Below are 144,179 nucleotides of genomic sequence, written 5' to 3'. Positions count from 1 at the left end.
GTTTGACATGTCAGAAAGTTAAGATTGAGCATCAGAGACCTTCTAGATTACTGCAGCCCTTGGATATTCCGGAATGGAAATGGGTCAGTATTTCTATGGATTTCGTAGTAGCATTACCGAGAACTCAGGCTAGTTTTGATTCTATATGGGTAGTTGTTGACAGATTGACAAAGTGTGCACATTTCATACCAGTCAAAACGAGTTTCTCTATAGAGCAGTTGACTCGGTTATATGTAAGGGAGATTGTGAAACTTCATGGTGTTCTTGAAAGTATCATTAGTGATCGGGACCATAAATTCACTTCTCGACTTTGGGATGCAGTGCAACAGGCATTTGGTACGCAGTTGAGATTGAGTACGGCTTATCATCCCCAGACTGATGGTCAGACTGAGAGAACTATTCAGACCCTAGAGGACATGTTGAGGGCTTGTGCCTTAGAGCAGGAAAATGCATGGGATAAATATCTTCCTCTGGTGGAATTTTCTTACAATAATAGTTATCATGCCAGTTTGGGCATGGCTCCCTATGAGGGTTTGTATGGCCGTAGGTGCAGGGCGCCTACTTGTTGGTCAGAAATTGGTGAGAGGCAGTTATTTGGGCCTGACATGGTCCAAGAGACTACCGATCAAATTATGATGATTAAGGATCGATTGAAGAAAGCACAGAGCCGCCAAAAGAGTTATTATGATGCAAAGCATCGACCCTTTGAATTTTCTGAAGGGGATCATGTTTTTATTCGTTTGTCTCCGACTACGGGTGTTGGGCGTGCTCTAGGAGTGAGGAAGCTGAGTCCTAGGTTCATTGGGCCCTATCAGATTATAAAGAGGGTCGAACCTGTGGCATACCAGCTAGCCTTACTTCCACATCTTCAAATCTGCATAGTTTTTTCACATCAGTCAGCTTCGCAAATACGTACCTGATGCGTCCCACATTGTTCAGCGGGACGTTATTGAAGTCCATAATTAGATTCAGAGCTTGATTTCGAGTATTTTGACTGTAATCATGACTAGGTTATGAACAGTGCGTTCTGCCGGATAATTTGCAATCTTGTGAGTTAAGCGGTAGAGCTTAAATGAACAAAATGATGTTAGAGACATAATATGACAATTCTGACGCCAAATATGAGTTCAGAACAAAAAATTGTATACATAGTCTGGCACTTTCCGTGAAAATCACGTGAATAGTATTTTCTACCGGGTATTTTGTACTGTTGTTTAAGCAACCGGTAGAATCCAGAAGCAAATAATTGATAAAATAAGATTAAGAAAGTCCAATATATGTCAAGCAAGTCAAAATAGGCCCAAGAATGATAAGTTTATAAGTTTTAAGTTTCGTAAGTAAACGAAGTACAGTTAGTGATTCACAGTGCATTTCGTCAAAAACGGTGCAGAAACCATACTGTGAATTATGAATATTGTTCCTTAGGAAATAAAAGATTAATATAAATGTGTTCAGAAAAATAATAAAAATATGTTCGTAGCTTTAAGTTAGTTCCGGGTCAGTTTAAGTTAAAATACGCGATAGAAAAACAACCGGGTAAAAAGGCCACATTTGCTTAAAACCCTTAAGTGGCTTAAGTTAGCACTATTCACATCAGTTTCCCTTTCTTCTCTCTCTCAAAAACCCGAGCTTCATCAATGGGGGGCTAGGTTTTGGTTGTTTTGTTTTTCTTTGATTTCTCCTTAAATGCTCAACCAAATCCTTAGGTCCATTACACAAAATTCATAGGAAATCACCCAAGGAATCCATTTCACCCCTCTATTTGGGCTGATTTCGTTTGTGGAGGAAGTTCTTCCTCACCCCCTTTTCGTTTTACTATTCATCCAAGAAGAAAAAGTGGAGTTTTGATGGAGTTTGGGTTAGAGGTTGCTCTCTAGGCTCTGTACATGTGATTAGAGGTAAGGGACCTCTATTTCTATAGTTTTATTTTGGTGATTTAAGTCTTGAAAAATTATGAGCATGTTGGTGGGAAATAAATATAGTTTAAAATTGAATTGATGATAGATTATTGGTGTGTTAAATATTGGAATGTGAAATAAGCTTGTGAACATGTATAAAATTGAAAAAAAAAATCCCATGGCGAAATGCCCTTTATGTTTCGGCCATCATAGATAATGGGGAGGATGTTGTGCAAAAATTTTATTGTATGTTTTGGGAAGATTAATATGTTAGAGGAAGTGGAAAATTGATGAGTTAGCTAAGAATGCAAAAGTGGGGGAAAATCTTATGAAATATGCCCTTATGAGTTCGGCCATGACGGGCTTTGGAGGGGTGTTTATGTTCAAAAAAAATTAGTTGAATACCTTGTGACAATATACCTATATAGGCTTAGGTATATGTGAGTTATTTTGTAAGTGAAGAGAATAGATGAAAAAGAAAGAAACCCTTGGCTTCTCCTTTATGAATTTCGGCCTTATAGGGTAAATTAAGGATGATTAGATTATGTTTTATTTTGTTAAGGTGTTGAGTTCTCAACACATGAAATTAATAAGATTATGAAGTGAAATGGTTTAAAAAGAAATTATAGAAAAATATCTTGATTTCCTAAGTGTAGGTCCACGGCCTTTTAAAGAAAATGGCATGAATTATGTGGAAAATGCTCCAGTGAACATTTGGTTAAATTAAAGAACGCTAAGGAGTATAAAATGGTCTAGACTTGTGTATTGGCATAGGATTGGCAAAAATGTAAAGAAACAAAAATAAGCGATAGAATGTATGTCTTATGTAAAATTTAGGCATGATAGCATTTTATTGATTTGTATTTTGGATTCTTTCTCTAGGTGTGCCTAGGGACTGAAAAGAGTTTGAATCCTGTTGAAGCGGTATAAGTAACTTGTGCCACAAGTAAGCGAATTTGAAAAGCTTCAAGAGGTAAGCTCTATGTTTAAGGAGTCTTTTCCTGCTTGAGTGCTCCACCATGGTTAATGAACTATGGTTGGACTTTATGACTGTTATTTTGATACTCTGTATAGATACATTCATATAGAGTTATTTGATAACATGATATGGCTTGTTCTGATATGATTTATGTATTGATGTATGGTACACTGATGTCTTCTTGGGATTCCCCTGAGATTGACGATGTACACCTCTGACATGTTCTGGTTCCGCTTGGGGTCCTCCTTTGGGAACACGTGCGTTCAATTTCGCTTGGGGTCCTCCCTTGGGAATGACGGCGCACGCCTCTGATATGATATGGATATATGCTTTGTTCTGTTATGATATCTGTTATATGTGCATTGTATACTCTGTATCTGACTTTCATGCAGGAGTGAGCCAAGGGTATGGAGAATTCTCTATAAACCTGGAGCTTATTGAGATTTGTAATCTCACCCCTCTTTGGGGACATATTTCAGGTGCCCAGATTCCCGGTGAGTCTTCACTAGGCAAGGACGCGACCCGTGGTTGAGGCATTGGGACGGATCAATTTTTGAGTTGTTGTAGGCTACTAACCTTTTGGAGTGCATATATGTTATTTATTATTTCTGCATTTGATGGATCATGATGTTGGATCCCTTACTTTGTATATGGCCTGTATATGTCTTGTACATGTCCGTTAGTTTGATGCAAGTACATTTGTGTATTCAGGCATGTGGATATGACTATGTAGTATTCAGTTATGTTTTACGTATTGGATTGCATGCTGTTAGATTAGTGGCACGGAGCCAAACTATGCATGTGCCCATGGATGGATTTATGATTATATTTGGATGTCTGGTACTTCTGAATGTATATGCTGTAAAATATGTCTATCAGGAACTCTTGTGAGTGGGATTGAAAAATCTCCAGTTGTCCGAGTTATAGAGGTTACTCTGTCCGATTTTCGTCTCTGCCGAGTAAGAATTAAAATATAAAAAGAAAAAGTTAGCTCGTATTTTCGTAAGTTAAGTCTTCCGCTGCTTTTGTTTGTATCATATGTATGTTAATTGAACCGGCTCGAGACGAGGATGTTATAGTGGCTTTGGCGTAAGAATCTGTATGGTATACAAAATAAAAATGAAAACGTTAAAAGTTTATAAAGAAAAAAAATGTCATGAATATCTCACAATTACCTTAAGTTTAAAAAAAAATGTTCATCAGAAGAAATAATTATCAATATCGCTTGTGCCAAGACTTATTCTTCTGAGATTTATATGAGGGAATGATTCAGGTGCACTTAGGGGGCGTTTGGTATGCGTAATTCTCCAGAATTTGCGGGAAACTGAATTTTTCTTAATTTTGTATTTTCGGATATTATTGTAAACTGAATGTAAAAATCATATTTTTGAAAATCGAGATTCTCGATAAAAAAAATTTCTCCTCTAGTAAACGTCTGTATATGATTATTTCTAGCTATGTTATATACATGAGTATTCGAAATTTAAGTAAAATATAGATCAAAAGAAAAAGTATTTGAAATTATATACAAAAGAGATATTCAATCAATTCAAAAGGAATATAAAGGATATAAATTAAAAAACGATTGTAATTTACAATATTTAAATACATAATTTAAAAAAAAAAAAAAAAGGTGTGTTATTTTTTATATAATAGAATAAAAAGATTTATACATATTCTAAAAAAAAAGTAGGCTCTTATTTAATATACAGTGACATACGGACATGGATATTCTCATAAATTTTCCTTTTGTAGGTACTTGATACTCTGCAAGGCCGATAATGTCAATTTGTCATTTAGTGACGTACTGACACATGCATCACAATATTCCTTTTGTAAATGAGCCCCATTTTTTATTTTTTTTTATTTTTGGTAACATAAATGAACCCAATTTGATTTTTGGTAACATAAATGAACCCAATTTGATTAAAGCTGATATTGTTTATATTTTTAGTGACACGCCCACATATTAGAATATAACTTTTGTAAATACGCGCTAGGATTCTTTGACATTAGTATTTGACAACTCATTTGATAGTCGTTAGATAAAAAAAGATCAATAGTGTCATATGCTTGCAGGATCTTTTTTGATCTACGGTTATCCGATGGGATGTCAAATTTAAAATTTGAATTAGCGTCAAAGATCCTACCTCTAATAATAACTTAAAAACGCAAGATTCTTAGGTAGGTTGAATCCTCTTTAATTTTAAGTTTAAACTAGGGTCTTCACAAATTGGATGAATATTTAATCTTGTTTCATACTTTTTGATCATCTAATCAATTTGGTTCTAAATTTAATCTTGTCTTATGTCAGATAAACATATGGGCCCCATTTTTTATAAAAAAATAAAAATAAAAGTAAAACCAAAGGGATGATCAATTTTTCGTTTTCATTTTTAATTTTAGATTTAAACTGCTGAAACAAATCCTGCACAGTGCCACAACTAGGATTTCTAAGTTACACATTAACTCATTCACTTTTGCTAGGATTTATTTTGTAGGTTTGTTAATGATATTTTGTCCTTAATTTACTTTTACTGTTTATTTTAACATGCTTTTCAATATAAAATACAAAAGTTATATGATAGGGGAGATAAGTACGAGACATAAGAACAAATTTCAAGCTAAAATCCAATAATAAGACAATACACTTATAGAGGATTAAGGCAATTAATAACTTAGTGAATAAGGTTACGTAGAAAACAAACTGTAAAAAATAGTGTAAATAAGTGGCACACATGGAAAAACTGTCATTTTAGAGTTGAGGTCATAGGTTCAGTATTATAACACCCCAATGACCCCATATTTAGTAATCCACATTAACTAAAGCAATTGAATTATAACACCCCGTATTTGGCAGATTAATCAAAATGTCAAAAACAGAACTTAATTCGATGGCAAAGCAAAGATTTTTATTTAACCGCATTACACGTCTACATTAGCAAAACATAGGAAAACTCAAAAAGCACACTCTAAGTGCTTAGATTGGCTTCGGATCATTAGTTATGATCTCTATTATTACTTATTATATAAAGTACATAGATAGCTTATTACTATAGCATAAGCTATTACTACTATTTAGTCCTCACTGCGCAATTCACAGCCTCGCAGGGGTCCAAGGCCACATGCCCTACGCAAATTCTTGACCTCTTCCTCCAAGTCTTGCTCATCACTACTCTCCAATTTCTCACTTTGCTTCTCATAAATCTTCTGCAATGCACGGCACTGGCATTTGGGGCTATCCAATTCATTCAGCTCTTCGCAGCAGCTCTCTAATTGCTTGCGGTCACTATTACGCCTTAAGGAATGAATTCCCCGGAAGCTAAGAACACGATCCTCTTCCTCTTCCTGATCCTCCTCAAGCTTCTCCTTTATGTAATTCCCACATTTTTTCAGGTTCACCCTCTGGAGTTGCTCCTTGCAACTCTGTTGCTCCTGTTTTGATTCTCTAGCGTTTGCAACCAAGAGAAGGGCGGCTAGCACGGTTACTAGAATGATGAACTTCGCCATTTTAGTGGAAATATATATGTGTATGACTGTAGTGTTGTAACTTTGGTGTTTGGTTTTGATGAGAAGTGAATGTATATGGATGGGGCTTTTATAGAAGAATTGGGGTCTTGCATGCAAGGTACGTGGAAGGGGAAGGGTGATATTGGTGTCGATGGTTTTGATGGAGTGGCTGTGTTTGCTTGAATGTTTATTTTTATGCATCCACCTAGCAGTTTCATGTGTTGATACGAGGCCAAGTGTTTCTTTATTGGTCCCAACAGCCAGTTGGATGGCTTTGTCTTGATTATAAATGTTGTTGGAAAATAAAATTATTCTCAAGATTTATAAATTAGAAACTTTTTCTATTAAAATTATATATTTGCTTTAGTAAAAAATAAAGACTTTATATGATATTCTTTTATGTATTATAGAATGATATGATATCATAAACTATAATATCAAAATATAACTTAATCATATTAATACTATCTTAATTAAGAAGGGAAATAAATTATTATAAAATTATTTTCCATTAAATCCTGACTAATTAGAATGTATGGAAGGTAATTTTGTATACAACTTGACCCTTATATATTTATAGAAAGGCCATGTCACAAATTCGAACCCATAATGTTTAAATCACAAAAATGGCCTTCTTTGCAAATAAATCATTATATATAAAGGAGATATAAAAAAAATTAAGATATTTTAATCTACATGTTATTATAATATATTTTTTATTATTTTAATCAATTAATCTAAATCTAAATGTTCCATAAGATCCTAAAGAAAAAAATGGTAACTCCATTGTAACACTAATTATTATTTAAGAACATTCAAACATTAAAAAAAAAAACACAAAACAGAAATGTTTGTCATTTTAAAAAGACAAAATTTTGTATTATTTTAAATAAAACAACTATATTTTGATATATATATATATATTATGAGTAATATGTCACAGGAAAAAACTTGCATCATGTTACACTTATAATGCAAGTGGGCCCCATCAGTTTTGTAAAATAAAAAAATGATGCACGGATATCCATGTGTTTGCAGGAAGGAATAGTCGATTTTATGTAACATAACCAAATGATTTTCCTATATATATATATGGGGAGAAGTATTTCTCCGATCACCGGAGATAAAGTTATCTTCACTGTGCTCAAAACGACGTTGTTTTGGAGTTATAAGATTAAAAAATTATAATGACAAAGACTAATATAACCCTGCAATATATTATAATTATAAAAATAATTTGATTTCTATCTCAAAACGACGTCATTTTAAGCTCACTGGAAATAACTTTATCTCCGACGATTTGAGAAATCCTTTACCCATATATATATATATATATTAGCTTTTCTTACATTCTCTTTCTTCTACAAAATTAAGAAGAAAGAGAATATAAAAATCAATAAATTAATATGCTTTAAAACAGGATCATTTTAGTTAAAATAACACAAAATTATATGTAATTCAAAATTATATGTAATTCAAAATAATAAATATTCTTTTTCATATATAAAATAACATAAATTAAAGGGGAATGATCCATTTATAAATTTTTTTTTTATAAATTACACTAAGTACGACCGGTAATACACTCTTGATTGAAGTATGACTGGTCATACTTAGTATAGTTTGTAAACAAAAATTTTGTAAATATAATGTTTCCCTAAATTAAATAAATAAATTTTAAATCATTACTATAATTTAATTTAAATAATTTAATTAAACTAATATAGAAAATTCGGGATCTTGCATGTAAGGTACGTGGAAGGGAGAAAGGGCGGCTGTTTTTGGTGGGGTTGCTGTGTTTGCTTGAATGTTTTCTGTGTCTCCACGTAACAGTTTCATATATGCAAATACTGCGTGTCACTCACAGAAATCATGAGAGGATATATATAAATATTAAATAAATAATCAGAAAAGTATTTTTACAGTGATCGCAAATAAATTATTTGTATTTATTCACACAATGACATCATTTTATGATTAAAAAATTAAAAAAATATATAACGATAAAAAGTATTATAACCTTAAAATAAATTACCTTAATTTCCGTCCCAAAATAACATCATTTTGAGTTCAATGCAGATAAATTATATGTGATCGTTCAGAGAAAATAAATCCATAAATAATATTTAAATTTTATCTGAAACTTCCAAAAAGAGTCAAATAATAATTTACAGTGCAGGTAACCTCCGATGAATCAATTCAAATACTTTTAACAAAGAAAAAATAAATAGTGTTATGGAATATTTCCATATCCTAACCACCTACTCAAGGATCCCTTAAAGGATAATTTTCCAAGTATCCTAACAATATAAAACAGTAAGGCAGCTAAGGATAGAGTCTCTATCCCAACAGAAAGGAAGTTAAATCCTACTACAACTGGGAGATCGACACAAGCCCAATAGGTAACCCTTATAAATAAGAGGTTAAAAACCCCAGGTATACACTTTTAACCTATTTACTAATACTGCCCACACTGTGCACACATCCACCACTTGGCTATAAGCCTATTGCTTGTGCGCAATGATTGGGACCTCGGCTATAAGCCTAGTATACACTTGATATACACTATCTCTGAGCGCATACCCTACAGTATAGCAATACGGTCTATCCAGGACCGAACATTGGCGCCGTCTGTGTGAAACGACAAATTTTGACTCCCATCCAAGGTGAACACGCGCGGCATAGCACGAAGCGACAGATTGCAGGCGACCTCACGCACCCTGAAATTGCTAAAACCACATAAATATAAGGAGACAAACCCTACCGTAAAAATGGCTTTTGATCCTCCGAGAGACTCTAGAATGGAGCTCGAGATCCAAGCAGATGGCAATTTGACAAAGATTCTCGTCGTCGCACTTCAAATTTACTAGCTCGGACTCGGCCTTGAGCTCAGCCCAAAAAAGGGCTTCAAGTTTAAAAGCTCGGCATCGGTCTTGAGCTTCGACTCAGTCCAAAAAAAGGGCTTCAAATTTATTAGCTCGGCCACAGCCTTGAGCTCAGCCCAACGAAAAGCTTCAAGTTTAAGAGCTCGGCCACGGCCTTGAGCTCAGCCCAACGAAGGGCTTCAAGTTTAAGAGCTCAGCCTCAACCTTGAGCTCCAACTCAGCCCAGTGAAGGGCTTCAAGTTTAAGAGCTCGGCCCAACGAAGGGCTTCAAGTTTAAGAGCTCGGCCACGACCTTGAGCTTAGCCCAATGAAGGGCTTCAAGTTTAAAAGCTCGGCATCACCCTCGAGCTCAGCCCAATGAAAGGCTTCAAGATTAAACCTCGGCCTCAGCCTTGAGCTCAGCCCAACGAAGGGCTTCAAGTTTAAGAGCTTGGCCTCATCCTTGAGCTCCAACTCAGCCCAGTGAAGGGCTTCAAGTTTAAAAGCTCGGCCACGGCCTTGAGGTCGGCCCAACGAAGGACTTCAAGTTTAAAAGCTCGGCATCAGCCTTGAGCTCCAAATTAGCCCAATAAAGGGCTTCAAAATTGTTAGCACGGCCTCGGCCTTGAGCTCAGCCCAACGAAGGGCTTCAAGTTTAAGAGCTCGGCCACGGCCTTGAGCTCAGCCCAGCGAAGGGCTTCAAGTTTAAGAGCTCAGCCTCAGCCTTGAGCTCCAACTCAGCCCAGTGAAGGGCTTCAAGTTTAAAAGCTCGGCCTCAGTCTTGAGCTTCAACTCAGCCCAATAAAGGGCTTCAAAATTGTTAGCTCGGCCTCGGCCTTGAGCTCAAACTCAGCCCAATGAAGGGCTTCAAGATTAAAGCTCGGCCTCAGCCTTGAGCTCAGCCCAACAAAGGGCCTCAAGTTTTAAAGCTTGGCATCAGCCTCGAGCTCAGCCCAATGAAGGGCTTCTAGATTAAAGCTCGGCCTCAGCCTTGAGCTCAGCCCAACAAAGGACCTCAAGTTTAAAAGCTCGGCATCAGCCTCGAGCTCAGCCCAATGAAGAGCTTCAAGATTAAAGCTCGGCCTCAGCCTTGAGCTCAGCCCAACAAAGGGCCTCGAGTTTAAAAGCTCGACATCAGCCTCGAGCTCAGCCCAACGAAGGGCTTCAAGATTAAAAGCTCGGCATCAGCCCAATAAAGGGCTTCAAAATTGTTAGCTCGGCCTCGGCCTTGAGCTCAGCCCAACGAAGGGCTTCAAGTTTAAGAGCTCGGCCACGGCCTTGAGCTCAGCCCAACGAAGGGCTTCAAGTTTAAGAGCTCAGCCTCAGCCTTGAGCTCCAACTCAGCCCAGTTAAGGGCTTCAAGTTTAAAAGCTCAGCCTCAGCCTTGAGCTTCAACTCAGCCCAATAAAGGACTTCAAAATTGTTAGCTCGGCCTCGGCCTTGAGCTCAGCCCAACAAAGGACTTCAAGTTTAGGAGCTCAGCCTTGAGCTCAGCCCAACGAAGGGCTTCAAGTTTAAGAGCTCGGCCACGGCCTTGAGCTCAGCCCAACGAAGGGCTTCAAGTTTAAGAGCTCAGCCTCAGCCTTGAGCTCCAACTCAGCCCAGTGAAGGGCTTCAAGTTTAAGAGCTCGGCCACGACCTTGAGCTCGGCCCAACGAAGGGCTTCAAGTTTAAGAGCTCAGCCACGACCTTGAGCTCAGCCCAATGAAGGGCTTCAAGTTTAAAAGCTCGGCATCAGCCTCGAGCTCAGCCCAATGAAGGGCTTCAAGATTAAAGCTCAGCTTCATACTTGAGCTCAGCCCAACAAAGGGCCTCAAGTTTAAAAGCACGGCATCAGTCTCGAGCTCAGCCCAATGAAGAGCTTCAAGATTAAAGCTCGGCCCAACAAAGGGCCTCAAGTTTAAAAGCTTGGCATCAGCCTCGAGCTCAGCCCAATGAAGGGCTTCAAGATTAAAGCTCGGCCTCAGCCTTGAGCTCAGCCCAACAAATGGCCTCAAGTTTAAAAGCTCGGCATCAGCCTCGAGCTCAGCCCAATGAAGGGCTTCAAGATTAAAGCTCAGCTTCAGCCCTGAGCTTAGCCCAACAAAAGGCCTCAAGTTTAAAAGCTCGGCATCAGCCTCGAGCTCAGCCCAGTGAAAGGCTTCAAGATTAAAGCTCAGTCTCAGCCTTGAGTTCCAACTCAGCCCAGTGAAGGGCTTCATGTTTATAAGCTCGGCATCAGCCTTGAGCTCCAACTCAACCCAGTGAAGGGCTTCAAGATTAAAGCTTGACCTCGGCCTTGAGCTTCAAATCAGCCCTAGCCTTATCTTCAGGCTCCGAGATCAAAATGAAGACAGAAAATGAGAGATGTGATCCTAATAAAAGGATCACACCCCAATCTAAGATAAAAATGAAGACAGAATCGGAGAGATGTGATTCTAGTAAAAAGATCACACCTCAATCCGAGAAGACGAATTTGGAGAGATCGTGATCTTAGAAAAAGATCACATCCCAATTTGAGATAAAAGAAAAATCGAGGCAGCATATGATGTGGGGCTCCTATTCAAGATTTTGGCAACAAAGCCAAATGGCAAAGTTTGCGACCCAACAGGCCAGCCTCAAATTAAAGATCCACCGTAAATAAAGCGGGATTCAAAATAAGAAAACCACGGCGTAACAAGCCGGGTTCAGATAAAAAGTCCACGCTAATGAAGCGTGGCTCAAAGTAGAAAGCCACGGTATGCGAAGCCGGGCTCAAACAAGACTGGCAAAAAGTCTAGTCCAACAGTAAAGCCACGGTACTTTAAGCCGGGCTAAAATCAGAAAGGCAACGATACTGCCTTCAAAAGTGTAGACAAGGCAAAAGCCGAGTCAATTTAAAGAAAGCCATCGCAAATGAAGCGGGGCTCAAAATAAAAGCCTCGGTATACGTATTCGGGCTTAAAATGGAGGAGGCGAACTCCTCCTTCAAGAATCCAAGACTATGGCAAAAGAAGCCAAGTCCATCAAAAACAAGAGAAGTCATGATATTCGAAGCCAGACAAATGGTTCAAGAAGGCACGAAAGACCTTACCAAAATTAACATTGGCAGCAAGTCAAATCCAAAAGGGGGAAGTCGTAGTAAGAAAATTTGTGCTCCCTAAAGTACAATACACCTTTGCAAAAGGTGAAATCCATGCTAATAGAGACCTCGGTATGCGAAACCGAGCCAAATCTGGAACCACGGCACTTAACGCCAGGAAGTGCAAAGTCGGGTTAATTATTAAGGAGGCACGAAATGCCATCCTAAAACTTAGGCGAACGCCTATATAAAAGACTGACTATAAGCCTAGTCAAAACTAAAAAACCTCGACAAGAGAAGTCGAGCTCAAAGTCAACAAACTCACCACTCAGAGACTTCAAGAGAAAAGAAGCCAATATAAAAAGCTAAACCCAGAAGAGGTAGTCACACCAGACCCAAGGCAGGATCATAGTACCTCGGTAGGGTCGACCTATCAATCAAACTTAGGCACCCCAGTAGTCCGAGCTTCCGAACTGCCGGGTTGGGGGGCAACTGTTATGGAATATTTTCATATCCTAACCACCTACCCAAGGATCCCTTAAAGGATAATTCTCCAATTATCCTAACAATATAAAACAGTAAGGCAGCTAATGATTGAGTCCCTATCCCAACAGAAAAGAAGTTAAATCCTACTACAACTGGGAGATCTACACAAGCCCAAGAGGTAACCCTTATAAATAAAAGGTTAAAGACCCTGGTATACACTTTTAACCTATTTACTAATACTGCCCACACTGTGCACACACCCGCCCCTTGGCTATAAGCCTATTGCTTGTGCGCAGTGATTAGGACCTCGACTATAAGCCTAGTATACACTTGATATACACTATCTCTGAGCGCATACCCTACGGTATAGCAATACGGTCTATCCAGGACCGAACAAATAGTTTATAGAGAAATTAATAAACCAATTGACATGCTTAACAACAACTAGGTTTAAGAGGATATTGTAATAATCAATCCATAAATTATATTAAATTTATAAAACAATAATCAAAGGTGCGTACATATGTTAGCCATAAGAGGATGAAAAAGGAAGCATTGATGACATTGGACATTGGACACAAGATTTTCTAAAAAAATTTGTGTGTCGCACATCGACACGTTCCGACACGCGGTCAACATTTTGAAACATGCGGTTAATTTTCTGACACATTCTGACATATTTTTTCAACACGCTTTTAACTTTTTTTGACACGCGGTCAACGTTGCGACACGCATCCGACACGTTTTTTTTAGTCTTACTTTTATTTTATTATCTAAATATAAAAAAAATTATAAATCAATTTTTTTCTGTTATGAAATTTAACATGAAAAATTAACAAAGTACGAGAAATTAATTTTGTTTATATTTATGTTATGAAATTTGAATATTTGATTGGTTATATGATTTATTATGGACTGTTATAAGTATTAAATATAAATTATATTATATATATTAAATTTTTTATTAATATCAAAATGTGTCCCAACGTGTCGAAATATAACATTTTTAGAATTAACGTGTCGGCGTGTCATGTCCCATATCGGTGTCGATGCATCATAGTTGGTAAATATCGCTTTAAGGAAACTCTTTCCCCACTACTTCTTAGATATATATTTCATTAATCAAATAGAGCACCATTTGGTATAATTTTTAGAAGTAGTGATAGAAGACCTAGCTGCAAATTAATATGATTTCTTTTCATAATAATTTTCCCATTACGGGTTATTAAGTAATAGCCTACACTCTACCAATAACCACACATTATAAAAATAATTAATGCGCATGTCTTAAACAATTAATTTGATCACATATAATAATGAGATTATTATAAAATCAACCCCAAAAGAAAATTTCTAACAGATATAAGAAATGTTTATTATATATAATTAAGGGTAAAACTAATCTTATGTTATATAAGATAGTGTACCTCATGTTATGAAATAAAATCAAGATGAGGACCTACTAAAAATAAAAAAAATCAAAATGAGATCCACCTTAATTTTGTTTTACAACATGAGGTACACTATCTTATGCAACATAAAATTAGTTTTGCCCTATAATTAAAGCATGCAGAAATAATCTTTTTAATATGAACAGCAAGTGAGAATATAAAAGAAATAGGAAAAAGACTTCTCCTAAGAAGATTCTTCTCCAGCCACTTTTTATTTGATTTTTGCACCAATTCTTTTTTCTTTTTCTTTTTTAATATGTACTTAGCCTATTACATCAATACATCATTAACATTTTAGTTTTATATACTTGTACTGCAGAGGTGTCTTTCATGTATGTCATTGATAATATGTTCATGTCCACTTTATTTCATAGTTTTTCTTCTTCCTTTTTTGTCCTTCAATAGAAAAAAGAACTATGAAATAAGTAAAGTGGACAGGAAGATATACCAATGACATACATAAACATGCAAAAATTCTACATATGTTTAAGGACAATGAAGATTGTTAGAATTACGTATTATTATGTCTGAGTTCAGTTATATTATTTTATTCTTGAGCCAAGAAAAGGAAGAAAATGAAAATGAATCAAACTGACAAGACAAGATACAGAGAACAAAAATTCCTTGTTAACTTCTATGCTGGAACGAGCGACCAAAGACTTTTGAAACATGACATTCACCACAAGCGAACTCAATTGAGCAAAGCAACTATTTAAAGAATATACGACAACAACAATGCAAAGTCTATGAAGTCGACCAGCTATGTAAATGAAATTTAATTACTTGAGAATAGAAAATAAAACAAGAAAATAAAACAAGAAAATATTAAATATAATAAGGGATTAGTGTTTCACAGCAAATAATTTTATCTCCTTCACAGATAAAAGTATGTGGAATCAACATTTTCTTTTTTACTCGTATGGTCTCACATAAATCTCATATACTTTTACGTGTATGTAAATGATAAATTATTTCTTACAACATAAAAAATAATAAATTAATATAATAAATGAATTATTTCACGTTGCATGAGAAAAAAAACAATCTCCAAGAGAATAAGGGAGAAAAAAAATTAAAAACAATCTCCAATGAGTTTATATTTCCCTATAGTGAATTAAGAATGGAATAAAGTTGTAGACAACAAGTTACCAAAAAAAAAAGTTGTAGACGACTTTCTCAATTGTACACGGAGCGAACCTGCGCCCGAAGTTTCTAGAAGGTTTCGTGATTACGTTCAATTTCCAAGGGTTCCTCCAGTACCTGGGCCGGCCCGTAACCAAACCTCTGGCTCTGGATCGTATAATTTTGTATCATCAGCCCAAAGTATAAGGCCGTAGCTGTAAGAATTGGTAATTTAAAGAATAAAATTATATTTTGGTATGGTTTTTGCATTATTGGATTTTAAATATTAAAACCGAATTTTTTTTATTAAAAAATGTTTTTTTTTTTGTTCAATTTTTTCGATTTACATTGGATATGATCAGTTTATGAACAAAATAAGGAAAATTAATTGAAGAAATGGATCCCAACCATTAAACGAGAAAATACAAATTATCACTATAATTGACAAAACGGCCACACACGAAAAAACTCAGTTTAATTAGAGTTAGCTGAAATAGTAGTACGTAGGAATATTTTACCATATATATATACGGAGGATAAGTTTTTGAAAATTACATTTTCATTTAAATGAATAAGTTTAAAAAAATTCACATATACAATTTGCTTAAAAATTATGATACTTTTAAAGACTTTTAAAAAAAATTTCTTGCCTAAAATAACATTTATATTGTTTGGACAAGTAACACAAATACTTTTATGATAAAACTAGATAATAAACTTTTTTTAAAGTTTTTTGCTTTAGAAAAATTAAAACATATAATTAGAGCTTAAAAAAACAACACTCAATCCTCCTTTTAAAATCGAATTAAAATATTTTGTTTTTGAATTCATCGGATAATGTACAATTGGGTTTTTCTCTAGACGCCGGCCAACACATGCATATGAAATTTTGAATAATGAATCATTCGTGTGTTTGTCAGTTTGTGATGCCACTTTCACCAAAGCAAATGAATTAATATAACACCCCATGTTTTGCAGATTGATCAAAATCTATAGGAGCATTTTTAGGGAAAGTGTTTGTGTAATGTTATAGAGATTCGTTTGCGTGCCTTAATTTTTTTTTATTTTTTTTTGCTTTAAAAAGTGCGGGTCCAACAAAACATTGTGTGTGTGGAAATTTTTTTGTTTCATACTTCGAGAGCAAAGGCACATTTGTTAAAGCAAAGATTTTAATTTAAAAGCTAGCATTACAAGTCTACGTAAACAAAACATAGGCAAACTCATAAAGCACACTCTAAGTGCTTACATTGCCTTCTGAGATCATTAGTAAATGATCTTTATTATAACAACGACGTACATAGATAGCTTACTAGTAACATAAGCTATCATATGTTTTACTAGTACTTGTGTTTAGTTTAGTTTAGTCCTCCCAACGCAACTCGCAGTGGGGCATGGGTCCTAAGCCACACCTCATAGGCAAGTTCATGAGCTCTCTCTCGAATTGTGGCACCTCCTTCATCTGCAGTTTCTCACTTTGCCTATCCAATATCTTCTGCAATGCTCTGCACTGGCATTTCGAACTCTCCAATTCATTAAGCTCTTCGCAGCACTTCTTTTGCTTCCGATCACCACGCCTTAAGTAACTAATTCCCCCGCGCAAGGTTAATAGAACATCCTCGTCCTCCTCTTCTTCCTCCTCGTGCCCAATCCTCTCCATTATGTGCTTCTCACAGTGCTTCAGGTTCAGCCTCTGGATTTGCTTCTTGCAACTCTCTTTCCCCCCCTCTCTGGAGGCAGAGCAAGTGTGTGCAACCAAGACAAAAGCAGCAAGTAGGGCTACTAGGATCGTGAGTCTCGCCATTTTTTAGTGCAATATTATGAGTGTGCTGTAACTTGAAGTTTGGTGTTGATGGGAATTTATAAAAGATTTGGCGTCTTGCATGTAAGGTAGGTACGTGGAAGAGAAAAGGGGTGGGTGGCTGTGTTTGCTTGAATGCTTATTTTTGTGCTTCCACGTAACATTTTTCGTATGCAGATACTATGGTAAGGTGGCCAAGTGTTACTGTTTAGTTTCTAATAGCCACATGGCTTTGTACTTAATTATACATGAAAATAGAATTATTCCTGAGGGGATTTAAACAATGTTATTAAAACCGGCCCGGTCATTGACCCGGTCGATGTACTGGGTCAGTGGGTCACTGGTTCAACCGCATGACTCAGTAATTATATGCAATTTTATAATATATATTAAAAAATTATAAATATACTCAAATATCTAAAAAAATAATAAATATTTCAAATATTTTAATATAAAAAAATAAATAACATACTATTATCCAATAAAGGATCAAATAAAAATATAATAATTGTGATACGGGGTTTTAAATTCAGAAAATGACATTTGAGATAATATTAATGTTGTAGGTACATAACTTATGTAAGTCAATAAGCAAAAAAATATTCAAATATGTCCATTATGATTTTATTTTTTTGAAAAAAAAATTTGGAATTTTTTTTTTTTAAAAACCGGGTTGGGTGACCGGTTAATCAACCGGGTCACTGGTTTTTATGAAAACCGGGTCACCGGTTTTTATGAAAACCGGCCGGGTCGCACCGGTTCTGATGCATGACTGGTCCGTTGCTTCAACCGGACCGATTATATGACCGGTTTACCGATTTTCGGGTCGACCTGGGCGGGTCAGTCCGGTTTTAATAACTATGGTTTTAAATCACTAAATTAAATTATCATTTTTTTTATAAACTATAAGTATTTTTTTACTGAAGGCAACATTATGCGGTTAGCTCTCCAAAGGGAATTTTTATTTGTACGAGGGAAAATAGATTAGGGACTTCGAATACCTTTTGTATGAAATTACGTGATATAGAATGAAATGAGATATAAAGACAAATATTAATTATTATTTGTAGTAATATATTTTAATTAAATAAGAAAAAAAATTATAAAATATAAAGAGATGTAAAAGTTATTAAAAAATATAATGCAAGATACTTTAGAATATTTTAAGATAGTATAATATATTTTATGATATTCTAATGTGCTCTCTCTAGTAAAAGCTTCACTTATTATAATTAAAGAGACTGAAATGAAAATAAACTCAAAATATAAATCCGTGACAAAGGTATAACTAGATTAGATTACATCTGAAATTAGAGTTGTGTCCGGCTACATTGGAGATAAAGATGGGTCGGATGGATACTATAATAACTAGTGTACAGTAAAAAATTAAATTTAATCTATGAAAATTATAAAGGCCAACTAACTAGTACATGTATAAACAGTATCCGGGGACATTGACCCATTTGCCATAGTATTTGCAATTATTTATCACAATGCCACTATTCGGTGAATTTTTTTCAAAATGCCATGTCACAAACTCGCTACACCAACATGCGAGTCTTGTTTGGATACGTGGCAGTGTCTTGCAGGCCACTAATTTCGTATAGCTGTGTGGCGAGATACGCAGTCAAAGTGGCAGACTATCTGTTGAAATATGATATTTAAAATTCAAAATAGAAATTAGTTGTGATCTAAGTTGTTGTTTACTGTTATGTATATTTGGTTTGTTTGTAACAAGATGAGATCAGGTTGTTTAGGATAGTTTCCTTCTTAGTAGCAAGTTGTTGCTCTGTTTTGTATTTATATGAAACCCCTCACTGAGGATGAATACGATTGAATAGATGAATTCACCATTGATACAAGTTTAACATGGTATCAGCCTAACCTTTAAACACTACACAGATCCCCACCCATTGTTTTTTTTCGTATCCTCCTCTCACAACCCATTACTGTTCATCCATCCAGCCCAACCCAAAACATTACTCTCTTCATTTGTCCTCCTTCTAAATGGAGAACCCGAACCATAACACTGCAAACTCCGACGCCGCCATCCCTGTCCCTCCTACCCAGCCACCAAATCCCATCATCATCAATCAAGATTCCTCCTCCTTCCCTGTGTCTATCATCCTTGACGAAACGAATTATCCTCTATGGTCCCAACTAATGGACATGCGGATCGGGGCCCGCAACAAGACCGGTTATCTCACCGGAACGCATCCGAAACCCCCCCCAAGACTATCCCACCGTCGAAGCATGGGTCACCGAAAACAAACGGGTTAAGAGTTGGCTCATCGATTCAATGAGTCCTTCCCTCATGCCCCGTTTCTTACGATTGGAAACCGCCTCTGAGATTTGGGAGGCTTGCAAACGGACGTACTACGATGCATCCGATGAAACGGTTCTATTCGAATTAAACCAGAAATCCTTCACAACGAAGCAGCAAGGGCGACCTCTGGCAACGTACTACAACGAACTTCTTGCAATCTTCCAAGAAATCGACCACCGAACGCCATCTCAAGCTTCTACCGTCGCTGGTGTGGTTCACCTCCACTCCACCATGGCTCGTCTCAGGGTGCACATTTTTCTCAGCGGCTTGGACCCTGACTTTGCTCACCTACGAGGGGAGATTCTTCGAAAGGAGCCAAAACTCGATCTTGAGGGCTCCTATGCTTTTGTTCGTCGCGAAATCACCCAACGTCAGACCATGGATTCTGCTCGTCTCCCGCCAGACTCCACTGCACTACTCACAGTTCCTGCCTCTGGCCCCTCCAAAACTCGCAAGCAAACCTCATCAGCCAAACATACTCAGTTCTCGTGCACTCATTGCGGGACGACTGGACACTCTAAACAGCGCTGCTATGAGCTAATAGGGTACCCCGAATGGTGGGACTTCAACAAACAGCCGCGCCGGAAGCCTTCCACTGCTGCAATTGCCACCGCTTCTCTGCCTCCGCACCGCCCATCTCCCCTGCAGCCTTGGTTGCTCACCAAGGTCCAATTGGTAACCCTTTTGCTTTTTCTACATTGTCTGGAAACCATACATGGGTAATTGACACAGGTGCATCGGACCATATGATTAGAAATTCCTCTGACTTGCATAATTGCCAACCCTCAACTTTGCCTTTCATATCCACTGCAAATGGAAACACATCACCCATTACTGGCCAAGGGTCCCTTTCCCTCTCTCCCTCGTTATTCCTGGACTTTGTATTAGTAGTCCCCTCTTTAGAATTTAATCTCTTATCTGTTTCCCGAATTAGTACTTCCTTGAATTGCACTGTTTCTTTTTGGCCTGATTTTTGTGTGTTTCAGGACATCTCAACCCGGATGACAATTAGTTATGGAGTTAGACATGGAAAGCTCTATTTTTTGGATTTAAGTCACGGCTCTATTCCCACTTCTGTCAAGTCGTTCAATACCACTTCTGTCAAGTCGTTCAATACCACTGCTGTCGATCAAGCCTCTGCCTCTATGTGGTTATGGCATCGTAGATTAGGACATCCCTCATTTCCCTACTTACAAAAATTGTTCCCCAATTTATTTTCGCTTTTGAATAAAACAAATTTTCAGTGTAATATCTGTGAACTGGCCAAGAGCCATCTTGTTCCCCACCCTCCAAGTATCAATAAAAGTCAGGTTCCATTTCAGGTTATTCATTCGGATGTTTGGGGTCCCTCTCGGGAACCCTCCTTGTCTCAAGCACGTTATTTTGTTACTTTTATTGACGAATGCACTAGAATGACTTGGGTCAGTATTTTAAAACAAAAAAGTGAGGTTTTTACTGTTTTTAAACGCTTCCACTCTATGATTTTCACTCAGTATCAATCTCGCATTCAAATCCTACAAACTGACCATGGAACCGAATACACACATCACAATTTTAGCTCTTTTTTGCTTGACAATGGAATCAAACATCAAAAATCCTGCACATATACTCCACAGCAGAATGGCCTAGCTGAAAGGAAAAATAGGCACTTGCTTGAGGTTGTTCGAGCTTCTCTCTTTGGTATGCAGGTTCCTAAACGGTTCTGGGGAGAGGCAGTCCTCTCCGCTGCATATCTTATTAATAGGACACCCTCTAGTGTCCTTGGTTTCCAAACTCCTCAACAAACACTTGAATCCTTCTTTTCCATCCCTCATATTCCAAATTTAGAACCACAGATTTTTGGTTGTAGTGCCTATGTTCACACTCCTAAACCCTTACGTCACAAATTAGATCCTTGTGCTACTAAGTGTGTTTTTGTAGGATACTCTGACTCTCAAAAAGGATACAGATGCTTTGATCCAGTTCTACACAAACTACATGTTACAATGGATGTCTCCTTTCACGAATGGGAACCTTTTTTATCAGGGGGAGTCCTTAGTCCTTCCCCTCAGGGGGAGACACCATCTGATGATTATCTTGGAGGAGAAGTACTGTTACAATTGAGTCCTCACTCAAACTCACATCCTACAGCCGAAACTACATCTGAGGCAATCCATCAAGACACCATAATGAATTCACAAGCTGAAACTCCACTTCTAACTCCAATAGCCGAAGCTGCATACAGAGATGTTCTTGAACAGCAATCCGGAGGTACTTTTGAACAACAACCGATTCTCATTGAGGTAATATCTGAACCTCCTCCTTCTTATGAACCTTCTTCTCGGCATTCCCTAAGACCAACCAAAGGAATCCCAAAAAATTGTATGAACCAGATCTACAAGCTAAGGCAAAGTATCCTATTAACAATTATGTTTCAACTCACAGGTTATCTAACTCATATGCCCTATCTGTAAACCAATTATCTACTGTATGCATACCTAACAATGTGCAGGAAGCTCTTGAAGATCCTAAGTAGAGAGAGGCCATGAACATTGAAATGGAGGCATTGGAAAAAAACTCAACCTGGGAGCTTGTTTCTCTACCTAAAAACAAGAGAACAATTGGTTGCAAGTGGGTGTATGCTGTAAAACTGAGAGCAGATGGTAGCATTGACAAATATAAAGCACGACTAGTAGCAAAATGATTCACCGAAAAATATGGCATTGACTACCAAGACACCTTTGCTCCGGTAGCCAAGTTGAACACCATTCGTATCCTCTTTTCCCTTGCAGCAAACAGAGATTGGCCCCTCAAACAGTTTGACGTAAAAAATGCATTTCTGAATGGAGATCTCAAGGAAGAGGTGTATATGGATATACCACCTGGAAGTAATACACAGCCAGGAAGGGAATCAAAGGTTTGCAGATTGAAAAAGGCACTGTACGGCCTTAAGCAGTCTCCTAGAGCTTGGTTTGAGAGATTTTCATCGGTCATGAAGAACTTTGGGTATAGTCAAAGCAATGCGGACCACACCTTATTCATAAAACGTCAAAATGGAAAGATCACAGCCTTGATTGTGTACGTGGATGACATGGTGCTCACTGGGGATGATTTGGAAGAAATGAAAAAATTGGAAAAACACTTGAACACTGAGTTTGAAATGAAAAACTTGGGAGAACTCAAGTACTTCCTTGGAATTGAGATCTCAAGATCAGAAAAAGGTATCTCACTTTCCCAAAGGAAATATATTTTAGATCTTCTCACAGAAACCGGAATGTTGGACTGCAAACCAATCGAAACTCCTATGGAAATGAATCACATGTTAGGCATCTATTCTGACCAAGTAGCTGCTGATGTGGGAAGATATCAAAGATTAGTAGGAAGATTAATCTACTTATCCCACACTAGACCTGATATTGCATATGCAGTAAGTGTGGTAAGTAGATTCATGCATTCCCCTAGTAGTGATCATATGGCTGCAGTGGTTCGGATCCTAAGATATTTAAAAGGAACAGTGGGAAAAGGGTTACTGTTTAAGAAAAACAGCACATCCTCCATTGAAGGCTATAGTGATTCAGATTGGGCAGGTGACAAAACAACTAGGCAGTCAACCTCAGGATACTTTACATTTGTGGAAGGGAACCTTGTCACTTGGAAAAGTAAAAAACAAAAGGTAGTTGCTCGATCAAGTGCAGAAGCAGAGTATAGAGGAATGGCACAAGGAGTGTGTGAGTTGCTTTGGATCAAACGAGTCCTACAAGATCTCGGGTTGTTTCAAGATCAAATTATGAACTTACATTGTGACAACAAGGCTGCCATAGAAATTGCTCATAATCCCATCCAACATGATAGAACCAAACATGTTGAAGTTGACAGACACTTTATAAAGGAAAAGCTAGATGAAGGCACAATTCACTTTCCTTTCATTAAGTCTGAAAAACAACTCGCTGATGTTCTCACCAAGGCAGGATCAGTAAAAACGTTTCAAGAATCAATATATAAGTTGGGAATGATTGATATTTTTGCACCAACTTGAGGGGGAGTGTTGAAATATGATATTTAAAATTCAAAATAGAAATTAGTTGTGATCTAAGTTGTTGTTTACTGTTATGTATATTTGGTTTGTTTGTAACAAGATGAGATCAGGTTGTTTAGTAGTTTCCTTCTTAGTAGCAAGTTGTTGCTCTGTTTTGTATTTATATGAAACCCCTCACTGAGGATGAATACGATTGAATAGATGAATTCACCATTGATACAAGTTTAACACTATCACATCTGCAAAAGCCTGTCCACTTGACTAAACGCGCTGGGCTACTGGTCGAGATTAGGTGGAGCTTTTCCATGTGTCAGCACCCTTGCGTATCTTGTTGGGCTGCTAGCCGAGATCTTCTGAGATATTTCCACATGTCAACACCTTGTCTTCACTCGCTGAGCTGTTGGCCGAATTTCTTAATCCTATATATAATAACTACACCCCCCACATTCCTAGTAGCAAGCCAGCAACAATTCGTCGATGCTCTATATTTCGTTGTTTCTATTTCAGGTCAGATTTTGTAATTATTTCTTTTTGTTAAAGTTTTGTGTATTTTTTTTCAAAAAGAGTGATGGTAATGTTTCAGTAATTGCCATAGTAAATTACAATAGAAGAAAATATTTTGGTTCTAATGGGCAAGTTTTCGAAGGAGATACAAAATTATTTCGTATGAGCCTGCGGCGCAGTTTTAATGAATTGAAAAAGACAATATATTAGAAGTTGATATTACAATGCGGGCAAGTTTTCTCTCGATTGACTGTTAGATGTGCCTCGGGACATGAAAGTTGAGTTTCTGTAGAGATTGTTGAGGATGAAGATGTCACTTTAGTAGTAGATGCATTTCGAGATCAACATTTATTGAACTCTATGCGAATGTAGACTACAGTGGACGATGTAGCCCATTTCGTGTTACGCAAGGGGTGCTATCACGTGAAAAAAGCTCGACCTAATCTCGGCTAGTAGCCCAGCGTGTTTAGCCAAGTAGATAGGCTTTTGCAGATGTGGCAATCTGCCATTTTGACTGCCTATCTCACTATCGCTACGCTGCTGGCTGAGATTTGTAGCCTGCAAGACACCGCCGCGTGTCCAAACAAGACTCACCTATTGGAGTAGCAAGTTTGTGATGTGGCATTTTAAAAAAATTTCAGCAAATCGTGTCATTATGATAAATAATTGTAAATACTATGACAAATGGGTCAATGTCTCCAATATCTTAATTAGAGTTTCCAAGTATATCCTGTGCATTTGAAGAGACGAACGGTACGACAGAAATTTTTATGAGAGGAACAAGTTAAAAAAAATAATTACAGCGACAAAGAAAACAAACTCTACATCAATTTAACCGGAAATAATATGGTAATAGAGCAATACGTGGTCAGATTTGAAGACATTGCAAATTTTCTTCATGAATAATAAGACGATGTAAGGGGGAAATTAGAGAGGGTAAGGAGAAGAGAGGAGAATTGTGGTTGATAGTGAGAAAAAGAGAGAATATGATTAATAGAGGGAGGGCAAGAATGTAAGGATGAGAGATTGATTGGGGGAGAAGAGAATTGGGAAATAATTGTGATGAAATAACTCCTTGTTTTTTATTTCATTAACCCACATGGCCTTTTATAAGAATCTAATACAATAAACTGGCAAGGTTAATAAACGGTAATAATCTTAATTGATATGAATCTTAATTAACAGAAATTAGGATTAAAATGTAATATTATTAATTATATTAATTACAATTAATTGATATTCCTCTAATCCAAATGAATTAAAATAAATAAAATTAAATAAAAAATTCCTAATTGATACCAATCATAATTAATTGATATCAATCCAATAATTAATGAAAATAATAGGGAAAAATTATTTTCACGCATTATAATTTTATGATTTACCATTTGACCTCCTATGGTTTAAATTTCTCATTTAAGTCCATTGTACTTAAATAATTTATCATTTAACTCCCTGTGATTTCAAATTTTCATCTACAATCATTGTAGTTACAAAAATATATCATTTTGACTCCTTGTGATCTTATATATACATTATTTTTTATTTTTCTCAATTTTTATCTTATATTATCATGTTATAATTATGAACAAAAAATATAAATTATTTATTTAAATTTAAATTAATTTTATTTAATAATAATATCAATTATATCCTAATAATTTTATACATATAAATTCTTTTATTTTCCCTCTTTTTTATGTTATATCCTCATTTTTGTTGGTAACATGTTATATCCTCATTTAATGAATTTAAGAAAAATAAATAAAAATAAATTTTAACAAAATTGACTTATTTATATCATGAAAATAAATTCAAATCAAATATTATTTTATTTTATTTATTTTTTACCCAATATCATTATAAAATTATCTAAAGAAAATAAATATATTATTTTGATAATACATATTTAATTTACGTTGAAGAAGTTTTTTCATTTTTAAATTAAATAAAAAATATGATAAATTATAAATTATTTCAAAATAAATAAATTTGAATTTTTTTAATTTAATTCTTAATTTTATTATAATTTTATTTGATAATATCATAATTATATAAAATAAAATTTGGAAAAAGTAAATATTTTTATATTTATAAGACCACAAGGGGTCTAAGAGCCAGCAAAACGGGCTCGGCTCGGTGGGCCAACCCGCCAAACGGGGCGGGGCAGGCTGATTTTTTCAACCTTTCTCAAAAGCGGGGCGGGCGGGCTCATTTTTTGGCGGGTTGATGACGAGTATAGGCGGGCCAAGGCGGGTCAGTGTAAAATAGGCTCGCGTTGACGGGCCAACCCACCTAACCCGCCAAACAGGGCGGGACGGACTGACTCATTTTTTGGCCCGTCCCGCCCACTTTGCCACCTCTAAAGTGATATATTTTTGTAACCATAATGAGTGTAAGTGAAAATTTGAAACCTTAGGGGGTTAAATGATAAATTCTTTAAGCACAGTGAGTCTAACTGACAAATTTATAACCATATAGGGTAAGTGATAAATCATAAAATCAGAGTAGGTGAAAATAAAGTTTTTCCAAAATAATATCATATAAGATAATTATTTTAGATAAAACCTTGAAGACTAATAGCTTGTTTGGTATTTTTTTTAAGCTAAAAACTAATTTTAAGTTAAAGCTAAAAAATAGAATTTTAAAAATAAAACAATAAGTTTTTTGGTGAATATATAAAAATTTTAGTTTTAAAGTTACTTAAAAGCTGTTAACTTAAAAAAAAAAACATATATTTGAAAAAAAGTTGATACAACTTAAAAAAACTTTTTCTCAGAGCTTTTGACTTTTTTTCTTAGTTATAATTTTTTATTATTATTATAAGAGTTTTTGTAAAGACATATTTGATCTAAGCTTATACTTATAAGGATAAGAGAAGCTGAAAAAAAAATCTAAGATAATATTTTAATACATTTTTTCTATATCCGAAAAGATGTAAGATAATATTTATATAAATTTAGGAAAAAATATGTATCATTTTAAAGAATGTAAGTTATGTCATTTTAAGAGAAAGAAAGAGATAGATAAAGGGGGAGAGAGAGTGGACAACATAAATAAATAAGGGTTTTATTAATCTCATGTTAAAGGAGATAAGTTATCTCATGTTATAGAGATAAACTTGTGGGCTCCACCACCTGAAAAATAAAAAGAAAAGAAAAAAAAGGTAGCACAGTTATCGAAGGGTGTGTACAAGAGAAATTTATCACATGTAACATAAGAGTAGTTTTTCCCAAAAAATAAAGATATGAGTATCACTTCTTTGTAAGAGTGAAATGATATAAGTTGTGTCATTTGAAAGGAGAAAGATTTCTCCTATAAGTTTAACGTGATAGTCACCTACCATAATCCCTCGCTAATTCTAACTCTGATTTTCAGCATCAAAGTATAACATTAATCTTGGATTTGAGATTTCAAAATTATTTCTTTTGTTATAAATTTAAATTTTTAAACGGTTATTATAATTTGAAGTTGAAAACAAACCTTGTATATATTTTAAGGGAAATATTATACTTATAAGTTATAACATATTTTTTCTTATAATATCTTGCAATTATTTTCTTTATCTTTAGATCAGAATTATATCATCAGTTATAAAATCAAATTTTTTAATTTGATTTTAATTTAAGAATAAAAAATTTAATTATAAAAAATGGCAAGAGAAAATATAATATAAATATAACCTACCCGTATTTTAAGTTTTAACAGAGGCCAATCAGCCATGTTTCAGGAGTGTGTATTTTTATTTTTTTTATATTTCCAGATTGTTTCTTCCAAGTATTATCTCAGCTTGCTTTAGATGAATTGACAGCTCTACCCTTGTATGGAAACGCTACTCTTCCTCTACTAACTGAGGTGCTAAACAAGCCAAGGGCCATTAGCTCGGCTCGTGAAGGTTTGAACTTACATATTTAAAATTGATTGTTGGACCCAGGCTTGGACTTGTATAAAAGCTCGTTTAATAAAATGGCCTCAGGCTCCAATTCAAAAGCTCGGCCTTAGAGCCTCTCAGGCTTGCCTAATATTATTTTTTTAATTTTTTATACTACTTGTGATAGCCCTCTCTTTCTTCTCAATTCATTTCATCTCATTTTATTAATTAAACAGACTTTTTAAATGATTTTATTTTATATTATGCTATTTGGATATATATTAAATTTATGAATATTTATAGAATTACTAGTGATGTTGATTGTATATTTTGTTTGGATAAATTTTTGTTGTCTTATGTTTTTTAAACAGAGTAACAGGCTAAACAAGGCTTTTATTTTTTGTAAATGAGCTAGACCACAGGCTGATATTATATTCGTAACAGGTAACAGAGTAAGGTCAGTCTGACACATTTGAATACAGGTTCGGCTCGGCTCGGCTCGTTAACACCCTTACTACTAACCAAACAATTAGTTCTACGCGCCAGGTTTTGGGAAACGTGGACAAAGCCCCGCCAGGGGTGTCCGTGTCATTTACTGGGGGCAGCGCGTGATTTTCCTTACCCGTTTCCGTGAGTAGAAATTTATCATCACACGTGATGCTCATTGCAGCTAAGTGCGCCTCACGTTTCTCTATATTTATTTTTGAGAAAAATATTTATCATTTTAAATTATATGAAATTATATTATTTTAAAATAAAAATAGACACAAAATATTAATTTTTTATTTAAAATTTAAATTAAAAAAATCACCTATTTTTTTGCATAATTTGTATTTTTATATCTATTTCTCTTAGAATAATATAACTTATATGTGTAAAATGAAAAACATCAATATCTTTATTTTAAGAAAAAAATATTTGTCATTTTGAATGCATAAAGTTATGTCATTTCAGAAGAGAGATAAATACAAAATAAATTTTTTATTTAAAATTTAAATTAAAAAAAATCACTTACTTTCTATCTCATAATAACCATTTTTTGTATCTATCTTCTTTTGAAATGAGATACTGTCATTTAAAGTAACAAACGTCAAACTAGAGTTTTTATTCCTATTCGATTTCTTTCTTAATTTCTCTCCTTCCAAACATAGCACATTCAGAGAGAGAGAGAGAGAGAGAGAGAGAGAGAGAGATCGCGAAGAGTTCAGCCTTATCCAATTTAGGGTTCAATCCTTAACCCAGTCCGAGACTTGTCGAAACCCTAAACTAGGATCAGGTAACATGATTATTTTTCCTTTTTGTCTTTCTTTTAAGATTTAATCTAGTGTTTGGATTAGCTTTTTCTGTAGAATCGTCAATAGTTGGTTGGAGTATGTATAAATTTTGGGGGTTTTGTTTGGTTTCGATCAGATCCTCCCGATAAAAAGCGTGTGCTTTGTTGGAACAAAGAGATTTGATTTTTTGTGACGTCGGGGAGTTTTTTTTCCCCCTGTTCAATTGTGGTAATTTAGATCTAGTCGATGTGCCTTTGACGATATAGCTGCTATCTTAAAATTATAAAATTTATCATGTTTAATTTTTTTATATTTCAATTTTTAGTCTTATTGTTTAATTTAGTAAGAGCTCGCTAATTTAACCTTACAATAATGTTTACAACTTTGGAAGTTTTGTTTTGAATAAATGTTGAATTTGTTTTGTCACTGCTGATTTTGAATCATTTGATTTCATTGTTTTTTATGTTTTGCAAAACATGGGTTATTATTATTTTTCTTCTTATTATTCTATACATGCTCAGCTCAGTCTAAGTTTTGTTTGACCGGCCTGGGTGCTGGCGTAATTTATTTTTTGGTTTATCTGTGCTGATATCATGTTTCCTTTGTGTTATTGGAGATTGACAATGATTTTGACATCTTTTGGAGCTTGTTGTTATTGTAATTCAGCTAATTTGATTATTCTAAATCCAGGTCTGAGCAATCTGGTTGGTAGGAGCTTCAGTTTCGGAGAGTTAATTTTCATGTCTGAATTAGACGCACAGGTTCCTACTACCTACGGTATGTTTGAACTTCTTGAGGAATGTTGTCTTTGGATAATTGTCTTGTTCATTATATGCATTCCTTACGGAGGGGACAGACATAAGTTTTGGCTATGCATATATGTTATGTATGGTTGAGTTCTTTGGAAAAGTTGTCACCAATAGCATAACATGTCCTTTGTTTGAATTTTTCCTCAGTTTGAGTTCTACAATAGTATCTACACTTCTTTAATAGGGTAATTATAGTAGAACTTCCTTCATAACTTCTGAATCAAATTGCGTTGGATAACTTTTTCTATGTCTGATTATCTTTAGATTTCAGTCTACCTAACTAATTTGATATTATGCACTTTTATGTTTAAATCTTGAAGTTATAAACCTTTTACTATATTCAAGAAATCTGGGCATGAAGTTGGTCCATGTTCTTCACTTTTAACTTTTATAATAGGATTATTTTATATATTTAATTTTTTTGGGGCTAATATCAATTAGTTACATTCCATTGTTGAACAAGATGCAAAAAAGATGCTGACACTTGCACAGAACTTTTCTCATAATATAGTTTACTTTTTTTGATTGGTTTGAGGTGGTTATATATAGGATTTTAATGCATTGATAAATTTGGGTTTTGACATATATGAAGGTTGTGTTAAAATCCAATCTTACAGCCTTACATGACGTTTATTGTTTGGAATGCTTAGTTACTGTGGTTATGGAAATCAGGTTTATCAATTGATTCTCTTAGTAATATATGAATGCTGTGTGGGATGTGTGTCAACAATTTTAGATCCTTTTGCTGAGGCAAATGCTGAGGACTCGGGTGCTGGGTCAAAGGAGTATGTGCATATTCGTATACAGCAGAGGAATGGTAGAAAAAGCTTGACAACTGTCCAGGGGTTGAAGAAAGAATTCAGCTATAACAAGATACTTAAAGACCTTAAGAAGGAGTTCTGTTGCAATGGTACAGTTGTTCAGGACCCAGAACTAGGACAGGTCTGTGTTGACATCCTCTTGTTAAACTATGATCAACCCCTTGTTTCTTCTAATAACGTTTTTGTTTGTGCAGGTTATTCAACTTCAAGGCGATCAGAGGAAGAATGTATCTACCTTCCTAGTTCAGGTAACTATCATCTTTGGTTTTATGCAGCTAGTACGTTGTTTGAATTAGTTTTTCTTTTATAATTGTCATCTATCCTGAGCCCCATGGTTTGTTTGGTTATTCACTCTTCCCCTTCTCTTTTTACTTTGCTGCTCTTGTTTGTGGCATTTTTAATGGTGTAACATATATGACTGGTTGTCTGAGAATTAGTTTGTTGATTATGCTTTTGGCATTATGCTGGTGTGCAATCTGATGTTTCTCCAGATTTGGGAATGATCCAGTAATGTAACTAGATATGTTTTTTAAAATTGTACGTAAGTTATGTGATGTTACAATTATAGTTTTTGTTGGTTAGTCTTTTGAGAGAAGCAAGTTGGCAGTTAAGGAGTGTGTTTTTCTTTCTTTCTGAGATTTAGGTTAACAGTAGGGAAGTGACTTGCCCATTATCAACTTTTTAAAATTATATGTCCTGGATGTTTGCTGCTATATTGCGAACTGATTTAGGTGAATTTTGAGCAAATCATAGTTGGGTCTGGCCCACAATGTTGTGTGATATTCTAATTGATAGCATCTCATACTTGTTCTGCCATGTAGTGACCAGTAAACATTGATTTATGCCTTTCATTGCATGGAATTGAAATTTTTTTATTGAATATGTTGACATTAAATTATTGGAAAAACACTATTTTTTTTAATCAAATCTGTTTGTGGACTTGAACAGGCTGGTATTGTGAAGAAGGAGCATATTAAGATTCATGGTTTCTGAGCATCTGGAAATTTGAGTGTCAAGTCTATCTGGCTCACTTCGAGTTGGGCATATATGTGATTGTGGTATTTTTTGTTCTAGTTTTTTAATATCTGTTATGTGGGATTATGGAATTTATGACATTATGTGCTATTTACTTTAGTAACATGTATGAAAGCAGTTTGATAAGAGTTCTATACAACCTCATTTTACATATCAGATACTTGGATGCGTTAATCTTTACTTAGTGTGCTGTATTTTTTTATACCATCCTCTAAATACGCGCCTTTGGAAGGGGAGTTGATTGTTCCGTCCAATAGTTTGTTCAGAAGTTTTCTGTCAAGAAACTAATCGATGAGACGGATTTTACTGGCTTTTTTTTCTTTTATAGTTTTCAATGTTTTGGTACTCTAGGATATGTTTAGTCACCAGAAGAATCCTTTATTAAGTCTACTTTCACACTGTGAAAGCGTCCATATTCACCCTAAATATGCAAAAATCCGGCCCGTCTATATATTTGGTGGCACTGACGTTTGTTGATGGATGATCACTCAAATGACCAATATCCCGGAGAAGGATCATCCTCTCGTGATATGTGGGGATGTCCTCAAATATTAAGGTATAAATTTATGGTGACTGAAGAATATATTAAGATAAGGGTGAAAAAAAAAAAGGGTGAAATTGTTGATTTATATTTGGATCACTGTTTTTTTCACATGATTCACTCCAAATATTTGGGCTTTTTTTGTTACGCACTTATTGTTGTGGCATATTTTATCATGTACTTTTGGTTCCTGCTTTTTTTTCTTTCTTTTTTTTGTTCTTTTGAAAGCTTTTATTCTGATTTTTGTGAACTGGGTTAAAATTGTTTGTCCTCACTGTTGCCTTGATGGGATGGTGGGATGGTTATGTTTCACTCAACTGTTAAACGTAAATTATCCACCGGTGAAAAAAAAACTGATTTTATTTTGGGATACATTGAGAATTGAACACACAATCTATTATATAATTATTATTTACAACTCTTATTATTAGGCTAGTCTGTGATTTAAAAACTGGTTTAATGACTTCATCAGCGGCCCGACTCTCGAAACCATGGCTTGGATGCCTTTAAGTTTAGCCTTTAAGTTTAGCCTATAACTAGTGGATACATCATGCATTAAACTTTTTTTAAATTCAAATTTTTTTAAAAATATAAATCAAAAGATAATATATTAAGAAATAAAAATCAAGATATGGATTGTAAAATTAGAAGGAGTTTAAATTTTAATTTGAAGGAAACAAATAATTAACATTGAGACGTTATTTTTTTAAAAGTTATTAATATCCGCAAATGAATATATTCTAATTTAATAAATAAATATAAAGAATAATCGAGGATGATTCTGTCATTTCATACCTTTCATTTCTCATGCTCTATTCTGTAGTCTGTTTCTGTACTTTTTCATCGATGGCTTAAATTGAAGTACCGGAATTAACGTAAATTGTGAACTAAGGGGGCGTTTGGTACTCGGATAATTTTTGCATCCCTGGGAAAACGCTATCTGGATTTTGGAATAGCCATGTTTGGCAACACAAAAATGGTAAATATCTCTGGCAACAAGTTGTCCCGTTATTTGCATTTCATGTGTGATTTGTATTGAAAGAATGGAAACATGTTGTCCAACTCAAGAACGACTTTCGTGTTTGCCCGGGGAAGTGAAGTGTGAACCGCAAATGCAAATACGAAAATAACCTTCACTTTTGTACGATCTGTGCACTGATGGTGAATCTGATTTGACTGGTTGGTGGTGGACTGAAAGCCGTGTGCAAAATTGGCGCGAAAGAGTCTTATATCTGCCATTTCTCCCTCCATTTCCAGAAAGCGCAAGTGAGGAGGAAGAAGCTGATTCCTTGCATGTGAGTGACGAAATCGGTATGACTCTTGCCTTCTATGACATTTGCATGTGCAATTTCCATATTGTCGAAGGTGGTTTTCCGTTTTCTGATTTGTTTAAGAAAATGTTATGAGGTTTCTGGGCTGATTTGTGCGAGGCAGCTGAGCATTGGATGGGTAGCTTCTTCTTTTATTTAGTCTTCTATCTAATTTGTTCTTTCATATCTGCAGTACGGGTGGTGGAACGTGTTGAAGGAAATCGTTTTTTTGTTCAACCACAATCGACTCTCAAGTGAGATAAGGAAGCATCAGGTAACCAAAGTCACTTCCTTTTTTGCTGAGGTCAGTCATAATCTGTTTTGGACTTGATTTGTAGATATTTGGGTTGTGAGGGAAAACTATTTTTTTTTGGATCTTTTCTTTTTTGTATACTCGTGTTCATGTGTAGCTTATGTGTTGTGGTCATCTTAGACCCAGCACAACTTCGAGTCATATAGGATCAGTGATGCTGTATTGTGCTTGTTTGTAATTAATATTAATTTACCCAAAAAATGTGTAGATATTTGATGTGGTCCGATCCTGCATGCATGTTACAGGGAAAAATATATATGTCAGTTTGACTATGATTTAGGTTTGCCTTAGGTGTGAAAGCATTTGTTGCATTCCTCTAACCTGCCCATGGTTGCAATGAGTCCAGTAATGTGTGTTGTTTTAAATGAAGTTGTCTTGGTGGAGCATTTGAGGTATGTTGTATGCAGTCATCCATATGGATTGCTCATTCCATCAGGAGCTCGGATCGCTTCAATTGCTTCCCATCTGATATCATTTGCCTTATGGGGTTTATACATAGCTATGCTCAAACTACTGGTGTTGCTCTCATCACTAACATCACTTCCGGTACAATCTGTTACAGATGGTGGTCTTCCCCCACTCATTAAAATCACACGAATTTCTAACTTCTCCACTTTCACATGACTTATCAACAGTAGCACACTTATATTGACTTCAGTATTATTGAAACTTTCTTTGGCTTCTGACTAGACAGTGGCTGAATAGAAACTATTCTGAGGACTTGGACAAAAAGTAATCCTTCGAATCATGAAATGGTTGCTTGCTGCACAATTTTGTTGGCAATACTCCATGCTCCAGGTAAGCACAATTTTGTTGCTTGCTGGTTGAAGTTCATTCTGAACCTCAGGTAAGGACTCAACTCCATTGACAGGTGATTCCATGAAGGATATCTGAACACGCTTAAAAATCAAACTCAGCACAGTTAATTATCAATATGTACTCATTCAAAAAGGCTCCTAATCACAAAATTCCCTACACTATAAAAATATCTACAATATTTTAATTTTAGCAAACACAATAAACAGGAAACCATTTAGTCAGCCCCAAATGGAAGACTCCAAATTCAGACACCTTAATAAAAGACAAACATATCAAGGATTCCAGAAAACCTCAAGCAAATTCACAAGGCTTTCAGAGAGCACAGGGCTCACTGAATTGTATTTTTTTTCAAATTTCCCAAAAAGAGCATGTTCCTTTTTCTGGTCACTACTAAACAAACAAGACCATAACTTGACGAAGTAAGGAGCCTCATCATTCAGAACCCTCGAAGAATAACCAAAGCCACCTACAGTTTTTGATGCCATACGCATAAAACTAAAACACCCCAAACGAATGACAACCTCCAGTCTTCGATCCTTCCATTAATAACAATACCAAGTATGTTACATCGCAAAGACATACATAATACATCATAAACAAACACAAAATCCATGCAACCGTCCTCACTAAGTACATGGCTTCTACATAAGTACAACTTGGTGCATTAAGCAAAAAACATAGCATAACTTATATTTACAACTCAACAAGCATTTTTGTTGGCATACACTACAATACCAATCACCATTACAGAAACCATATGCAAAAGCATAGAAAATTTCAACAAATAGTCCTTCTGTTTGCAGTTACGACATGTCGGTTGATCGACCCACTCAAAAAAATTACAGGTCCCTCGACGTGTGTTGAAATTAGGACATCCGAAGAACTGCCTTCCTGGGTTCCTTGCTGTCCAGCTCTTGCGAACCACAGTCGTCAGTCCACAATTGCACATCTTCAAGTTCGATGAGGATACACATGAGGATTGCCCAGAAAATACACTATGACAGCCATCTCCACCCATTCTGACTTTCAAACGATTTCTGCTGTGACACAAAGTGAACCACAACACTATAACCAAGGTAGATTGGCTTATTGTTACTACAAAATCTCACAACACACGGTCAAATATACATTCAGACTCACTGTAATGTACATTCAAATTTTGGTACATAATTGCAAGTAGACAAACAAATTGCAGCACAACAATGCTTCATAACCAAATAAGGCTTAAACAGTACAAAAATAAACCACAATCTCACAATTTCACGCAAAATTTATAGGACAGCAAGGGAGAAAAGGTGGACTGACATAGAAATGCAAACAAGTTAAGACTCAATCGTACCCCGTATGTAGTTATAATGCACAACTACATACGGGTATCACTACTCATAAAAAAATTTACATACCCAGTCTACCTTTTCATACCGTAACGTGAACCGAAAACGTTCAAGGATTATAATCACCTATGGAATATATTAAAACACGATAAATGCCAACTTGTAAAGTATGGATCTTTATGGATAGATGGGATTGCGGAGTAGTTCACAATGTTTGCTGCAAAACAGTAAAAAGAAAGGGTTTACTGTAGTTGCCGTTCGTCAGCAACCACCATGCACTGCGTATACCTCACAGTGTGGACGACCAAGGGACACGAGTGGCCTGCGCGTTTGGCAAAGTGTGATAGATCTCCGGCGAGCCCAGTTCAACAAAGAAGAAGGCAGACCACAGCAAATGTTTGCAAAGAACGAAGAAAATGTGGACCGAGTAGGACAACAGTGACTACCAAATCTGAAACGGTCAAAATGTGTTGTCTCAGATGTTATGATTTCAAACTAACAAAGGTAAAGGGTAATTTTGACATTTTCTTTAACATTCTCATCAATATTTAACAATTAACCAAACATAGCATTTATAAAATTAACTACATTTTCCTGGCAAAATTTGTCCCAACCAAACACCTTTTCGTAATTTACCAGACAAAATCTCCTTCCCACTATATTTCAGTAATACTTATTTCCTGGATAAAAAAAAAATTTTCCCGTACCAAACGCCCCCTAACTACCAAAGAAGACTAGTAAACTGGGGTTCCTATAACCAAAACAAAAACAAGATTCTTTAAATTTAAAATTTAGCAATATTTATTAATCAATATGGAACCCTGATTAACGAGTAAGTCTTAAAATAAAATAAAAAAATTATTAAAATCAGATGAATCTCTAAATTATCTAAATAAAATAATACGAAAGAGTAAAAGACTATTACTGTAACGCCCCGTCTGCGGTCGGTTAATTAATACTCATATGATAGTATGCGGAACATGCTCAACTTAATTAATGCGGAAGCTAACTGAATAAATTTTCTTATACTTTCCTTATGTATTGCAAACATTTTCACTTCCATGGCCAAAATAAAACGGACAGCATTTTCTCTGTATTTTAGACCACTGGTGATAATTTTCACTATGATAATTCAACCTGATTGACAGTTTAATATGACTCAGGCATACCACAGCGTAGATAAAACATATTGCCCAACCATCCATGACCTATGCTATCTCATAATCACACTGTCTCAAAATAATATCCATGATTTTACTTATATAATTACATCAAATAAACAGAAGAGATGCAATTAAATAAGTAATATAGACCTTATAATGCATCACAAACCATATATACAAACTATCGACATGGCATAGACACTCCCTATGCTATCCGAAAGAATAACATGGTATATATGCATATCCAAAATAAAACCATGCCAAATATCTCTCATCTGGACTCTTGCCACGCTATGCCTCAGCACCATCAGCCCCTGTACCTGAAATAGTAATCCCCATAACGCGGGTGAGATAATATAATTACCTCAGTAAGCTAGGGACCCTTGGAGGGCTCCTCCACCCCTAAGCTCACTTCTGGTATAAACACAGTATAAAAATTCATGCATGCATCAGAATATGTATGACAATGCAGTGTGCAATAATGTAATCCTACTGGCTAGAGAATATAACAAGTATGCATTACGCAAGGAAACACTGTCTTGCAACATACCGTATGAGGAAACACTGTCTTATGCGTCACACAAGGAAACACCGTCTTGTGTGGCACACAAACATACATACATATACATGCAACATACCATATCAAACTACCACCCTCCCTCGGAGTTTGGTGGAACAGACGGGGGATTAACCCCAAGGACCGAAAGCTTACCTGGAATAGCTCTTTTTCTAGCCTCTTCCAAGTCAAAGGGTCCTCAAGCCAACAAAATGCTCAACAAATGACCAACACACCTATCCATTGTGAATTTATCACAATTAAACATATATTCATTTCATGTAAGTTTCACATCAAACCATTGTTTGATACTTACCTTAATCTCAAGAGCCTTGATCAATGTCTATGCTCTTGCTCCACAAGTCCACTTGGTCTCACACTATAACCAATGAACATATTTACATCATTATCCATAATTAGTTCATATATATGATACTATTCATCTCTACAGTACTATTCACGTATACGTCACTATTCATGTATACGTAACTATTCAAAAATACGGTATCTTTAATTTTTTCGAATATATTTTCACTGTTAAAATCTTCATCTAAATATTTTTCTCAACATGAGCTAAGTCTCTATCAAGCTCTAACATGCTCATTCAAGCCAAAGTTTCAAAATGGAAACCTAAATTTAATTTTCCTCAAAACTCAAAGAAAACTAGGATACGTAACTTACCTAGAACGAAGGGGAAAGCTTACTTCAAGCTCCCATGGCTTTAAGCTCCATCAAAACCACCATTTTTCATGAAATCCAAAATCTTAGAGGAAGAAGATCTCTCTCTACAGTGAACCCCACCCAGAAATACTGGTACCAATGGATTCCTCTCGAAATTTCTCACAAGTTTGACTTTGAAACATAGTGATTTTGAGGTCTCTAGCTCCCTTTTCCATTTTTGTTGTCTGTCGACGTTGAAGTTGAAGAAGAATACGAAAGCTTATATATATATTTCACTTACATGCTTAAGTGAAATTTAAATGGGTAAAAGTTTATCTATCTAATCACCTTCATTTATTATCAAAATTTACTCAATGGACTAGAATATTTTTCTAGTCATGTTTCTAACTTTACTTTCACTTCTTGAGTAACTTTGTTTACTTGCATTTTTACTCCTTAACTGTCATTTTAACTCTCATTTTTCACCAAAGGTCACTTTATTTCATTTTTTTTCTAATTATTCTTCAATATTAAATCCACAACTACTAGAGAGAGTTATTATATTTACTTTAGGGGAGGATATTCATATTATTACTTTTTTTATTATCTAATTTATTAAAGACAAAACGACGTCGATTCATGTGAGAGACTGCTTACACAATCGGTTGAGGAATGAGTTTCCCCAGAAACGAAACATTGAAAAAAGGAGAATCTGGAGAGCGTCTTTGCAGTGATTTGCAGCAATGGAGGAACTATTTGTAGCGATACTTTCGATGCTTGTGTTAGCAGCACTGATCCCACTCTATCTATGGAAACGCCGTCACGATTCTCAACCTCCCCCTCACCACGAAGAACCTCAGCAGGTTTGCAACTTCCAACTCCGCGATTCTTCTCTCATTTCGCCGCCAAAACCCTAACAATATCAGCTTGAAACACAAAACTGTTTTCTTAGATTAACGATAACTAATCCTCAGGCTCCGCGGAGAGAAACGGTGGTGCGCGCCACCGGTACCCGTCGTATGCGCCGGAGACAACCTGCGTCTGGAGCTAGCACTTCATCAGATCAACCTGCAACGCAAGAAGGTTTTTCGTATAAATCTAAGAAGTTTAATTAATTAATTTTGTCTTATTTTATTTTATTCGCGTTTGATGCAATGGCTTAGTGAATAAAAATTACGAGATATAACTTGAACTAAGATGTGAAATTCATGGTGTGCTTGAGACTTTGGATAAAACAACTCTGTCACATGGTGGTGAAGACTTCATAGTGCACATATATTGAATAATAAGCTTGGATCATTTTAAAATCGGCTCTCTTGATAGAGTTTTGAATTATTAGATGTGTTGTTTTCCACTTGGAAGGGTTGCTGGATGTGAATCACTTGTGTATTTATCTTCTTTACTTTTCTATCTCATTAGATATGTCACTGTTTTATTCAAGTGTTTAGGGTAAGAATGTGATTGGGGGATTTTGGCATCTGTGGAGTCAACTTTTGGCATTGTTATTTGGCTTGCTGTTTTTATTATATGGAAGTAGTATTAGACTGGTAGGTGATATGAAAACATGATACGTGCATTGCTGTGTTGGAAGAATATATACAGATTGCATTTTGAAACTGCGTTGCTTTTGTGAAGTGATCAAGTTTATACATGTAAACAGAATCTGCTGATGAAAGTGACGATGAAGCTGCTGGCGGAGAGTATCATGAGGCTAAAGCATCAAAGAAAAAGGAAATTAAAAGGCAAGAGAGGGAAGCGCGACGACAGGTATTGTTTCTTTATTATGTATTGAAAACTGGTACAATTCTTTTGTTAATTAAAGATAATAGGATATACTTTTGGACGGGTTCTTGTTATTTGCGCCATAGCTTGTAGCCTTCTATGCCAAGGGGCAAAGTAGTTTGAATCTGACTCACCAAAAATTAAGGTTTCTAGAAATGAAAGATGTTGTGTATTTGAAGGTTTAATGAGGACACTGACATTTTTAATTTGTATTTAATTCTCATACTAATGTTTAAACTTTTGAGTATTGGATACAAGGACTTTGAAGAATACTAGACAGACTTTACACTCAGATATGATTGACAAATGTGTTATTCAACTTGAATTTTTGTGCTTAGTTTTAGTTCTTTTTTGGAGTATTCTATGTTGATTGAGGTTTAAGAAGTCAGTCACATCTTGTTCCATCTTTTTGGAAGGCTGATGAAGCTGCGCGAGAGTCAAGGCAGGCAAAACAAGATCGTTATTCAGAGATGCGGAGGTTGAAGGAAGAAGAGCGTGAGGCGCGGGAACGTATGTTGGTGAGTTAATAACCTTGGTCTGATTTTATTTGAGGATGAACCTTCTTATGGTTTATTAATTGGCAAAGCACTTGCTTGGTAATGGATCATATAGGAAGAGGAAGCTGAAGCTCAGAAGGCTAAGGAGGAAGAAGCTGCTGCATTAGATTTCGAGAAGTGGAAAGGTGAATTTTCAGTTGATGATGAAGGTACCCTGGAAGAAGTGGAGGATAATACCGAAGACTTGGTATCCAATTTTGTTGAATATATAAAGGTTATTATCTGTTTTGTACTTTCTACATTCTTACTTTCCCTGATTTCTCCCTACTAAATTTCCCAAAATTTATATATTTCCGTAGGGCATCAAAACCTAGCAATTAGCTAGGGTTATCATTATCTCCTATGGCCATTCTAATTTTGACTTAATTTTTATGTAATCATTCAGAAGCACAAATGTGTTCCCTTAGAAGATCTTGCTGCAGAATTTAAATTGCGTACGCAGGTATTTTTTCCTTTATTATTCCTTTATCTGAATCAGCTTATCTATTACCTTCATCACCATTTCATTTTTCTTCCATTGGTTTTTGTTACTAGTTTTATGGGAGAAGCAGTGTAACATAATAATAAATTCTGCTGTGCTGGTATGTTTTATGGTTTATGTGCTATCTAATTTGATTATTCTACCTGTATTTGGTTGGGGGAATCTTTAGTAGTTTTTAAAGGTAACGAGTGTTAGAGAGAAAAAGAAAGGAAAACGAAGGAGATGTGACAGAGAGAACATAGTTTTCCACAAATTACTTAGATTGGTTCAATTGCATAAGCCAATCCTATACCTCTTTTAAGTTTTAACACCAATACATGTGTCTAGTACTAGACAATGACTCATATACTCCATAAGCCATAGACCACTTGGGTCATTTACCACCAAATTCCAACAATCTATTTTTGATCCCAAAGACAATAGAATGAAAATATAGATTAGAAAGTTCAGCCTACCCTGAGGTCACTGATTTCTTTTTCTTTCCAATTCTTTGTAAGGGAGGATTGGGAAAATGTAGGGTTCAAGATAGTTGGCACCACTCTGATATCATGTTAAAAAAATAAGAGTTTTAAAGAGATAGAGGAAGGGAAAATGAAGGAGATGTGAGGCAGAGAAAAATATAATATTCTATTAATTACTAAGAATAGCTCAATACATTGTTGATCATATATTTCTGTTTGTACTAATACTGCAACTATACAATGACTTATGCCCTTTAATTTGGGCGTGTCACAACCACGAGTAACTAATAATCACAAAGCACTTTCTTAATTACTTTTGTATTCCTTAGCAAGTAATTTAAATTACATCAATACACCACCCCCTCCCCTCCAAAGAAAGAAACCAAAATAAAAAATAAAAAAATCCCCGTACCCTTTTTTAGGTGAAAAGATGCAGGTATTTTAATTACAGTTCCATTTTGGTAGTTTAGCTTGTAAATGCTTTCTTTATAATTTTATGAGTGTTAAGCTCACTGGTGGGATCCCTTTTTAATGTTTCTAATTAGAGAAGCCCTGTTTATACTTTGTTTGAGACTCTATCAATCTATTTGAATATGAATCAAATTGTTATAGTTTTTACTGTCTGAGTAATTTTTTTACCCTCCACGGGCTTCCTTTTTATGACTCCCTAAACTGATGCAGGAATGTATCAATCGCATCACCTCTCTGGAAAGTATGGGTAAGAGCCTTTATTTATCCCTTCTTTTTAAATTTTCATCCATCAAAAGAAGTATTTATTACCGTTCGAGATTTATTTTTCTTTATAGATTTTTGTCTTCTCCTTCACCAACGCCCCCTTTTGAACTCATATATAGCCAATTTACCATATTAGATGGCCAAGTCTTTGGCATGGGCCTTCAATAAGTGGAACCGTGGAAGAAGTATTGATCTCAACAGGGAATCCTAATAATTTTTATAATTTATACCCAATTGTCACTAGGCACGGGCTGTCCCATAGACTAATTGGGTGACCTTATATTAGAACCTTCCTACTAAGAATGGCTAGACATAATGTTACATAGTAAAGGAAATCATGCCTATTCTAAGCATCATGTTACTCAATCTACGAAGTTTTTTTTAAACCAACGGTAACTTTTTTCTCACTTTGTCTAATCAAGGTGCATACATTATGTTGTGAGTTCTAATATACTGTGTTACAGTCTATGTGTTAGAGTTGTCTAATAATTTTTCATCATTAATATTGCCAATTTTAATTTCTTGTCCATTTATCTTTTGCTATCGTTGCCTTCTGACTTTGACATCTAATAAATAAATGGGTTTGCTTTTTCTGCAGTCACTGCGGATAAGTTATCTGCAGTAAGTCCAATATGACGTCGTTTTGGGCGAAAATCATGATATTTTTGTAATTTTAATTTATTTCAGGGTTATAATAGTCTTTATATTTATAATTTTTTAAAATTTCAATACCAAAACGACGTCGTTTTAGAAATAAATGCAGATAACTTATCTGCATTAACTGCAGAAACATTTTTTCCTAAATAAATATACAACATCCTGAAAGAAGTTAATAGACCTTTATGTATATCCCTCTCTCTCTCTTCAAAAGTTGATGTAACTTCATATTTTACTTTAGAAAAGGAAATCTTTTAAATGCATGGAAAATAATAGAAATCATGCATCTGTTTTATTCACACTAACCTCGATTTATTACATGCTAAGGCTTATATTGAACACTGCTGCTGCTTCACTTTTTTTTTTCTTATTGCATGAAAACTCTGGTTTTTTTTTTTTTTTTTTTTGTTATTGCTCAATCTAACTCCGCTGGAGAGATCAATATTTTTGTCATGTTTACGATGATCATTTTGTAACGTAGTTACAACTCGACAACATTTCAATTCTTATACCGTTGAAATGTTGTTGGCTTTTATGAGACTAATATCTTTGCATAGTCTATTCCTGCCGAGGCGGAGGTGGATGGATATAACGATGAATTTATTTTGTGCATCAGGTCGGCTTTCGGGTGTCATGGATGATAGAGGGAAATATATTTACATCTCACAAGAAGAGATGAAAGCTGTTGCTGATTATATTAAGCGGCAAGGGAGGGTTAGTATTTCCCACCTAGCTAGTAAATCAAACCAGTTCATTGATTTAGAGCCAAAAGCTCATTACGCTGAGGACATAAGTAATGTGGAGGAGATAACTGTCAATTGACATGGCTTTTTGACTTATGGGTGGAGGAAAATCGTGTGATGTACATAAGAAAAATAATGCAATGATTTGGTTTGCTTGGATTTGGTACGCGACTTTGAGCATCTTTAGTATATAACTGCAATTTCAGATTTTTCCTGCGAACACATTTTCCTTATGAAATTGTACTGTATGGAAACACAGCGTATTAATGGGAAATTTCCACAAGATCGTTTGAAGATGAAAGTAGGGGAAAATCTAAAACTATAAAAAGGGACGAAATTCTTTATTAATTAAAAAAGTTTGAAACTTATGTAATTAACCCTTTTTTATTATTTTTTTTGCTTAATTTAAAAAAAATTAAAGGGTTTGATGTTTCTTATGTTGTAGGAGATAAAATTATTTTTTACATACACATAAAAGTGTGTGTGGTTTATATGAGATCATATAAAGAGAAGAAAGAAAGAAAAAATATGGGTTTCACGTATTTTTATGTATGTGTAGGAGATAATTTTATCATCTAGAGATTAAACTCAAAAATAAAACAACGGAATATCGAAAGAAGTGATTGTTAAGTTGTATAAGCAAATTTTTTCTTTCTTTTAACCTATATCGTTTCTAAGTTTCTAGATCCTACGACTGTATCATAAAATGCTTGTTCCGATCGGAATTGCATGCAAGTAAAGAGATAGGTTCTCTTCATTCTGGAGAATTTCTGTATGGATGAAGGAGTTTAATTTGAAATTCTGAGAGACGGAAATGTAGTTTCTTGTAATTTTGGGAATACTTGATCTATAAGAGAATGTACGGGTATTCCTTGAATATCGAAGGTTGGAAGTGCGTATTTGTCTTATATTTTTTATTATTAGCGAGCGCATTGTATTTCATAAAAAAATGTTCTCATTATAGTGCGAGGTGTGTGGCAGTATGCAATAAGACTATAAAATCGTGGATTATGGTGTTAAATTTTAAGACTATTAAAGTATGGATGCTCTTAGTCTACATTTCTATAATCTTAAAAATACTTCATTCACACTTTTATGCATCCTGCATACTAATGAGGTGGTTTTGATCTAAATGATATTGATTTGTATCTTATTTATGCGAGATAGTAGACTCAAATTAGAGAGAGATCCAATAAATCCAAAATACCATTGCTTATTGAAAGGAATTGAATTAGATGCTCGAACCTTTGAATTCCGCGACATCAGCTGTTTAAAACATCTTAACCCCTATATGAACCAATAACTATAAGACAACACAGGCGTGCCGCGACATTTACAAAGACTTAACGTGACTATAGGTATCTCATTCACAAAGTTGTCTATGAAAGTTACCACTATTTACCAATAGGAATGAACAACATCAATCCATCATATTAAGATGGCATAAACAAGACATTCACCAACTACAACTATAAATACAGAGTCATTAAATTCATGTATGATCATCTTCCTATTAATACTTGAACACCTTGAATTCTAATTGACTTAAGTATCAGAGTGTCTTGCATGATCATCTTCCTATTCACCAACTTTATTTTCGACGAAATTTATTTCCATAAAAAATTTTCAACGAAAAATCATCGGAATTCCGTCGAAAATTGTTGTGATGATTTTCGACCAGAAACAGATTTCGTCTAAAGTTTTTGATGGAAAATCAATGAATTTCCATCGAAACTGATGTAAAGATTTTTTATGGAAAATAAACTCCATCGAAAACAATAAATTCCGTTGAAAATTTTCAACGATAAATCAATAGAATTTCGTTGAAAATTGTTGCAAAGATTTTCGACAAAAAATAGATTTCGTCGAAAGTTTTTGACGGAAAATAAATGAATTTCCGTCAAAAACAGATGTAAATATTTCCGACGAAAAACAAATTCCGTCGAAAAGTTTTATAGTTTTTAGTTTTTTTTTTTTTTAAATTTCTCTCTATAAAATTAATACCAATTTTCTGTGTTACACATGATAAAAAAAGATAATCAAAGTAAACAATATATCAAAATCAAATCTCTTTACTCAATACATTAAATGCACAAAAGTCCATATCATATATTAGGTTAAGTATTAAAAAAAGCTTATACAATTAGCGAGCAGTGTACAATAAATATATATTGTAACCTTAAAAAATTAACAAATAAAAATTATCATATCAATATATAATGCAAAACTGACTTCATAATTCAACGAAATAATTTATTCTCAGTCTTTTTTGAACTTTCACATCAATACCCAATCCTCCTTGACTTGAACCTTCCTTGGCCTTTTTCTCTATCTTTGACCATCTTCTTTATCAAGAGCATCATCTTCCAATTTAGATTTGTGCACGGTGGGGGAAGTGTTTGATTAATAAAATCACATCATAGTGAATCCCTGACTACCCCAAAGTATCAGAACCTGTTCAACCATATCACAAAGCATCACGCTAACCATACATGCATCTCGTAGATAGCATATCAGCCCAAACACCCTTCAACAGTAATAATCTTAATAGTGTGTGATCCAACCCTATAGTTATTGAACTGGTTAACTATCATGTATTGGATGCATTTTCTCCAACACAATTACTTTAGAAAGTGTATTACATTTTGTTGGCATTCGTAACAATTTTAGAATAACTCACCGGTAGAGCCAAGACTTCAGAGTGTGCCCTTTCAGTTTAATTTTCAAAATTTTTTATAACTTTAGCCAGATGGAATCGAGAACATGTTAAACAAGAGATAAAAGTTCAAATATTGTTCTTTTTAACTTGAATGCTTGTAGAGTCTTACCTATTTAATGTGAGTTTTAATGAAGTTTATAATGAGGGGCGTTACCACTTTTTTACTTCAAAAATATTGGTTCCAGTCTTTTACATTTTTCTCGAGAAAATTGTGCGTGGTCAGAATTAAACTTTGGAGGATGGTATTTGAACCTAAAATCATCAATGCTGCTACATTGTCTTGGTTTTCAGCATTGCCCCTACTGATGACATAAGTCATTATGATCATTTAACAAATAAATATATCACAACATTATAATTTATGTGAATATCATAAATTATAAATCTTTATACTGTGTTTAAAACTTAAAAAAGTATAAAAAATTACAACTTTTGATACATAGAATTGATTCATATATTTTTAATAATAATATTTTTTAAGATTAATTATTATAATCAATAATTAAAGCATCTTTCTTCATTTTTCAATCTCTTTCCTTATTAGTATAAGAGTGCACTATTTCCTCTTCATTAATAGAACCATCTTTAATCACGAGATGAAAATGAAAATAATGGTAAGAGATTTGACGAAAGTGGATTCCCTCCTAAATTCAAACTTTATTAGAAATCAAAGACATATGATACGTAAAAATAAGATAGACTCTTCTCGTATGAATCATTGTTATTAAAATCTCGATTTATTACTACGATTTTACGTTTTTACGATTTTTTACGATTTTTTTACATTACGATTTTACATTTTATGATTTTTTAATCCCCTTCCAATTTTACTTAAGATCTCGATTTTAACAACATTGATATGAATATTTCAATTGATTAAAAAAACTTATATACTTTTTTAATATACCAACAACAAACAAACTAATTTTAGCTTAATCAGTTTGTGTTTATTTATGCCAAAGACATTAATTGATGTTACCTTATTTCTAGAGGCTTAGTAGTTAATCGTTTCAACTAAAAACCATCATATGTTATTTTGGCAGTAAGTTCACATATTAAGTTGACAACAGTTTATGCATATCTTTTTTTTTTTTACAAGAAAACAGTTGACGTGTACAATATTATATAATAAAATAACCAATGGATCTTAATGACCATGATGGTCAAAACTTACACAAAGACACTCCTAAATAGTTATTTTTTTTTTCTTTTTTTCTTTTCTCTTACAAACAAATATGAAATATCATCAGTCCCATGTTTCCATTCCAAATATATCACACGCAACCCTACCTGTCCTCCGAAACCACCGCTAAAACTAGTGGAACACAGCTTCCAACTTTTGAACCTCTCCTTCCATTTATATACCCATTTCAGTTACCCTTTCCTCTCTAGTTCCTCCCTCTCCTCCGCCGCGTCCCGACGCGGCCGCCACCTGTTTTACACACCACAAACAATCCTAAAAAACTCCGACCTTGTTATTATTATTATTCCTCGTACAAAACAAAACACAAAAAAAAAAGTGGTTGGAATTAAGGAGACATGAAAACTGCTTTCAAGGAGGCAGTTTCCATGTATGCCATACTTCTGTTGTTTTTTTCTTTGAGTTTTGAGGTTTGTCATGGACAAGCCTTTAAGAAGCCGGCTTCGCCGCCGCCTCCGCCGGCGGAGCTGGAAAGCTGCGACGGGATCTTCTTGACGTACAGCTTGGTTTCACGGGAGAAGGAATATCCGCACGTGAAGAACGTGTCGAAGCAGGCATGGGCGTTCAAGGCAGAAGCAACGTTGACGAACGTAGGTGATGAGGAACTGAAAGGGTGGAAGATGTTCATTGGGTTCCAGCATAGGGAGATTCTGGTGACGGCGGATGGAGCTGTTCCGGTCGACGCCGAGGATTTTCCGGCAGAAGTTGGGAACGGGACAACTCTTGCCGGGAACCCCATGACGGACTTGAAGACTGCCATTGAAACCGCCAATGATTTTACTCAAATGGCTGTTAGGATTCAGATGAGTGGGACACAGTTTGGTTTGGGTACTGGTGGTACCCCATTGCCTAAGACTATTAGACTCGTTAATGATGGCTTCAAATGCCCCGCACCTGGTCGTCGAGGTATCTTTGCATGCATATATGTCTCATATAAATGATTTAGTCATGCATGGAAAACGATTCTGGCTAACTATTTTATGTTAATATATATATTTGATATTATATATATTTGGTATATTATCTATCAGATTATCGATTACTTGATTAGTCTGATTTGAGTCTGATGGGACCATGTAGAGAACAAAATTCTTCTTACCAAGTTTTTAACATAACGCATTTTCCAAAAGTTCAAACTCGAATTTGAAACAACTGGTTAAATCGGAATAATCCCGTGCTTGGTGATAATAATGATGAATAATTGATTATGCACATTTGTCAAAAGAAATAGTGTTAGATTTAATTAAATGGAATGAACTATGCATGATAATTATATTTGCAAGTCTTTTATGTGCAATAGTTTATTTAGATTGAACAAATTAAAAAAGAGGCAAACTCGGGTACAGAAGTGCCGTTTGAATGAACTTTTATTCTTAAAAAAGTTATTTTTTTTAAATAAAAGTTTTTTTGAGAACTCTTAGATGTTTGGATAACAACTTTTTAAAAAAGCAAATTTTAAAATAAAAGTTAAAATGCTGCTTTATTTATAGCTAATAGTTGGTTGCTTTTGGAAAAAAGCAGAAATTAAAAGATAATATAAATTTTTAAAATACAATTTTAACCTCGTCCTATCATACTTATTTTATCTCTCCTTATCCTTAATTTATCTCTCATTTAATGTAATTTTATATATAAAAAGTACTTTTTTATATTTTAATATCCAAACAATTTTTTTTTATATAAAAGTGATTTTCACACCATACATCCAAACGTAAAATAACTTTACCTTTTAACAAAAGATATTTAAAAAAATAAAATGCATAAAATGTTATTTTTTTAAAAGCTCATCCAAACGGATTGTAGTTTCCCCAAAAGTTGTAAGGGTAAGAGTGAGGATGGATTATACATAGTTTTATCTTGGTGAAGAGACCCTTTTGAGTCAATTTCGATCACAGGAAATAATTTTACCGCTATTTCAAGGCTTGCCACCATGTCGGAACAATTTATGCAGATAGAAATTTAAAATGATGTAAATTTCATACTACAAAGAGAATAATTTAAGATATTGTATATAGTATGATTTGATTTTTGATATTACATATGTGGATGATGCAGGGTCGAGAAATATGTTTGTATGTTGCAGAAAGGACCCAAAAGCCAGGGCCAAGCTAGCAAAGAAAACCAAGTTCCTTCCTCGTCGCTATGGAGATCTAACAATTGCATACGACGTGCTTCAATCTTTCCAGAACAACTATTACGTTCAAGTGACCATAGACAACAACCATCCATTGGGTCGTCTTGATCATTGGAACTTAACATGGGAATGGCAAAAGGGTGAGTTCATATACTCCATGAAAGGAGCTTATGCTCGCATAAAGGACCAATCTGAGTGCTTGTATAGTCTTGCTGGAAGGTACTATGGGACAATGGATTTCTCACAAGTTGCAAATTGTCAAAAAAGGCCTATAATCTCTGATCTCCCTTCTGAAAGAGCAGAGGATGAGAAATTTGGTAAGCTCCCCTGGTGCTGCAAGAATGGTACCGTGTTGCCTCCTGTTATGGACAAGAACAAAGCAAGGTCCCTTTTTCAAATGCAAGTGTATAAGATGCCACCTGATGATAACAGAACAGCTTTCACTCCTCCAATGAAATGGCACATTGATGGTGTTATTAATCCACTATATAAATGTGGACCTCCAATCAGAGTTGATCCACAAGAATTCCCTGACCCAAGTGGACTTAAAGCAATTTCTACAGCTGCTGCTAGTTGGCAAATAGTTTGCAACATGACCAAACCAAAGCCTCAGCAAAATCGTTGTTGTGTCTCATTCTCAGCATTCTATAATGAATCTGCCATCCCTTGTAACACATGTGCTTGTGGTGGTTGTGATGATACAAGGAAGTGTAACTCCAAGGCCTCTCAAATGCTTCTACCACCAGAAGCTCTTCTTGTCCCTTTTGAAAACAGAACCATAAAGGCACGTGCTTGGGCAAAACTCAAACACTTGCATGTACCAAATAAAATGCCTTGTGGAGATAACTGTCCTGTTAGCATTAACTGGCATGTTAGCTCTGATCACAAAGAAGGATGGACGGCTAGGATCACACTTTTCAATTGGGAAGATTTTTCCTTTGATGATTGGTTCGCTGCCCTTAAGTTTAATAGGTCTTTTGAAGATTTTGATCAAGTGTATTCCTTCAATGGGACAAGGATTCCAGGAATCAAAACCATCTTCTTCCAAGGCCTAAAGGGTTCGAATTACTTGGCTGGAGAGACCAATGGAACACATGATGATGATCCAAGGGTGCCTGGGAAGCAACAATCTGTGATTTCTTTCAAGAAGAAGCACATAAAAAACTTTGATGTTACACGTGATGCTTTCCCCACTAAGGTGTTCTTCAATGGAGAAGAGTGTGCACTTCCTCCATTTAGACCTGCCAAAAGTTCAGGGCATCAATCTTCCATCAATGTCCTTGCAGTCATTTTCACAGCATTTATGACTTTCTTCTTGATGACAGATCGAGTTTATTAACTTACTATCAATACTAACATTTTGTCCAAGAGAGACTTTGGCTTTGGTAATGATCTGCATTAAAAAGCTTTGTGTTTTTTTCTCCCTTCAGGGCTGTTCTCATATATCAGTCTCATCAAGGAGGGGGTGTGCCTATAGGGGCAGATAGCTAACTTTGCATATGAATTGACCATGTGATGAGTGAAGCAGCGTGTTTGTGTAAAAGTACATAACAGTGTAATATCTGGTACAAGATTGTGTGTGGAACTTATAAGTTCAGTACATATCTAGTTCATATTACAAAATTAGATGGCCTTTTTGTCTGACCTACCTTACTCTAGTGTAAGGATTATTGGTTTTTGATACGTTTCTCAAACATAGTGTCAAACTTTTGATTGATAGGCTCATTCTCTAACTGTCATCAAAATCTTGTCACTGATTTGATCATGTGATTTGAATTTGAGATTACTTAGGGGAGGGGGACCAATGCTCATAAGTCATAAGAGCTTCTATCTGAACATTGTTCTCCCTCTTGGACGACTCATAAGAAAAACATGGAAAATATTTAAGGTTACATTATGGAAAAGGGCAACATAAACATAATTTAAGATTTCAAGTGAAATTTTTTTTTAATAGAAAGATGACATTTAAGGTTACAGGTTTATAGTTTCTCCTATCATGGTATATAATTGTATTTCTTTATTATTTATTGTAAACTCAAAATGACGTTGTTTTAAGGTTATGGAAAAAATTTGCTATGATAAAAAATTACTATAACTTCAAAATAAATTAAAATTACAATTTTTTTTATCCGAATTATTTTGAAGTCAAAGTAGATAAATTATCTCATATAACACGAGAAATAATAAATTCATGAATTTTTCTCGTGTAACAGGAAAAATAATAAATCCATAAATTTTGGCACCGAGGTAAACATTACGTACGATATCAATGGTTACAAATCAAGCACCAAATCCACTCTAATACAAGTATACAACACCCTTATCAACGCCCCATTATTGCACCATAGGGCAACACTTACCACCTATAAATACGAGCTTCATCCTCAAGTATGCATCTTATCTAATTTGCATATTTTGTCTCAATCATTTATTAAGTTAACTATCTTGAGTTCTTATAGGTGCATCACCTCCTTTGCCCATCAGTGCACATAGAAAAGTCTCTTCAACGATCCTCAACCTCTATCTGTAAGACCAAGAAACCACATCACAACCGTTTCAAGCAAGACCATCTTAACATCTTATTAAAATATTTGGTGATAACCTACTCTTGGCCAACAATTTCATTAGTGCTATTAAAGATTAAGCATGAATTGAATTTTATGAAATTGAAAAAAAAAAGTATCAACCAAAAGAAGAAATTGCAAATAATAAGTATTCATCCAAAGGAATGTAACATTGGATTTGAATGTAAGGATAAAATAAACTGTCAATTAAGTTAATATAACGAGGCACCTTGATTATGCGATGAAACTAATACAACACCTTGTTCAATATAACATACTTTTTAGTTTTCTTATTTGATCAATGGAGTTTATTTGAGTTAATAATAATCCCTCTTTCGTAGGACTCGTCAAAGGGAATTTGTTTTTCTTTCTTGCTAGATTTTAAATACATCTTTATTCACTTGACCATTCAATGGTCTCCAACAAGATCACTTTAACTATTAGAAAGAAACTGATATAGAAGGCAAGAAATAGATATGAAGATCATAATCAATTTCATTGGCACGGATGGCTGTTTCCTGTACTTTTATTTTCCCTTTTACAATAACAAATATATCAAAAAGTACAAATAGATAGTTGTACAAAATAATTCCTTGTCAATTTACAATCTCACTTGTTCTTTTGAATGCACAAAAAAAAAAAATGAAATTAATTTCACATACAACAGTGGTCTCTCAGGGAATTTGATGGTTGGATACTTGGATCCCCCTTTTTCAATTCAGTAAACTCAAGTTCAAATTTGATGGACTCCATTATTGTCTTCCAGGGAAAAACATGGTAGTGTGCAGGAAGCAACACAACACTTGACCAGCCCCCCCCCCCCCCCCCAAAAAAAAAATCATTGGATATATTTGGTGCTAGGCTTTCTTGGCCTGCAGCAATTACAAAATTACTTGTATTAGTTAGGAGATAATGAAATTATATAGGAAACAAGAAAATAGAATAAGAATACACACACACACACATTAAATAAATAAATAAATAAAATCAAGAAACAATACATGCAAGGGAGATACAGGCAGTGCTCACCATAATAGTGGGAGATGTCACACATTTTGTTACCAAAAATGATTACCTAATGAGTAATGACATGCCAGACGACATTTTAAAGTAGCAGTAATTTTTTCTTTGAAGGATATAACGATACAATTGATCATGGCCATTGATTTTCAAATTTAACACTGACGCTAGGGTTATATCATATGATCAATCGCTGTCTATAGCGTAGTTTGATTTTCCACCCAGAATATGGAAATATGAAAGAGGGTGAGTTTGAAATAATGGTAAAACTGATTATTTGTGATATAAAAAGGTAATGGGTTCAAATTTGAGAAACAATATCTTTGCATATATGCAAGGGTAAGACTATGTATAAAGAACTACTCCACCCCTACCCTCGCTAGTCGGGTTTACTGTCAAAATATGAATATATGAAAAGAAGGGAAAAAAAGTTGTAGAGAAAATACCTTTCTCAAATATTTCTTGTGAAGTTTCATAGCCCCAGTGCAAGCTTTTCTGGCATCTAGACTTCCAGTTATGTCATTCAATATCTGAAAAGAATTATGTCACAGGAGCAAAGAAGGAAGTTAATAGATACAAAAAAGGATAACAAAATTTGTTGAAGAATATAACAAGTCTTTTTTTTTTTTAATAAAATATATAAAGTCTTAAGGCACAACTATCATTATGAAATAAATGAATTAACACTACATATTATAAAGCTTGTTCATCAAATAGGGAAAAAAGTATTTCATTTCTTTTGTTAATTTCGTACCAAAGTGATAGCTCCAACTAATTTAGTGCAATCTAAACTTAGATGTCACAAAACTAACCTTAACAACATCATCCAAGCCCCGAGCTTCGTGGAGTAGTTTTGCTTTTTTTTCTTTCAACACACTAGCAACAAGGAAAACAGATATAGGAAGAGGAGCTCCAGCAGTATTTGCTCCATTTTTCATATTTTGTCTCTCAAACTTTCCACATTGACGTATTGACTTTGCTTTTCCTCTGGTGCCCTCAGCTTTTTCAGAAGCTGAATGAGGCTCTTCATACATCAAGAACAAATCAGGATCATATTCTAGAGCCCACATCATCTGTTAAAATTTCAAGTAATTTGTTACCAATCATCATTTTACAAAGATTCCCGAGATATCCATTCCCAAATCTTCAAAAAAAGGAATCATGACTCCATAAACTGCTTTCATGGAAAAATAATCATTACACCGAGGTATAAACATCAAGCGAAAACCATCAAGAACAGTCTGAAAGAATAATGAGTTATGACAAAGCAAAAGTTGGAAATCATATCATACTGAGGGCACGTGTTATATGCGGAAATCAACTTAATGTTCCTTTGTTCAATAAATGTAATATAACATATCACAAAGTACAAAAGAAGCCAAACATACCTCCCAAAGGTACAATGAATCACAAAAGGAGAATTCTCGTCGAAACAGAACCATTAGCATCCGAAAAGCAAACAGATAGTCACCTCCACCAAGATGTTCTGTGCTCCAAAATTAAAAAACAGCACATTGTTACTTTCCATTTTTAAACTTATTTGCGAACAATGGTAACAAAATTAAATTTTTTAAAAATAAAAACAGAGGAGGGATTTTATTCAACAATTTTGAATGACAATACAACTGAAATCATAACAAATAATTCTCATCAATATTTTCTTGCAATCATCATTTCTTAAAAACAACAATCACACAAAATCCACACAATTGGAGTTAGAAAATTCTACTCCATATTTGACCATAAATAAAATACAAAAGCACATATGCAAGAAAATACCTAAATGTTTATGTAGTTTGGGATCAATTACTTGAGTAATCGAAGCCAAATTACTTAGTTGAACCTCCACCCCAACAGAGCCATTGGTGCATCTGAAATTGCCTCGCTTTAAAAATTCAAACACACAGATCATAAGAAACTGAGATAAAGTTGAATGAAGTACCACTAATAAAATTTGTAGTGTCTACCAAAAAGGTCATAGCTATAAATCGTAAATTTTACTGTTTGCATGGAATGCTTGTGAACCCACTTCTTAAATATAATTTCAGGGAGCTATTATCAATATCGACTCTCCTAAAAGATTAAGTCGTTAGGTAAAGGCTCATGAAAGATTTTATTACAGCCCTAAAACTCCTTATCATGCAAGACACCTTCGGGCTTCAAGCATGGGCAATGCACTTGCCCATTCTTTTACCATGTACTGAAATTGAACTTTTATTTAGAAGAATGAGAATGTCAATGATTGAACTCTTATCCATGTAGTCATAGAGGTTCTGATACCATATCAATAACCAACTCTCCTAAAAGTTTAACTCGCTAACTGTAGGATAATGAAGGGTTTTATCACATCTCTAACATATACAAATACATCATAGAATTCCAAGTTGATATCTGCAAACCTTGAAGCTCAATTATAATTTTATAAAAGTAAGTCCATCTTTCAAATTTGGGACAATTCCAATTGTTCATGGCGAAATGGCATAGTTTTGTAACACAAATATATGACCAAGTATGCATAAGACAAGTAAACAAGGGAAGAATAGACATAAAAAAAAGATTAAAATTATAAAAAAAAGGAGACTGTAACTGGTTTCCATTTTTTTTTTTTTGATAACAACTGGTTTCCATTTTTAATATCATAACACATGGATTTCTGAAACAGCACAATTAGGACATTAGAGTCAAACCTCTAAGAACTCAAGCCCAGGTTTTAAGAAGCCTATATGCATTGTGCTACTTAAACAATAGATAATATCTAAAAGTGAACGATCAGGATGAAGCAAATTAGGAATACAACTTTTCATAGAAAAACCTACAGCACAAATTACAGTACTTGATCCTCTAAAAGCCCTGTACCCTTATGAGGGAAAATCCAATAAAAAAACACCAGAACTTTTTATTGAATGTTTTTTTCATCTTTTCAAGAAATATTTGCATAAAAAATGCATAGTTTTAAATAGCGGGTAGCGGTCAGTAGCGGCCGACCCCCAAAACGCTATAGCGGTATAGCGGGTAGCGGTAAAGCCGCTACTGTGAAGTCCATATTTACTTATAATAAATTATACCACATATAAATATTATATAACTTCTATAAGAAAAGAAATCACCCAAAATAGGAGGAGATGAGGAATGGAAAATATAATACTACACATTCAAAAGAAAGATTCAAGGAACATAAAGTAACTAAATTAATAACAATACAGCCAAACACATTTTTTTAAGGTCATTCTTATTACTTCAAAAGATCAATTATCTCATATATTATTTAATATGATTTATTTTATGTGAGAGAAATTCTAAATATTAATGAATAAATCAACAATAATAATTTTATAATTTTCTATTTTAATATAAAATATAAATTTTATATTATATATATATAATGGTAACAAATTATTTTTATATTACATTATAAGATCATGCAAAAATTATAATTTATTTAAAGTATATAATATAAATCTTGATTATTAAAAATAAATATATTTGATTAAAATGTGAATTGGTGGATAGAAAAATAATGGGACTTGAAATTATTGTTATTATGATTTTAAATAAAAATAGGAAAGAGGAGAATAGGGGTAATGATGCAATGAACTAGGAGAAGGAGCTGTCAAAACTCAGTTTCCAAGAATCTGAATAATAGCTGCAGCCTGCAGCATCACCTACAGCTTTTTCTCTTGACTTCTTCGCATTATTTCTTTTTTTTAATTATGTATTTAGTAGCATTCTTAAATTTTGTCAAACCAAGCACTGCAACGGACACATTACCCAAAAGCTGGCAGCAAAATCAATAAAGAAAAAGGAAGGTGATAACATTACCCAAAAAAATCGCTGGCTTTTCAACTAAAATATCTATTTTACCCCTCACTTATTCTGGCCTTTTCCTATTAAACCCTTAAATGATACTCAAATTTACAAAATGCTGCCACCCGTGCGTTTTACATTTCTTTTTCTCCCTGAATGTCTGTAACTTCTCTTCAATTCCCTGTAGCGGCGCAGTAGCGCCGCAAGAGCTTCCGTCCGCCACCGCCGCAACCGGCCGCTACTGACCGCTACCGGAAACCGTCGCGTCGCGGTGCGAAAATAGCGGTTGGGTGCCGCAACACGCAACTGAAGCGGTATAGCGCGCTAAAGCGGCGCTATTTCAATCATAGAAAAAATGTGCTAAAAGTAAGATAATAATGTTGTAAATATTAGGTCTTTTATTATTATTAGTATTTGTTGTATTGAGCCAAGCCCATTAGGTCAAGAATTAGGTTTTTTAGTCTCTATAAATAGAGACCTCTTTGTATCAGATTAAAACACAACTCAATAATATTTCAAATACCCTTTTCTTTCAAGTTGGTATCAGAGCTCTCGATCCTGAGGGCTCTGCTTCCGCGCCTACGAAACCTTTTATTTTATTTTTTTTCGTCTCTCGCTGCCATCAGCCGCCACCGAAATTTTTTTCCGAGGACCTCTTGGACCGAGAAGACCACTTCCACACCATTGTTCCTCTTCCTTTTCTTTTGTTTTTTCTTGTCTCGCACAGAGAACACAGTAACAAAACATCGAAGAACACTAAAACCATCGGACACAGAACCTGTTCATCGCGATTTGGACCCTTTTCCGGTGGATTTTTTACTCCGACCAGCCACAGACCCAGCCGCGCTTGCCGGACAACGCCGCTCTGAAAAGCCCAAGGTCATCGAACGTCAGACGCGCCTCCATTCTCCCTGCGCGTGAAGCCCACGTGCCGCCAGCTTCTCCGGCGCGTGATGGCGCGTTACGGCGGTTCTCGTGGTCGGACCACTGCAGTCCTGATCGTCTCTCCACGCTCGTTCTGGATTTGTGCTCACCTCTTTGATCGGACTTCGTTTGGTATTTTTTCCGAATTTTTTGGCTTCTTGGAGCTTTTTCGTTGACTGTTTTTGTGCAGTATGTCCTCTTCTCAAAGGATTTCCTTTACAAAGTTTTATGGTGGTGCATCTTCTAGACCTAAGAGAGATGATCGATGGTGTTCGTAGTCATATCAAGGATTTATGCTTTCGCCTCCATGGAAAGCAAACTGTCTTAGAAAAGATGGCAAGGATGCGTGGTCAAGCGCATTTTACTTCCTCTGAAATAACCCCTGCACCTAATGAGACCCAACCTGCATTTCGTCCAGATGAATTGGAACGGCTCCGAACCATCCTTGATTATCTGAGTAAGCCATCTGATACTAGTGCTTTGGCTATGACTGGTATGAGCTCCAAAACTCATTCTTTCCTTTCTTCATGTAATGATTTTAAATATTCTTGGGTTGTTGATTCTAGTGCTACTGATCATATGGCTTGTTGTGCTGACTCCTTTACTTCTTATCATCCTACCATTGGAACCCATACAATAGCCATAGCTGATGGCTCACATACATCAGTTGCGGGTTCTGGTGACATAAACTTACAGCAGTCCTTACATCTTAAAGATGCTCTTCATGTTCCTAAACTCTCCACGAATCTTCTTTCTATTCATAAAATTACAAAAGATTTGAATTGTACTGTAACCTTCTTCCCTACCCATTGTGTTTTTCAGGATCTCGCCACGGGGAAGACGATTGGTCTAAAGAGTAAGGTGGGCTGTACTAACTGGTGTCACAATCTCCCGAAAATAAAGTAACAGATCACATCTTCATGTCTCATGGTCAATCAACTGCTGATTCTTTGATTTGGCTTTATCATAAGCGTTTGGGACATCCTCCTTTTAGTTTACTCAAGTCTTTATTTCCATCATTGTTTTTGTCTAAGTCTGTTGAGTCTTTTCATTGTGATGTTTGTGAGTTTGCTAAGCATCATCGTGTGTGTTTTCCTTCTAGTAGTACTAAGAGTGTTGAACCTTTTGATCTTATTCATTCTGATGTTTGGGGTCCTTCTGAAGTCCCTCATGCTTCTGGAAATAGATGGTTTGTTTCTTTTATTGATGATTGCACTCGTGTAACTTGAGTTTACTTAATGTGTGAAAAGTCTGAGGTACCACATCTGCTCTTTCAATTTTATAAAATGGTTGAGACCCAATTTGGTAAAAATATCAAGAGACTAAGAACAGATAATGGTACTGAATATGTTAATGAAGAAAAGAAGAAGTGGAAGAAGTGTTTTATCTGAATAATACTTTCTGAAACAGCACAATTAAAACATTAGAGTCAAACCTCTAAGAACTCAAGCCCAGGTTTTAAGAAGCCTATATGCATTGTGCTACTTAAACAATAGATAATATCTAAAAGTGAACGATCAGGATGAAGCAAATTAGGAATACAACTTTTCATAGAAAAACCTACAGCACAAATTACAGTACTTGATCCTCTAAAAGCCCTGTACCCTTATGAGGGAAAATCCAATAACCAAACACCGGAACTTTTTATTGAATGTTTTTTTCATCTTTTCAAGAAATATTTGCATAAAAAATGTACTAAAAGTAAGATAATAATAAAGTAGAGCATAGAGATAAGATGTTTACAAGTCTGCGCATCAGACGCTCAAAGCACCAAAATGCATCTGCTTCATCATCAAGTAGAATTATCATAGGGGAGCATAGGTCACTCATTCCTGTACAGAATTGTAAAATGTTAAAACCGGAAGCTTAGATTAATTGCAAATGGTGGTTGCAAGTATTTCTTGCAAGGTTGCAAGAAAAATAGAAGTAAAACTAATACATAAATGAGTATGTCCCATATATCTTATATTCTTTTTTTCCACAAAGAAACCCACGAGCTGTTCAGATTTGTCTACTAGGTTCACTTTTTTCCTTCAATGGAAATCAGTATAGAGGTCCGAATTTGACAGACCGTTTAAAAATGTTGACAAAATACACATGAAGGAACTGTTATGATCTTTCAAAAGCCCAAAATACTTGAACATAACAAGGTATCAAAATTAAATAATCTAAAAATGTTGTTTGGTTGTTGAGGTAAACATTAGGGTCAACAACTAGTCAAATATATCATAGAACAATGTAAACTAGTTACATGGAATTATCATATGTAGTGAAGCAAGATCTCAAAATTTAATAGGATTACTAAATATAGTACCGGCCTATGTCCAAAAGAGGAAAAATATGTAAGATTCAAATGGATCATTTGTGTAAAAAACCCACCTTGACCGTAGCCAACATCTTTATCGATCCAAGCATAAACAGCAAGAATATCCCATAGTTTTGACAAATTTTCTTGCTTCTCATAAAAAACTAATGTCCTATCAGTGCGAACCACATCAAGACCTGAAATATATTATGTACAAGAATAGGGTCATTCACCGTGTGAATTATATTATGTTGATAGGATTGTATCTTATTACTACATGAGAAAAACTTCAAAAGATAAGCATTCTTACCCATTTAAGGAAATCAAAGCCATTTAATTCATGCTGTATAAATCAAATTGCATTTGTACAATGATGAGACCTTGAGATGCACCACCCCAAAAGCTAGCTCAAAGGGTGGGAGTACCCAAGGTCTTATAAACCCCACATTAGTTGCCCATACAACCAATGTGGGACTCCAAGTCCCATACCTTGCAAATGGAATCCCAACATTCCACCATGCTTCCCTAGTGCGTGCCCCCACGCACAACTCCACATGATGGATGCTCTGATACCATTTGATGAGACCTTGAGATGCACCACCCCAAAAGCTAGCTCAAAGGGTGGGAATGCCCAAGGCCTTATAAACCCCACATTAGTTGACCATACAACCAATGTGGGACTCCAAGTCCCATACATACAATAATGCATTTTAGGCATAATGGATTTATGAAGAAAATAATTGCAGTCAGGGTTCTGTCTAAAACTCGGAATATATTTGTCTAAAAAATAAATAACATATAATGGAGAGAGTGCATTGAAAACAAACTATTCACAAACCTATTTGATGGAGAGTTAACATCCACTGGACTACTCTCTTGTCTGTCACCTTTTCTAAATTATTTGCAGCATCTAAACTATTCACAACCAATCCTTTGGCTGGATTTGTTTCTGGCATAATCAATGGATCTTGAATTGGCTGACCATCTTCAGATATTACAGGTGATGTAATAAATCTACCACTTCCAACGAGTGGAAACAATTGGCGGCATTCTTCCTTCCATGTGGCATATTGCATACTGACAAAATAAACATAGAAGTGATACTCAACTAACAATCTATTAGATTTAGAATTCAGAAACAGCAGTTTTAAATTACAAAAAGTATTCTGTATTATCCCTGTATAAATGATGTGGAAGCAATTCTTACTGTATTTCTTAAGGCATATCAAGCCTGTGGTGACATATTATATATACTGTAATTTTATTTAAAAAGGAAGACCAAGCAACAGAGAAGTGCAGAATCGTAAAATTTTAACTGTTCTAGGTTGCCGTGGTGGTAACAAGGGTGAAAAAAGAGGATTCTTACCAAACATAATTATTAAATGGGAAAAACAATTACCTCCGTCGCTGTCTTATCTGATCTCTTTCCTCAAATGTACTCTTGGGATCATAACAACCAAGTAGAAATTCCCAAACTTCTCCCCTAATTGATGGATGGACTCCCTGGATTGAAAATTTTAATAAACTAACCATCAACCCACAGCCACATATACACACAGACAATTACTTATCTTTTTGCACTCATGCACATAAGCAAACCATAATCTTCAATAATTTTTAGAGGCATGGAAAACCAATAATATGATCAGCACATCACATGCATTACTCAAGATCATGAAGAATAAGATTAAATATGAATAAAATAAATCAATAGGAGAGCTTTACACGACTATCATCAGTCATTTATGAATGAGCACATATTTATATGTGTACATATATATGCAATGGAACTAGCATAGAAAATGAACATTAGACCAGAAATTATTAATGGACAAAAGTCATCATCTGAAAAACAAAAAGGAGATCTAAAGTGAACAACAATTTCCTTTCCTTCCTCATTATTCATAGATTAAAAAGAAATGTTCTGCAGTAGTTTTCTTATGATAATACTCACTACAATATGATGGAACCAGTATTATATTGATATGAAAGAATGGAGATAAACTCCTACAAGATTGTTCTAAGACAAGGAAAAGATGCAAACTACAGTAATAATCACCAACAACACTGATATACAGTAGAAATAACAAAGAAAATTACAAGTAAAAGGACCTCCCAAGCTCACCCTTAGAATCAACAACCTAGACTCTAAGAGATCCCAAATTCCACACTAAACCAATACTGAATTCATGCCTGTCCCATTCCACACATTCCCTCTCCTTTTATTCCCTCTAAGAATATTCTAGAAGATTTTCCTAACAAACTAACTAACCCGCTCACCACTTTCAGCCTATGATGAGTCTTACAAGAGGTTTAAGTATTAAAACAAAAGAAACACGTATTTTTCTGAAAAAATAAGTATGAAAAAAAGGAAGAATGTGTAAGAAATATTGAAATGCGTGGAAAAAGGACTTTCAATCTAATCCCAGTCAACGATATATTGAAATCTGCAACTCCCTGGAACTTGGCCAGTCTGATTTATTACTGATACTTAGTTGTCTGTATGCACTGCGATTTCCAACCATGGTATTAGGATCTCATGTTCCAAAGAGAGCCAAATAAGACCCATAAAAATCAAGTTCAGTTATATTCCAAGAGTTAATTCCACCCATATTATATCATAAGACAGATTCCCTCAGGTTTTTCCAACAAACTAGAGTACCCCATTGCACCTGACTACAAAGTACTTAAAGTAGGAGACAGACTTAATTCAATATCCTCAAACATATTGAACCAACATTTTAACAATAAAAAAAGCAATTACCCCTCGGTATATTCGGCTTAGAGTCTTTCCTATATCTAGATATCCTTCTTGAGTAAATGCAGCATGCCATTTTCTTGAGCTTAGTGTTTTACCAGCCTGCACCACGTAATAAAAAAAGTTAAAAATCCAAGATTGGCAATCCAATTAAATGTAAAAATTCTCAGCTGAAGGCATATAATTTTTGTATTAAGGTGCAGAATCATCTAATTGATTTATGTTATTGAATGTCTTACAAGATAAAAACCCAACAAGGACTCATTTGGTATTAGTAATGATCCGTCATAAATTACCAATTGTATTTTATCCATACTCAGATTTAATTCTCTTAAAAGTTTAAACTAATCTAACAATTAATAACCACTCCATATGCTGCTTATAATGGTGAAATAGAAATCTGAACACGTCTAGAGTTTCACTTAATCAAGTTTCACTTGATGATTTAACTCATTAAGAGCCCCCAATTCATAAAACTAGCATAAGAATCAGGTTGTATCTATAAAACTGGGGACAATCATATAATCAATAACATTTACGTTCAACTTTGCATTTTTGATATGGTCATTTCTGTATAATAAATTCCAGTCACTTAATCAAATTTCATTGATTAAAATGATACTTGATATCACTGAATTTAAAATTCATAACAAGCAAAAGATAAACTATCCTAAAAGCTACAATCAAAACTTTTTTCCTTTTGATAAAATCCCATCATCAAAACCATTGCTGACAACTCTGTGAAAGTCAACAACCCATTTAACACATTTACCCTCATGTATGATTTTCAATTATTTGAAATCACAAGCTATCCCCCAAATGAACAAAAGTTTAAATATATATATATATATATATAGACACACACACACACACATTTAAACTATGACATTCTTAAATGGCCAAATGTATTCACTTAACTGATTTTAAATTCATATTGACATGCATTGCTCATAAAAATCCAACACCAATTTCCATCAACCCAATACTTCTTATTCACCAATGATCAAAGATACCCAGATTAAGATACTCAATACCAAACAAATATATATTAAATCCAAAAAAAAATGGGGAAAAAAACAGACCTTGATCTTAAATCGAGTAATGGGAACATCAGTGCACTCGGGGCGAGTTTCATAGAAAGTGTCAGCTGGAACTCCTGGATCTCTCCACATCCCAAACAAACAAAAGAACTCTCAGGTAAAAAAAAACACAGTGAAAGAAAAAGCAATGATTTTTGGTATCAATAATCCTTGCCAGCACACAGGAGCTGGACCCCTTTTAACAGATCAAGCAAACCCAGCAACAAAAACTTGTCAACTGAAGAATTCAAAGGGGACCCAGCTCCAAAAAAAAAAAAAAAACTACATAGAACCCAAAAACTAGTTTTTTATTTTTTGTTTGGTTATTAGTTAGAAGATATAGCGTTGTGGGGTAGGGTTGATTGATGGTGAAGTAGTGATGATGATGTTTGAGTAAGTTAGTAATTAATACTAACTTGTGTTTTTCTCTGTTTGGTTTTTGTTTTTGTTTTTGTTTTTTTAACTTTCTTTTACCGGTTTTTGTTATGTAACCTGTGCGCGCGTGTAGGTTTTTTTTAGTTGGTATTTCTTATTGTAAAAGAAAATAAATAAATAAATATACAATTTCTTCCTTGAAAAATAAAAAATAAAATAAAAACATTGAAACCGAAATATGGGAACAAGTGAGGTAAGATTCGATTAAACCATAATTATCTTGTTCGATCCAAACCGAATCAATCCCATGAATCAACCCCGTGATTTTAGGTTGGATGGATTTGGGTCATCAGGTTATAAATAGTATTTTAGCATCTATACAAAACGTGGTGAAGAACTTGGACCCCATTCTTGCTGCGTTGATAGGTCTATGAAAGATGTAATTTGTGTTGTTTTTGTCTAAGAAAATTTTCATCTATACACATTGGTTTATGAAAAATGAACTTGGACCACATTGGTTCATTCATAAACTAATTTTTTGTCGTTACATACCTTTTCGAACAATACAAATAGAGAAATACTAGTATCATATTATAGGATATTAGTATCTTATGTCATAGAAACAAAGTATGTGAAGTCTACTTTTTAAAAAATAAAAATAAATAAGTGAGTCTCACATGATTTGTGTCTATAACATAAGATACTAATCTCTTACAATACGAGATTATTATTTCGCATATAAATAATATTTTTTTATGACTGAATCGTATATTTAGTCAACCACAATCTCTTACCAAAAATACCTTTTTAGTTTACTTTCTTATTATGTAATTTGCAATTGCAATTATTGGAGTATCATTTGATATTTTTGTTAGGTAAAAAATCACCCTGAGACTTGGTCTTGAGCAAGAGTCTGCTGACCAAGCTTTTACGCGGTAACAGACTGAGCATTCAATGAACATGCCGTGCAGTTCAGGTCACGTATTTAATTTTATATGGTCCAATTTTACATGTAATATAAAGGTCTAAATCTCTCCAAAAATATATCTTACTCAAATCAAATACTTACCTTCGAAAAGAAATTAATTAACGGGGATACATGTTGGTTAAGAGTTTGGTCCATATTCCACAAGGACATGAGTTCAAATTCAGCTTTTTGATATAAGAATTTTATTGGTGGGTGATATGTAATTTCTCCTAGAAATATTTCTAAAAGTTGAGAGATCTTTCCGTGATTCTAATAGGATATCGGCATTGTTGTAAAAAAACGGGTAGAAATTTCTGTTTTTGCATTTTTTTTATCTTTTTTACTTAAGGGCTTATCTTATGTTGTGAGATAAATTAAGTGGGGTCCATCAATTTTAAAAAAAAAAAGAAAAAAAGAAAAAAAAGCAAGGCACATCTTTTTATGTGAGTGTAACATGAGAGATGAATCTTATGTAACATAAAAGTATAATTTCCCTTTACTTAAACTCAAATTTTTTTATTTTTTATTTTTAAAAAAACCTATTTTCTATTTTTTTTAATTCAATTTTCTCTTTTAATATTTTGGACTTATATCTTATATAGTTATGTGACTTATATCTTTTAAATATGGAGTTATTTATTAAATTTTAAGTAGTGACTTATGTGAATTTTTTTTTACATGCATATATATATATATATATATATATATATATATATATATATATATATATATATATATATATATATATATATATATATATATATATATATATATATATATAATTTTGTATCTTAACCTTAAGTAGTAAAAACTTTAAGTTTTGTCTCGTTTCTGTGATTTAGGTTTCTACCACCCCCTTTGTAATGCCTGACAACTTGTAAGGATCAACGACTATCCCCACACACTAACACGAGACTTTTCAGCGTGCTTTGTTCTCACTCGCACACTTCCCGGAAAAACTTCCCAGGAGGTCACCCATTCCATAATTTCCCCAAGTCAAGCACGCTTAACTATAGAGTTCTTCTGTTCCGGGCTACCGAAAAGTAGATGCATCTTGTTAGTATAGGTAGTACCAATTAATTCTTATAGGCTATTCCCAACTGTACCGTCCCATACCAGCACAGTCTCTGGAATCCCTCTTTTTCGGGTGTTGATTCGATTCATTCATGTACCCCATCGCTGGAAGCATGCCAGGAGCCGCTCCTTATCCATGCCCTTTCGCATCAGGGATCACTCCCCACCCTCGTCAGCGCCCAGGATGTTACATGCCCACCAGCTTCCGCCTGGTTCGTCCTCGAACCACACCGTACTAGAAGAGAGGCTCTGCAGGATACCACTTGTAACGCCTGGCAACTTGCAAGGATCAACGACTATCCCCACACACTAACACGAGGCTTTTCAGCGTGCTTTGTCCTCACTCGCACACTTCCCGAAAAAACTTCCCAGAAGGTCACACATCCCATAATTGCCCCAAGTCAAGCATACTTAACTATGGAGTTCTTCTGTTCCGGGCTACCGAAAAGTATATGCATCTTGTTAGTATAAGTAGTACCAATTAATTCTTATAAGCTATTCCCAACTGTACCGTCTCATACCAGCACAGTCTCTCGAATCCCTCTCTTTCAGGCGTTGATTCGATTCATTCATATACCCTCGTCGTTGGAGCTTGCCAGGAGCCTCTCCTTGTCCATGCCATTTCGTATTGGCGGTCACTCCCCACCCTCATCAATGCCCGGGATGTTACATGTACGTAAAAACTCGATCTTGACTACATTGGATACCGGTAACCCCACTTTAAACTTTTTATATTAAAAAAAAGGAAATTACCCTTATAGCCAAACAATGGGGAGACTGTTGCAGCCCAAAGCCTCTGAACCGGTTAGCAACAAGCCCAAACGCATTAGAAGGCGGACTACGTATTTAGAGGACTACTTTGAGTAAATAGAGTAGCCCAAATAGAATGGTTTAGCAAAATATTATTAATTCAAATTTATGATTGATGTAATTATGAGAAATATGGACTAAGACGTTATGTTTGAGGGGAGTGGAGTGGATCTTACGTTAAAAATTCACATCAATGAAAAAGGTCCATGAAATTTACGAAGAGATAATAAACAAGGTTGGTTGAAACTTGAAAGTGTTCGAGCATGGCATAGAAAAATGCTTGCATAGTGTTAATCTACCACGTATAGGAGGCACCATAAAAGAATGGCGACACATCATTAATCACCATTGCTGCCAAGATAAAAGCATTATATTAGTATTCCAGTAACGGCTAGAAGTTGGAAAAGCTTCTCTGAGACATTAGAAGGTCATCTTCGTCGAGGCTAGTAACATATTTAAACATTGAAACGACATAATCTTAATTGGCTATCCTTAAATTTTTTATTTACAAAAAAAAAAAAAACGTTTATAAACCAAAGGCATGAAGTTATTTATTACATGAAAGATGAAAGATTCAAAGACTCATACTCTTAACAATGAAATAGAACTTATGCTTTGCACCGGAATCAAAGTAAACCCAAAGAGAGGAGAGAATAAGAAAAAGTTTCAAAAGCTTCCCTGCCACAGTTTTTAAGGTCTTATACCTACAAAAACCCCGATGATGGTCCAGTTTATTGCATCCCTCTAGCTTCATCATTTCAAGCATTTTGGTTGCAATAACCACTTGCACCTTATCAGTTCCTCATTCATTCTCTCCAATGGCTACCATCAATTTAAGGTCTAATGAAGTAGTTCCAGTCTTGGGCTTGTTCTGTCTCCTGCTATTGGTACACAAGGGTGATGCCTATGAATTCATAGTTGGGGGCCAAAAGGGTTGGAGTGTTCCAAGTGACCCCAATTCCAACCCCTACAATCAATGGGCAGAGAAGAGCCGATTTCAAATGGGAGACTCCCTAGGTGAGTTCTTATTCAATCCTATATATGTCTTCATAAAAAAAAAGTGGCATGCTTTAAACTATGTCTAAATTAAATGACATATTTTTACTTGGATTTATGGAATTAAGTATTTTGTTACAAAATATATAGTCAAATTTTTGGAGCATAATGTAATAGTGAACCAAAGGATGGAAACATTGTGTTGTGCCTGACTAGAATATTAAAACTTTGTAATAAGTGAACCAAAGGATGGAAACATTGTGTTGTGCCTGACTAGAATGTTAAAACTTCGTAATAAGTGAAATGATATAATCATTCAGATTTTCTTTATAAAGCAAAAACGTGGACTTTATATTTCAATTCAATTTACACATATGAGTATATATCAATTGCAGTGTTCAATTATCCTTCTGGCCAAGACTCAGTAATTCAAGTAAATAGCCAAGACTATGCCAGTTGCAACACTGGTGCAAATACTGAAAAATTCTCTGACGGCCACACAGTCATCAAACTCAATAAATCAGGGCCTCAATTTTTCATAAGTGGAAACAAAAATAGCTGTCTCAAGAATGAGAAGCTGGTGGTGATTGTGCTGGCTGAAAGGAACAATAGAAACTCAAACACCAACCAAACCAGCACTGCTTCTCCTTCTCCTACTCCTTCTCCCTTACCCTCATTGTCAACAAAGCAATTAGCTCCTGCACCAGCACCAGTTCTGCAACAGGTTCCATCTCCACTTGCACCTACTGTGGAGACTCCATCACCTACTCAGCAAGAAGCTCCATCTCCACCAACAGGGACAGGGGGGAATAACCCAACTTCAGCTCCAGTTAGTGAACCTCCTCCTAATGCTGCTTCTTCAATCTTGGTCACCTTTGCTGGTTCTGTTGGAGCATTCATGGCTTCTGTTCTGGTGTTATCTTTCTAAGTGGAGTGAGTATATATATGAGTGATTGAGTATAATTTTCTACTATTTTTTTTCTTTTTTTAATTTATGAATTCCTACTATACTTTGAGTTCGGTATTATTGAACATGGTCTTTGGTCCAAAGTTGGTACAATGTTTGGTATTTGAGAAAAAAGCTGACAATATGTTACCCTTTTGTGTGCTTCTGACTTGATGGTGTAGGAATATTCTACACTTTGAGCTTGAAAATAAATAAAACTATATTTATGAAACATTGAGGCAGTAAATATGTCAGACATTTGCAATTTCGGTGCTTAATTTGTTATCGAATAATGGAACAGAAGTTAATGTGCGGATGAGGTTGTAGCTCAATTTACAAGGGGCACAAAAACTTACTTGGATGTGATGTTGCTGTTAGAAGTTTGATTTTTCATTGGGACTTCTTTTTCCTTCTCCATCTAACGTGCTCTCACCTCTTAAGTAACCAAAAAGTTTGTGTAATGCATGTCTCCAACCATTAACAATAGTCAAATCAGAAAATAATGAAAGTTCTGTTAAAGAAAAAAAAAAACAATGAAAGATAATATAAAGTAGCAGAGAACAATCAACGATGTAGTTCTAAAATAATGTAGCGCTGAGTCAACGGAGTTTAAGAGGAACTTAATATATATACTTTTATGCCAAAAAATAGAAATATTAAATATTATATATATGGGTTTAATATTTATATTTTTGTTATAAATTTTTGGCATACTCTCATTTTTCTCAATAATTTATTATCTTTCTTTTCTTTACAATGAGACCCATTCATTTTATCCACAGGATTAACAGAAAAGTTGAAGATATATTTCTTTCTATAAAAATATGACTAAATCTTAACTTATAGGGAGTATTGCAATTGTCCCGTACTAACAATAGAATTAGTGAGGCCTGTGAAATTGTAATACGAATATCGAAACTTAATCTTCACGTATACTTTCAATTCAAATTTTTTTTCTTATCCGCACTCCTTTCTCGAGCTCCATTATGGGACCACCTAAGACCAGGCCTCTCTGAGACTAATGCCTTACCCACCCCACCCCACCCCCGAAAAAAATTTGCCATGACCTAGCTCTATTCACGACTTCATTTTGCTCACACAACAAAGTAAAAAGGTGTTTCTTTCTGAAAAATAAAAATAAACGAGAGCATCACCGCACTTATTTGATTCCTTCCTTTCTCCTTCCATAGAATTAGAAAGGGAATGCGGATGTCCGCGGCGTAGAAGCAGATTAAATTGGTCATTTTCACCATATTCGTCACAAGGAACACTGAAATAAACAATGAATGAATTAAGAAAACACATTATTATGGCCCAGAGCAATTTAACAGAATGAATCCTAAAGGAAGCCATCCTATGTTATTATATGCAAAAAGCTGACTAAAGTTACGATCAGTTCCAATTTTGCATTCAAAATTATTAATCATCCTATATCATAGCAACATTTTTTTTCTCAATCATAAACAAGTACAAAAATTTAGTGGAGGCAAATACAGGATCATTTATGGAGCTCGCAATCCATGTAATGACCATTTTTCCGAAATAAAAACTAAAAAATTACATTTTTTGTGCTTTATAGCATATCTATAGATAACAATCTACCAAAAGACCTCCATAAAGTGGGTCTAGCAAAATCAAGAGCCCTGCGCTAGATAAAATTTTCAACTATCTATCAAAAATTCTTGCCAAGCTCAACTTTCTTCATTATTCTAATTGTGTTGTGCAGAATCGAGTCCATAATTCCAGCTACCTGAAACCAAAGAGAAGACTAGTCAACAATACAGATGGTGGATAATACAAGTATAGAATCACAATATCTGAGTACAAACCGTGAAAACACCCCCAATAATAGCACAGACATTTGTAATAAAATGTGAAAAAGACTTCTGGTTTTCTGTTATTAGGACCTGTTGACAAAAACAAACACAGTAAACCAACAAGAAATAAAAAATGAAAGCAGAAACACATTTAAATCTATAATCTCAATACGCAGACCTGCATGGGGGAGAGCTCAAGATGGAACTTAGCAACGGGAATATGTAAACTCTGTGCCACACTGCTGTGCGCGGTGTACTCATACTCCTCAACTAATTTATAATCCTTTCTAGTTATCACCTCTGTTTTAACTATCTGAAGATAGTGCTCCATCTGCAGAGACAGATATCAGGTCAATGTGTAGCATTTTGACTACAATAGATCTCCACGCACCAGAGATGCTCATCTTTCTGTAGTTATCAGCATCCATACGGAAAGATATAACCATGATCATCAAAGTCAATTAATGATAAAAGCTTGTATTAGTGAGAAGTTGTATTATCTCGGAGAAGACTAACACCTAATGAGAGAACTTCTAAATGGTTTTATTGCCTCCACTCCATGTTGCTTCCTTTCCATTTGTCACCCTTCTGGGTGCTTCAAACATAGATTAGGAATGCATACAAGAAAATAATAACCCTAACAAAATTAGTTCCAACAATTTCACAAATTTTAAATAGTGAAACTATCAGTTGAGAAGCTTCAAGGGTTAGTTAGGTCTTTTTATGACGGTAACTTCAACATGCATAAGGAGCAAAGCTTTTATTGATTTCTGTGCTGGTTATTGTAGAAGTCTAGAAGCACTCTGTAATGTATCAAAATTATTCTCTATATGAATTAAGTGTGTTAAGATTAGCTTATTTTGGGACCAAAACTACTTTTAATTGAAAACTTTCTAAGACAGCAATTGAAAAAAAATAAAATAAGCAATTATTTCCCCAAAAATAACGGTTTCCCAAACATGCTGTAAGGGTGTTAATTAAATCCTTTTCAGGTTTATAATCAATATAGAAGGGCGAGGCAGAGGGGAAAGGCCCAAGATTATCCTAAAATGTTGCCGCAATGGTATATGGTATCTATTTTCAAGTAGGATTTAGAGGACTATAAGGTATTATATAATAAAAAATACAAACAAAACTACATCAGGCCCTGGACATCCATGCTATTTATCGCATCTTACTCTTGGAGATGCAACTCAATAACTTGTCCACTAACAATCAAATATGCTGATACCAGCCATAAAAAGTCAATGCTCAAATAAAAAAGTAAATACTAAATTAGAATTTTTTATGTAAAGTGTTGACTTACAGTAACATTTGCTCCTAAATCACGAGTATTGATGAATGACCGACCATTCAGCCTGTCATGGCTGCTACCAACGTAAGGTATCAAACGCTTCACATCACTCATGACCCTAGGTGACACGTGCCTTCCAAAAGATAAATGGTTTATGAAATGGGACATGTTCATTTGAGAAGCATCAAAGGAATGGGCATCGGATCTAGCTGATATGATCAAGTTCCCTGGAACCTGCAGATTGCAAAACAGCTTCTTTCAGCATACATTTAAAATCCGAAAAAGAAAAAAAAAATGAAAAAATAAGAAGAAAAGAATAGGAGGTCATTCCATATTCCTTATTTCTTATTCTATTAAAAGCAAAAGCCAATTTAAAAATAAGCTTGGAAAGGTATCCTTTATTGGTATCCTTTATTTCTAGAGCAGTGCGAATAACTTTAGTTCATCCTCACATCTGAAAACTAGCAAGCAACAAAGGAGTTTTTCTACATTGCAGTAAAAGTTTAATATCATCTTATGGGAGTTTACCTTCTTGACACGCACATATCCTTCAATTCTACATCCCCCTGTTGATGGTGCTGGTCTTTTTATATTCTCTGTAACACTGGAATTATCCTCCAAAGCTAGCTTCTGAGATTCTGCAGGGATAGATGCCACTAAATTCTCCGCTGTCTGCAGTGGAGATATTTCATCTCAGGCATATTGAACTCTTTAAGCAGTGACGTTTAATTACATTTAAAAGCATGAATTAAACACTTTTTAAGTTAACCTTGACTTAAACTACGCTAATTTAAACCAAATATAATGTTTACCTTGACTAGGCTATCTGTATCACGATCTCCATAATAGGATTCATGATCATGATGTCCATGGTCACTTCTGAAATAGGAAAAAGATCCAAAAGACTAGATATAATTAGAAATCCAAAACTTTAAAAACCCAATCACAAGCTAAACCGCCAAAGAGGTGTACAATATGCAGAATGAACATATCCAGATATTGATCAAGTAGATTTTGCAGAAAATCATTTGAGATACATAGAATACAAGGGAGAACCACATTGAAATAGAATGGACATTGCCTACACATAAATTGATTCACTGGGAAATTCATGGAGGAAAGTACCGTGACAGCCCCAACTCACATTTCATTACTACTAATAGGTCAGGACTCATCCCATATGATCTTTCTTAAAACATTAAGCTGATCTACCTATTCCAATATATGCATCCTTACATCCATCCACAGCTTCGGTTTTTACTATTGGACTTGCATCACTATTCCCATTCTTGACACGATTTTATGATCATTCCCATAATTCTTTGTGTTAGAATAGTTGTTAGAATAGATCAGTGTATATAATATAATAGTCCCACATCTTGTGGGCTTAGCCCCATTAGGATTTTTAGTCTCTTTAAATAAAGAGCTCTTGTACATTGTAACAATTATTCAATCTTAAGTCTTTGAAAGGAAAAAAATATAAAAAAGAAAAAAAAAACTAAATATCATACTCATGAGAAAATGCAATATAATCAAGCCAATAAACAATCACACGATACCCCAAAAAGGATAAGCAGATGAGTACACACTGATTATTTCACAAAAATGAAACGTAAAAAAAAGAAATTCTGTATTATTACCTGACATCACTTCCTTTACGAAAGATACGAATTGATGGATACCCTTGTATGTGATGCCTGGATATCGATAACAAGGAACAGATAAATAGCAAAAGGAGAAGCACGGATGGAAAATGACAGGAGAAAAATAGCAAAAATTACAAAAAGAAAATATAAAATTACAATGAAAAATGTGTATTTTCAATCATGCTCAACTTAATAAGCATGTTTAAAGTTCATCTCAATCTTCATAGTACGCGAAGCATATCTATAAACCTATTTCATGAAATTTGTTTGTAACAATACATAATTTTGAAACAATTATAACTGGACAGAATTCCTGTCTGCAATGATAGAATGCAAAGCATGGGCAAAGGATTGAATATCTTAAAAAAACTAAAGGATAAAGCAACATGCATTTCTAACGTGTCCAATTTCTGGTAAAAATCAAAGATGTAGTTTCATCTGTTTCAATCGATGCATTTCTTGTGAAATATTTGGTATGTAAGAGAAAATTTACAAAACCAAAATTTCATTTGTAAAGGGTGAAGGTGGAGGGAATAGTTTTGGAGGAACAAGAAAGATAGAGGAGAAAGTCACATTACGTTGCTTGGGAAACAAAGAGGAATTTATGAATAAAACCAAAACCACTCTCTGTTAAACCCGACTAGTGACTAGTGAGTGTGGGGTGGAGGAAATCCTTATACGCAGCCTTACCCTTGCCTAATTGCAAAGAGGCGGTTTCTTGGATTCGAACCCATGACCTTTCAGTCATGAAGGAACAGTTTTACCACTGCTACGGTTCGCCCCCTTTTTAAAAAGGAATTTATGAATAATGAAATAAAATGAAAATATATAACCTAAATTTCAGAAAAAAAATCTCTACTCAATAAAAAGTGAAGAGAAAAATAGAAGATTTAGGTATGGTATTCAAAATTATACATTTCTGCTTCCCAAACACAACAAAAACTAATGGGTGAATTTGTAATTTGAAAATTTTCTCTTCATTTGATTATCAAATCTGAGATACAAGAAAATGATTTTCTTCTTCCTCCATTCCTTGTTTTTATTTCCCTTATTTTCTTTGCTCTCATTAAGAAAAGCTAAATGACATTAGAATTAAGTAGAATAATTGTGTCAAGGTATATGCACAAAGCTAATCCTAACACTGCAATTGATGAGACAAGGAAGAGAAAGGAAAGGAAAAGGAGAGTGGAAAATACAGAGGATGCAATTTTTCTTCATTCTTTTGGGTGAGAAGAAAATCAGAGAAAAAAAAATCAATACATTGTAAATTTCTTAATTTAAGTAATAATGAATTAGAAAATACATCCCAAATGTGTATGCCTCAATACTTTTGTTTCTATCTTTTATTCAAATTAACACATCTTGAAAATTATAGAAGTTTACTTTTTACAGAGCTTAGTAAAATAGGTAATAAAATAAATAGTTTATGCAAAATTTCACTTTAGACACCATCTGCTTAATAATCAGTGTTATTAGTTGATATATTGTGGCAGATACAATATACATTTTATTTCAACATTTAAAAGGGTTTGAATACTCCTATGAATTTTCTTTTCTTTTTTGGTATAAAGATACACTTATAGTATTATTAGCATCATATATCCATTTTGAAAACCCAATCGCACTGCCTTAATAGACTTTAAGTAGTCTATCCCAAATTGATTAAAATTACACCTTAACAAGGATAAAAAAGACAATCAGGTTTTTTCTAACCACTACATATCACTTTTTTGCACTCCCCAATGCCTCAACTCTGGTGAGAACCAAATTGGTACCGTGTTTTTCTTTCCTCTAACTTTCTTTCCGGTCTTTTTCCACCAAAACAAAGTTTAAGTCTGAAGTCACTGTTTTTCCCCGATCCAAGTTTATCAGTGTCATCGCCTTCATAGTTATCTTATCTCAGTACTTTTATCCAAGGTAAAAACTCAGACCAAAATTATAGATAATAGAAAACAAATTTTCAATTACTTGAAAAAGAGTATTCTAATATATTATAGAATTGTGTATAATCTGTACAAAGAGTTCTCTATTTATAGAGAATACTTGACCTAATTTTGACCTAATGGGCTTGACCCAATACAACAAATAAATGACTAAATAATAACTAAATAATTATTATTTACTACACTCCCCCTCAAGCTGAGGAATAGATATTTATCATTCTCAGCTTGCTAGTAAGCTCTTGAAATCTGTCTGAAGAAAGTCCCTTTGTCTATTTATAGAGAATACAAGACCTAGAATACTTGACCTAATGGGCTAAGCCCAATAAAACAAATAACAAATGAATAAATAATAATAATATTTACAACACTCCCCCTCAAGCTGAGGAATAGATATTTATCATTCCCAGCTTGCTAGTAAGTTCTTCAAATCTGTCTGAAGGAAGCCCCTTTGTCAATAGATCAGCTAATTGACGCCCAGTGGGAATGTATGGAGTGGTAATCAACCCGCTATCAAGTTTCTCTTTGATGAAATGGCGGTTGACCTCAATATGTTTAGTCCGATCATGTTGAACTGGATTATGAGCTATACAAATAGCAGACTTATTATCACATAGCAGCTTCATAGGTCCCTTATATTTTATTTTGAGATCATCAAGTACAATTTTCAGCCACAGTAACTCACAAATGCTCGAGCCATAGCTCGAAATTCAGCTTCTGCACTTGATCTGGCAACCACATCTTGTTTCTTACTTCTCCATGTCACCAAGTTACAGCAAAGAAACATGCAATAACCAGTGGTAGAACGACGGTCAGTCACGGATCCAGCATAATCAGCATCTGTGTAGACTTCTAAAGATAGATTGCCATCACGTCGGAATAACAATCCTTTACCAAGAGTACCTTTAAGATACTGAAGAATTCTCTCTACTGCCTGCATGTGTTTTTCCTTTGGATCGTGCATAAACTGACTGGCAACACTAATAACATAAGCTAGGTCTGCTTTAGTATAGGCCAGATATATCAATTTCCCAACTAGCCGTTGATATTGTCCTTTATCAATTGGAGGACTTTCTTCTTCATAGCCCATCTTGTGATTCTGCTCAATAGGAGTATTAGAGGGTTTACACCCGAGCTTTCCTGTTTCTTTGAGAAGATCAAGAACATATTTCCTCTGGCTGATAAAAATTCTTTTGCTTGAATGAGCTACTTCTATCCCTAGGAAATATCTCAGTTTCCCAAGGTCTTTGACTTCAAACTCAGAGGCAAGTCGTGTTTGCAGAATCTGTCTCTCCACAAAATCATCACCTGTGATAATAATATCATCAACATATACAAGGAGCACAGTAAGCTTCCCATTTTGGGAGTGCTTAAAGAAAAGAGTGTGATCTCCTTGACTCTGTCTGTATCCTAAAGTCATCATAACCTTAGTAAACCTTCCAAACCAAGCACGAGGTGACTGCTTCAATCCATACAAGGCCTTTTTTAATCTACAAACTTTATTTTCCCCCTTCACAGAATCAAAACCAGGCGGGATTTTCATGTAAACTTCTTCTAACTCACCATTGAGGAAAGCATTTTTCACATCAAATTGATTTATATCCCAATTGTAATGGGCAGCAAGGGATAACAAGATTCTCACCGTATTCATCTTTGCAACTGGAGCAAAGGTTTCTTCATAATCAATATCATAGGTTTGAGTGTAACCTTTAGCAACTAATCGAGCCTTGTATCTCTCAAGAGTGCTATCAGAATTATATTTCAGGGCATAAACCCATCTGCATCCTACTGCTTTCTTTCCGTTGGGTCTATCAATAACCTCCCATGTTTTATTTTTCTCCAACGCATTCATCTCCTCTTGCATGGCTTGAGCCCAATTCCCATCTTTCAAAGCTTCATGTACTGATTTTGGGATAGAAGTAGAATCTAGTGCTGAAACAAAGCTTTTGTGCTGCACAGAAAGATTAGTAGAGAAAACAAATGGGAGATAAGGTATTGAGTACAAGAGGGACATGAGGAACAAGATTTCTTGGAACAAGTTCTTTTTCCTTTTCTTAGGGCAATAGGTAAGTCATCAGAAGCAGAAGCAATTGGTAAGTCATTAGAGATATCAGAAGAAATAGACAAATCATGAGAGACAATAATATTAGAATCAGAAACAGGAGATTCAGAAGAAACAGGAGATTCAGGACTTACCAATGGTTCAGACGATTGAGGTTGCTGGTGAGACAGTATGGGTTGTTTCCTCCTCTGATATACCAATTTAGGTGTCAAAATTTTCCGTATCTCAAGTGTATTTGAAGGTTCTGACACACCAGGAGCAGACACACTAGGAAGAGAGAAGATTGATCCAGATTCAAAGAAGGAAGAGGACGAGTCTTCTGAAGAACTGTTCTCCCCCTGACGATGAAGACCCAGGAAATAAGATTCAGATTTTTGAAAGGTGACATCCATAGAAAGAAAAAAATTTCGACTTGGTGGATGATAACACTTGTACCCTTTTTTATAAGGGGTATAACCAAGGAAGACACACTTAAGAGCCCTAGGATCCAACTTACTCCAATGTTGTTTTTGAACATGGATAAAGGCAACACATCCAAACACTCTTGGTGGAAGGCTCTGCAATATGGGAACAGAAGGAAAAAAGTCATGGAATAAATAGGACTGATATTTTTAAGGATACGTGAAGGTAAACGGTTGATCAAAAAAGTTGCAGCTAACACTGCTTCTCCCCAATAAGAACTAGGAACAGATGTTTGGAAAAGTAGTGCTCTAGCAACTTCAAGGAGGTGACGATTTTTCCTTTCAACAACCCCGTTTTGTTGAGGGGGGTATCAACACAGGTGAGCTCATGAATCATACCTCTGTCTGAAATGAATTGTGACAGGCGTTGGTTGACGTACTCAGTACCATTATCAGATCTTAGTCTTTTAATACCCTTACCAAATTGAGTCTCAACCATGTGATGAAACCGAATAAATATCTCTGATACTTCAGACTTGTCTTTCATCAAGTATATCCATGTTACCCGAGTACAATCGTCAATAAAAGAAACAAATCACCTTGCACTTGAAACACTGTCCACTTTAGAAGGGCCCCAAACATCAGAATGGATAAGAGAAAAAGGTTCCCTGCTTTTAATAGTGCTAGAAGGAAAAGACACTCGATGGTGTTTTGCAAATTCACAAACATCACAATGAAAGGTCTCAACCGACTTATTGAGAAACAGAGAAGGGAACATAGACTTCAAAAGACTAAATGGTGGATGCCCCAGACGCTTGTGATGGAGCCAAATCATAGACTCTGCAGTAGAAGGATGACGTGTCATTAATAACTGATTTTCGCTAGCATGGTCTGGAAGGAGATGATACAACCCATCCTGTTCATTAGCAACTCCAATTGTCTTCTTCGTGGTAAGATCCTGAATAACACAAGGAGAAAGAAAAAATGTGATAGAACAATTCAAATCAGTTGTAAGTTTTTGAGTGGAGATAAGATTAGTAGAAAGCTGAGAAACATAAAGAACATTTTTAAGAAACAAGGAAGGTTGAATTTGAATGTTACCAGAACCAATAACTGATTTATGGGATCCATCAGCTACGGATATAGTATGACTACCAACAGTAGGATGATAAGAACAAAACAACTCAGTACGACAAGCCATATGATCAGTTGCACCAGAATCCAAAATCCATGAGGTTTTAAAATCAGTGCAAGAAGCAAGAAGAGATATAGAATGTGTGCTCTTACCAGATAAGATCAAAGAACTGTCATTCTCGGCCATTCTTCAATAAAAAAGTTAACAACCGGCGATAAAATCAACCAAACAGATTATCAAATGAAGTCCGATCAGTGAAACAATCACAGATCCAGACAGAGAACAAGGAGACGAGAAGAATGGCGGTGGTCCGACCACGAGAACCTCCATAACGCGTCGTCACGCGCCGGAGAAGCTGGCGGCACGTGGGCTTCACGCGCAGGGAGAAGGGCGGCGCGTGGAGGCGCGTCTGACCTCCGATGACCTTGGGCTTTTCAGGGCGGCGGCGTCCGGCAAGTGCGGCTGGGTCTGTGGCTGGTCGGAGCAAAAATCGGCCGGAAAAAGTTGAAAACCAACGAACAGGAGCTGTTTCACGTTGACGTTGACGGTGGTTGCAATAATAGGACGTGGTCAAGGTTTTGGTACTGTGTTTTGCAGAAACCAGAGACAAAGAAACACACACAAAAAAAAGGAATAGTCGTCTTCTCGGTCCAAGAGGTCCCCAGAAAAAAATTTCCGGTGGCGGCTGATGGCAGCAAGAGACGAAAAAAGAGAATAAAAGGTTTCGTAGGCGCGGAAGCAGAGCCCTCAAGATCGAGAGCTCTGATACCAACTTGAAAAAGGGTATTCTAATATATTATAGAATTGTGTATAATCTGTACAAAGGGTTCTCTATTTATAGAGAATACTTGACCTAATGGGCTTGGCCCAATACAACAAATAAATGACTAAATAATAATTAAATAATTATTATTTACAACAATATCCCAAGGTTTTTTAACATGGTATCAGAGCTTGAGGTTCGATCCTCACCGCCCCCACTTTAAAGTGGAAGCACAAAAAGGTAAACCAAGGATTGGGCCTGTTGCATAATCCACGCTTCAAGCCAAGAGGGCTCTTGCGTGAGGGGGCGTGTTGAGATATATAGTCCCACATTGGTTGAAGAGCAACTAATGTGGAGTTTATAAGGCCTAGGGCACTCCCACCCTTTGAGCTAGCTTTTGGGGTGGTGTATAAAAGAATCTTGGGATACACCACCCCAAAAGCTAGCTCAAAGGGTGGGAGTGCCCAAGGCCTTATAAACTCCACATTAGTTGCTCTTCAACCAATGTGGGACTATATATCTCAACACGTCCCCTCACGCAAGAGCCCTCTTGGCTTGAAGCGTGGATTATGCAACAGGCCCAATCCTTGGTTTACCTTTTTGTGCTTCCACTTTAAAGTGGGCGGTGAAGATCGAACCTCAAGCTCTGATACCATGTTAAAAAACCTTGGGATACACCACCCCAAAAACTAGCTCAAAGGGTGGGAGTGCCCAAGGCCTTATAAACTCCACATTCGTTGCTCTTCAACCAATGTGGGACTATATATCTCAACACGCCTCCTCACGCAAGAGCCCTCTTGGCTTGAAGCGTGGATTATGCAACAGGCCCAACTTTGGTTTACCTTTTTTGTGCTTCCATAAAGTGGGAGGCGGTGAGGATCGAACCTCAAGCTCTGATACCATGTTAAAGAACCTTGGGATACACCACCCCAAAAGCTAGCTCAAAGGGTGGGAGTGCCCAAGGCCTTATAAACTCCACATTAGTTGCTCTTCAACCAATGTGGGACTTTATATCTCAACACAATTAATAAGACAGAAAGATTAAGGGAAGGAGATAACTAAAACAGCTGAAACTAAGAAACTGAATTCTGTTAAAAAAAAAAAGGTACCTCCTGCATAAGTCTCCATCTTGAGTGCAATCTACCCTCCCCAAAAGAATTCGGCCATCCATTTCAGGATCATATCTAAACAAAAATGCAATTGTGCATGGGACCTTTAATTAGTAACTTGATACTAAGATAATTACCAATTTCACAAGAGATAACAGAGTAGACTTTCTAAAGTTTAATTTCTCAGAGGTGAAAATAACAAGAAAAAAATAAATTACCTCTCTTTCATTATTTTAGCTGCTTTATCCCACGAAGGTCTCTGAAGGAAAAGATGAGAGAGTCATATAACTATCAACCATTAAACAGAAGAACTTCTCCATAATTTCTTTCATCATGACCAAGTAATTCACCAATCATCTTACACGGGCAGATGATATGCACTATATAACACTTACACCCTATCTTTTAAGGAATAAGAAATTGTTTATAGTAGAAGCAGAAAAGTAAGTGAATGTTTGCAAAAGATTAATTTTACAGAAATAATTATTTATTTTCAAAAGCTTCAAGATGCTACATAAAAAATTATTATTTCCTCTAAATAAGCTCATACAACCACGCTTTAAATATATTTAGGCAACAACGAAGACATCAGGAACCATCTTATTTCCTGAAGTGAAGAAGAAGCGAGAAATGAAAATAAAATAATTACCAAGCGTTGACTCCAATAACACCACGGAGCATAAAAATTTACAATTGTAATTGGAAACCTGCCAAAAGATTATCCAAAATGGTGTGAATGATGCATAACTATGCGCAACCTATGAGAGGAGGGAAAAAGAACTATTCAAAACTCACAAAATCAAATGAATGAATCATGTGATCGACCCACTTACTGATGAACATATTTATCGAAGTTGTGTTCTGTGAGTACAAAAGAACCTTCAATGGATTCTGCATCTACTTCATCATCATGCTTAATGAGATTAGTAGCTGGTCCTGAATGAAATTCAGCCCCAGTTGATCTTAAACTTGAATCAATAGAAAACTTCCGAACTGTTTTTGTTATATTCAGCCTGTTCTGAAAACAAGAGGTCACAAATTAAGGACGAGATTAAATATCAAGGAACCAGAGACGAAAAGGTATAAGAACATATGAATTATGAAATCTTAAAATGTATAAGAAAATGAGGATTTTGTCATTTCAAATAAAGAATAATGAATAAATGAAGCACTAAGCCCATATCAAGTACTTCTTATATTTCAGTGCCCTGAGTTCACACTTCATAGGAAAATTATGGCAAGGACATGGCGTATACAATTTTGGAAGTCTATTAATGGATAAATTATGAAGGTTACAGGTAGCTTCATAAAACAAGAAGGAATTTCTAGAAGAACAAATAAACAGCATCTTCTAGTGGTTAATTACAGGTTGCTTAAGACCTGATTTCACAAAATTATAAAAAGCATCTTTCAATGAATAGTATCCTCATGTTTAACCTTTACTTTGCTATTCAGTTTTAACGAATATCTCCATTGATAGGTGCTATTGAGCTAACAGACTAAAGATTTTATGAGCTTTATCACATTAACTAAAAGCAAATAAAAAACAAATGGAGTTATTTATGTTGTTTGCTCTGTCTTAAAGACACTTTACCTGCATTACGGCCAATGCAGGGAGTATATGACACATTTAATTACTTAAAAACAAAAGTGAGCAAATTTTATTAAACCAAAAGCACAAATCTTTTATTCTAGAAATGATTACATGGAACAAATAGAATAATAGAAACTTACTGTTCCCAGCACATCACTCACATCAACTGATGCAAACTCACATGAGAGGGCAGGAAAACTACAAGATAAATTGGAGCAATCAGCAAGAAACAATTGATAGAGAAAAGGAGAGCTTATAAATAGTCATTAAATTAATTGAACATACTCAGAATAATACTATAACTAGCTACAGTTGTTAAATGAATTGAACAAGGAATTAAAAATCTTAAGAGAAAAATCATGAGACATGAGAAACAAAATTATCGCCTTGGCAATCCTTGATTTCATGTCAATTTCAAAACCATCACAACATGTAAAATATAAATTGGGTTTCCAATCCCATTTAGGAAATGAACTTGAAAGGAAGAAAGGAGTGTTCCATATGAACATCATTAAGCTTGAACAGTAAAGTTTTACCAAAAAAAGAAGAAAATAATTTCCGTTAATAAAAGTCAAAGTACTAATCATTTTCTTCAATGAATTAACCAAGATTTTGCCAAACAACTAATTGAACCCCTAAGTTGACAACAAAAGCCATACATTCTTGACAACAAGAGCCATACATTCTTGACAACAAGAGCCACAGTTTACAAATGTATGCAGACACAAGCCCAAGTTCTTTGCAGCATGCCAAACTCATGTGAAGAAAACCATGAAGTCGCCAATAATTTGTATATACAATCATAGGCAGATACCTTAGAGAAACATCATATTCAAACAAAGATAGCGAATACCTATTTAGGCTTCTACCTGATATTGAAATCTATACGTAAAAAGTCCCCATCAGAACTCTTGTCAACAATGACAGATGTAGAGGTGCCAATAGACAAATAATCATTAAGTTCCTGAAACAAGGTCGCATGATATGCATCAAGATGAAATTTGACAACTAATTCTAAGATAATATTTGACAAAACCAAATTGAGGCATAAACAGTATAGAATAGAACCTAATATGAATCCAGAACGCATGCATACAAAATATGTTAAAAGGGTTCCCAAGTCATAAGCATTAAATAGAAATGGTGAAAGCTACTGACCATTCCAAATAAAAACATCATGGAGAGAGCTGCTATTATGGATAACCCTGCTCCAGATACTGATGCCTCAGTTAAATCTCTTGGGATTTTTCTGCAGACAGAAGACGACAGGTAAAAACTTATCTATCAGTAAGAAGATACTGTCACATGTGCATTCACAAATCCACCCCCATATATATAAATTTGAGTCCTTTTACTTGGGAGTGGCTTAATTTCTTGTCCTACTCTTCCTAAAAAAATGATACATATAATTCTTAACTTTTCTTTTTCAAATTTCAAATTTTCTTTCAATCTAAATAAGCATATCCTCCTTTTCAGTATCAAACATCTTCTCTCTTTTAATCTATTTTTCCTAGATTCCAGCTGTATTCAAAAAAAAAAAAGGGAAAAAAGTGCAAGACACGAGATTCTCACTGGACCGACCTATACCACCATTTCTTTTACAATATTAAATTTGATCAACTACCAGCATAAAACTTTTGACATTTTCAATAAACAAGGAAGTGTCACATCACAATAGTAAAATCGGTTTTCCACTTCCAGTAAAAACTTTTAACTGTTTTTCAAATAGACGGTAGTGCATGGTTCACTGATAGTGTAAAATCAAATCATTTTACACTGTCAGTATGTCAAAATTAAATCCTCCATTTACTAATATTTTTTCTTTAATTTTGCATTCAGATACTGAAAAAAAAAAAAAACCGCAACCTTGTTCTCCAATTCTGCACATTTCACAGCGAATAATTCTCGACACAGCTTAACGATAAATATAAAAACCTTTAAGCCAAATGCATATCAGCAGCAAAGCAAATTCAATTGCAGAAATGCTACCAAAACCTCATATAGGGTTAACTATAACCACCAACGAGCGAATAACAGGTACAGTAATTATCATCTCAAGCAATCAGTAACCACACATTTCCGATCAAATTAATAGAAGCACCGGCATTGTAACTGAAGATTCGCACGCGAACACGCAAGTCGGAGCATTCATGGATAGATAGAACAAGTCAATGCAGAAACGCGAAATGCACGAATGTAGTAGAGAAAATGAAAAAGAAAAATAAAAATGAAAGAAATGGAGATCCTGACCTGTAAAAATCGACGGATTTGATTTTGCCTGAAGAAATCATGATAGCGAGAAAGTGGAGATTCACGAGAAAATGAAATAAAAAGAGAGAAGATGAAGAAGAAGAAGAAGAAAGCTCAAATCTCAAGGATTGAGATTTAAGAGCGTAAATGTAATAGCAATGGGAATAGTGATAGATCGAAGGAGAAGGAGTTTTTCTTCAACTGTTTGCTTTTCCGAGAGTATTCATTCAATATTAAGTTAACTAAAACTCCGCGCTCCACACCTCTCTCTCTCACTCTCACACTCTGACTGCGCAAATATTAGATTTTTATTTTATTATAGGTCACTATGAGTATGACAGCTGAAAAACCACACTAAATAAACGTAAAAAACAAATACAAAATAAATAATTAATTAAACCTTTCATGAATTATTATTTTGAACAAAAATAAGATATAATTAATATATATGGATCAACTTATACCCTAACTTAGGAAGTACAAGTCTAATAACAAGTTTGATATTCGTTATTAGTTATTGATCTCGTAAATTAGAGCCCTTGTCTACAAATGAAACATGGCTAATAATATTGATAAATTTACACTTACTATTTGTTCAGGAAAGAACATTAATATACAACAGAATAGTTAGTATTTGTATCTATGGAGTAAAGATAACAGGCAATTAGAAGTCTTGCACCTTAGGATAAAGTTTGATGGTATTAACATCTGATGGTATTAACAATGAGTGCGTGTGAGTCACCTGTTTAGTGAATAGGATGTGCTCTGAACACAAATATGAAGGTTGTAGCCATGGTGACAAGTCTTGTGAATGCTAAGATTAGTTATCAGATGAGAGCCTCCTTTGTTAGCTATAAGGGGTCATATATAGATGAAATGCACTAGGAGATTGTGCCCCTAGTAGGTAGTTTACAGGTGACTTAATGGTATGATGCAATGCTTAGTGAGTGATTATTTGTAATGGATAAAAGTTAGGAAATAGTGGTGGAATGAGATACTCTATGTAATGAGGAAAAGAAGTAGGAACCACTTAAGAGGTCCATAACACTATTAAATTTTTATTATATTTATATATATTAGTTCTAATTTATTATAAGTGATGGTTTGTAGTAGGATGCAAATAGAATCAATGTTTAATAATGAGTGTAAAATGATAAACCCTGATGAGTAAAGCTCTAGACTTATGAGGGTAAGAGTGATGATTGTTTGTACTTGACTTTAGCCTTGTATTTTTGTGAATTTTTTTTTCTAAATTCGAATTTGTGATCTTTCGATCACAAAGAATATATTTATTTCTACTTCAAGGCTCGTCATTTGTTTAATAATGAGTATAAGGTATTTTATTCTCACATTAGTGCCAAACCAATTCTTCTATTTATATAAGGTTTTATAAGAGTTATGTTGTAGGAAAAGTGATTGTGTAATGTTATAGAGATTCGTTTTGCGTGCCTTAGTTTTTTTTTTGCTTCAAAAAATGCGGGCCCCACAAAATATCGGGAGTGTAAGAAATTTTTGTGTGTCATGTGACATGATAGATGCAAACCCCATTTATATATGTGTGTGTGAGATAGAGAATAAGTTACTTTATTAGTGAAAACAAATATTCTTGCTAAGACTCCTTCATGGATGTTGTCGATGGCAATTAAAGCGGGGGAAGTTGTATTCTACGTTACACCGGCACCGACACGTGACATGGGACATGACACGATACGACACGCTGATATGTTAATTTAAAAAATGTTAGATTTTGACATGTTAGGACACATTTTGATATTAAATAATATTTTTAATATATATAATATAGTTTACATTTAATATAATAGAAGTTTATAAGTCATATAGTCAATCAAATATTCAAATTTTATAACATAACTATAAAGCAAAAATAATTTTTGATGCTTTGTTAATTTTTCATGTCAAATTCCGTAACAGAAAATATTTGATTTATAAATTAATTTTTTATGTTTAGTTAAAAGGATAAAATAAAATAAAATTTGAATTTGTATGAACGTTGACCGTGTGTTGAAAAGCGTTGATTGCATGTCGGATGCGTGTCAGAATGTGTCAAAAAATGTTGATTGTGTGTCGAAAAATGTTGACAACATGTAGGATGTGTGTCCCAAAATATTAACCACGTGTCAGACGCATGTCTGAACGTGTCCATGTCCGACATGTTTTTTGTTTTCCAATCTGCATGTCCATGCTTCTGAGGTTGTACTTATAAAGACTCAAACGTTCAAATCAACAAAAATGAAGAGGAAAAAGTAACGAATATTAAGAGCATGTTTGTTTGGTCTTTTAAAAAAAGCAGTTTTTATGTCTTGTTTATTTTAAAAGAGTTTCTTACAAAAGTTAAAGCTATTAGTTTTTTTTTCAAAAATATTTAATTATCGAAAAAATATTTGATTTTTGACTTCTGCTTTTTTTAGAAGCTACAATTTTTAGCTTCCAAAAAAAGCAGGCTTTTGACTTTTTTGTGACTTTTGCTTTTTTTTTTTTTTTTAAAGTAGATATTGAAACGAACTTATAGTGAAAAGTGCTTTTTTTTTCTTAAAAAAATAACTTTTGGAGAAAAAAAACTCATCCAACACAGACCCTAAATCCATCCAAAACAATAGCTTTATTAGGGTAACAAAAGTACCATATCAAAAGTGATTTTAGAGAATAATAAGACATAGATTGTCAGTCTAATGCCCGTATTAAAGTATGAACTTGACTGAACTGCTTCTACTATTACTGCTTCTGATATTACGTAACTATGAGTTAAGATGTATTAGTTGACGTGTACTCAGTTGATTAGTTTCGTGATTTGTGGAGTTAGTTGTACATTATGTTAGCTAGTTGTTAGCTCTCTTCTTTTATTTCATACAGTATATATGTATACCACTGATGTAATCAGTTTTTCTCATTATGTGAAATACCATCAAAGTTTCATTCACAAGATGGTATCTGACCTTCTCGAGAAGCTCTGATTCTCCATTTCTTTCATCATCATTTCAACAATTTTTCAAGAAATCATTTACTTTAACAATGGTGAATCAAAGCTTAGCCTTTGATTTTACTAAAAATTCTTCTCATCTTTACTTTCTCCATCCAAGCGAAAGCCCCTCTCACGTGCTAGTTTCAACATTGCTTGATGGAAAGAACTACCTTTCTGGTCACGAGCGATGTCCATGGCATTGCTCCCCAAAAACAAAACTGGATTCATTGATGGAAGCTTGCCACCACCTCCAATAATGGATCCCTCTTTTGCTGTAAGCCAACGGTGCAATACAACAGTGTTGGCTTGGATCCATCACTCCATATCTCCATCAATCCTTCAATCGATTGTGTGGATAGATAAAGTAGAAGATGCTTAAAAACCTTGAAAGAAAGGTTTTCACAGGAAGACATTTTTTAGATCTCAGACTTGCAAGAAGATATTTACAAGTTGAGACAAGGAGATAAAACCATAGTTGATTACTTTACGCATTTTAAAGGCCTTTGTGATGAACTGGAAAACCTAAGGCCATTACCTACGTGCTAATGTGCCATGGCGTGCAACTGCGTCACGCTACTTGAAGTTAGAGTTCGCAGAGATCAAGATCAGACAATAAGATTCATGAATGGATTGAACGAGCAATATGCTCATGTTCGATCCCAAATAATGATGATAAATCCCATGCCTGACGTCAACAAAGTCTTCTCAATACTGGCTCAACAGGAGAGATAATTTCATCTTAGTCTTCCAATTGATGACTCTGTAAAGGTGTTCTTGAGTGAGTCAGATGAAAATAGATAGAGCTTTTCACAAGGTAGAGGCAGAGGGCGATTTAGCTACAAAGGAGGAAGAGGATGAGGATGAGGACGAGAATCAAGGTTTTGTACTCATTGCAAGATGAGTAATCACACTATAGAAACATGTTATTTCAAGTATGGCTTTCCCCCCAGTTACAAAAGGAGTACATTAGCTGCTAATAGTGCAATGCAAACAAAATATCAAGACAAATGGAGTGATGCATCAAATGTGACTTTGACTTCCCAACAATTCCATGATCTTATGCAAGCCTTCCAATCCTAGAAAGAATGTGCTCATGCTTCCACTCATGCCAATTTTATGTCTACCTCTATACAAAAGGCAGAAACCTCCAACTAAGCCAACCTTGTGTCTCTGTCTGCACTAAATGTAGCAACAAGTAATAGTATTCCAGGTAATCAATTGTGATGGATTCTTGATACCGGGGCAACTGATCACATAACTTCCTCCCTTTCAAGTCTTGTTTCGTTTCACAAGAATACCAAATGGTTCAAAGGACATTGGTTCTATCCCGGAGATGTCCATTTATCTACTGTTTTAATTCTGTATAATGTGTTATATGTGCCTGACTTTTGTGTCAATCTTATCTCAGTCAACAAATTACTCTCTACTCTACATTGTTATATTGTCTTCACTAATTCTTCCTGCTTCATTAAGCAGGTGAGTACCAAGAAGAAGATTGGTACAACTAAACAACATGGAGGCCTCTTCACATTTGTTGTTCCCTCCTCAATAGATACTACAAAACACATTTCTAGTTTTTTTCCAGCAGTAGCATGTAACTCAAGCTCTTGTACCAATAATGATGACCGTATACTTTGGCATCTTAGGCTAGGCCATATTTCCCCTACTACTTTTGAAATATATGGCTATCAAATTCCCTTTTTCCCTTCTAAGGTTGTATCACCATGTGATGTGTGTCATTTTGCTAGGCAGCGCAAACTGCCATTCTGTACAAGTAACACTCAATCTAATAAACCTTTTGATTTGTTGCATATAGATATTTGGGGTCCCACACCACATGCTTCTGTTCTCGGACACAAGTATTTTTTATAAATTGTAGATGATCATACCCGCTATACCTGGATTATATTTCTTAAGTACAAATCAGAAGCTTGTGATTATATACAACATTTCATCATATTTCATGAAAAATAATTCCAAACCAGTGTGAAATCCATTTATACTGACAATGGTCCTGAGTTCTTTATGCGTGAGTTTTTCAAAACTAAAGGTATTTTTCATCGAACCACATGTGTGGAAACCCCAGAACAAAACGATATAGTGGAGCGGAAACATCAACATATTATGAATGTTGCCTGAGCTTTGTTATTTCAAGCCAACATACCAAAGTCTTATTAGTGCTATGTTGTTGCCCATTCAGTCTACATCATATAAATTGTCTTTGACGATCCTTTTACCTCTGTCAGTCAAGCCTCTAATGTCATTCCCCTTTCAACAAGTCCGTTTCTCCCTTCTGCCATGTCCCCTCATATCCCTGTTGATATTGCCCCTATTCGTAGGTCTTCCAGAACAAGGAAGCAACCACATTATCTTCTAGATTTTCATTACAACCATGTTGTTTCAGCTGCTCAGTCTTCTCCTTCAAGTACTCGCTACCCACTCTCTGATGTTTTATCATATGCATCATGCTCACTGATAACTCTCGGGTGGAGAGTTATTTTTAGGCTTATATGTGATGATTTGGTGCCATAATTGTGCATAATTCTCTTGATTTTACATGATTATTGCATGAATTCTGTATTTTCATGATTTGAATCAGAAATATGCTAAGTGTTGATATTTGAAGATTATTTAAGTATTAGAGCCATTTATTGCCTTTGTTATTTTATTCCAGGTCAGAGATATAGCGTTGAAAAGCAGAGTTATAGCATTAGGGCTGAGGTAAACAATGCGTTTGATTGACATCAGCACCAACTAGCTGTTGGACCCAATCCCAACTTAAATGAGGGAAGCTTCTTGGCGCACAAGTAAACGACCTGTTTAGAATAATCACTCACAAATCCTAATCAAATCTTCAACAATTCAGAACTGAATCTTCTATAAATCCAAATCAGATCTTAAGTATATTTGGAAAGATTTGGAGAAGATATGCAGCAGCAAAATCACCATGCTCTGTTTTAAGTTCATATCTGCAGCAAAACAGAGAAGTATATTCAGCCATATGTAGAGCAGATTTCAACAAGATTTGTAATGGATTTGAAGAGATATTGGGCCCCCAAATCACTATTCTCTGCAAACTATATCTTCAGCAAATAAAGAAAGAATCTTCAGCCAGATCATGATCAGAGCTGTATCTTTGACAAATATGGGCAGAATCTTCAAGCAAATCAAGCAAGCTGTATCTTCAGCAAATCAGTGCAGAATCTCTAGCTAAATTAATATCAGATTTCAAGGTCTATATAAGAAGAAGCCTACACACAATCAAGGGAGTCTCTCTTTTAGAGAGAAACCTCTCTTTTAGAGAGAATGTGGGCTTTTGGAGGAGATTCCAAGCCCTGAAACACTTAGAGAGATTTTGAGTGTTTGTTAAGAGAGATCTAACAGATCAAAAGGTGAGGCTAGAGTTTGATATAGAGATCATTGAATCCGGTGGATTCTTGCACTATTTCGGCGGCTGAGATACGGTGGATGATGGCGGAGCCCACGGTTGCTGCGAGAGCAGAGCTACAACAACGCCCCTATTCATTTTATTTTAGCTTTATGGAATCTTATTTTTCTTTGTTGTTTATTTCCATTCAAGTATGAGCTAATTTGTTAGGATTGGGTGATAGAGTACCCTTAATGTGATGTAATCAGTTTGCCTAAACTTTGTTACGTGGTTGTCTTTTTAGTTATTTTATAGAGTGTTTACATTGTCTTTAATCTTGTTGATTCATTGAGAGAGAGCTGCAAGATACTTAGGGTTTAGGCCATAGAGATATAGGTGAACTCTGAAAGTTATTAAACATTGTGGTTTAACTAAGTACAATTGGTTAATTGTGGGTAGAGAGATCATTCACACCATAAAATCACATGGAACCTGAACTTAATGATTTATAACTATGTTGGCCATAGAGATATGGGAACTAATATACATGTATTGTTGGTGAGAGCCCTTGCATGCATTAGTGTTCTGATTACTGATTAGATAATTGCTATAACATTGCTACTGCATTATGATGAAATTTCAATATTGGGAAAATTGATCCCAATCTACTTTATTACTTGACTTCTATGTTCTTGAGTGCACTCTTAGTTTACTTTTACTTTGCTTTTAGTTATTAGTCAGTAGTTAGTATTACTTTAGTCCTTAGTTATTAATCCATAAAACTTTCATAAATATTGTTACTTTTATTGCTTAACATTGATCCAAACTTTGTAGTTTTTTCGTGGGAATGATATCTGGACTCACACATCCACTTTATTACTTGTTGACACGTGCACTTGCGTTAATGTGTGATTGATAAAAAGGTTACACAACACTCACCCTCCTATACACGTTTTTGTTTTAATCTAACCACTACAACTGAACCTAAGTCATATGCTCAAGCTTCTCAACTTTCATCTTGGCAAGATGCTATGGCAGCCGAGTTATCTGCATTAGACATGAATCATACATGGGATCTTGTTAATTTTCCATATGGGAAACACACAATGGGGTGTATAAGGTGAAATATAAGGCAGATGGGACAATATAACGGTATAAGGCACATTTGGTTGCCAAAGGTTACACCCAATTAGAGGGGGTGGCCTACTTTGATACATTCACTAGTTGCAAAAATGAATACCATTAGGATACTCTTATTAGTTGCAGCAGCCAGGAATTGGGTGGTCGAACAATTAGACGTTAATAATGCTTTTCTGCATGGCGATTTGAATGAGAAAGTGTTCATGGCTTTGCCCCCTGGTGTTTAAGCTCCTTCAGGTATGGTATGTCATTTGTTCAAGTCACTCTATAGACTAAAACAAGCTAGTAAGCAGTGGCATTCCAAACTTTCCACTTCATTGGTTTCCCTTGGTTATGTTCAATCCACAGCTGACCACTCTTTATTTGTCAGACGAGATAATGACTCTTTCACAGTCCTCCTCATATATGTTGATGACATAGTGTTGGCTGAGGAAAGTATGGCTGAGATCCAACGTATAAAAGGTGCTTTGGATAGTCAATTTTAAATAAAAGACTTAGGCCCATTGAGATTATTTTTGGGTCTGGAGATTTCAAGCAATAAGATTGGTATTGCTGTGAACCAAAGGAAATATACTTTGGAAATTTTATCAGACACTAGTTTTCTAGGTTCTAAACCATCATCCACTCCCATGGTACCTTCTACTCGACTTTCTCGCAGTAGTGGAAGTCCTTTTTTGAGTCAGAAGCCTTCTTTTATCAACGACTCATAGGTCGTTTATTATACCTTACAATGACACACCCAGATATCTGGTTTCCAGTCTAGTAGCTTAGTCAGTTCGTTAGTGCACTTACTTCTGAGCATTATGTAGCAGCAATTCGTGTACTTAGGTACATAAAAAGGTCACTTGCAACTGGCTTATTCTTTCCATCCGTGAACTCTTTACAACTCAGTGGTTTCACCGATTCCGATTGGGCCTGTTGTCCAGATATAAAGAGATATATGACTGGTTTGTGTATATTCATTGGCTCATCGTTGATTACTTAGCGTTCTAAAAGGCAACCCACTGTATCTCGCTTATCTAGTGAAGCAGAGTATAGAGCCCTTGCTTCTGTGACATGTGAACTTCAGTGGATTACTTATTTACTTCGAGACTTTAACGTTCCTTGTTCAACAGCAGCACATGTTTATTGTGATAATATTTTTGCTATTTACCTTGCCAAAAATCCTACTCTCCATGAACGATCTAAACACATTGAGATTGATATTCATGTTACCAGGGAAAAACTGCAAGCTGGTTTGTTGTGTGTCTTCCCAGTTGCCTCATTAGATCAGTTGGCAGACCTTTTTACTAACGCACTTGGTCCTGCTCCTTTTGGTACTATTGTTAGCAAGCTGGGACTTCGAGATATTCATTGTCCCACTTGTTGAGGGGGTGTTTAAGTATGCGCGTGACCAAACTACTTCTGATATTAAGTAGCTATGAGTTGAGATGTATTAGCTGACGTGTACTCAGTTGATTAGTTCCGTGATTTGTGGAGCCAGTTGTACATTCTGTTAGCTAGATGTTAGCGCTCTTCTTTTATTTCATACATTATATATGTAGATGTATACCATTGATGTAATCAGTTTTTCTTATAATATGAAATACCATCAAAGTTTCATTCACAAGAGCCCCAAAGGAGGAGACCTCGATGGTTAGATGCATAATTAAATGATGAGACTTGGATAGTGAGACTCATGTCAATAGGATGAGATTATATCTATGTTGGAATGTTAAGACGTCACCCATTTATCACGGAGTCGGGATATTAACACATACATTCTAAGTTAGGAGAGTATATTCAGATACTATTTTCAGTACTACCGTCGTACTGAACACAGATACGACGGTAATTCAAAATAAAATCATAAATTATATATTTCAGAAAGTACATAATTATGATATTAAATTTTTTTTCTCTTTTCAGGAAACATGTTAATTGGTGTGGAGTACTTCTGTTGGTCGGTTGCACATACAACAGAAGTATTGTTGATTTTTTCTAAAGTTAAAGAGTTAGAATTCTTACAGGTCATTGATCATCTTTTTTACATTGGAGCATACAAATGAGCCTCCCTTAACAATCTTCAAATCCCATCAAAGATGATTCAAGCAATCATCCATGATGGTGGAGTTACAGTACGCAATTGCCCCCTTCAAATTTTAGTTTTGAGCACCATTTTTGCTCTTGTGGTCATATAAATAATGGGTAAATAAAATGTTATGTTACATGATGTAACAAAAATTTCATACTCACACAATTGAGAAGAGAAAAAAAAATCAGAGGATGGGGCCCACATACAATTGTGTGTGCAGGAAATTTTTGTTACATCATGTAATATGATATTTGATTTATCCATAAATAATAGTTGTCGCCTCAACCAAGCACGTGACTCAATTGATAAGAAGTTGTTCCAACTCAATCAATGATTTTGAATTCGAGTACTAGGTATACAACTGTGTTAAAAACTTGATATGAAGAATTTTACTACGGTCCTGTTTAACTTGATCGATTTAATCGATGAATGGAGAAATCTAAAATAATAATAATAATTGCCTCCTCTCAAAGTTTATACAAATTTTCTAATTGTAAGCAGTATCTTTATTTTTTTTCAAATAATAATTGTAACTTATAAGAAAAAATACACTTATAATTTTGTACCTCTTGCAAAATTTTATGACTTTGCGGGCCAAAAAGCAATATCTCAATCTGTCAAGGTCTCTGACTGAAGACAAAGTATATCCGAAAATGCTTTTATTACGAAACCTCAATTTTAAATTTCATTGAAATGTCCCTAAAGTTTATAATTTTAAAAGAAAAAAATACCCATTTGTGAATTTTTTTTAAGAATAAAGATAAGCGTGATTCATTGAGTTACGTAACAGCGCACAGTATTTTTACTGGAGCAATAATGGTAATATTCACAAGTATATATGTAAGAAATCACATAAAAAGTTCTGTTTATAGGTGGTCCAATTAATCCCATACAACTGGACTCAGCCCACTGAGGAGCACATTCGCCCCGAAATTTTTGAGAATTTGAATATGCATGGGCCTTTGGATTGAATTTTGGCGCTACTTCAACTGCTAATTACCAATTTAAAATGGATTTTTTTAATCCAATTATATATATAAGAATTTACATTGTACAGTAATTAAATACTTGCCATATATTGTTATAAAAAAAAAAAATACTTGCCATATATATACTTGAAAGCATTAAATGCGGGGAATCATAACCGTACAAAGGATGAAAACATTAAGAGCCTGTTTGGATTCTCTTATTTTTACTTATAAGCTAAAGCTAAAAAAAAGAGCTTAAAAAAAGAAGTTAAAAGCTGTTTGGTAATTACATAAAAAATTTAGCTTAAAAATTACTTAAAAACACATGTTTCAAGAAAATTATTTCTCGATCCACTAGGATTAGCCTAGTGGTGTGGGGTGTGTGTGTTAGGTGTATGTAGTGAAGTGGTGTGTGTTCAATTCCCATGTAATGCAAAAATAAAATAAAATTATTTCTCTCTCTATCTTTATAACTGTTCATTTAAAAAAAAAGCACACAATTCAAGAAAAATATATAAGAGTTTTAAAAGCTTTTAGTTTTCAGCTTTTTTCTTCATTATAAAAAATAGAGCTTTTCATTATAAGAGCTTTTCTCAAAACCTGTTTGGCCTAGCTTATGCTTATAAGTAGCTTCTAGTTTAAAAAAAAGAGGATCCAAACAGGCACTAAATGTGGAGAATCATACTTTGCTGTACGTACAGCGGCGACATAAATAATTTTACCATACACACACACACATATATATATAGCGGCTCTCAGATGAGGTGTCAAATTTCAAATTTGACACTGATGTCAAAGGATCCCCCTCTCTCTCTCTCTATATATATATATATATATATATATATATATATATATATATATATATATATAGGATTCGCTTTTTCTGCAGTTACTGCAAATAAGTTATCTGCAGTAAGCCCAATGCGATGTCGTTTTGAGACGAAAATCATGGTATTTTTGTAATTTTAATTTATTTCAGGGTTATAAATAGTCTTTATATTTATAATTTTTTAAGATTTCAATACCAAAACGACGTCGTTTTGAGAATAAATACAGATAACTTATACGCAGTAACTGCAGAAATATTTTTCCCATATATATATATACATGGAAATGATATTTTCAATTTTTTATCACACTATTTTTCTGTGTAAAAATTGAATCACACGATTAGTATAAAATTTACACATTACAAAATTAAAATTATCAAGATGATTATAAATCCAAATACAATTTTCTCCTACCCTATAGATTTATGAATATATCATGCTGACATTAAAAATAAATTTCCATAATGTTGATAGAAAAAACATCTTAAAAAGTACAAAGACCAAAGCTTCTGTTCAATTTAAGGGTTAAAAGAACTAATTTACATGATAAGAGTTTAAAGGACACTACAAAAAATGCTGCTATTTAAGCCCTAAGAGACAACAGTGATCTTGATTTTTATTATTAACTGAGTGTTATACTCACAAATTTCAACAAGAAGCGCATCTGGTGTAGTGGTATCATAGTACCCTCCCACGGTACTGACCGGGGTTCGATTCCCCGGATGCGCAATAAATTTTGTAGATAGTTTATATTTTTTATGTAAAGGGACTCGAAACTAAAACGTGTGATTTCAATTTCCAAGGGCAAAGTCCATTTTGGGGCCCAGCACATACAGCACTGAGCAAGCACCAGACAAGGGTATCCTCCGTACCTTCAGAAGTTCCTTATGGCAACCAAACTCTCTTAAATGACAAATAGAATGTTGTCCATTCTGCACCTAGCAGCCTGCTACACACTACCCAAGATGTTCCTAACAAGTAATACACATTCTAGCGGTTCCAATTTAACGGCTTGAAAAGCCATTCCAGATAAAGTTATTATGTGGTAGCGCAAATTTTTTTTTTTTTTTTTGGTACAAAGGTAGCACATTTTAATATGCCTATTTTGTGTGTATTGACAGGGTTCTAGACTAAATTAGCTATAGGGGAAAGTTAGCTAAGAAACATAGCTGGATGAGGGCCATCACATGAGAGACTTTCTCGAAAATATGCTCTTACACGATGCAAGAATTTTCCTTAAGAAGTTTCAAATCATTTTCATAAATACTAAACTAGCTAGTAGCTAGTAGCTAGCTCCTTTGAAAGTTAAAGAGTTTTATAATTCTCATTTAACATGAGAATTATAATTTTCCTACATACCATTCGATTTTCGTGCTGACATGGATCTTATATATAATTTTTTCTAATACATGGGTTTCACATATTTTTTATCTCTACAACATGAGATTTCAATTCTCCTTCAACATGAGAATTATAAAACCCAAAGTTAAAAATGCATAACTAGAAAAAGTTTGGCTTCCTTTACATTTTCTTTTCTTTGCTTTGTTGGAAGAACCTTCAGAACCCAAAATGTATGTTACCTACTGATGCATCGAGCTGGCCCTCTTTGTGCATATATGTCGGCAGTTATTTTCATAATCGATTATGGTCTCCAAGCACCCTCCAGATATGTAATTGCTTTGCTTAGTATAGAGTTGTTGGGCGTTGGTTAAAACCTAGCTAAGCTAGAAAGTCCAGGAACTAATTAATTGAAATACTAGCTATATTATAGTTATCTCAAAACATAATAATAATGACGGCCAGAGAAAATAAAGGTGCTCGGTACAGGGAAGAATTTGTGCACAATGTGGTTTCCTTCCCCCGCGTGGGTTCCGCTTTGTATTGACAACAGTGGCGGAGCCACGTTGGTGCCACTAAGTGCTTAGGCACTGACTTAATTAACCACATTCATTTAGCTACACTTGAAACGTAGCAAATTATGTATCAATTTTTTTTTTAAATTAGCCACATTTTGGTCGTAGCCAGAGAGCCATAGCTATTTGGGTACTTGCTGAATTTTTTGGTACTGGCTAATATGCCATGCTGGCTCCGCCACTGATTGACGATTTGTTAAACCACAACCATTGTTATGTGATATAAGAAAAACTAAAATTAGGACTATATGAAATTAGAATACGAAAAAATTTAGGTTTATTTATTAAAGATATGATTCGTGATATTTTAAAGATTGTCATACTTGCTCTTCCTGAAAAGGTTGAAAAATTAGGATTTTTTCTGCAATTCACACCATTTTAACGAGATCAATACAAAAGCACATTCTTCTTTGAGTAGAATGTACAAACCAATGTTATAATCAAGATCAGAACCTCAAATGAGTTAACTAATGAGAGAATATTAATTTTTTTTATAATTATTGTGTGTTGCAATCAATTGTATTTCTTTTTCTTTTTCTAAATAAAAATGGGCCAAGTCATAGTGATCTTTATGTTTGTGTTTGGACGGATGTAACACTGATTAGGGTTATATAAAATTAGAATACCAAAATGTTTAGGCTTCTGTTCGATCCTAGAGAACCGTAAATGATATACTGTATAATATGCTTTCAGAAATACCCTATAGATAGGTGTACCTTGGTTGACTTATAGCCAATATCTCAATCACTGCGCACAAGCAATAGGCTTATAGCCGAGATGTGGGTGTGTGCACAGTATGTGTAGAAGTAGTAAATGAGTTCAGAATGTGTGTACCCGGGGGTCTTAAGCCTTGTATTTATAGGGGTTACCTCTTGGGCTGTGTAGATCTTCCAGTTGTACTAGGATTCAACTCCTTTTCTGTTGGGATAAGGATTCTATACTCAATAGCTTTATTATTTCATATTATTAGGATAGTTGAGTAATTATCCTTTAAAGGATTCTTGGGTAGGTAGTTAGGATATAGATATATTCCATAACAGTTGCCCCCAAGCCCGGTATTGCGAAGCTCGGAATGTCGGGGTGCTGAAGTATTATCTCGAACTCGGTCTGGCCGAGTTCATTTATTTGGAGATTATGCTCCTTTATGGTTATGTTGATTAAGGTGTGAATCCGACATTAAAGATGTCGGTCGGGTTATAAACTCACATGGAAAATCTTTCCTTTTCTTATTTCTGCCGAGGTCTCCTTTGTTGTATTTGGCGTGGTGTAGATTTCGGCCATCATGTCGCGGATAAGACCGCGTCTGGCCCTTGTCTTGTCAACGTGACCCTTCACTTATTTCTGACGGTTAGGAGCTCTATTGTTTCATGCCCATTGAAGGTTCGTGCGTCGTGGACATTGCGCCGTCCTGAACCCATGTGGGTCATGATTGCGCATATTGAATGCATGGGAATGGTGATTTTACTTCCTTGCCCTTGATTTCTTAACCGTTTGCAACCCTTTCGTATTAACGCATGAGGCAAGCGTTTGCTTTAAATTCTCCATTTCGCCTCGCTTGCAAGGTTTCACTTCGCTTTCGCTTCTGGTGTTTTCTTTTGCGTCTCCTAACTTCTTTGCAAGATCATTGGAGGTTTCTGAGTTTGTCTGTTCTTCCTTCCTTTCCTATAACAAGTATTTTCTCTCCTCTTTTCTTCTTTTGCCATTAGTTTGAGTAGCGTTGTAAGGCTTTTCAGTATTTCTCTATTTCTCTATTCTCTGCTGGGTCGGGACCTTGGTTTACATCCCTTCATTGTATTCCCCTATGAGTATTTTTAAGCAAAGTTCTCTTCTGGGGCTGATTATGGATGCCCCTGGTCCATCTTCTGGCTCGACTGTTGGCCGAGGTGATGGAGAAGAGATTGATGAAGAAATTGTGAAACATTTACCTCAGTCAGTTCAGTATTGGTTCTATGGTAAAGAATACACCGAGGAGGAGAAGCTTCAACATCTTCTCCGAGGCCATCGTGGAGGTCGCCGGAGTTCCCGAGGTGGACGCGGCAGGAGAGGGCGAGGTAGGAGAGGAGGAGGGGAGCGTCAGTCTCAACTTAATTTTGGTAGGGATGGACCTTCTCCGGTCTCGAATCCCGTAGTTCCTCCTGGGCCGAGCTCCCCTTGTGATCCAGTTCCTCTATCTTATATTTTGCTCTCGCCTCAAGTTGCTCCAGGTACAAGATCCATTCTAGATCGGATCCCTTCCCTCGGGCTCAGCGATAGTTCTTATAGTTCTTCCTCATCCGAATTAGGTTTTTCGAGGTCCAAAGCTCCTTTTACCCTATTATGTGATTCGACTTCAAGTCAAGTGCCCTTTGTTGATCTTGACAGCAGTTCTGATAGTTCTCTCCCTTTTTCTTGGGTAGGTAGTTAGGATATGGATATATTCCGTAATAGCTTCCTAGTTGAAAACATGATTCTTGATATTTCAAAAATTGTTATGCTTGCTTCGGTGTTCCTGCAAAGGTTGAAGAATCAAGATCTTTATCTGCAGTTCATATCACTCCAGGTTCATAATTATCGATAGGGCAAGTTGTGGAACTATGGTTTCCGCATATCGTGAATGCATATAGGACTTAATCAAACTTATTAATCCATTTTCTATCATGGATCTATGAATTAGGCCTATATTGTTACCTACACTAATCAATGTTACAGATGTACAAATTCAAACAAAAGAATCACTTAAAAAGGTGAACCTATATAATGCACTCTGAAATAAGGTGGGCCTTTTTTATTTTATTTATTTTATCTAAAAAATCATAATTTAATCCATTTTTATTAAAAAAAAATAAGGAATACAATTGATTGCGGCATACAATAATTATTATACAAAATAACATGTAAAAGAACCCAAGTACCTAATTAATAAACAACTGCTTCACACACATACACGTAAAAATCTAACATGACAAAGAACAGGATACCTAATTAATAAACAACTGCTTCACACATATAAATTTTATATGAGATTTTATTTTCTGATGTTGTTAGAGATAATTATCTTTTACTATAAACACATGATATGGTGGGATCTACCATCTATTAATAAAAAAATGGTGGTATAATTTTTGATGTAAAAACAACATGAGATAGTTATCTATGTAAAATGAGATAATAATTTCCTATAAATAATTACATTATGTTAAGTTTCTGATAAATAAAGTGATAGAATAAAATATCAATTAGCTAGTATTTAAATTCAATTGAAATTTTTAGAAATTTGCTTTAGGATAACGCTCAATATAACCATTACATATAATCAAATCCTACTTATATTTGGTGTAAGTAGGATTTTTTTTTTCTAAAGTAATTTCATTTTTGAAATAAACAATTAAGAACGTATTTAATTTTAAATTTTGTTAGATTAAAATTATATTATACTTTAAATTAAATTTAAATTCTCTTTTTAATTAATATCAAAGTAGAATGAGCAAATTATAAGCACATACTAGAGTTAGAAATTTGTTGAGGCAAACTTGTTTTTGCTAACTGATGATTGCGGAAAATTAGCTGGACATAGATTGATCGAGTAATTTCAATTGTGAATGTAAATTGCGTTTTTTAAAATTTATTTCAGTTGTAATAATTGTACCACAAAATTAGATAATATCTAAGGGCAATCTCAATTTATACCTTCGTGAAGTATACTTACATTAGCATTAAGAAAATGGAATACTTGAGGAATTTAAAATTTGATTTTTTTTTATTAAAATGGATTTTTTTTAAATAAATTGCTATTTTTTAGTATAAAAAGAAACTTCAATTGAAGTGTAAATCCATGTCCAACAGACAATATACATGTATCATATTAAATAACACGAGAAGATCTATTTCTGAAATAACCACGAAAACAAAATTATATATCTAACAATAATATGTTATTTAATATGAATAACTTTTCGAGAAAAGTGTTACAAATCATTACTAATCAATCAAGGAAAGATATGCATAAATGAAGAATATAATCAGTAGAGAAATTTTTTATGCTTTTGCACGTGTTTCACGAAAATTATTTTGTACTTTTCTGTCTAATATCTTAGTACGTATCAGTATAATTTTGAAAAATATCTTAACATCTAAACATATTTATGATTGTAGATGTTACTTTTTGGCTTCTTTTTATGCGAAAGGCTTCTTGTTGTCAACACCCAGTAAGTTGAATAATCATCACTTATCCTAACAAGCTGACAAACACATAATTATTCCACTAAAAGTTTTTATATTTTAGCTGCCACATGATCATGGAAATGGTATATCATGTAGTTAAAATTAAAATTTTACCTAAAATTGAAATGAGGATAAAAAATCATAAAACGTAAAATTTTAATATAATAAAAATGGTAAAAAATCGTAAAAACATTTGAAATTTTGATGAAATTGTTTTGATTAAAAAAATCATAAAATCATAAAAACATTAATTTAAATCAGAATTTTAACCACCATAAGTATACCCCATCTAGAAACAAAATAATAGCCACAAATTTTATACATAGAAGTAGCAAGGTCATTAAGCTCATAATTATTTAGTTTTTCATGTCTTTTAACACCAATGATATTCTTTTTCCTGTTCACTGTTTCCTTTAAGACGGCACTTTCTTAGAGTAGGATGATAATTACATTAAATTCGTCGGTGAAGTATATCTTCTATAATCCGTACCGTGAAATGTGAATATCCTCTTCATTGATCTTTATTAAGAATCTTGAGTTCACTATCCAAAAAACTAGTTTTAAAGATGAGAGTGCCCAAGTCTTTATAAATCTCATATTAGTTGTCCATACAATCAATATGAGACTATATTTCTCAACACGCCCCCTTATAAATCTCATATTAGTTGTCCATACAACCAATGTGAGATTCTATTTCTCAACAAGCCCCCCACACGAGAGCTTACTGAGCTTGAAGGGTGGACAACATACAAGCCCACCTACATGTGGAAATTCCACTACAAAGAAAGTGGGAGGCGGTGAGATTTCGAACGCTTTGATACCATGTTAAGAACCTTGAGGTCACCACCCCAAAAGCTAGCTCCAAGGGTGGAAGTGCCCAAGGCCTTATAAACCTCACATTAGTTGTCCATACAACCAATGTATATATTTCTCAACAATCTTGATACGCTCTCTCTTAGAATAAAATGTTTTTTTTTTGGAGATATTAGAATAAAATGTTAATGGTTACAAAATAAATTATTGTTAGTTTAGCTTTCTTATTACTCGTTCACTCTTAATATTCCACCTTTCTATCTGAGTTATATATTCTGTTTCTTGTTTACTTTGCTTTCCAACAGATTATGTTCTATATGAGTGATGTTCTAGTGTAAAACTGGTAATTATTACGACCGGAACATAAATTGTGTTTCAACTGCTAGCTAGAAAGAGTATTGAGAATAATGATTCAATTTGTTATATAGAAATGCTCTAGCTGTCTAGCATATCATTGTGCGCTAAGAGCCTAAGAGAGAGAGAAATGCATGTATATGGAGGTGCTTTCACAATTAACATGCATGAAACTAATCAACCTAGATAGTTCACTATCATCGACAAAGGAACTAAGCAGAGACCTTTGTTCTTCAGTTCTGTACATTCACTATCCCTCTCATTAAAACCCGGTAGTTCTTTCCTCTCATCTCTTTCTCCTGAGGTATTTCCATTCTCCTACAAAACAAAACAAAAGGCAACTTATTAGTTGAAAAATGCAGAAACCATTCACTTCCACAATTAACATGCATGTATGGAAGGCCACTGAAATAAATGAATACTCCATTTCATTAATTCTTGGCAAATTAAGGTGATATGGTAAAAAAGAAAAAGAAAAAGGAATGAAAATTATTTTGGTTACAAAGTAAATATATAGTCTTTGTTTATATACATGATTCTCATGTATTTTCTTTTTCTTCCAAATAAACCAAAAGATGATTTAAACAGAATTTCACTATAAATTGAAATGATCAAACCTGAGAAAGGTCTATTCAATTTCGTCCTTTTGTTTCACCTTGTTTAGCTGGTTCTACCATTGATAAATTATAGAATTAAATAAGTTACGAATTGAACTTAACTTTTAACTAATTGAAAAGAAAAGACAATGTAGGGAGAAGAAAAGAAAAAGAAAAATGAACCTTGGGGCTAGTGATAGGAGAACTTGCAGTATCTTCCAAAGAGTCATCAACCAAAGATGTTTTGGTCTTCTTCTTCTTCTTCTTGAAACTCAATCTATTACGACACTCCTCAGCTTGTGCACTGTTAACTAATGTTTTCGTAGGAGCCAAGGAAGCAGCATCAGAGACAAGGGATGAGGAGCTATCATGATCAACACCAGAGAAAGTCATAGAACATTTCTGATCATTAGTATTTTGTTTGTTAAAGAAATCCTCAAAGTACATAGTCCAACCACTTTCCTCTGAGGACTCATTGGTCATATTCTTGGATGAAGGAACTTTGCTCATGGAACTCATTGAAGCCACTTTATCTATCAGAAATCTAACAATAGAAGATGAAATTAAAAGGGTTCGGCGGCCTGTTCTAAAAAGGCAAGTCTCCAATAGAAAGCATATGTAGAGGTTATATTTTATATGAGATTTATTTTTCTTATTTTGCATAAGACAAGAGCAATGTTCTTACACTCACAAAAGAAAGAGAAAGAAGAGAGAATAAGCAAAAGAGAAAAAATTTAAGGTGGATCTCACATGAGATTTCTTTGTATAGAAGGATTGTTTTATCTTATGTAACATAAGAAAAACAAATTCCCATTTTATATTTAATAAACGACGAGGAAATCTACATAAATATGATATAATATTTGACGACTTTGGAACCTTGGGTGGGACATAGAAGTGGAGGACTTTAATTAAAATTAGATGAGAGAGAGCATGTGTGGGTGTGTTTGACCTTCGTGGTTGGAGATATAGGGCATATGCCAACAGAGATTTGCCAAATTTTCCTTTATATAGTGGTCTTAACTTTCCACTAATGCTTTGAATTAGTCATTTAGTCACCCTTGAAATGTTTGGAAATATGTTCTTTCGGCTAACTCATTATTCCCTAATGCTAAAGTTTCCGTAGAAACAAACATATCGAAATTGGATAGTTTGTATTAGGTTATGTATTTAATTTCTATTAATGTATATAAAAAAAAAATTGCTAAGAAACTGTATTCTAATTCTAACAAGGCTGTCATAACCAATTTCTCTCACACCACATCCATTTTATGCCCTTCAACGGTGATTGTTTTTTATCTCGAGCTAATTATTATTATTTTATTTCTTAAAGTATTCTCCCACTGATAGCTGAAGATTAATTCTTTCGAAGTGAAAGATCACATTAAGTGGGTAAATCTCTCCCAACAAAGTCTTCTCCATACACATGGCTGTCAGCATGCTTAAGAAACCCAATTATCCTGTCAGCATGCTTAAGAAACCCAACTATTTACTAACTGTGCTGGCCTTTGTTAGTGATCTAATTATCTCTTTAAAGCGAGTTGGCCCCCACAAGTTCTAACTCTTTGAGCCGATTATGTGACTATCCTAAGTCGGGACTTAATTACAGTTAAATCTTTTCATCCCTTTTCAAAAATATAGTTGGTGGGAATCGAATTCAAGTTTTCTCCCCCAACTGTGATTCTTTAAAATAGTTAAGAAATATATTTATGGGTACAAAGCCAAGTTTCAGTGTCGGTCCAACTGTTAAAGAACATATATTTGGTGTGTGTATTTGTCTCCCTATGTTATGATCCTCTTTGTCTTTTCCTCCAAATTTGAGATTGTGTTAAACATTGTTAAATTGTAACCGCATGATATATGTCTGCTTTTTGCAAACATATGTCCCCTCTTTCTTTAGCTATCATTTAAGTAACTTTCAAACTTCGTAGCAGTTCCCCAAAATTTTGTAGTTGATGTTAAATAATTAAATTGCAGTTTCTCTGTTTCGAAATTAAAAAAAATAAAAATTTAAAAAAAAAGGAGAACTAGACCAAAAAAATCAATAAAAAACAAGAGAGAAAGAGAAAGCAGAATTGATAGGTGTATATTCGTCTCGAAATGACTACAAAATGGATAATCATTATAAAAATAAAATAAGAAAGAAAGAAAGGAAATTGATTATGTTTCCACTAGTTTGATCATAAAAATTAGAGTAAATATCTTTTTTGGTCCTCAGTAAATTTCATGATGCCCGTTTTAGTCCCTAGCAAATAAAAAGGTCCATTGTGGTCCCTAAAAAATTCAAAATGGACCTATTTAGTTGGAATTGTGGTCCCTCACAAATTAAAAAAAAAACGCAAATTAGTCTCTAAAAGAACTAAAATGGGTCCATTTTGAATTTCTTAGGGACCACGACGAGCCTTTTTATTTGTAGGGACTAAAGTGATCATCGTGAAATTTGCTGAGAACCAAAAAAAGTATTTACTCTAAACATTAATTGAGTTAAATTTTAAAATGGTAATATATTTTCGCTCTCTTATTCGTATAACTACTTTTTTACGGGTAAATCGTATAATATTATTTTTAAAATCCGTTCTTTATTTTGTATTTCAATAACAGCTAGTGCACCCACACCACTTACGTATTTTGAATGTCAATATCACAAGCCACAAGGTTAGGAGGAAGATAACGAAAACTACAGCCTTAGCATTATCCACTTGTTGCAGCAGAATCTTAAAAATCTCACGAGAAGTCGAGAACTAAAGAGAAGTAATAGCGTTTGTTTTGCTTGCTTTAAGTTTCTTCCTTTCATTTAATTTAGGGGTATTATCCGTTGAAAAAAAGATAAAGGCATCATCATTGAATGGAATGATGTATTAAGAGTTTGAGTTTATTGACTTAAGGCATAAACAAACATAAAAGTAAAGTAGGAATCGTTTTGAAAAGAATAAAAATAGTTGATGACTTTGGCATTTGTTGTTACTTGTTAGCCATTTGTTTAAGAACTTTTTTCGGTTTTCGCCGACGTTACTTCACAATTGTTTTGTCTTCTTGGCCTGCAAAATCTAGGTCATTATAGATCCTATTAAGGAGGCTCCACTCTTCTCTTACGTGTGTTTGTGTGATACTAATTTTAATTTTACCACAAGTTTACTATTAGCTTGCCCCGTATTGCCGACTTCAAAAGTTGTAATTAATTCTTTTGCATGAAAAACCATTACGAATTTAATCAGCTAGCTAGGTATCGTTTCTTTAGTTTTTGTTTCATGGTCTTCTCCCTTTCCAATGTACCCACACAAAAAAAAAAAAAAAAAAAAAAAATTCTCATGTTATTTTTCTAGGAATGTTTTTTTGTTTCAAATGGTCTAAACCATAACGAGGATTTCTTTAAGTTTCCTTTAAAAGAAAGGTAGTTGTCTGAAAGAGGAATAATGCTAGGTGTATATATAGGGCCACATCAATTTGTTTTTTTTTCCTACTATTTTTACAATAATCAAATCCCTTTCTAATTAAAAATAAGTCCTATGGTCGTTAATTATGCTATCTAATTAATAAAGTTAATTAGGTAAGTAATAATTTATATATGTAGCATGATATTTTATTAAGTTAGCATATATATTATATATTAATAGACTCAATAATAAATTTATTTTATTCAAATTCCTTAATATAAATAAATTGATTATACAATAATGTATTTAAATAGATTAAAGTTATCACTTAGTTCATGAAGATGCTTTATCCATTGTATTGTCAAACTGCATATATAAATCGTTAGTTATGTCACTAGTTTCTAGTAGTAAGTAGAGGACAAATTAAAAGAAAAACCTAATTTTCTTAATTAAAAATTTGAGGAACTACTATTTGCGGTTGGTAGCTCTCAGGCAACATGAAAGTACCCGTACCTAAATTGTAGGACATAATCATGAAATGATGCAATCTGCATCGAACAATTTCGGTAAGATGAAGGACCATCTGCAATTTAAACTCAACTACAGCAAACTTCAAAATGATTTAGGAGAAAATGGTTTGACCAAAAATAAATGGACCGTGGCACACATGCAAAATTGCTAAAATTTCAATGTGATTGACCCATTTTGTCTAGGACAAAACACATGAGCCTATACCATGTCTGCCATTGAACTTTTCGTAACTGAAGTTTTTTGTGTGCAAATATTTATTAACCACCACTTAGTTTAAGAATAAAGGGGACATGATCACATGAGTCATGAACATATATAATTATCAATACAAGACCCGAGTCTTCTTCTAATTAAATACAAGAACGTTTAGAGGTTACAAATTGCTTAATTATCATTTAGTATCTTGTATAACAATGTTGCTTAATTATATGCTTCACCTACTTGTTGCTGTTTTTTTTTTTTTTATCTTCAAAAAAAAAAAAAAAGGTTATCCTTATGCGAGACAATAATTTCCCTCTATTTGTTTAGTTGTAAATTCAAATAAGGAAAAAAATTAATTAGATGAATCTTATAAATGTCAATGACATGGGCATTGAGTTGAGGCCACTACTTAGTGGGGACCCAACTAACATGATTTCTGAAGAAATTTTCTAAATTTAGGTCAAAAATCAATATTTCCTTTTCAAAGATGTAATCTAATCAGGGATTTCGGTTATTGTTAGAGGAATGGCTCTTTCAAAACTTAATTATCCTTGTCAGGACTAATAAACATATGGATGAAATGGCACATATATAGGTCATTCATACACGTGTGCCATACCCGTGCTTTTAACGTGCCAGCAGGTGAAGCATATAATAAGTTCCATGTACACCTACCCAAATGATCACCGACACTTTATATCTTATATTTCCCTATTATGTATTCATAATTACGGTACAGGATATCATGTCTACTTTATTTATTTTTCTTTAATATTATTATATCAGAATTTCACTCAATCTTTATTATTTTTATTTTCTCTTCAGATTCTGATATAATTATATTGAAATGAATAAGTAGAGTAAAAATAAAAAAATATATACACAGTATCGTATTCTTATAGTTATTATATACAAATATAGACACGCACGCACTGACTCAATCATTTGAATTATTTCAGCATATAGCTGCTGCTGCTGCTTTTTTTATTTTTATTTTCACTCTCACTGTTTACTTATTATTTAATCAAACATATTTTAAACTTCGTGTCACCATTTATGAAAATATCAAACTTTGTCTATATATTGTCTAAGAAAAAGAAAGGAGGGTTTTTAGATAAAAGAATAGGAATTAAAGGGTACGTAGCTAGGGGTGCTAAACGAGCCAAGGGCCTTACAGGGGTCTTTGGTTCGGCTCGTGAAGACCTGAGCTTACATGTCTAAAATTGATTGTTGAACCCATGCTTGGACTTGTATAAAAACTCGTTTAATAAAAATGTTTAAGGCTCTAATTCAAAGGCTCGGCCTTAGAGCCTCTCAGGCTTGCCTAATATATTAATTTTTTATTTTTTATTTTATATTTTTTGTATTACTTGTGATAACCCCCTCTCTCTCTCCTCAATCCATTTCATTCCATTTTATTAATTAAACAAACTTTTTGAATGATTTTATTTTATATTATGCTATTTGGATATACAATAAATTTATGAATATTTATGGAATTACTAGTGCTGTTGATTGTATATTTTGTTTGAATAAATTTTAATTGTCTTATTTTTTTTTAAACAGGCTAAAGCAAGCTTTCATTTTTTATAAATAAGACAGGCCACAGGCTGAAATTATATTCGTGACAGGTAACAGGCTTGGCCATGCTGACACATTTAAATACAAGCTTAGCCTTTTAAGACCAAAGCTCGGTTCGGCTCGACCCGTTAACACCCCTATACGTAGCAAATACAGTAAATCACTTTCTGAATCACTTCAAATTTCTTTTAAATCCTTTAAATTGGTAGTAAATTTAGTTTCTCTGATTTTAATTTGTAGATATCCAAATGAGGGTAGGACATGTCCTTTATCTCAATCCATCCCCCCATCCCACACGAATGCCTGCCTGCCTTTATCTGATATTGAAATGGCTTTTTTCCGATTACGTACTTATAATTAGTTTTTTCTTTTAATAATTTCCATTCAAATTTGTAAACTTAATTGATAAGGAAAATGCCATATGCATTCAATTTACCTTTAATCAATTCAAAATATTAATGGTTTGTTTTCGTGGGAAAAAAAATTAATTTTGGACAGATAGCATCAGCTCATCTTTTTTCACCACACCCTTTCATATATTAACTCCCTTTTTCATATTTAATTCGTAGTATGCACCTAGTAATTCTTTGCATATAAGAGCGAATTATTCTTACTAAGAGCATATTTGACACCTCTTTTTGTTTAAACTAAAAGTTATTTTTAAGCTAAAGTTAAAAAAAAAGATTAAAAAATAAAACTAAATGTTGTTTAATGATTATATAAAACTATTTTGATGGTTTTGAAGGAGGAAAAATTAAAAAAATTATTATTAGGATGAATTATTAGGGTAAACAATAAAATTTATAAATACAAAATTATAATAAGGATAAAATATAAAATAAATCTTATAAATATATATATGGCTACGCTTCTTTTTTTAAGAAAAAGAGAAGATAAAAATAAGACATATCAAACAAGCATGAAGGAAAAGGGGTTAGGGGAAATTAGCTTGACATCATCCATCATATTGATAAAAGAATTATTTTTTATATTTTATTCTAAAAGTAATGTTGTTTCAATAAATTTAAAAAACATAAAAATATGAAATATCTTGAAAAGGTATAAATTATAAAATATGTAAACTTATAGAAAATAGATTTAAATATAATAAAGTTAGTTTTATTTTTTAGTCAGAGCTAGTTTAATACATTTTTTTAACTTAAAAACTACTTTTAAGATAAAGATAAAAATAAGAATTTGGAAAATAAAGTTAATAGCTATTTATGATTATATCTAATTTTTATTTTAAAAATTACTTTAAAGTGAAAGCTAAAAACAATTAAACAATTTTTTTTGGTAAAATAACTTTTGTAAGTTCTGTTTTTAATTAAAATTACCATAAAGTGTATTTTAAATCTCTATTATTTTTTCCACCAAAAACAAATCTCTATTATTTACACAAACACAAATATGATAAGAAATAAAAGAAAAGGTTTTAAAGGAAAACAAGATCCGGGAACGGGTAAAATACAATTTATTTAATCTTTTTGGTGACGTTCTCGGTATTTTTTGGGGGAGGATGAGCTGAAATGCTTTGCCATTAGGATAGGAAACAAAATTTGTAAATATAATTTTAGAGTAAGGACATAATTGAAAAAAAAATATGAGGACTACAAAAAAAACTCATGTACATCTTAAAAAAAAAAAATTCTTTGAGTGCTTCTAACATTTTCTTATTTTATTCATTATAAAAAAAAAATCTTTTTATGACAAGAGTTTTGAGCTGTTAGTGAAGTGAGAGCAACATATGTAACCCTGAGAGGAATGATGTACCATTGTAGGATGTCTTCGACAATAATGGTATAGACCAAGGCAATGTGAGGAGTTCACAGGTGTTGTGTGTAACAATGAGGGGTGGTGGGATATGGCTACAATCACTCTCCAAGTTCAAAGATGTAACCGCTAATGTAAATGATGATATCGTGTGTGTATATTGTAATGTTATAAAAATTAGATTGACTCGAAAATTGGTGAACCGGCCATATAATCAAATCGAGTTTCATATTGGATCGATCAAGCATTCAAATGCAACCCAACCGATTTTGGTGAAAACCGGTGACTCGGTCAATTCAATCGGTTACCCGACCCGGATCATAAAAAAAATCATAAAGGATATCATTTTTTTTAATTCACAAATGGTTTGTTTTCTTTTAAAATATTTGAGTGATTTGTTGCTTATTGACTTACATTGATTATGTACCTACAACACTAATATTATCTTGGTTATGCACTATGCAAGGAATTTTGATTTAATTTATAGCTTTAGATATCGTCTGCTAAATATGAAGCACCAGTATCACAAGCATTATATGTTTGTTTGATCCTTTGTTGGATAATAATATGTGATTTATTATTTTTCATATTAAAATATTTGAAATTGGTATTATTTTTTTACAGGTATTTGAGTATGTTTATAAATTTTTTAATATAAATTATATATTTACATTCTGAGTCATGTGGTTGAACCAGTGACCCACTGGTTGAACTAGTGACTCAGTACATCGACCAGGTCAATGATCGGTGTAAGAACCCGCACCATTAATTTAGGAATTTAAATAATATAATTGTGATATTAGGAAATAATTCCATAATCGACCTAAAATAAATGTGAGAAGACTTGAATAGTTAATAAAAGGGTTTTATAATGTTGAAAGTCGTTTTTCTGACGAAAAGTGCATATACCGATTCTGCTTCACAGTATAAGTGCGTACCGATGAAGTATCTCGAAAAATTATGAAAAAGTATGTATATATCACTAGAATAATATCTAGGACTAGTATAAGAAGTTTGGAGTCGAAATAATGAGAATTGACGTCAGGACTAATACCGGCTACGTAAAAGCGTGTATCGGAAAAGTGCTGCGAAAAATTAAATAAAAATATTATAAATCCTAGAAAAATGGCTACGTTCAGAATCCAAAGTTTGGGATTAAAATGATAAGCGTAGCTATTAGTGCTAATACAGTGTGATTAAACTTAAACCGCCTATAAATAGTGATGGGCACTAAACCCTAGGCTGATACTCAACCTCCTACGTGAGTTTTCTGGATGCTCAGCTGCTGCCACCCTTCTTCTTCACCAAACCATTTCCTTTTCTCCATAGAATTCCTCAATACCTCATTTTTATGATGGATTCTTCACCTCTAGTCTTATAGACACTTGAGAGCAACATTGGGGTGGGATAAAAACCAGTTCTTGAGAGGGTGAACTTATGAGTTGTGGCTATAGGGGCTGTGTTGCTGAGTTTATGTTGAGGGAGCCATTCTCTTAACCTTGAAGCTTCAAGAAGCCATTTTTTTAAGTGTAAAGGACCAAGCTTGTGTGTCAAATTCGTGGTCTTGTGAAGTCAGTGTTGTGGAGCTGTGTTGGGAGCTTCAAGTCACCTCATTTTTCTGAGTTTGAGACACTTGAGGTAAGCCATGATCATCCTCTTTGAATATTCATGGTTTGAGCTTGTTTGAGTTATTAAAGGGTTAAACTTTGATCATTCATGTTAAAAGTTGATGAACTATGCCTAAAAGTGTAAATGAACATCTGTTTTTGGGAGTCATTGGACTCCAATTCGTGAGAAGGTCATTAAAATGGGACTTATGTAGGGAATGCACGAAATTCTGCATTTTTTCTGATAAGTATTCGAATATTTTTCGTGAAGTATTCGAATACTTATCAATTGGTAGTCGAATACTCTTGAAGGAGTATTAGGATACTTTTCTGGGAAGAAAAGTATTCGAATACTGAGTAGTATTCGTATACTGTAGTGAAAGTATTCGGATACTTTCTGGAGACATGCATTATTCGGATACTCATCGAGGAGTATTCGAATACCTCCTACAGAATTAGCCTAAAATCACTTAAAGCAAGGTAAAGAGTCTTAAACACTCAATGTAACCTTGGGCTAATTATATTAATGATTGTTTCTGGTATAAACAGACCGTAAGGGTGCTGTTTGTGGACCTTGGACTGGTGTAGACTCTTGATTGGGATTGTTAACTTGCGAGGTAAGCTTTCGTGTCCTCGTTTTTGCCATGTTTGGTTCCACCATACTTCATGGTGGGATGATTTATATGCATGATGTGCTTTTATGAAATGTTGATTTATTGAAATGCTGTTGAGCTGTTAAGTGCAAATGCCTTATGATATGTATGTGTTGTTCCACCTAGACGGTAAGTATGAGTATGTAGCGTCATACAAGATGGTGATTCTATGGGTGGGTACAAGTAACGTCTTGTACTATTGTGGGTTGTAGACGTATGTAATTCCTGCATGTTCTCTAGCCAGTAGGATTTTGACACACATGACATGATTATATGCTGCATTGCACAGATTTTGGAAATGATATTATTATGTTGTTTTTGAACTTATATTGGACATGTAATTGAGCTTGGGGTGGAGAGATCCTTGAGGACCCATTGTCTTACTGAGATTTCTTTTTAGAGATCTCACCCCGTGTTGGGGCACATTTTCAGGTTCAGGTACCTCAGGGGCTGAGATCTCTGACGGTAGAAGGCTGAAGCTGAGTTGATATGCATGTTTATGCTGATATGCTTGGATGCTGATTATGTTTTATATTCATTATACTGTTATTTGAGCTGAGACTTTGTTGGGCTTGTTGCCTTAATTGGTGAGCATGGGGGTTGTCCATGCCACATCGTTTATGCTTTGTTTATTTAGACTCGTGTTGTATAAAGTATCCGGATTTTGTCCGGACTACGTGTTGTAGTTCCGCGACTAGATACACACTTATTTAATGAGGATATTCAGTTAGCTTTTATTGCAATTCACATACAGGAAATCTTTTGAAAATGAATAAAGTAATCAATTTGGTTAATAATAATGACGTCATAATTGAAAAGAAAAAGTTAGGTTCCGCATTTATTTAGCTACGCATTACCGTATGTATGTTTAATACGCCGGGTGCACACGAGGTGTTACATTTTATGGTATCAGAGCATTTTCTAGGTAAAAGTCTGTATGTATTGCAATAACTTAGGAAGCTTTGCTGTGTTTTGTCTTGTGTGTTTCTCTTTTGGTTTTTACTATGATAATGCATGTGTGACCACATTGCGTGGGCCTGATCAACTCATTCTTTGTGTAACTTGGGCAGAGTCATGGTACTACCTCAGAGGAACCGAGAGACAAATGAGGGTCAACCCGACCCGGTCCTGGCTGCATTGGCTGAGATACAGGCGGCTCGACAAGCCGACCAGGAGGCCATGCGAATGGAAAATCAGGCTATGCTGGACACCGTGAGAGAGGCGAACAGGAAAGCCACTGAGGATGTGCTGGAGGCGAATCGCCTGGCGAACATGACCATGATGAGGGTCATGTTAGAGGAGATGAGGACTGGTCGTGTTGATGGCCAACATCCTCCGCCACCACCTCCACCGCCACCTCTACCCATTCATCAGGATGACAGTCATAGTCATATGGAGGGTGTCAGTCATCTCACTGGGATGATGCATCCCTACTTTGAGCCCACGGATTATAGAGATACGATTGACCACCGACTGAATGCTTTTCGCAAGCATAAGCCACCTTCTTTTGATGGATCCTATGATCCAATTGCTGCTGCGAGATGGCTCCAGTCTTTGGATAAGATCTTCAGAGTTATGCAGTGCACAGATCCCCAGGAGCTGATGTTCACTACTTATATGCTGGAGGGAGACGCTCATGAGTGGTGGACGAACACCTCTCAGGTGTATGAGATGCAGGGTCATGTCATCACATGGCCATTCTTTTAGGAGAGTTTCCTGGGGAGGTATTTCCCTTATGACGGGCAGGAAAGAAAACAGGGGGAGTTTGATTGATTGGTGCCGGGCTCGTTGACTGTGGACGAGTACTTGGTTAAGTTCAATGAACTGGACAAGTTTGCACATTTCCGTATTGCTATGCCTACCCCGACATTTTTGGCTTTTAAGTTCCTTATGGGACTTAATGAGGATATAACAGACAGGATTGCTGGGGCTGCATCTAGAGATTTTGGCACTTTGGTTCAGCAGTGCCGGGATATTGAGGACGTCTGCATTGTGAGTAAGGCCAAGAAGGCAAGTTATCTGAGGTCAAGGGAACTAATATTTCCACTACCTGGAAGGACAAGAAGTTTGGTGAAAGAGGAAAGGGAAAGCAATTGGCTGCTAGGCAGGCGCCAAACCAATTCAAGAGGACTCCTACTCAAGGGAGTGCGATTAGACCTCCTACTCCCAGGTGTGCCGGTTGTGGGAGAGTCCATGTGGGGCCTTGTGCTACCGGCCAGTTGATCTATTTTCATTGTGGCAAGGAGGGCCACTATTCCAGAGATTGTCCATCGTCTACTACGAGAGCTGCAACGGTTTAGGCGATTCCATTGCAGATGGTTCCTACTGCACCTACAGCGGCACCTGTTGTGCCACCTACCACTGGTTGTTTTTATACATTAGATCGACAGCAGTCGGACAGAGCTCTGAACCTTGTGAGAGGTACCACTTCTATTGGTAGTCGTGCCGCTGATGTGTTATTTGATTCCGGGGCTACGCATTCTTTCATTGCGACCTCGATTGCTGTGGGGCTTGAGTTGCCTATTTCTGTGCTTTCTCCATCGTTGCGGGTGACTACCGCCACCGGAGAAAAGTGTGATACTTCCACTGTACATCGAGATGTCGTGTTTCAGTGGGATGGCCGGGAGTTTTCGGTAGATCTGATAGGATTGCCGATGGCTAATTTGGATATCATCCTTGGAATGGACTGGTTGTCCAAGAATTATGTGATGATTGATTGTTGTGCAAAGCGAGTGGTGATGTCTCTGTGTGATTCCACTGCTAGTTTCTCGCCTTTTATTTCAGTGCTGCAGGCTAGGAGAGCCTTGAGAGCAGGGGTATTTGGATATGTCATGTTGAGAGGTTTGGTGAGTGGGACGTAGGAGGATATCACTTGCATACCTGTGGTGAGGGAATTCCTCGAGGTGTTTCCTGAGGAGATTCCTGAGTTTCCGCCACAGAGGGAGATAGAGTTCTCCATTGATCTTTTGCCTGGTGTGGGGTCTATTTCCTTGGCTCCATACCGGATGTCTCCACCAGAGTTAGCAGAGCTGAAGAAGCATATTGAGGATCTTTCAGCGAAAGACTTCATCCGACCGAGTGATCTCAATAGGGAGCACCAGTCATTTTTTTGAAAAAGAAAGATGGGACCATGCGATTGTGCACCGACTACAAACAACTGAACAAGGTGACAATTAAGAACAAGTATCCCCTCCTTCGTATTGATGATCTGTTGGATCAACTTAGGGGTGCTTGCGTGTACTCGAAGATTCATCTCCTGTCCAGATACCATCAGATTCGGGTTAAGCTGGAGGATGTCCCTAAGATCGTGTTTCGTTCGAGATACGGTCACTATGAGTATTTGTGATCCCGTTTGGACTCACCAATGCACCCGCTATGTTCATGGATTACATGAACCGTATTTTCTAGCCGTTTTTGGATCGATTTGTGATCATCTTCATTTACGATATCTTGATTTACTCCAAGAGTGAGGAGGAGAATTCGGAGCACTTGAGGATTGTGTTGCTGGTGCTAAAGGAGAAAAAGCTTTATGCAAAACCTTCAAAATGTGAGTTTTGGCCCAGGTCCGTGAAATTCCTTGGGCATGTGATTTTTGTAGAGGGAGTTGTAATGGACCCAAACAAGATTGAGGCCGTGTTGGACTGGGAGAGGCCCAAAACATTTACTGAAGTGAGGAGTTTCTTGGGTTTGGCTGGGTACTACAGGAGGTTCATTGAGGGATTCTCCAAGATGGTATTACCACTGACTCGCTTTACCCGGAAGGAAACTCCATTTGTGTGGACTCACGAGTGTGAGGATTGCTTTCAGGAGTTGAAGGAAAGGTTGACTACTGCATCAGTGTTGATCCTTCTTGATCCCGCGGAACAGTTTGAGTTGTATTGTGACGCCTCTGGAAAAGGGATGGGTTGTGTGTTGATGTAGGCGCGGAAGAGTTGTTGCTTATGCTTCGAGGCAGTTGAAGCCTAATGAGGATAACTACCCGACTCATGATTTGGAGTTAGCTGCAATTGTTTTTTCTTTCAAGATTTGGAGGCATTATCTTTATGGAATGAAGTTTGCCGTGTTCAGTGACCACAAGAGTTCGAAGTACCTGTTTGATCAGAAGGAGCTGAACATGAGACAAAGGAGATGGATGGAATTTCTGAAGGACTACAACTTTGAGTTGAAGTACCATCCTGGCAAGGCCAATGTGGTGGCTGATGCTCTGAGTCAGAAATCCGTGAGTCTATCCAGTTTGATGATGGGTGACTTTGATGTCATTGAGAAGTTTCGGGATTTGACGGTGACCTCTTTGTTTGGGGGTGCACTTCTCGAGATGGAAACAACAGATGTTATAAATGAGTTGATGGAGAAGATTAAAGAGGCGAGAGTGCAAAGATAGTGCCTTGATTATGTGAAAAACCAGGACGACGTGTCTCAGAATGAGGATGGGTTATTGATATTCCAGAAGAAGATTGTAATTCCTCGAGGTCCTTTGACTGAGGAGGTGATGACAGAGGCTCATAGGGGCCAATTCACTGTCCACCCTGGTGCTACTAAGATGTATCAGGACTTGAAAAGAAATTTCTGGTGGCCGGGCAAGAAGAAAGATATAGTTGTCTATGTGTCCAAGTGTTTGATTTGTCAGAAGGTAAAGATTGAACACCAGAAGCCCTCTGGTAAGCTTCAACCTCTTGAGATACCGCAGTGGAAGTGGGATAGCATTTTCATGGACTTCGTGGTGGGTTTTCCTAAGACTCAGGCTGATTGTGACTCTATCTGAGTCATTGTGGATAGATTGACCAAGTCTGCCCATTTTCTTTTGGTAAAGGTGAGTTTCACTACTGAGCAGTTGGCTAGACTGTATGTTCGTGAAATCGTGAGGCTTCACGGGGTGTCCGAGAGTATCATCAGTGATAGGGATCCGAAGTTCACATCTCAATTCTGGGAGGCGCTACAGGGAGATTTTGGTACTCAATTGAGATTGAGTACAACCTATCACCCTCAGACTGACGGACAGACTGTGCAGACCATCCAAACATTGAAGGACATGTTGAGGGCTTGCACATTGGAGCAGGGTTCAGCATGGGATAGGTACCTGTCATTGGTTGAGTTTTCGTATAACAACAGTTTTCATGCTAGCCTGGGAATGGCACCCTACGAGGCGTTGTATGGTAGGAGGTGTCGGACTCCTACCTGTTGGTCTGAGGTTGGAGACAAAGAGCTATTTGGTTTGGACTTTGTCTAAGAGACCACCTAGCATATCCAGATGATCAGCGTAAAGCTGAAGCAGGCGCAAAATCGCCAGAAGAGTTACTATGATTTCAAGCATCGACCACTGGAGTTTAGTGAGGGTGAGCACATGTTTGTGAGACTTTCACCTGTCACCGGTGTTTGTCAGGCCCTTGGAGTGAGGAAGCTTAGCCCGAGATTCATAGGGCCATAACAGATACTTGGTAGGGTAGGGCCTGTTGCCTACCGGCTTGCCTTGCCTCCGAACTTGGCTAACATCTACGACGTGTTTCACGTGTCTCAGCTTCAGAGATATATAGCGGATCCTTCACACGTGGTGCAACCGGATGATGTGGAGGTTCGGGAGAACTTAAAGACTCCCGTCGGACAACTCAAGATTATCGATTGTGGTGAGAAGAAGCTTAGGAGCGAGATCATTCCTATGGTCAAAGTGCAATGGGAAGGAAGAACTCCTGAGGAGTGTACGTGGGAGCGAGAGGACGAGCTTCTCCGGCAATACCCCGAATTTCGGGACATGTATGTTTCTAATTTTGTGGACAAAATTCTTAAAAGGTGGGGTGAATTTAAGAACCCACACCATTAATTTAGGAATTTAAATGATATAATTGTGATATTAGGAAATAATTCCATAATCGACCTAGAATAATTGTGAGAAGACTTGAATAGTTAATAAAAAGGTTTTATAATGTTGAAAGTCGCTTTTCTGACAAAAAGTGCAAATATCGATTCTGCTTCACGGTATAAGTGTGTACCGATAAAGTATCCTGAAAAATTATGAAAAGTATGTATATATCACAAGAATAATATCTAGGACTAGTATAACAAGTTTGGAGACGAAATAATGAGAATTGACGTCAGGACTGATACCGACTACGTAAAAGCGCGTACCGACAAAGTGCTAAGAAAAATTAAATAAAAATATGATAAATCCTAGAAAAATGGCTAGGTTCAGAATCAAAAGTTTGAGATTAAAATGATAAGTGTAACTATTAGTGCTAATACAGTGTGATTAAACTTAAACCGCCTATAAATAGTGATGGGCACTAAATCCTAGGCTGATACTCAGCCTCCTACGTGAGTTTTCTGGATGCTCAGCTGCTGCCACCCTTCTTCTTCACCAAACCATTGCCTTTTCTCCGTAGAATTCCTCAAGACCTCACTTTTATGATGGATTCTTCACCTCTAGTCTTATAGACACTTGAGAGCAACAATGAGGTGGGATAAAAACCAGTTCTTGAGAGGGTGAGCTTCTGAGTTGTGGCTATATGGGCTGTGTTGCTGAGTTTATATTGAGGGAGCTATTCCCTTAACCTTGAATCTTCAAGAAGCCATTTTTTTAAGTGTAAAAGACCAAGCTTCTGTGCCAAATTCGTGGTCTTGTGAAGTCAGTGTTGTGGAGCTGTGTTGGGAGCTCCAAGTCACCTCATTTTTCTGAGTTTGAGACACTTGAGGTAAGCCATGATCACCCTCTTTGAATATTCATGGTTTGAGCTTGTTTGAGTCATTAAAGGGTTAAACTTTGATCATTCAAGTTAAAAGTTGATGAACTATGCCTAAAATGTGTAAATGAACATCTGTTTTTAGGAGTCATTGGACTCCAATTCGTGAGAAGGTCATTAAAATGGGACATATACAGGGAATGCACAAAATTCTGCATTATGTTTGATAAGTATTCGAATATTTTTCGTGAAATATTTGAATACTTATCAATTGGTAGTCGAATACTCTTGAAGGAGTATTGGGATACTTTTCTGGGAAGAAAAGTATTCGAATACCTTAGTGTAGTATTCGAATACTGAGTAGTATTCGAATACTGTAGTGAAAGTATTCAGATACCATGTGGTACGCGAATACCTTAGTGAAAGTATTTAGATACTTTCTGGAGACATGGAGTATTCAGATACTCATCGAGGAGTATTCGAATACCTCCTGCAGAATTAGTCTAAAATCACTTAAAACAAGTTAGAGAGTCTTAAACACTCAATGTAACCTTGGGCTAATTATATTAATGATTGTTTCTAGTATAAACAGACCGCAAAGGTGCTGTTTGTGGACCTTGGACTGGTGTAGACTCTTGATTGGGATTGTTAGCTTGCGATGTAAGCTTTCGTGTCCTCGGTTTTGCCATGTTTGGTTCCACCATACTTCATGTAGGGATGATTTATATGCATGATGTGCTTTTATGAAATGTTGATTTATTGAAATGCTGTTGAGCTGTTAAGTGCAAATGCCTTATGATATGCATGTGCTGTTCCACCTAGATGGTAAGCTTGAGTATGTAGCGTTATACAAGATGGTGATTCTGTGGGTGGGTACAAGTAGCATCTTGTACTATTGTGGGTTGTAGACGTATGTAATTTCTGCATGATCTCTCGCTAGTAGGATTTTGACACACATGACATGATTATATGCTGCATTGCAGAGATTTTGGAAATGATATTATTATGTTGTTTCTGAACTTATATTGCACTTGTAAGTGAGCTTGGGGTGGAGAGATCCTTGAGGACCCCTTGTCTTACTGAGATTTCTTTTTAGAGATCTCACCCTGTGTTGGGGCACATTTTCAGGTTCAGGTACCTCAGGGGCTGAGACCTCTGGCGACATGAGGCCGGAGCTGAGTTGATATGCATGTTTATGTTGATATGTTTGGATGCTTATTATGTTTTATTGTCATTATACTGTTATTTGAGCTGAGACTTTGTTGGGCTTGTTGCCTTAATTGGTGAGCATGGGTGTTGTCCATGCCACATCGTCTATGCTTTGATTATTTAGACTCGTGTTGTATAAAGCATCAGGATTTTGTCCAGGAAATCTTTTGAAAATGAATTAAGTAATCAATTTGGTTAATAACAATGACGTCATAATTGAAAAGAAAAAGTTAGCTTCCGCATTTATTTAGCTGCGCATTACCATATTATGTTTAATACGCCGGGTGCACACGGGTGTTACAATCGGGCCGAGTTTTATAACATCGATATATTATGTAGGAGGAGGGGTTATTTATAGTTAGGGTTAAGCTCCACCTTTGTGGAAGAGAGGGTCACATCAACTATTACGAGGAAGAGCCACAGCAACCTGGCCTTACAGGGTTAAGGTGCTTTGCAGCCTCTCAGCACTGCACCAGCTGTTATGCATGGAAAAGCATAAAAGGGGGGACATTTGGGTGCCTATGCAGACAAAGGGGAAGGAATGACATCCTAAGTAAGACATTTTGATGTATTACATTGTGAAGTCTGCTACATGGGTGCTGATATGGCAAATTTTATGTTATGGGGTTGGTGCAACTGGGTAAGTATGGGCCCTATGATATTGGGTCGAACAAAACATGTTTTTATAAAAATGTTTTAGTAAACTTTATAAGAGGAACATAAGTTAAAAAGACACCCTCCAAACATGTGGTCAATCTCACTTACATCAGTTTAAGAGGACTAGCTTGGAGAACCAACAATTAGGGTTTTTGACCGGACCAGTGCATTTTTTTTGTATATTCCACCGATTTAGTTGTTGGTCAAACATATCACTAAAAAAATGCAGGAAGACGCACTTCAGGTGTGCGCGCATTTAGTCACACACCACACATATGCATGTTTGATGCAACAACAAAAACAGACACACAAATGTCAGCGCCGGTGCACAAAACCTAGACGCGCATCAAGTACAGGCGTGTTTAATGTCAGTCCACTATTCAAGTGGTGTATATGGCTAATTTATAACTATTTCAGGTGGTTTCAACGGAAGCCACAACAATTTACAACGCAGGGTTTGCTTGTTTGACATATTGGTCGCCAAACATAAACATTTTCAGAGATCCCAGATAAGGGAGAGGACAGGAAACACCAGGGGAAGATCCTTTGCTAAGTAGAAAATATGCAACAGTATACGTGAATGGTCTGTAACAAACTGATGATGGAGACCTCAACAAGCTCAAGGTGTGGTATTCATCTTCCTAAGGAGTAACCTCTAAAGACTCTTGAGAAGGAAGAATGCATGAGTAGGATACCTTATACTTTGGCAACAAATAGTCTCTTGTATAACATGTTGTGCGTTAAACTAGACATCTGCCCCACAATGGGTGTAGTGAGTAGTATCATTCTGATCCTAGAGGAACACTAGATTGCTATTAAGCAAGTACTCAAGTATCTTCGGAGAATGAGAGATTACATGCTGGTATATTCTAGTAGGACTTTTGAAAAGCTGGGCTTTCACAGATTCAGTTTTTCAAGTGGATATTGACTCAAGAAAATCAACCTCGAGCTATGAAGTTTACATTAAACTAAGATAGCATCTGAGGTGGATCTTGCATACACAATTAATAAGAGTTTGCTTGAACTTGTGTTTGAGAGACATGTCACTTCTTTGGGTCTTAGGAGGATCCCAGTCTTACTTTAAGCGAGTGAGAGATATTGTGTTCATTGTACTTTTGGAGTAAGACAATGAAACAATATAATCTTTTTCTGAATTTTACAAATGAGGTATTATTCATTGTTTTGTGCACACAATTGTCAAACACTAAGGTCCGGATCAATTGTAGAGTATATGATCATTTGGATACGTTCATAGAGGACATGATCATAAGTTCTCACAATTGATGAATAGGTTCACAACTGTTAAATAAAGTTGGACGCTTTATTTAGACTGCAATATTTTATGAAATAATTTTGTCTGAATCATTATAAAATATTGATGTGAATTAATATTCACATTGAAAGGATCAAGGAAAGATTTGATTAAGGTTGTATTTCTGTCATAAGGTATCAAATCTCTAGTTAACTATAGTTATGTAATTACTCTTAATCATGAGTTTATTATAAATAGGTGATTGAATAGTTTTCATTCTTTGATTTACCAATGGCTGAGGTCCAATATTTTGATGGCCAATAACTCGGTATTTTGGGAGTGAGATTATTTGATTATCTGTATGTATGAGATAAAAAATCAGTAATTTATAGAATATGTCCCCTTGATATGTTTCGGTACTTGGATATTGAAGACACCGGTCAGTGCATATAATCCATTAGATAAACTATCACAGTCAAGAAAATAAATAATTGATTGAGTAACAGAAAATTTATCAATCAATTATTGACATTCTACAAAGGGTTGATACATTTTCATGTTATGTGTGTTACTAATCTTGGAGTTCAAGTTCGGGCTTTTAATGGAGTAGCACTGAATTAGATAATCATTCGTTGATTATCAAGAGCATTGACTAATAACAAATGGTAAATCCCCAGGCTAGATTGAAATAAGGGATGATGTGTTTCTAAGTTAATAATGACTTGTGAGAGTCACATGGTCTTGGATTTTGAACTCAAGTTTGTACTCAAAAAGGTAAGTGAGAGATTGCTGAGTTTGTGCTCTTTTACTTAAGCCCAATTGGGCTAAGAGTATGAGAAGAGCCCAAGAAGCCTAGAGTCTAAAGAGATCTTAGGGCTAGGGTTTCTTGTTACCCATATAAATACTACTATTTAAGTTATCAGCCTCAGAGGTCAATGAACTGAAAGAGGTAAACTCAGATTTATAAAGTGCCCACACACTTCCCTATCCCCCTGAGACATAGTCTGGAAGATTTGCCAATGTCCAGCCTCAAGGAGTTTGTTTGTGTTGTGGCGTTGAGGTGAGTAGTTTGTGAAGGAGAATCATATATGAGGAGATTCTACATGAGATCTGCGCATCAAGAGGTAAATCAGAAAAATGATGAAGATCCGTTGCATCCCAAACCGCAACGGTCTAAACGCTTCCGCAAATCCAATTGCGTCTACAACAAGAAGTTTTGGATGACATGTTCCAACCACAATTTAAGAGCTGTGTGGTTGATGGGAATATTGCCAATAAACACGCCTGTACTTAATGCGCGTCTAGACTTGCATTCTTGCCGTGCGCATCTTTGGTGAATATGTGCGTGTCTATTTTTGTCGCCGCATCAAACGCACATATGAGTTGTGTGAGACTAAACGCGCATACATCTAAAACGCGTTTTCCTGTATTATTCTGATGATATAACTAACCAACGAGCTCAATTGGTGAAATATATATAAAAAATGCACTGGTACGGTCAACATCCCCCCGCCAAAAAAAACCAATTATTGTCTAGGATGAACCAGCCATTACATTTGAACCAAAGGGGGTTGGAGTCTTTTTCTTTTTTAGAAAGAAAGTGGGGTTTTTTAGCATACTTATTAGGGAAAAACTAGGGTTATGTTACTAGAAAACATAAATATTTTCAGTTGACACAAAACAACTAATGGGCCCACATGTGTTTTTAAAAAAAAAATAGAAAAAAGAAAGCACAAAAATCAATGTATCAGCTGGATAAATTTGTGATTTTGATGTAACAGGACCGTAGTTTAACCTACTTATTATATTTTTTTGGTACTAATTTGTACATATACTTGAAAGCAAATTTAATGGGTTTAAGCTGAAAAACAAACACGTGGATCATGATGATAAATGAGTTACTTGCCCGGAAGATCACTTTTCCAAGAAACAAACAAGAGCTATAAGATTGGTCACTTTCTCTGCAGCACTTGCATTTATCTTCCACTGGAAAATCTAGGCACCAGAAGTAGAAAAATTACTCCGGCCAAATTTAAAACGTGTGCGCCATTTCAGAGAGAATTCTATTATGGTTATGTTTGGGTTGAAATAAAGTAAAGAAGCAAGTTCTGTCCTATATAAAATTGTAGGGTCAATACATTGCATATATGTGTAAATCAGAAAAGCCACCGTTTTATCAATACTTTCAGGAAAAATATTTTATTTTCTTATATTTTATGAGAATTCAATTCTAATGTCATGCCTCTTTGATTTACATGCAAATTTTTTTTTTTTTTTTTTTTAATAAATGTGAGACCCATCACTAATTGAGTCACAACATGAAAATTCAATTATCATGCAATATGAGAAAATCAACCCCCATACTTTTAAAGGGAGAAATACTTTCTATGTCACCGTAAATGAATTCTTCTTATGTCAAAGGTTCAACTTTTATTTTAATTTTTTTTTAAACGGTGAATCCCACCATGTTTTTATGTCTGCTGCAAAGATTTGAAATTTGATGTTGCTGCAGATATTCAAACTCCTACTTTTAATTTGGTTAGTAATTTTGAGTCAGGGGCATTTATAATGTGTTTCCCTTTGCAGTGAAAATTTGACATGGAATGGGTAATTGGGATGACTGAAAATGCATAAGAAAATAATATAAAGGCCTTCACTTTCAGTAATCATGGCCTTGCAAGTACCTAGACCTTGTCAACATTTTGAGTCACTGATTCCTGTCTATCCACTTTATTTTGCTTGTGTTGTGTGGATGAGCTGATATATGCATGGGTAAGATTTATCCGGCATTTATATCTAAGCATTTGCTATTGTTAGCTTTTTTTTTTTTTTTTTTTTAATAAACTAGAGGTATCCTTCAAGAGAGATTGTGAGGCTAATTCTTCTTAAGAAATTTTTTTATATTTATAAGAACTTAAACTCAAGATCGCGAAATCAAATATATACCCCTTGAACCAATCCCTTTTGATTGTGTTAGATTAAGGAATTTTTGAATTTAAAATACTGTTATGTATAAGAAATTATCTGTTTAGGAATTTGTTTTTCACAACAAATAGTTTGGTTAGGAAGTTGTTAGAGGATTTTTTGGTTCTATCTTTAGTTTGATATGCAGATATTTTGTATATAAATACCCTTAATTAGAAGAGGAAATGAATAAATGAAAAGTGAAATATTTCCAGAATTAAGAGTTTTGACATGTTGTTATTGTTATCTTTTACTTATCATACATTTTGATGTTTTTGGGATGAATTTTTTTTTTCCTTGTTTGCTTTTCTTTAGAGAAGTCCAAAATTTGACTTCTACATTTTTCAGTACAAGAAGAAATTAATAATTAATTAAAAGCGAACAAAAACAAAATATTATTTATTCTGGCATTACCGGTATTAAAATATAGAATTATTAATCATATAATATTAATCTGGATAAATTTTAATATTAAAAGTTTGGCATTACACCGAGTCTGAAGTCCTTTTTTTATTTATACAATTATCGGAGTATGATTTAAATATCAAAATCAACTAATTATCACTTGGTTATAAGATAATATATCGTCTTATAAAGTGGTGTTTTGGTGGACCTGCACAGTGCTATAGCCGTACAGTATATCAATTATTGTTTAAGAGATTTCATAAATAAGATTTAAATTTTTCTCTTGAGGGGAGATTAGTAATTTTGTTATTAATGTGTCAATCGATATTTTTAATCAAAGAAAATAAATGTAGGGCTCATATAATTAATACTCTTAACTATCTATAGAAAAAAAAACTTAAAAATTCATGTGTATTTAATACTCTTAAAAGTTTGATTAGTAATTTTTTAAACTTTTTTCTCTTTAATCAATACGAGGAGTATATTGTTAATTAACCTGATTTTTTGTGAGGATTTAACAAATATCCGAGGCAGCAATGATATTTTATCTCAAAAAAATGAAAAAAGAAAAGAAAAGGAAAGCTGCATGTTTATATCAAAAAAAAAAAAATGAAAATGAAAAATGAAAAAAATTGAAATATGTTAGAATGGGTTGGGCCATAGATGATAGATAGACCCATGGTTCATATGATATTGAATGAAAGGACCCAAAAACAGTCAGATTTTATTAAACAATAAAATACACAATAGGTTAATACAAACTATTTGTTAAGACTGCACGAAGAAACGGCAATGAAGAAAATCTCCACTGGTGTGTGGCGTCTTTGGAATGTACCGTTCACCAATACCACAACAACCTTCGTGACGTAATCACTCGTAACATTACATTTTAATTATTTGACCCAATCATATGTAATTAACAACCAAATTTTATCTTTATTTTCGTCACCCTTCTCACCCCTTCATTCTGAATTGAGTAATTTCGTTTAAGTCTTTTTTTTTTTTTTTTTCTTATTTCTTAGAATGTTTATTACGGTATTTTCTAACTGACATGAGGATTTTTAGTTCAGTTTTGTAGTAAGACAGTAAGATGGAGTGGATGATCCCAATATGATTTGCTAGGTAAATGAAAAATTTAAATTCATAATACCTGCATTCAATGGCTTATTGTTAAAGATGCAATTACCCAATAATTATTATTATCAAATCCCTAAAATCAAGTGACCTAGTTGTTACAGGATTATAAACAAGAATTTGTGAATTTTTTTAATTTTTTTTTTCTATATTAGTGATTTTGCTGATTGGTAGCTGCTTGATAATTTATAAATTGAAACATGTAATTAATTGAGTTAATTTATAAATTGTTTTAACCATTATACTGTCCTTTTTTATTTAATTTTTTCCTTTGATTCCTTTGTCATTCCCAGAGTGATATCAGAGAATGATAATGACAATGGAACCTCAGGGATTGTCTTCTGAACAATGTGCAAATGTTAATGCTACTTTATCTGATTCTAGTTCAACAAACGTAATTATGAGCAGTGGAGTTAACATGGAACGAGCATGTGACCTTCTTTTTGGAGTCTCAATATATGCTGAGCCAAACAAGAGTGGAATCATTGATCTTGCTTGTTCTGCTATGAATGAGTTATCAAAGATAGCTGTTGCAGGGGAACCTTTATGGCAACCTCAGAAAGAAAATAGGTACGAGACTCTAAATGATATTGAATACTTGAGACAATTTGGTCAGGTTGATACAACGCTAAGGGAGATTATGAAGTTGATTGAGGTTGAACCTCAACATTTACCAAGCTTTGGCTCATATCAAACTGAGCATCCAACATCAAATGCACCTCCGAGAGAAACTCTACAAATTGAAGCTTCACGTGATATGGCATATATTAACACAAGTCCAATCAACATTGTTGAATTCCTTATGGATGTGGTAGGTGATTTCTTTGTCGCTTTCTATGTATTTACTGCTCTGTATAGTGTGATTTCAAGTAACCTTGAGTTTTTTTTTTTTTTTTTTTTCTCTTTTTTTGTTGGTTATTAATTAGAATCAATGGTCGGGAGCATTTTACAACATTGTCTCAAGAACAACGATCCTAGGAACCTTTTCAGATGGAGAGGAAGGAACCTATGATGGCAAAGTGCACGTTGTAAGTTCAGCATTTTATCTGTTCTTGTAATTTATAAGTATTGAGTTAATTAAGTGCTTTCATGGAATCATTTAATTGAGATAAGGGCAAACATTGCACACGAACTTGAGATCCTAATTAGTATCACGAACTCCTGAGTCGTTATGTGCCATAAATCATTCTTAATTTTCCATTGGAAAAGATGGTTTAGCATACATTAGATACAATTTTCAGAACATATTTGAATTTGTGAAGGTTGGAATTAACTATGAACCAAATTAGCCCTTGTGGACAAATCTCTATGAGAAGGTTGTGTTTTCAACCTGATATATGAATTGCATTGAAAATATTAGCAATTTTGAAAGCATGCTTGTACATTTGTACAAATTTATAATTTCACATTTTTTACCTATCTCTATGTTGAAAATATTTTTTAATGATTTTGATTGTGTACATCCTCACATAATATGTGCAAGTATCTTTTTTCATATTGAAAACGGATTGTCTATACTCTCAAAGTTCAATTAACTAATTCACAAATGGGCTAAATCCGGATATTTCATGTGTTGTGCATACTGATAAAAGAAAGAATGGACAGAGGTTGCAGGGAATAAAAAAGAGAAATTAGAGAGAGAATCACCTGAGAAGATGAGAGAGAAGGCAAGGAATTGAGAAATAAGTTTGGAATATTTCAGTGCAGTGATTCTCCGTTACTATAATTCAGTGTTTAACAAAATATTGTTGCAACAGAATCACAACTAATTCACACTAGAAAATATTAAGAAATTATAATAATTTAAAAAATTATAGATCTTAATACAAATATATGGTTGTTACATTATTTTTAGGAATCGAAGGGAAATAGAGCCTGTATCGCGGTGAGAAAGAGAAAAATTAGTGAAGGAATTAAGCGACAAGATTTGGAGATAACTCTGTTTGATTTCTGTTCTCCAGAACAGTTTTTAAATTTTAAAAACAATAAAACAAAAAATCTTGTTTGGAAAGACTTTTTCATGCTGTTTTTAAAAACAATGTCTGTTTTAAAAACAATGTCTGTTTTCTTGTTTTAAAAACTGAAAAAGCAAAACAATAGAAGGATGTTTTCAAAAGTTGTTTTCTTGTTTTTTTGTTTTAGAGGTGGCATTCCTGTAAATATGTAGATTCATTAATGACATTTTCGTAATTAAATCGATTTTTTAATATTTTTTTTAAATTATTTTGCGATGACAATCTTGTAAATACGAGGATTCATTAATGACATTTTTGTAAATAACTACAACTTCTTTATAACTTTAAAACTAACCATATTCAAACAAGTTTTATTGTTTTTTTATTCTCAAAAATTAATTTCAAAATTTATCCTCAAAACAGTTTTAAAAAAAAAAAACAAAAACACATTCAAACACACCCAAAGAGATAAGTTTTGAATATTTTCTTCTAATAATTCTCCAAAACTATAATTTTTTATTTAACAAAAGGATATTGCAGTAGAACCGGAACAAAGTACAAAATTAAAATATTAAAACAATTACAGTAATTAAAATTAATTAAAAAATTCTAAATCACATTACGATTGCTACATTTTTAATTAAAAAAAAAGTAAAGTAGGAAGCAAAAGATAACGTAGGTGAAAATAGCAGAATTTGTCATGTCTAGTTAGAGAGCAAACAGTGAGAGTAGTTTATTTTGAGTGTGACAAAGAATAAAATTTGACCATTAGATCTTATATTAATGAGAATTATTAAAATATTTTTTTAAAAAAATTTATCATCCAAACTTCAAATAACTTTTAATTTTAATAATCAGTATAGTTTTATGATGAAGATTTATTTCTCTTACCCCTCGCAATGAAAAACTCTTTATTGATAAGCTCTTTTCATTCGTACATATTTTTACATGGCACTATTTATGTTCTATAATCTATCTGCATCCTATTACCATTTTGTACATGTTTCTATCAATGAATAAAAATGAACGCATCTTGTCAATTGAATTTCAGAATTAATGCAAATATTGTAATTTCATTGTATATCTTCAATTCTTTTTGTAGATGAACGCAGAACTTCATTTGCCTACTCCCCTTGTTCCGACTCGGGAGTGTTATTTTGCCAGGTACTGCAAACAATTGTCTCATGAGAATTGGGTGGTCGTTGATGTCTCATTGGAGAAGTTTTTTCCTTCTCCATCAACCAATTTTAGAAGAAGGCCCTCAGGCTGTTTGATTACGGGAATGCCTAATGGATACTCTAAGGTTGTTTTGTTAGTGTTAATTGATTGCATGACATTAATTTTACTTCTTGATTAATTCATTTTTGTAAGCCATATAAGTTGTATAATTTTGAATTGTTTTAAATTCTTATCATAGGTTATATGGGTGGAGCATGTGGAAGCAGACCATAGCCAATTGAATAATCATTTTCAGCATCTAGTCACTTCTGGTTTAGCTTTTGGTGCAACGCGTTGGCTTGCTTCCATAATTCGGCACAGTGAATGGTTAGAAACTCTGAATGCAACAACACTTTTTGCAGATGATGGAGGTACATCTGCTTCACTTTATGTTCTTTTTCGAACTCAAGATAACTGATTAAGCTGGAAAAATAGCTATCAGTTAATCATGTGCTTGATAATTGTTTTGAAAAAGGTTAAAACCAACTAAAATAACAACTTATTTTCTATTATAACAATGAGATTAGTGTTTCTCATATTATAGTAAATAATTTTATTTCTTACACATAGATAAAAATATATAGGATTCATTTTTTTTTTCTCTTTTCTTTTTGCGTAGCCCTTACATAAACCTCACATAAACCTCACGTACTTTTATATATGTGTACGAGACTTTGCAACAATAGTATAGCATATTTATTTGCTTCAATTAATTAATCATGCATTTTTCTTTTGATACTGAGCAGTTCATATCCCTCAAGCTGGGAGGACAAGTTTCTTGAATCTGGCGTATAGAATGATGAGAAGCTTTTGTGCTGATATCAGTGCTTCCACATGCAATCCATGGAAGCAATTAAGAGGTCCATTTCCTGATTCTACAGATGTGAGAGTCATTTTAAAGAATAACATGGAGGATGCTGCTGCTGCGAAGCCTCGTGGTACAACGGTGGTTTTCGCTACTTCTCTTCGGCTTGAAGTCCCCCCAAATCGACTATTCAACTTCCTTCGTCGCGAGAATTCCAGAAGCAAGGTATACATATCCAATCTGCAATTAATTCTATTATATGATATGAATTTAGATATAAATTATTAGAAAAATATAATATAAAAATTATTGATTTAGCCTTCACTTCTAAGTTTAAGCTTCTAGCTGAGATAATTGTTTTATATGGTTCATGATTAGAGGATCACGAGTTAAATTCTTATTGCCCTATTTTATAGTAGAATTAAGTAAGTACAAATTGATGGGTCTTCACCAAATTCCTTTGGAACAGGTGGTAAAGAGACTGAGTCCCTTAACTAGAGGTCTCGAGTTCGAGCCCTAGGAATAAAAAAATAAGATTTGGAAGAGTCGTCCTCGAAAGGGTGCTCAATTGGGGATTAATCTTCGGTTACGGCTGAGGATACTGAAAAAAAAAATTGATGGGTCTTCACTAATATTCAATGGTTAAGTCAAAAAAAATTTGTGAAAGGGGCGAAATAGCAAGCAAAGCATAATATTCATTGTAAGTATGTAACTGAAAAAACAGAAATGATGTTGAAGACTTCTAAGAATTTGAAGGGGGCGAACATTGTTATTATGACCAAAAAATAGAGTTTAGTGTGTGTCATTTAAAAGAATACAAGTTATGTGTTTTTAGTGACTTACACACAGAGTATGATCGGTCATACTCTATTTAATTCTGAATAGTTACTTTTTTTTTCACTTTACACGTCAGCGATGTGACTGAGGAAAGAGAAAAAAAAAGCAGCTTTTCAGATTTACACAAAGTATGAACGGTCATAGACATAACTTGTGTCTTTTTAAATGATAGTTTTTTTCCCCAAAAAATAACATAAATTACGATCACAACCCTTGCTCCACCACTGCTAGTATCTTTTCTCACCTTTTATCTCAATACATGCTTTTATTACTGTTGATTTGTATATGAACGACTAAGATTCTCTTGCATGATCTCATGTCACATAAAATGAGCTAAAGCTCGAGGTAGTACCACATGTTTTAACATGTTTACGTTCTTTGCTTTTTGTTGAATAATTATAGTGGGATTTGCTTTCACGGGAACTTTCTATTCGAGAATTCGCATACATGACTAAGGGCAAAAATCCAGGGAATCGTGTTTCCTTGATGCGAGCAAATGTAAGCTTCTTTATATATTTGCTGTTCTCTTTTAAGTTTTCATAAAAATCCAACTATGACCTAAACTTGCCTTGTTTTGCAATTCTTAGACTTCTGAGGACAAGATTGAAATCTTTTATCTGCAAGAGAGTTGCACAGATTCAACAGGTTCCTACGTAATTTATGCTCCACTAGACGGGTTTGCTCTGTCAGAACTTGCAAATGGATGCAACCCAGACAATGTAATTGTTCTTCCATCAGGGTTTGCTATCCTTCCAGCTGAAGGGTTGCAAGGAGAAGATAGTGGCACTGAAAGTCTTCTAACTGTGGCATTCCATATCATGGAAAATTCCACCAGTAGGCCTATACCTCCTGAATCAATTGAAACCATCCACAAAATTATAACGGAAACTGTTACCTCTATAAAGGATGCAGTGCAGTATCATAATCTACTCAACAATTGGATAGAAGATTGAAATTTCAAAGTCCCTAAAACGCTTAGCATAATGTTAAGCAGAAGTTCGTATACTTGTTTAGAGACTTATTTAATTTAGAATGCGGAATGAAATGGTGTTGTCACCCTACTCTTTTTTTTTTTTTTTACCGAGTATTGATACCTCCTTATACTTTGTTTGAATCCAAAAATACAGTCTTTCATGGGAAACTTTTTTCCTCCTTATACTTTGTTTAAAACATTTTTTTTAATACTAAACTTTTTTTTCGTTTAATTATGGATTATTTAGTATTAGAGTAAACCCTTAAGAGAAAAAAAAAATCAACTTATAATCTTTCAGAAATTTAAAATAGATTCAATTAGTTGAAATCGTGATTTTTGAGAAATTAAAAAAAAATCCATATTCGTCCTTCAAAAAAATTAACATGATCTATTTTAAATTTTAAAAAGATCACAAATCGAATTATTTTTATCTAAAGGATTAAAACTGTGTTTCATATTTTTTTTTCTTTAGGAATAAAAAAAGTATTTACTAGGTTCAATAGAAGGTGCTGATACAGGTGGCTTTAGACCCCTCCGTACGTATTAGCACAGCGGCCTTTCGTAGGAATGAGTGTCATTTGTGGGCTCTTTGACCCATCTGAGGTTTTTATTCCATCGCGGCACTCAGTGATGCTGGGTCCCCTTCGCGTCACTAAATGACCCCCATTGATAAATACCGTGAATCAAATATCTAATTGATAAATTTAAACCTCAAAAAACCTCAATTGGTCAAAGTGCCGTCATTTGTGTGCTTTCGGTGTCCAAAAAATTTGGGAGATAGAGGAGAGAAAAAGGAAGAGAAGCTTGAGGATAGAAAATTTTTTTTGGTGCAGGTGTAACTCCTTAATAGGGGGATCATCAAAGACTCAGAGCATCTAAGAGTCGTTTGGTAAAGAAGATATATTATTTTTATCCAGAAAAAAATATTTCCAAGAATATGGTAGAATTTTTTTTTCTTATCACTATAAAAAAAAGCCGATTAGCCACGTTTAAAAATGTGGCAAACATTGATAAAAAATGTGGTTAACATAATTTACCACATTTTGATAAAATGTTGCTAGAAGTTGTGTTGCAATAATTTAACCACATTATTTTATTCACTTTGCCACATTTTGACCAAGTGTGGTAGCCTTTTTTTAGTCACATTTATTGTTAATTTAGCCACTTTATAAATGTGGTTAAACTGTTTTGTTTGCCACAATAGAAAAATGTTGCTAATTGTGCCTAAAACTTTTTTTAGTCACATTCATGACCATGGCTAAATATGCGATTTTTTTTTTAAAATTAAAAATATTATGAATTCGATAAATATTACAAAAATAAAGAAAATAATGTTGAAAATAGCTCAAACATGATTTAGTGAACACATTAAAATGTGAACCAAACACTAAATATTGTATTCTATTATCACTGAAGAATTTGTACAAGCCATCATGTTTTCAATATTTATAAGCTAATCAAGCTTTCTACCAATATCATAGAGGGAAAAAATTGCCAAATAAAACTAACAAAAAGTTTATTTATGGGACATCTATACATAAAAGTATCTTCTCAATTCCATAATAAAATACAGTCGTACAAATTTTTCTTATCATCCATTTAGGACTTGTTCTTGTATGCCATCCTAGTCCTTTGAAATGCCATCTACCAGATCACACCTGCACAAATCAATTTCATATTATGTTAATATACTATTTATGAGTACAAGAAATCTGTCATTTAAAGGCAGTTCATTTTTACCATCAAAGGCGGTTATAACCGCCTGCAATTACTTGCTTCAGCGGTTGGACAACTGCCTCCGTTACTACCGCGGAGACATCATTCTTCGACGATTTTACAGAATCGCTGGAGTAACCGCTTATAGAATAAGCCGACGGTTCTTTTAGCGGGTGATGCGGACGACATTCATTTCGAGAATCATTAAAAATAATTCAAAGGCCGTTAGTTGAACCGCCTGTGGTTTTAAATTATACCATTTATGTTTTTACAAAAGTGGTTCTTAATATTGAGATATAACGACAATTTTGATGTTGGCCTGAACTCTAGAATTTTGATTTATTTTAAGTTGCATAATAAGATTTTTTTGTTTTTTTTAATTAATTTTCCTTAAAAAATATCTTTATACACAGAAAATTGTACACCATTCATCTAATGGACATATTACTCACATACATATAAATGATACCAAGTGTATGTAAAGCCAAGCACTCATTCATTCAGGGCAAAATATTGGTCATACATTCATAAAAGAAAATTACAATTATACGGAATACACTGAAATTGCAAGCAAAGAGAACTCAATCTTTCTGAAGATTTCTCTTAAACATTTTCACTCTGCCAATAAGTATAGAACCTCTTTTTCTTATGTTGTAAGGCCTCTATCTTAAACTAAAATTTTAAAATGCATCAAAGTTCATCATGTATTCTTTGTTCTAAAGAAGCCCCTGTATTGTGAGCATGATCACCTCTGACTTGATGAAGATTTATGTCATCTGCAGTAGCTTAGCGTCTTGGCTCTGCCTGCCCCACCACACCAGCCTTTACGGCTTTAGTAACCTTTCTCTACAACACAAGTAGTCCAATCCGCTTAAAAAAAAATACAGAACAGCGAAGGAGAACAACAAAAAGACAAGACCAACTATCACCCTGTTCGAATATAATTTATGAGTTAACAACTAGGATTTAGGAAGACCAAATAAAGAGTGCAGAGAATAAAATACATTTATTTTTTTCTTTCCATACCTGTCCATGACATGTTGATGTTGCATTGTGGAGAGCAGATTTCAAGTTCTCATCAACAATGAGTTATATTCACTTTCAGCCTTTTGTAACACTCCAGTTGATTCATCTATATATCCAAGCAATTTTGTAAAACAAATATCCGAATGAAGTTATTTTCCATTCCTCATAATCATAATAATTGAAACAATATTTCAATTCATCCAGCCTAAACTAATATCTTTCAACTAAAGTCTTTATTTTAAAGAATAAAGATGTGTTAGAGAATAAAGATGATTTTCTATTTTAAAAAATAATATCAAATGAACTTGAACAATTCATTCACCTGAGAAATGACAGAGAAATAATCGTAATGGGGATTGCTCCTCTGTGAATGCGCATGATTGACCGAAAATAACATACTTCCAACCGGTGGTAGCCTAAAAAAAAGCAACATCACCGACAAATAATCAACCAAAAGACATAGCCTACTGAAAATCAACTAGAAGATCAAGGACCAACCCAGAAAATTAAAAAAATAAAATAAAATGAATTAAAAGCATTTAATAGCACAAGCAGAGAGCATCAAAGAACCAAACTATCAGAACAACCAGTTTTGAAAGTAATAGCAAATGAAATACAGAAAAAAAGACCAACATGCGTACACGAGAATGAGATCTTATTAAATAAAAAAGAGTAAAACTTTAACGGTTTTAAGGTGTTAGAAAAAGAGAAAATATGTTGGGCTTTATAGCCTCTTTAAGTAAAAGGAAGTACCAAATTCTATCAAGAACCCAGGATGTGTTGGAAAAAGGATGAGAGAAAAAAGAACAAACAAATACGGAAGAGAAGAGAAAGAAAGAAGAGGTAATTAGCAACATGCAAATCATCAAATCGCAACACTTCAAGATAGTAATAGCATTCTGTTCAAAAACCCAAATAAGAGAAGAAGAAAACTAACCCATCGATTGAGAGAGACGAGGGACGATTTAGAACTCAGTTTATGCAATCCATCGATTGAAAAGAGATGAGGGACGGCGCACAAAAAGAGACGATAGGCTTTGAGACATTAGGGTTTGTGGAAAAGGGAGATACAAAAAGATTTTGAGAGATTAGAGTGCATTTTTTTATATGACATATCCAACAAAAATAAATGGGAGGGAAAATGGTGCGCCAATCCGAAAATGAATCATCTTTTGCAGTTATTAAATTAATTTAATAATTAAATTTCAATTTAAATGCCACGGAGACCGCCTTAACATGACAAATAATGAGGCGGTTTGGTATTTACGCCGGTTGAATCGACGTTGAATATAAATGAATTTCGGCTGTCATTTGAGACGCCTCATAAACCGCCCGTGAATGGAATTTTCAGGCTGTCTAAATGAAACCGCCGAAGATTATCCGACTGGAACTGCCCATTTTGTTGTAGTGGCTATTATGATAACCAACCTCAAAACACCAATTTACAAAATCCTAAGGTTAGTCTCTACCGCTTAGCTGGTAAACATAATCAAGGTCATTCATGTTCCAGTAATCAACCAAGAACTCAGGCAGACACCAGCCATAAAACAAATAAATCAAGTTTCATTTTTTTATGTTATGTGATATCAATTAATATTCATCAAAAAACACAATAATTGTATTTTCATTCCCATGCAATTCAAGAGAGCAGCTATATCTGAATGTTCATACTCTATAAGCTTAGTTCATGGTTCATCTCAAAATCTGTACAAGAAGAAATTAGAAAATATCATCTGATCCGTCCATAGTAAGGAGAATAAAAGAACAGGAGCAAAGAGGGGAACAAAATATTTAATAAAAAAATGAGAATTAAATTAAATGCACAGAGTGAAGTGATATGACAAAACACTACTCAGAGAATTTACCAACGATTACCCTTGCTTCTTCATGGCTCGTCGTTTAATCAAGAGTAAATACCCTTTTTGGTCTTCAGAAAATTTCACGATGCCCGCTTTAGTCCCTAGCAAATAAAAAGGCCCATTGTGGTCCCTAAAAAATTCAAAATGGACCCATTTTAGTCCTTTTAAGGACAAATATGAGTTTTTTTTTTTGAATTTGTGAGGACCACGATTTCAACTAAATGGGTCCATTTTAAATTTCTTCGGGACCACGATGGGCCTTTTTATTTGCTAGGGACTAAAGCGGGCATCGTGAAATTTATCAAGGACAAAAAATGGTATTTACTCTTTAATCAATGAGTGTGTCTGTACAATTCATAAGACCATAAGTGAGAACAAATGGGACATACATTACTATTTAACCTCAAACTCAAGCCTATAACACATAAATGTGAGTTTGCAACTTAACAATCTTATTCTTAAACGATAGGCATAGAAAAATAAAATAAAATTGACAAGGATGAAGAACTGATATTAGACATTGTGTCCTTCAGCACTCATCGAAGACATTTTCTGCACAGAGGCTTTGTCCATAGCTGAAGAATTTAGTCTCCGCAAGTATGTCTATATCGCTTCACACACTTGGTTCGTGTCGTTGCTTATATACTCTCCCGTTTTGTACATGGAAAATTAAAGGACAATACGTGGACCAATCAGAGCCATTAAAAATCCCAGGGTGCAAACCGGTTCGTCCTGAGGATGTCATTGACCCCATGCTAGACCGAAACGACTTGCAGTATGAAGAGTATCTACGAATAGTGAATGAGGTTCCAAAGAAATGAGTTGATTTACCATTGATTCTGATCTTCACCTTGCTTGTCCAAAGCATTTAATAAAACCTATATCGTTTCGCAAGCCCAAAATCAATTAAGTAAACCTGACAAGTACAACACAATTACATACATACAGAACTTTGACGCCAACAAACAGTTGAAGAAATAACAGGGCCAGTCAACTATGAATGAAGGGAAACAGCAACAACAGGAAGGTCACCTGGTTTACCTTCCGACCAAGTCCCATGAGAAAGTTATCAAGGTTTAATATCCCTATCTTTAGAATGCACATATTATATTCTAGTCATCTACACAAAAGAATAATAATAAAAATAAAAATCGTTAACACCAAATGCACCCTTACTTAGCATCACAAAACATAACAAGGTTTATAACACATAATCAAAAGTGATGACATAGTTACCGTTTGATCAACCAACATCAACACTGTTTTGAGGGAGAACTTTTCTTCCACAGTACCCAAGAAGATCCTCAAAACTAGGCCCCAGCAAATCCATAACGAGCATGTTGTCCTCCCCATTTATACCAGACCATTTTACGCTTGGTATGCCACCTGTTTTATAAAAAAAAAAAATCAAAAATCAAATTTTTTAAAATCTCACCTACTTCCTAACACCTGCATAGAAATTACGAAAATGTGTTTGGCAGGTTGAAATTTTTTTCGAGAATATTAGGTTAAATATACTGATGTTATGGAAAAATAAAAATAATATGTATCAGAAAGTATTTTCATTTGAGAATATGATTTATAAAACGGAATGATGCAAAAAAAAAAAATTCTTGAGATTATTTTCAGTTTTCTCATATTAAATGTTGAAAATAAATTTGTCTCACCTCACTTTCCCAAAATTTTAAAATCTTCATTCCAAACAATTCCTAAATTTTTCCCATAGGAATATATGTCAAACACTCCCGTTGTACCTAATCATGTGTCTCATTTGGAATAAAAATAATATCCACTACTCTGAGCACTAAAAATATTCCACACTCGTAGAATACTGCAACATGACAATTAAAGATTTCTTTATAAATAATTTTTTTTAACCATTAAAGACGTATGTACACTTGGCACGTTTACCTATGTGAAACAATTCTAAATAAGTAAATTGCATTTTATTTTATTATAAATATTTTTTAAACATTTAAATGAAAAGGCCTGATTTATTTGATTTAACAGATACTATCTATATATAAAAAAAAATTCATTCTTTGATAAGTTTATGATGTATCACTCTCTCATTTAATATTCACTTTGTGTTAACACTTGAAACCATTGTTATAAAAAAATTAGTGTAAAAATGTAAAAACTTAAGAAGGTGATACGTGTTAAAACGTAAGTAAAAATTCTATTCAGTAAAAACTACGTGTAAAAATGTAAAAATGATAGAAACACAAGTTTTTACGTTTTTACTTAAACTAAAAAATCAAACCAGGTCAACTTTTAACCCATGACCTATTTTTATTTTGTATTTTTTAATAATAAAAAAAACTTTTTCCATTTCTCCCAAATCAAATGCACATTATCTTCTTCTAGCTATTTGGGAAAAAACCCTCACGTGAGGCCGCTGTATTTTCATTTAAGAGTTGTTAAACTTTATTCTTTTTGTTGGATTTTGCTCTTTCACTAAAGCCCAATAGGGTTAGAGTGTAAGAGGAGCCCAAGAAACCTAAAACTCATTATGCTTAAGGGTTAGGGTTTCTTGGAACCCGTATATATTCTACACTTATAGTCATCAGCCTCACTAGTCTTCACTTGGTGGTTGCAGAGGCTGAGGTAATGTCATCTCCCTGAAAGTGAGAGAGTGCCCACACACTTTCCATTTTCGCTTGAGACATAGTCTGAAAGATCTGCCACCGTCCAACTTCAAGGAGTTTGTTCGTACTACGGTGCTAAGGAGATCAGTTCGCGAGTTCGTGTTGTGACGTAAAGGACTCTAGTTTGTGGAGCATTATCTCAGATTTGCGCTACAAGAGGTAATTGTAAACGATTAGGATCCTCTACATTCAAACCACAATGGTTTAATCGCTTCCGCATGATGCAATTGCTCCTATAATTGGTATCAGAGCAGGATTACGTGTTTGGATGTGGATCTAGTTTTGATTTACAATTTCATGTAATTAGTTTTGCTTCACGAAATATGGCACCTAGGATTCTATGTTTATTGGTACGAATTTTGCATGAGTATCCTTATAATTCTTTTCATTAAAAATCAATTCTTTATTTGGTTTTGGCTTTAATCTAGGTATTTCTTTGTATTTTCTTGGATTGTAACAAGGAGAGATTTCTTCCTTGATTTTTATTTCAATTTTTGTATATTTTTGTTGTATTTCAAACAAAATTGTAATGAAAGAAGACCAAGAAGATGCAAAGAGAAGGATGTTCGTCTCTTCACGACGGTCTTTCCCCTGGAGTTTCATGCTGGGATGAGTTCGGGTGACGACGCGGTGGATGTGACAGTTAGGGTTCCTAACAGTTGATATAACACCTCAAACTTCTAAAACATGTATTAATATAGTAAATACGGATTAAAGGATAGGATTAGTGAAAATCCTGAAAATTAGGTCAAAATACAAAGGAAGGGTAAAACGATAATTAGCCAAACACGTAACCCTAGGAAGGTAAAATTGAGTAAGAGGTCTCAAATGATAAAAATAACCTTGGAAATGGATTCATAATGAAAAATTGAATGGATAGGCAAGTTTCAAAAAAATTGGTGAATAGTGTTTTTACCGGTAAAAATATCCCAGTACAGTTGCACCGTAAAGCGTGCCGATGGAATTTTGAGCCCTAGGTTTGAATATAAGTTATAAGTGGTATATAAGACTAGGAAATATGATTTCTGGTGAAAATTGATGGAAATTAGTGTGTTTGGGGAAGCGTGTCCACGACGCGCACAACAGCTTAAAACTGCGATTTCTCCGAACGACCGAAAAACTCCGGATTCATCTGATAAAAGGGTAATTAAAGGACAATGGTTAATGTTAAAAATTAGAGTTTCTAAATAGTCTAAGAGTTAATGGACGTTTAGTGGTTTAAACGGGAGATTTGAATTAGTTTGAATCGCGTGAGGTGGCGGTGGGACCCACCCCACTTAAGTGACTTGTGCCACATGACCAAATCACTATTGCATCATCCCCTTCCTTCCTCCTTCTTCTCCAAAGCCGCAGCCCCTTCATTGGTATGCAAAAATTGCTTTGAAAACTTCATTTAACCATAACTACATCAAATCTCCACCAAAATGAATGTTCCACTACATGAAATTTGAAGTGAAACATCATCCGAACACAACCGTGCTACTCCCAACCCTTGAAACTCACTCATTTGGGAGAAATAGGGCAAAACCAGCTGCGACATAGGAGGAAATTTTAGGGTTTTTGGAGTTGTTTGCTCAAGTCATTGCTTGGGGATCACTTGGAAGAGTCTTGTGACTTGATTGTGGGTAAGTTTCAACACCTTTTATTGGTTGAATTGATAGATCAATTTTCATGAAGCCTAGAGCATGTTTGTGTGATTGATGTGGTTAGAGAGCTCAAATTGAAATTGTGTATTAGATGAAAGTGACTTAGAATGATGTTTTGGAGTGATAAATGTAATAAAAATTATTGTGGGTTTATTTGGTAACTTAGGCAAATTTTGGATTGGATGATTCAACACTTTATGAAATGACTATGTGGGATGATCGTGTAATTGAGTTGTGGAGTATTTGTATGAGTTAATAGTAGGATTGTATGATGTGTGGGAATGTTGAATTGGATTGAATAACTCTTGGTGTAGGGCCATGAACAATTCGGCCATATTGGGAAAAATTGGTGTTTTATGTTGTGAAATTATTTGATGAATGTGTTGTGTTGTTAAATGGTATTTAGATGTGTTGTGAGGTGAATGGATGCATGAAAAATCAAAGGAGAAATAATTGAATTGTGGGGAGTTTGCAATTGGACCTAAAGTGAAATAAATGGAAAAATGGGATTGTGATGGTGTAGGATGGAATGTGGCACCTAAAATGGTGTTGTGGTAGCCTTAGGATGCTAAAGAAAAATGAAAAGAAAATTTAGGAAAATATTTTGGAAAATAACACTTAAATGGCCGAACCTATCATTGTGTAGG

General features: G+C 34.8%; 10 protein-coding genes and 1 non-coding gene across 13 annotated transcripts; 6 read left to right on the top strand and 5 right to left on the bottom strand.

Annotated features, from left to right (window-relative positions):
* Nucleotides 1-5,955: 5,955 nt before the first annotated feature.
* Nucleotides 5,956-6,387, bottom strand: LOC133302473 (conglutin delta 2-like). The gene has a single exon (XM_061502250.1). The coding sequence runs from the start codon at nt 6,385-6,387 to the stop codon at nt 5,956-5,958; it is 432 nt and encodes a 143-aa protein (XP_061358234.1).
* Nucleotides 6,388-16,710: 10,323 nt separating this feature from the next.
* LOC133302479 (2S seed storage albumin protein-like) lies at nt 16,711-17,151 on the bottom strand. Its single transcript, XM_061502257.1, has one exon. The coding sequence runs from the start codon at nt 17,149-17,151 to the stop codon at nt 16,711-16,713; it is 441 nt and encodes a 146-aa protein (XP_061358241.1).
* Nucleotides 17,152-28,974: 11,823 nt separating this feature from the next.
* On the top strand, nt 28,975-31,984 carry LOC133302470 (protein translation factor SUI1 homolog 1). The gene is made up of 5 exons (XM_061502246.1): nt 28,975-29,140; nt 29,829-29,915; nt 30,684-30,889; nt 30,963-31,016; nt 31,717-31,984. The coding sequence occupies exons 2-5, from the start codon at nt 29,879-29,881 to the stop codon at nt 31,759-31,761; spliced, it is 342 nt and encodes a 113-aa protein (XP_061358230.1). The 5' UTR covers nt 28,975-29,140; nt 29,829-29,878; the 3' UTR covers nt 31,762-31,984.
* A 7,190-nt stretch (nt 31,985-39,174) lies between these two features.
* On the top strand, nt 39,175-44,107 carry LOC133302475 (DDRGK domain-containing protein 1). Its single transcript, XM_061502252.1, has 8 exons — nt 39,175-39,362; nt 39,474-39,582; nt 40,160-40,266; nt 40,698-40,799; nt 40,894-41,052; nt 41,224-41,280; nt 42,462-42,498; nt 43,789-44,107. Exons 1-8 carry the CDS (start codon nt 39,243-39,245, stop codon nt 43,992-43,994), a joined length of 897 nt encoding a protein of 298 aa, XP_061358236.1. The 5' UTR covers nt 39,175-39,242; the 3' UTR covers nt 43,995-44,107.
* Nucleotides 44,108-48,173: 4,066 nt separating this feature from the next.
* Nucleotides 48,174-51,308, top strand: LOC133302472 (COBRA-like protein 10). The gene is made up of 2 exons (XM_061502249.1): nt 48,174-48,749; nt 49,851-51,308. Exons 1-2 carry the CDS (start codon nt 48,174-48,176, stop codon nt 51,306-51,308), a joined length of 2,034 nt encoding a protein of 677 aa, XP_061358233.1.
* A 988-nt stretch (nt 51,309-52,296) lies between these two features.
* Nucleotides 52,297-64,651, bottom strand: LOC133302477 (rab GTPase-activating protein 22-like). 2 transcript variants are annotated; one of them, XM_061502255.1, is made up of 11 exons: nt 64,427-64,651; nt 63,351-63,446; nt 61,986-62,089; nt 61,425-61,663; nt 60,661-60,783; nt 60,025-60,113; nt 55,333-55,438; nt 54,942-55,039; nt 54,366-54,626; nt 54,000-54,083; nt 52,297-52,493 (listed from the first exon to the last, which is right to left on the bottom strand). In XM_061502255.1, exons 1-11 carry the CDS (start codon nt 64,514-64,516, stop codon nt 52,473-52,475), a joined length of 1,311 nt encoding a protein of 436 aa, XP_061358239.1. In that variant the 5' UTR covers nt 64,517-64,651; the 3' UTR covers nt 52,297-52,472. The 2 variants fall into 2 exon arrangements, with proteins under 2 accessions (XP_061358239.1, XP_061358240.1); XM_061502256.1 differs by lacking the exon at nt 52,297-52,493 and adding an exon at nt 53,361-53,405.
* A 3,759-nt stretch (nt 64,652-68,410) lies between these two features.
* On the top strand, nt 68,411-69,573 carry LOC133302480 (early nodulin-like protein 9). Its single transcript, XM_061502258.1, has 2 exons — nt 68,411-68,666; nt 69,041-69,573. The coding sequence occupies exons 1-2, from the start codon at nt 68,468-68,470 to the stop codon at nt 69,571-69,573; spliced, it is 732 nt and encodes a 243-aa protein (XP_061358242.1). The 5' UTR covers nt 68,411-68,467.
* Nucleotides 69,574-71,082: 1,509 nt separating this feature from the next.
* On the bottom strand, nt 71,083-85,661 carry LOC133302476 (protein disulfide-isomerase 5-4-like). 2 transcript variants are annotated; one of them, XM_061502254.1, is made up of 16 exons: nt 85,603-85,661; nt 84,511-84,601; nt 84,222-84,316; nt 83,493-83,550; nt 82,592-82,776; nt 82,408-82,465; nt 81,977-82,017; nt 81,759-81,833; nt 80,660-80,674; nt 74,343-74,399; nt 73,515-73,581; nt 73,231-73,374; nt 72,715-72,936; nt 71,587-71,739; nt 71,421-71,498; nt 71,083-71,341 (listed from the first exon to the last, which is right to left on the bottom strand). In XM_061502254.1, exons 1-16 carry the CDS (start codon nt 85,641-85,643, stop codon nt 71,264-71,266), a joined length of 1,458 nt encoding a protein of 485 aa, XP_061358238.1. In that variant the 5' UTR covers nt 85,644-85,661; the 3' UTR covers nt 71,083-71,263. The 2 variants fall into 2 exon arrangements, with proteins under 2 accessions (XP_061358238.1, XP_061358237.1); XM_061502253.1 differs by lacking the exon at nt 80,660-80,674.
* Nucleotides 85,662-97,619: 11,958 nt separating this feature from the next.
* On the top strand, nt 97,620-97,690 carry TRNAG-CCC (transfer RNA glycine (anticodon CCC)). The gene has a single exon. It is a non-coding gene; the product is annotated as a tRNA-Gly (tRNA).
* A 6,728-nt stretch (nt 97,691-104,418) lies between these two features.
* Nucleotides 104,419-105,356, bottom strand: LOC133302471 (vascular-related unknown protein 4). Its single transcript, XM_061502248.1, has 2 exons — nt 105,021-105,356; nt 104,419-104,559 (listed from the first exon to the last, which is right to left on the bottom strand). Exons 1-2 carry the CDS (start codon nt 105,354-105,356, stop codon nt 104,419-104,421), a joined length of 477 nt encoding a protein of 158 aa, XP_061358232.1.
* A 23,911-nt stretch (nt 105,357-129,267) lies between these two features.
* LOC133302469 (homeobox-leucine zipper protein PROTODERMAL FACTOR 2-like) lies at nt 129,268-134,617 on the top strand. Its single transcript, XM_061502245.1, has 7 exons — nt 129,268-129,660; nt 129,776-129,877; nt 131,907-132,107; nt 132,222-132,393; nt 132,769-133,052; nt 134,067-134,162; nt 134,252-134,617. The coding sequence occupies exons 1-7, from the start codon at nt 129,268-129,270 to the stop codon at nt 134,615-134,617; spliced, it is 1,614 nt and encodes a 537-aa protein (XP_061358229.1).
* Nucleotides 134,618-144,179: the final 9,562 nt, after the last annotated feature.

The sequence above is a fragment of the Gastrolobium bilobum genome, unplaced genomic scaffold (genome assembly GCF_033153095.1).
Source record: "Gastrolobium bilobum isolate Gb01-03AN ecotype WA unplaced genomic scaffold, APGP_CSIRO_Gbil_v1 utg11463, whole genome shotgun sequence".
NCBI classification, from domain to species: domain Eukaryota; kingdom Viridiplantae; phylum Streptophyta; class Magnoliopsida; order Fabales; family Fabaceae; genus Gastrolobium; species Gastrolobium bilobum.
The sequence above is the reverse complement of the archived record's forward strand: the minus strand, read 5'-3'. Positions and strand labels throughout refer to the sequence as shown.

Bases quoted from the DNA above. Each gene is read 5' to 3' on its own strand.
- LOC133302473 (XM_061502250.1), bottom strand. From the start codon at position 6,387: ATGGCGAAGTTCATCATTCTAGTAACCGTGCTAGCCGCCCTTCTCTTG.
- LOC133302479 (XM_061502257.1), bottom strand. From the start codon at position 17,151: ATGGCGAGACTCACGATCCTAGTAGCCCTACTTGCTGCTTTTGTCTTG.
- LOC133302470 (XM_061502246.1), top strand. From the start codon at position 29,879: ATGTCTGAATTAGACGCACAGGTTCCTACTACCTACG. The intron at 30,890-30,962 runs GTCTGTGTTGAC...TTGTTTGTGCAG, and splicing joins AGGACCCAGAACTAGGACAG to GTTATTCAACTTCAAGGCGA. The intron at 31,017-31,716 runs GTAACTATCATC...GGACTTGAACAG, and splicing joins TATCTACCTTCCTAGTTCAG to GCTGGTATTGTGAAGAAGGA.
- LOC133302475 (XM_061502252.1), top strand. From the start codon at position 39,243: ATGGAGGAACTATTTGTAGCGATACTTTCGATGCTTGTGTTAGCAGCA. The intron at 40,267-40,697 runs GTATTGTTTCTT...TCTTTTTGGAAG, and splicing joins AGAGGGAAGCGCGACGACAG to GCTGATGAAGCTGCGCGAGA. The intron at 41,281-42,461 runs GTATTTTTTCCT...AAACTGATGCAG, and splicing joins AATTTAAATTGCGTACGCAG to GAATGTATCAATCGCATCAC.
- LOC133302472 (XM_061502249.1), top strand. From the start codon at position 48,174: ATGAAAACTGCTTTCAAGGAGGCAGTTTCCATGTATGCCATACTTCTG. The intron at 48,750-49,850 runs GCATGCATATAT...TATTGTATATAG, and splicing joins CTGGTCGTCGAGGTATCTTT to TATGATTTGATTTTTGATAT.
- LOC133302477 (XM_061502255.1), bottom strand. From the start codon at position 64,516: ATGTGGAGAGATCCAGGAGTTCCAGCTGACACTTTCTATGAAACTCGC. The intron at 55,040-55,332 runs GTATTTTCTTGC...TTTGGAGCACAG, and splicing joins CAAACTACATAAACATTTAG to AACATCTTGGTGGAGGTGAC. The intron at 52,494-53,999 runs GTATTTTCTCTA...TTGGTCTTACAG, and splicing joins ACAAGAAATATTTGAGAAAG to ATAGAGGTTGAGGATCGTTG.
- LOC133302480 (XM_061502258.1), top strand. From the start codon at position 68,468: ATGGCTACCATCAATTTAAGGTCTAATGAAGTAGTTCCAGTCTTGGGC. The intron at 68,667-69,040 runs GTGAGTTCTTAT...TATCAATTGCAG, and splicing joins TCAAATGGGAGACTCCCTAG to TGTTCAATTATCCTTCTGGC.
- LOC133302476 (XM_061502254.1), bottom strand. From the start codon at position 85,643: ATGATTTCTTCAGGCAAAATCAAATCCGTCGATTTTTACAG. The intron at 84,317-84,510 runs GTCAGTAGCTTT...ACCTTGTTTCAG, and splicing joins TGATGTTTTTATTTGGAATG to GAACTTAATGATTATTTGTC. The intron at 83,551-84,221 runs GTAGAAGCCTAA...TTTATCTTGTAG, and splicing joins CGTATAGATTTCAATATCAG to TTTTCCTGCCCTCTCATGTG.
- LOC133302471 (XM_061502248.1), bottom strand. From the start codon at position 105,356: ATGAGTTCCATGAGCAAAGTTCCTTCATCCAAGAATATGACCAATGAG. The intron at 104,560-105,020 runs GTTCATTTTTCT...TTTGTTTTGTAG, and splicing joins CTCCTATCACTAGCCCCAAG to GAGAATGGAAATACCTCAGG.
- LOC133302469 (XM_061502245.1), top strand. From the start codon at position 129,268: ATGGAACGAGCATGTGACCTTCTTTTTGGAGTCTCAATATATGCTGAG. The intron at 129,661-129,775 runs GTAGGTGATTTC...GTTATTAATTAG, and splicing joins TTGAATTCCTTATGGATGTG to AATCAATGGTCGGGAGCATT. The intron at 129,878-131,906 runs GTAAGTTCAGCA...TTCTTTTTGTAG, and splicing joins ATGATGGCAAAGTGCACGTT to ATGAACGCAGAACTTCATTT.